This window comes from Dermacentor albipictus, chromosome 9 (genome assembly GCF_038994185.2).
Source record: "Dermacentor albipictus isolate Rhodes 1998 colony chromosome 9, USDA_Dalb.pri_finalv2, whole genome shotgun sequence".
Classification (NCBI taxonomy): domain Eukaryota; kingdom Metazoa; phylum Arthropoda; class Arachnida; order Ixodida; family Ixodidae; genus Dermacentor; species Dermacentor albipictus.
Genome location: NC_091829.1, coordinates 51,571,913 through 51,716,091, shown reverse-complemented (window position 1 = coordinate 51,716,091; position 144,179 = coordinate 51,571,913). Strand labels below are relative to the sequence as shown.

Sequence of the window (144,179 nt, the reverse complement as noted above, 5' to 3'; positions counted from 1 at the left end):
CTTGATTCTCTTTAGGAGATTGCTTGGCGCGTCCCGTAGACACACACACACACACACACACACACACACACACACACACACATGATTATATATATATATATATATATATATATATATATATATATATATATATATATATATATATATATATATATATATATATATAACATGCGCCATAACCATGTGTACAATTTCTTGTACTAGATAAGGGTACGTGTCTTTTTTACCCTGATTATGCTCCAACATGTGCCTGAGATTCAGTGCTTACTGTGAGCGGACTTTGGTGTTTTTATTCTAGGGTATTCATGTTAGCTAACTTTTCCTCCAAGTGTTTTTTTTTCATGCTTTTTCTTTCTGTTATGAGCTGTATTGCGTTTTGTGATCTGACTCAGTATCATTGTTTATTACCTGGCGTCTTGATTTTGTGAAAATTTGTTTGTTCACTGCGGCGTTGTTCCATGAGATTGAATACGTATTAAATTTATTAAAATGGATGTGTTTGCTTCTTTCTTAGTCCTACAAGCATCGCCCATTGCCATGAAGGGGGAGTAATGTTAAATACACTAGTGTCAAATCTGTATTGATGCAAACGACGACAGGCAGTCCAGACGAAAGATAGTTTCATATTTGAATTATATTGAACTGATTCAAACTTTGATACATAGTGTATATATTTTCGTCAGTTCGAAGCATTCACGGCAATGTGCCAGTTAATGATGCATCGACTAGCGTATATGCAGAGATTTCACAACGTAAACACAGTATCATTTACAAGTGCTTCCCCTCCCCCCCCCCCACACACACACCTTGTCTTTTTTGCATAGATCTATTGGTACAATGAAAGAGGTGAAAATCGCAAAGGGGCAGATAGATGCACATAAAGTACAATAACTTTCAGAAGAAGGCACGGAACGTCAAGTACATTTAATCACTATGATTATTTTTTTATGAGAACATAGCTGCACTTGAAAAATAGAAAAGGTAAAGCAGGGAACTTGGCTGGTAACTGCCACCGGAAGGGGCACGACGACTACCTACTCTTTAAGAACGAGGGGACAGAAATATAGAAATGGAAAATAGGAAGCAGAAATCAGCAAAGAAACATAAATTTGCAAGCATAAAGTGATGGCACTAAAAAAACAGATTATACTGCAGGAGCAGATAAATCAGGTACAATTGCATAACATGCACGCAACCATCAATACAAGTACTCTATAAGCTATTAAAATCAAGACAACAAAAAAAGGAAATTTGTTGATATGAAGTTATGTTTATTGCTCGTGATGTATCCGTCTTGCTTCGCTATTCCACATGGATGCGTACGACTCACTTCTGCAATGCTTGCTTGCTTGTAATGGTTTTCCGTGAAAGCCTTAGTGCCAACACTAACAAAGACACCGTTCCAAGACTTTGGCGTTTCTATGCTGCATGCATGCGATACATGCAAAGGGAAACACCACCACAATCCAGACAAGACCCGTAATGAAGAAGGATCGAAAAGACTCGCGTGTAGTCCTGCCCGGTCTTTTTCCGGTTTGGCTTGACTGTCACTATACAGTTCTTGAAGGTGATTGTTTCCTCAGACCACGTAGGCTTGGTGTACAGCCAAGTCACTGCCGCAATTTTCCGCAGTGGTAGGAGACTGTTTGTGGTTTGGACGTCCACGTACTCAGCTATATTTTATATTGGCTATAAACGTCCGCTATTCTTCAGTGGTACTCAATATATTGCCAGATTAGTGCTAGGCTTCCTATGTGTTTCGCCGCTAGAGGGACTAAACGCGTGCAGCTTTTTTTTTTTTTTCGTAGAGAAAATATTGCGCTGACAGTTTGGCAATACGCCAGCGAACAAGTCAGAAAAAGAAAGCATGTAGACGCCGCCTAGCTCCGCTTTCCTTGCACGTACAACCAATGCAGTCGGTTAAACTGAAGGTTGAAAACCCCATATTGTGCTAAAGACAAAATATCTTACATGCTTGTCTGCATCAGAGCTTAGAAACTTTTTTTCTAACAAGGAAGTTATCTAACATGATATTCCAATTGTGTGTGATCTGAACTTAGGCTTCATCGACTATTTCCATAGAATACAACGCGAACGGAGTAACCTGGGGCTTTCGGCAGATGCTGACGCTGTGCCAGTTAGCCACAGCCGCATTACCCGTTTTCATTGTGTAGTTAGGCTTCGGTGATGACCACTTCGCATACCGTTTGCTAATTCTTGGAAGCCGCGGTTTCCCAGATGGCAGGCCTAAGGATAAAATGTTTATCAGCGCTACAATATGTCTTAGAGCGCTGGTCTTAGGATCCCGTTTCCTAGGGCAAACGACGCCGACGTACCTCGTAACCGAGCGAACAAGCACAGCCAAGAATGTGAAATCGAACGCGGAGCGCAGCGGCAGATGAAAAACGGCGACGGCGAAAAAAAAACGCACGGAGGAAAGCGGAGGAGAAGGGTATGGCGAAAGTCTGAGAAGAAAGGCGTAGTGCCGCGCAAGATAGACAGTGCGGCTACGATGACAACCAGATGGCGCCAGGATAGCGCACGTCATCTGCATAACGACAAAAAAATAATTATGGGGTTTTACGTGCCAAAACCACTTTCTGATTATGAGGCATGCCGTAGTGGAGGACTCCGGAAATTTCGACCACCTGGGGTTCTTTAACGCGCACCTAAATCTAAGCACACGGGTGTTTTCGCATTTCGCCCCCATCGAAATGCGGTCGCCATGGCCGGGATTCGATCCCGCGACCTTGTGCTCAGCAGCCCAACACCATAGCCACTGAGCAACCACGGCGGGTTGTATGAGGACAAGGCGCTGCATGACCGTCTGCGGCGGCTGCTGTGAATAGCGCCGGCGCGTCACCCACGCGCTGCCTCTCGCGATCTCCCGGTTAGCGAGGCAGTAGCGCCACACTTTGCTCCGTTTGCAAAGTGCCATACGAGGAAGATTGTCCCCGCCAGCCAAAATGTCGTGAAATGAAGACACGTATCGTGCCACCCTCAAATTTCTCACTAGGGAACTTCGTTGAACTGTTTTGTTTGATTACAACCATAAATGCCACATGTTCGATCGGTTATTGCACAGGTAGGGAGAATGCTGTTTATTTTAAGGTCGTCCGGGTTTGTTAGCCGTAACAGCCTTAAACAGATAGTTCCATTTTTAAAAGCGTGCCACAGTTTCGGCAGGTCCTGCTCCCAAAGGACATCCTTGAAAATGTGACCAGCTTACAAGAGGCTACATTTATCGATGGTCGTTAAGCTTTACGGAAGAAGCCAGCACAGTAGTGTTGGAAATACTTGCGATGCGTGGCTGCGGGAACCCTTATAAAGTAAGATTATGGGAAATTGAACAAATTGTTTCCAGATGAGGTGGGCAACCCGGTTAGCCTTATGCGGTATGTTAAAATGAAGGTATCGCGGAAAGGTAAGGGCGGATTGCTTCTCCTATAAACGAAATCACTCCATCTTCTTCCAGTAGTCATAGAGCCGTATTTTCTACAGTACAAAATTCGTGAGAAAGAAGCGCCCACTTTTTTCAGTACATAGTACTGCGGAAGCCTAAAAGCGTAGGAAGGTTCATGAAATGCACAATCGGATGTTCAATAAACACTCGTACCATCTGGGCTGAAACACGTTTGCGCTAGGTGTACAATGGTATCAGAGTTATGCGTAAGAAGGTATACGACAGCTCATGCGTAAAATTGTACATTTTCATTACGCTGGAACGAGCTGGCGCAGCACTCAAGCTCCAACATTTCCCTTTTCTTTTATATGAAAATAAAGAAGAGAAAATAAAATCGAGAAGACGGAGTTGTTGAGCACATTTCACGTTTTTGTGCACTGTCTTTGACAAATAGTAACACTGCTAACAAGAGCAAACAACGGAAGTGCTTTTGTTGTACCACCGTCTTTTCGTGCGATTTGCCGACGCTATACCGTGCAGAATCGCTCACTCTCCCTTCTTCTACGACAATCAGTGGACACTCCGTTTGTCGTCGCGAAAGTTTGAATGCGTACTGGCGTGACGAATGAATTCCTGTGCACCATGTCGCAAACTCGAAAGAAAAACAAAAGTGAAAAGTGAAAGTGAATAACCATTGCGGTCCATGTTTCATGCTGCCAGTGCTTTCAGAAAGGCCGTAGTGGTCTTCCCTCTGAGTTGTTGGAACACTTTCGTGCGGGCGCTGCATTGTGCTCAACAAACAATGGCAAACATTTCACAGACTGCGTACTCTCCTGTTCTGCATGAACTGTAGCCGACGCTGAAGAACTCACTCGGAACATGTTAAAAGTCCTAAGGATGTTGTCAATCATGCTTGTTCCATATTTAGATGCCTGTTTTGAGTTAGAACGAGAAGAAAAAGAACCGAGGGGCCTGACTCTTATTATTCATCTCATAAGTGGCGAACAAACAAAGGCACAAAGGACAACATAGGGGAAATTTCTTGTACTTACTAAATGAATCAAAGAAATGATAAATTAATGGAAAAGAAATTGGACGAAAAAATGATTGACTGCAGGTGGGATACGAACCCACCTTTTCGCTCGTCATGCCAGGACGTGAGTTGGTGTTCCACCTACGGCCAGTTTTTTTTTTAAAGTCCACTTTCATTTCGATTATTTATAATTTCTCTAATTCGATTAGTAAATACATGTAATTTCCCCTATGTTGTCCTTGGAGTTATTGTTGGTTACTTATGATGTCTCTTAAGTTAGGGCATATGTCAAATTTTATTTACATTGTTTACTAAACCACTGCAATTTTCCTACCTGATGAATATTTGCCGACCTTCCTAGCGCTGTAGAACTGCTAGTAGCCTACCGCTGAGCTCCAAGCGGCAGCTGCTCTGAGATAAGATGTGCGCATACAGAATCAACAAATGAATCAGATAGGTTGAGGATGGTAATGATTTAGAGAAGGTTGTTCCAGTCAGTGGCTGCTCGGGGAAAAAAAATATCAAGCGCTGAATGTTGTGGTGCTCGGAAGAGGACGATACACCTGAATGGGGAGTTACCGATGCGATAAGATATGCGTGAAGGGTGTCCAATGTAGGGTGTGCCGTTGATAGCATAATAACGCAATTTGTGAAATAACAATATAGCAACGCGACAACTGACGAAAAAGAATTACAGGCTACATTGGGCTTTGGGTGATGAAACTTTGATCCCGCAAATATATGACGAAAAAATGAATCTGGCAGTACGACTTTGAACAGGTACTTGTGCATCGGCGAGGCGTGACGGACGTGGGTCCCACACTGCGGGCGCATGTTCTACTTTACATCTGACCAGCGTCTTTTGTGGAAGCTGTTTTACGTGTTAGTTCGCTTAGACAGGAAAACAGAGGCAAGAACTGCACTTATCTTCCCAATGCTATAGAGCGCATCGTATTTCCCGGCTCCGCTTGGCCAAATTACATACGACCTTCACTCATAATACCTCAAAAAACAAGGTACCTGTGTTCGAAGCTGCATGAGTGTTTCCATATGGTTTTAGAGAGGAAAGTACATGCACCTCTATACTTTCTGAATACTTCTGCATGAACATTTCGATAGCGATAAACAGCAGCCTTTCATGACTTCAAAGAATGCAAAAGTACATTTTATGGTTTGCTACTCAGTATCTTGGCACTGATGTGAATTTTATGTGAGGGCCACCTATGCTTACGTCATACGCTTCGTGTGTAACCTATCTCCCACTGGGTCATAGTGTTTTTTTTTTCTTGATTTTATAATGTTTCAGAGATGTTCTTGCATTTAAGTGGCGCAGGAAGCTCATGTTCACATAAAAAATACATATAATGAGGGCCTGCCGAGTGTTTAAATTACAAAATACATTCAAAAATAAAGTTAACTCATAAGTCTGTCAAGCACATTAGAAGCCACCACTTATTTACGGCGAGAAACCACGACTAATGTCCTGGTTAGTACTAAGATGTATCTTAGTCTTACAGATCAGTACACTACATACAAGCAGTGTGCGATCGCAAGATGGATGATAGAATCACAAATCGCAATCGCCGATTCCTTATATCGAAGCTGGCGCGTCGTCAACGTAGTCGACATCTTAATGCTTAGCTCTCTTCAGCTGTTTATGTTTGCTTGCTGGAGCGATGGTGTTAGCCAGAAGATTTAGGGACGGAAATATTTAAATATGTACTGTATATCGAGACACTGGCATCCCTTCAGTCAGTAGGTGTACTTTAGATGGTACACTGCAACTTCTTGTTTAGTGCTCTGTCTTCTTCTCTTTAGTGATGACTGTTCATGTATTTATTTCACATCACAGGAATGACCAATTTCTGTCAACGCGGGGAACTAGTGTGAAACGTAGCACCTCACAGATGGAAGCATTTCTCTGTGAAAAGACTTCACTTGACTTTGCATTAGGACACGTAAGAAAAGTACGTACCAACCTATCTTTTAAAAGAGCAACCTGCCGAGAACTGTTTCGACACCTGTGGTACAACACATGAATAAATGCTCTAAACTGACGTCATTATAAAATATTCCGTGAATGCTTCTGAATATAGCATATCCCACGTAATTTCTTATGCATGATTCACAGCTGTTTCCTTTTAAACATAGAAAGGGCAGAATGAACACGCAGAAGCCTAGAAATTAAACAAACGTACAAAGTATTTTTAGGCCTTTTTCATTCTTGAGTGCAACGTTTGGTACCATGCCGCACTAACAGAAACGTTGGACTGTGATTGATCATCACTAAACACGGCACGCAGTTACTGTATTGAGAATCGAAAATTTCAAAGGAAAGCGTAGCTCTTTTCGCTTTTCACAAATTTTTCACATAAGCAGGACTGCACTCTACGTCCAACTCAGCTTTCACGAGAAGTGTAGACGCAAAAGAAAGCCTATGATTAAATGCGCAACAGCGTTTCGATAAACTTGGCCAGACGCAATCTCCCCAAAATCCCTGCCCAATGGCAGCTCAGCACCACAGCTTATTTCCACGACAGAGCGTTTTCTTTTCGTGTTTCGGAAAATTTAATCAAGTTTTAGGACCCAGCCAAATGTGCGCCTGGTCCAGACGAGATAGGCATTCACTTTTTTACGCTCTGCGACGTCGTAAAAAGTTGGGAACTTTTCGTCGCTATCCACCTGCGGCTTTCGAGAAAGCGCACTGGTCTTTTGTACGGTGTCCCGTCGCGTTTTCATGAGACCACACAGATTCTGCTCAGTTTCTTCATACCCTGGCTCGGCTTTGTCACTTCTTCCAACTATTTTTATACCGAATGACAGTCTCAAAAAAAAAAAGAAGTGTGGGGGCGGAGTGATATTGGGAGTGACTGATTCGTATTTCATTTTTTGTAGATTTTTGTTTGTTTGTGTGTGATAAGATTACGAATCCCAGTTTCAAAATTATTTGTGTTCCTTCTATGTTCCTAGAAAAGCCCTGGTTGTCCCTTTTTCATTCGCAGAGTAGGCGTTGTGGTAGACAGAGAAGGGTAAAAAGAGAAGTAAGGCAGGGCGGTTAAGCTGATGAGAGTTTCCGGTTTACTGCCCTGGCACTGGGTTATTATAAAACGAATATATACAGAAATATGTAGAGCGTCAACCGGAACCGTAGGCGAAAGTTCTCTCCTTGCGTGAGGCGAGACGCTGAATAACGCGACTTCCCGAACGTGGTGTTGCTGGAAAACGCGCAGCGTTTTGATCGAACAGGATGTTTAGTCTTGTCGTGAGCTCGTTAATGAAAAACCAGTCTCCTTTTTACTGCAGCCTCGGTGACACTATGGGTGAAAGCGTCTATTAAACACGGCGATTGCTACACTCTTCACTCACTGAGGGGCGTGACAGTCAGCCACGGGAACGTAATACCTGTTTTTTTTTTTTTTGTTCAACGCACGTTGCAACTGGTTCTCGACAAAGCAAGACCTGAAATACGTTCAGAAAGCACGACAAAAAAAAAAGCGCGCCATGTCTTGACGTCTTTTATCAGCAAAAGAGATGCTTCAAAAAAATGTGCCGCCACTGTGTTCACGCACAGAAGATTGGATCAAAGTGAATAAGTACGAGTTGAGAAAATTTTAGGCTCCTAAATGTCATCTCATACTCAGTATGTTTAACGCGACAGCGGTTACTCACACTACTACACTCTACTTTTTTATCCGATCGTGTGTACACTGCATGGACTATATTCAGAGATGACCACGGCTGGACGACAGCAACAACGTACGCCAGCCAGAGAGTTACCGAACGGTTGCGCAGACGGGCGGAACAAGGTCTGTCGCGAGATCGCAGCTGCTGCCGCAGTAAAATATTCCGTGCGTACAGTAAAATATTCCGTGCATAGAATTATGGCACGATGATGCATCTCAGCGTTACCGGAGGTACTGACAAAAGCACTGTTACGGGCTCTTAACTACTGTAACTGTAAAAGTAGTCCATGCCTTATGTAACGCACGCCTAAACGGCTTGCATGCTTGAGTATGTGCGATTAAAAATTATTTTGATGGATGCGGAGCCACGAAGGGTGAAAAGCGCATTTTCAAAGTCAGAAAGCAGAAACCTCGATGACAAATATTGTGCGCGAATATCAAAAGGGCCTGATGCTTTATTGCGATTTTTGATAAAGTTAGGGGATCACTTGCTCATTACGAAACGTCTGTCTCATTCTAACGAAAATATTTTAGCAAGTTTGCATAAAGGAAGAGCGCTGATGTTCGCGCTGAAAAGAAAAAAAGTGTGAGAAATGCCTTAGGAAGAGACAATACCTATAACATCACTGTGGCACGTTTTCTATAATGATCTCCTAAGGCTTGCACACAAGGGAAGTAAGAAAAAGAAACAGAATTTTTAATATAAATGATCATCTCGCAACGCTGCTTACACGTTTATAACCTGGTTGGTTCCCAATTATGGTTACCTGAATTGTGAATTGTGGAAGCGCTAGGCATGCTTAAAAAAAACATTCCCGACTATTTGTCTTTCATAGTTTTTTCTAGGCAGTTAGCCATTGTGCAGAAGCATCCATGTTAAAACGTAAGTCAGCTTCAGTTCAGAGTAAGTTCGAGTAGGTATAGACAGTACTCCCCTAGGTGAATAAACAGAGAGAAAAGATGTATAGTAAGACATGTGGGTTAACCTGCGTTGCACGTGGTTGGCTATTCTTCATTGAGAGAAGTGGGAAAAGGAATATCAAAAGAAAAAAATCAAAACAAGAAAAAAAGACGAATGAAAGCGCATAAATAATCCAGCGGTAGCTATGGTGAAAGACAGTGTTCTTTGAATGGAATATGTAAACTTATGGAGAAGTCTCGCAACATTCCTCGAAAATGTGAGTGGTCTTAATTTCAATTCTTTCTGCCATTGAGGGTCACATCTAAAGTGGCGCTGCTTTGGGGCTGTCTCTCAGTAATGCTTAAAAGCAACGCCCAGTCGTGTTAAATGTCTCACGGCGTTAAGTAACCTTTAAATTGCCATCTTACACCTTGTGAAGCGCATGGAAGTTTACGGCATCATGTTGCAAGTACCTGCTGTCTGCATATATCTTGAGCACATCACTAAATATTAGCGTCTGTTTCATGTGGACAAAAATTAACACCGAGTTCTAATACAGAATCGTCACGCACATCTTGTCATTTCACTGTATTCGCCCAAATTCATGAGATCAGCAGCAGGCGTTCCAAGAAGGAGCTCACTATAATGAATGGGAGGCACTCAATGCTTATGCCTAAATATGCATTCAAACCAGCGAGTAAGAGCGATGAAGCTGCTCACAGAGGGGTGATCACAACTGCTCGCTTCGGCCGAAAAGCAATCGTTTAGGCTCATTCTCTCACTGCCTGCCTTCTTTTTCTTTTCTTTTTTACTTTACGACTACTGTGGAGACGATCAATCATGCAGTCGCAAGGACGTCGGAATACACCGCTCGCTATTTTACATGGGGATGGTGGTGCGCGCAGACGCGAACGGTAAGCATCACGAGACGTTTCGGTGTTGATAGGGGCCGCTCATCGCGACTAAATGCAGCTGTGAGAATCCGTCGTCAGCCGCTCCTTAGCCGCCAGACACGGTCCTTTACAAGATTGCAGTCAGCTGCTTGTGTGAACGTGCATTCATCGTTGTAAAGTGCGCGGCATGGCAAACGTTCAGGTATTTGAAGCGGCTCGGCATCTTTAACTGCGCCGATACGAAGCGTATTGAATCCTAGTGTCAATAAGCGGTGTTTTCATGTAATTACCTGAATCCAGGTGCAGTGTTAAGCGGAGGAACAGTCCGAAATGTTGCGGTATGCCTCGAATATGTTAAGCATTCCAAAACTATACTTCGCTAGTGCAGAGTAACTTGACTTTCTTGAAAAAGTAAACCATACAACAGCAATGAAAACGGCAAGGTATTACTGGTAAATTGGAACCAGTTAATTATAGTGTTCGCTCTAACCCTTATCACTGCTTTTGCCAAACATAAGATGGTGTTGCATATAATAAAAGCGAAGCTTTTCTTTGCAAACATCATTGGATTATTGCAACCGTGGGTGCTGCGTGGCTGTTCTTTTGCCGAGTAGGCCAACCGATCACAGTGGAGGAAGCGTGCAACGTCATCGCCATTGGATTCCTTCCATTACCATGAGATAGCGCTTGCCTCCGTGTATCCGTACATCATAACAGCCATCCATCAATGCATCCGAGCTAGATGGGGCAACCCGCCGCCCCATTCCAAATGGGACGTTCATAACGTCCGTCCGTCCGTCCGTCCGTCCGTCCGTCCGTCCGTCCGTCCGTCCGTCCGTCCGTCCGTCCGTCCGTCCGTCCGTCCGTCCGTCCGTCCGTCCGTCCGTCCATCCGTCCATCCGTCCATCCGTCCATCCATCCATCCATCCATCCATCCATCCATCCATCCATCCATCCATCCATCCATCCATCCATACATCCGAGATAGCGATGTTTGTGGAGGATGGACGACTTTTTCCAGGGCTCCGTGGCGGTGACGACAACGTGAGTTTTCTGTGCATGCTTTGAACTTACTTGTGTTTTTTTAGTTGCTTATTTTTTACACCTTATATAGTAATATGCTAATTTTCTTCGTTCTTTTCCTCTTTTTTTCGTGTGCGCGGATGTGTTTCGAGTATATTGCCATTGCAGGATAACCAGAGCGTCCTTTCGTGCCTCGTGATTCAACACTTGCGATCGTGTGGTACGTTTATATCTTTATAGCCTTTATATAGTAGTTTGGAAATTGCAAGACTATATATATATTAGCTGTTAGTGGTTTTAGTGTATGTGCATGGGTATCAGGAACATTGCTTTGGTAGGACAGTGAGAGTGTGGCCGCGTAGTGGTACACGTTCGAACACATGTCATACCTTAAGTCTGTGTGGCATTTATTGCTTCTAAAATAATGGTGATAATTACTTTGCGGCCTTTTAAGGATTTAGACACTGTGCGCATCGGCCTTTCCTAGTAGGAAGGTGCGCTGGAAGCTTCGGTGTTTGCATTAGAAATAGCTAAGTGCAACACATGGCAAGAAAGAGGGTAAATCGTGCAGTACAGGACCCCCTTCAAGGTTAGACGAGGGGAAGTATGAGAAGGAGCAGGACATCGAGTCAATCGGCAGACACTGATATCGATGCTAGTCTAATGAAAATGGAAGATTTCCAGGATCAACTTGTGAAATAGATGGACGAGCTCAAAAACGAGCTGAATATGGATCGTGATGCGCGGAAGGCGGTGGAAAAGAGATTTCAAGCTGCCAAGGAGGGGCTGAACAGAGCCGCCATCATGATCGAGAATGTTCACGACGATCGAACGCCGTCTCCCGACGGGACAGGTCAGGAAGGGTCACCAACGCACCTGGAAGGCTTGCTACGCAGGGTGGGGCACCTACGTTGAAGCGGCCACAAAGGAAAAGCAGGAACGCTGGGGTCAATGCCGCTTGTCAAGCTCCTATCACGCAGAAAAGGATGACCAATGGAAGGAGAGAGGGGCCTCGCCAGTAGGAGATAGTGAAAGGGTTGTAATCGTTGGCGAATCAAACTTGGCTAAAACGACAGAAAGCTGAGCTTGTTGATAAGGATTCATTATGCATGAAAGAAGTGATGCGTGCAGACAGGACACAAGAGTAGAGAAGTGGGAAACACGAACGCGAGTTGATAGTCGGCGTTCGTGTTGTCCACTTCTCTAGTCTTGTGACCTGCCTGCACGCCTCACTTCTTTTTTGAATAATGAAACTTGGCTAGGTGTTCAGAGACAATTGTGAAGAGGGTGAAAGGCGACAAAAGGGTGGCGGTAGGTATATTTCCAGGGCGGACATTGGGTTTTGTCATGCATGGAGCGAGCCAAAAGAAAAGTTTGCTGAAAATGCCCATGGACGCAACCTTGTCCGAGTAGCAGGTGGGCTAAATAACGCGCTAAACAGAAAAGGCGCTGGACTAGCTCAGCGCTTGGCGAAGGGGTAGACGACTTGCGCGAGATGTCCCCTCAGGTGCAGAACGTGGTCTGCACGGTGCCGGAGGTGCCTGTACGTGAAAGTCACGTACAAAGAGTCGTTGTGGTTGCTGATGAGACTATATAGACAATGAGCCAAGAAAAAGGTTTCGTGGTTGCACAAGCAAACAGGGAAGTGAGAAGCGCGGTGGTTTTGGACAAGACGTGATCCACTTCAATAACAGGCTTGGACGAGAAATGGGATGTCGGCTTGCTGGTCACCCGGTTGCATCTTTTGACGCCCCCGGGTGCTCAGGAGGCCATTGTAGGTAGCAATGAAGAAGAAGGTCCCCTAGGGGAACCTCAGAATAGCATCACCGTTAATAACAGAAAAAGGAGGAAAACAAGAAAGAGAGTTCGCCATGCAATAGCCTACATAAACTAGCAGGGCGGCTGAAGAAAGGAAAAGTTGGTAGAGATTGATGAGCAGGAATTAGAGAACAAGAAGGGTGTACGCTGTTACAGAAACACACCTTAGAGACTCGGAAGAGCCGCCAGTGAATGAGAATTATGTTTGGGAGGGGTGCAATAGAACTAAATCTGAAAGAAATGGAGGGGGTCAGAATGCCCATCCATCATGGAGCCAAATTCAAAGAGTAAATTCAAAATGTAAAGAGTATCTCTAGTTATCATGCCCAATGAGTGGAAGGAAAACTTGGATAGGCGTAACGTGTTTGTGCACCGGAAAGAATTGCAGAGAGAAGAATCAAGAGTCAGTGGAATGCCTAAGTACTGATTTTAAGGGTTTTGGAAATGATGCCGAAATTATCCTATTAGGGGACATGAATTGCCACATACAAAATTTATATGGCTGTCCAAACAACAACTGCAAGTCAATGCTAGACCTTTGTGAGCAATATAACCTCGTTATCCTGAATACAGGACCTAAACGTGATGGTCAGGCCACGTGGGAAGTGGGAAACCAGCAATCAACCATTGATTACTGTCTGATGACAGAAGGAATGCATGATAATTTGAGAGAAACGGTCATTGACGAGGAAGGTATAGGAGCATAGCTAGTGACCATAAACGCGTTCTTGAAAATGGAATATGTAGTTGGGAAAGAAATCAAGCAGCGAAGAATGACCAGTACAAACTTGAACGCTGGAAAACTAACATATGTAGTGACAATAGGTGAGGAATAACTTGGCGAATGTCCAAGGAAAGAATTGCAATATAGTGTGCTTCTAAGTACAATTACGACAGAAATACGGAAAGACAAGCGACATGCTCGTTGGAAAAAAAGAGAAGCCGAAATGCTGGCAGAAGAGTTAAATACAAAAATCGATTGCCCAACGACAGAAAGCATCACGAGAACACATGCAGGCAAAAAAGAGCGCAGTTCCCACAGGTTGAAGCAGCCAGAAAACGGGAAATACATCTGGAGGAAAAATCTATGGTTCAAATACTCGTTCAAGAGATGTAAATGGTGAAAGTTAACGTTGGTTGTCAGAAATACGTGAGAAAAAGAAAGTCGCACCCAGAATATTTTGGAACTGCATAAACGTATTAGATAGGTTTCAGGAACGATAAAACATATCCTAGACAAAGGTAGAAACAAACTAGAAGGGGACGTGGCATTAAATTACATCCTAAATATAACAGCCGAAGCTTTCCAAGGCGATCACGAGGTTGTAGTTGAGGAAAAAAAGAGAATGAAAGAGAACGATATGAAAAAAGGAGCTGGTGCGGACAAGTTTCAACTGAAAGAAAAACCGAAGAGAAAATTCCTAAGTGCAGAGCCACAGTGTGAGACGATGTTCCCATTAATCTGACTAATGAACTAAGATCAAAAAGTGGGGAAGCTCGATTGAAAGCAGTAGAAAAAAAGCTTAAAAGATAGACCAATACCAGGTAGTTGGCGATAAGGCAGAATGAATTGAATTCATAAAGGTATGGAGGAAAAGGATAAAATTCACTCATATAGATCGTTGACCATTACATCCGTATGCAGGCGTATAAATTAAATCTGGACGCATGGGTAGAGCATAATGGCATATTGAGAGAAATTCGAATGGCTTCAAAATCGGAAGGCGTCAGAGTGGTATCTTATTTGCGCTTACTTTATATGTGACTTTATATGTGACTTATTTAGACATTAAAGGAGCGCATGACAGCGTAGACGGCAACAATTTGTAGGATATTCTGGAAGGGGAAGAGTAAGGCGATTATTGCATACAGCTTTCGAGAGAGATTTAGCCAGAAAATACAGTTTTCGTTGAATGGGAAGGGACGAGGAGCGAGGCGAAAGTTGATATCAACAAGGTACTGAGGCAGGGGTGCCTCTTATCCCCACTGCTGTTTGTGATGTGCATGGTGAGGATGAGAAGGGCGCTAGAGAGAATATTGAGTTTAATCTCTCATACAAGCAGGCGTGAACAGCAGTAGAGCAGCGGAACCATCCATCCAGCGTGGGTTACGCGTAAGCGTATATATGGCTGCTGTTCACACTTACAGCGCTGCTGTTTATGGCTATGGTTCCGTGCATAATTCGTGTGCGTCCACAAATCTGTGTTAGCAAAAACTATCACCAGCCGAAATGGCTCGTGCCACCTCTCGCGCGTTCTTCCTACTTCGTCTTCTTCCACAGCTGGCTCTGATGCTGCTCATCATGCCAGACTTCCCATACTGCCCTTCCCTCTGCGAAGGCGCTGACGGCACTGGCCCACTGCTAGTCTGGGCGGAGATTTACGCTCCAAATTCTGTGCCTCAATATATCACGAATTGAAAACGCGAATTTATCTAACAAATGTTTAACGAGAATGGACGCAGATGTATAAAAATAAATGTGTGCGCGTACCTTTCTTCACGATGACTACCGATCAAGACGATGTGCTCGTACCTTTGCTCCAAATTCTCTGTCACCTCTTTGTCGTGCGCTACAGAGCTTTGCTGGTCATTCACGTTCACAAAATGGAATGGCCCATGATTTTTTTCCTGCGGATTGCGCGGTAAATGTTTTAGAAATGCTTTGACTGTGTATGTGTTGCCGTTTTTCTAGGGCTAATTTTTTATTTCGGGCTTTGCGGCCGCTTTTTGTTCTTTATAAAGTGTTAACTGACATTAAGAGAGATGGCAAGCCACTGCAAGGAAACGCAGTCTTTATTATTTCAAGCAATTTGCTAATGCACAACTTACACTTCATTTTCCCCTTCTTCTCCTCCCAAATTTGTGGGAGGAGAAGCTGCGTTGCTGTCTCACTCTTCTCGCCCATTGCTCTGCCTCTCGGGTGTCAGGCGATACCGGTACATACATAGCGCACACAGAGCCCGTTGCAACTGCCACATGAGATAAACCTAGCGCGCCTCCAGCTACCGTCCTCCTCCTTCCTCCTCCTCCTCCGCCGCGTGCTCATCCTCTCCTCCTCCGGCGCTCGCTTCCTCCTCGAAGCGCGGCGGTCTCCGGGTTGATCTCGCCGATTTTACAGACCGCGCATGTGCGCTTGCACGTATAAAAGGTTTTCTTCGGCTTATCAATGCATCTTTTGTGCGCGCACGCTGCTTTCACCTGGGGAGCATACGCGGTTCTGAGACGTTGCGTGACAGAGAGGTGAAGTGGGCGCAGCCCTGAAAAAAATTTGACCGATAACGTGGGTCTCACGGCAGAAAATGCACAGCATCATAACCCATTTTTTTCTTTTGTTCGGAATAATCATGCTTAATCAGTGTGTACGTGTTAGATCAGATACGGATGTACTGCGGCTTTCGCGATGTGGCGTGACAGACAGCTGAAGCGGTGGTGGCCTGAAACATTTTTGACGGAACGTTAAGGGCCAGTGGCAGAAATGGAATAGATACAGATTGGAACAGTTTTCTTTTGGTTAGAGCAGCCCTGGCATTCTTTCGCGCCAACATTGGCGTTTTCTTTTATTAGGCCTTTCTCACATCAGTAAGAAGAAAAAGTCCCTGTGCTTTCATATGCTTCAACATATTGGCGTTTATAACGCATCATCATCATCATCATCATCATCATCATCATCCAATCTATGTCCACTGCAGGACAAAGGCATCTCTCATACTTTTCCAACTACCCCACTCATGTGCTAATTGTGGCCGTGTTGTCCCTGTAAACTTCTTAATCTCATCCGCCCACCTAACTTTCTGCCGCCCCTGCTATGCTTCTTTTCTCTTGGAATCCAGTCCATAAACCTTAACTTAATCTTTATCGGTTATCTTCGCTCCTCATTACATGCCCTGCCCATGCCCATTTCTTTTTCTTGATTTGAACTAAGATGTCATTAACTCTCATTTGTTCCCTCACCCAATCTGCTCTCTTCTTATCGCTTATCGTTACACCCATCATTCTTCTTTCCGTTATTTCCATTTCAATTTATTCTTTCCAATTTATAACTCATAGTCGCGCAATTCCCACAAGCATTCCCTCTGCAATCTTAGCCGATATAGATTAACCAAACAATATTACATCGACTAAACTCCAAGTCGTTTTCGTATTTCCTTCCGTCTCTTCCTACTTGAGCTCTTCTTAACTCACGCGTGAACAATGAATGGACGTTCAAAAAAACTTCGTACGCCACCCACGCGAGAATATTTTGGAGCGTGCAGACATCTCCTCGAGAACAAAGGCAAAACCTTCCAGAGAAGCAAACAATAACTACAGGAAAGAGCAACGCAAGTTCTTATGAAGTGGCATCTTCTTTAGAGTGGGCACTCGTGCAACAGAATCGGGTTCACATTCCCTAACAATCGCGAGGAGTGCATGTTCTTCTAACGCAATAAAAATGAAGAATTGAGGACGTGGAAAGAGCGCTGTGTTTGCACAAAGGGCTAAGAACCGCACAAGTTGCGTCGCGTGCCTTGCTCAAGGCAGAAAACTCGTTTTCCTAATGAGGTGAAGCATCCCTCGCGTTTCATAATTTTTCCTTAAGGATCAAATTTTGTCCAATATCCTAATGGCTAGAAAAAAGTACTGGGTTCTTTCTCCGAAAGAGTTTTATAGCGGTTTCTTGTCGTGTGCGAAAAAATGTACCTTGATAATGCTAAGCACCGAGCTCAGTCTTTATCATACGAAACTATCCCTGCTGAAACGGGAGCACTAGAACGGTGTTCTAAAGACGGCACCACGTGCAGTACGCGAGTCTAGATTTGTCAGCAGCTGCAGCCAAGGAATAAGTTCCTCATTAGTGCCATAATGCAAGCGTGAGCTGGCAAATATTGTGATTAAGTGAAACTTTTTTTTCTTTACCTAATAACAGCTTCGCAAACACGACACCAGAATTTAAGTACAAAACTTCAAAAAAACAGAGAAAGAACATTATGCATATGCCATACACAGTGAGAACGGCGCAGGCGCACCCATAGTTCCCACTGCGCCAACACGGCTTAGCGGGAGAGTGTGCGTAATGCCACTCCCGGTGCTCACGCTGTTTCTGTTCTCTTTCCAGTGAAGCTACACCACACTGCTGACGCGGCCTACTGACGTCATGGGTTGCACCAACAAATCGGTACCGCATGTAATTCCCGGTGATGTTTCACAGTGAGTCTGGAGTACGATTTTAACTCCAGGCGTGAAGTTACGGGAGCTTAGCAGAAGGCAACCGGCAAAAGAACATTTGTGTATTACTGCACGGTTTCAAGCCTGCCAGGGTCGAGAACTTCGTTACCCCACGAGCGAAAGTAATAAGGGGTTGAAGAGGCGAAAATTTTGCGTTATTTACAATGATATCAAGAAAACCGACAATAAAGACTGCGAAGGAATACCGCCCCGTACAATATCGCTCGACTGAGATTTAGCTTTGGCAATATAATAAACATCAAAGTTATAAAAAGAGCGGACACTCAAGATTAGGATCAGGTTGGCAAAAGGCAACAAGAAAACATTATTTTGCGTTTTCTGTCGTTGCACTCCAAACACATAAAATGCCAGTCGGCACCGTATTCCCTAATTTACGCAATCAGCGTGTCTTCTTCGATCCTCATAATCATCATCGTCCTCGTATTTGATGTTCACTGCAGGACAAATGCCTCTTTCAGACATTTCCAATTCTGATTGACCGGTGAACCAGAGGCACTTTGAATCAACATGTGTTTGAAAGCTTCAACAGCCCCTCGTCCCAATAGAAGCGCCAGTGAACACATGTGCACTCGCACACTCTGAGCTGAACCCTAAAATAATAAATGCATGGCGCGGCAGCCATTTCGGTGCACGTAGTGGCTCCACCCGAAACGAGAGCCGCAAAAGAAAAAACACAAGAAACTTTCAACACATAAAAACAAGCGGTGGTTCTTATAAGCGTTCTGATAGCGTGCACAGTGTATGAGGCTAGACCTGAACGAGCGGAACGTTGCCTGTTGCGCTGCTTGTGCTCGATATTGTCACCGGGTAGTGACGGTGAAGAAAGCAAAAATACGGTGGAATACAAAACTAGCTTTTATTCGGCGAACCTGTGCCCACAAAAACAGGCTACACTTATAGCACAACGATAGCGGCGAACACGGTCGGCGATCGTCGGAAATCTGATCAGCGGGTCAAGTGCGTCGGCTTTTATACAGCAGTCATCGAATGTTCCGGACTAATCGTTCGGACCCGCATGCCTTCCACAAAGGTCTACAACATTCGAGTCACGCGATGAAATCAGATAACATAAGGTTCGGCGACAACAGACAGCGAATAGAAGCATCGATAACTTTCCAGAAACTTCGGATACATGCTGGCGCGTCCCGCGCTGTGCGATAACATTTGTTAAGCGGCCAAACGTGGTCGCCCGATAAAGATAAGTACACGTGTCAATATGAATTACCAATGGGCCCAGTCAGCCGCGTGCCTTGCTACGTTTCACAGGCGCTGCCAACGACTTGAAGTACTAATAATGCGGAATTAGTAGAGCCTGTATGAGGGTGTACTTTTATCCTGTCGCCATTGTGTAGGCGCTTGCAGGCGTGCTTCGTGGTCCTCACGTTAAGTATACCTGGTAAACCACTCCACACAATCATGCTTCCAGTTCCATTGGTGTAGAAGAATGTTGCACGTAATAAGTACAAACATGTAAATCCTTGCTCCGGATAAAAGTGACTGTTTCACTGGGACATAGTCGCGCAATGTTTTTGCTGTTCGACCTTAAAAATAGACCAATAAGCTTATGGAATGCCACTACAACTATTTTGTGATTTTATGCGAAACCCGGTTGCGTTCAGATAAGTGAAAAATATATTCGGAAACGTTCCTCTTATAGATGGAACCTAAGTGCGATGAGATTAAATCTGTACCAATGTGCAATAACCACACAGCATTTAGTAAGAGAGCTGCACGCCATCATGAGCTAAAGACGTATGCAGCATACTTCGGCATGTGAACTTACAGCCAGGTATGTGATTGCAATTTCATAGAAGATGCATGTGCTTTGGTGAGTTGATTTTGCGGATACAACAAATTTTGTACACTGACAATGTTTGGATGAGCAATAGAAAAAAAGCTTAATAGGAATCTACGTATACGACTAGCCACCCGGTGGCTGACATAATATTGCTTATTTGCTTACATGCGCAGTCAAAGTTCAAGTCCGGAATTCCTACTCTCAGCAGCTGTGGCATGCGCTTTTCATCAGCAATTCCATTCCCTCTAGGACGAAGAAATAAGTTTTCTAGTGGCATAAATACGTTTGTATTCTTCGAAGGCATTTGTAAAAGACGTCAGCAGTGCACATATTCGTGTTGAATAGGTGAGTCGTGAGAGGACACCTAGTGCATTTGCAGTCTTAGAGTGCACTTACTAGATTCAAAGCCAAATGGCTACAATAATTGCTTCGTTACTTTTTCTCCTTCGTGTGCGTTCTTTCGTGCCCCGAGGGCGTGCGGTCTGCCCCAGCCTAAGCATAAAATTATGGGAGGCGGGAGTAAAAACCACAACTACTCTCTTTGGAAAGTATTGAGTAAGCCCAGAGAAAGTAGAGGCTTAAGCTTTGTAAATTATAAAGATTGTCTGAATTCAGCGCGTTCTATATCGACGCTCTTAGCGCCGCACTTTAGATGCAATTTTGATGTGGTCCTCTGAAAACAATGAAGAAATTTCTGGCTTTGGAATATCCGTTCAAAGTTTGCGTTTTAAAGAGTGACGAAATCGCCTTTAGCGCATACAACCAAAGTTTCGCGTTTAGCTTGACTTTTTTTTTAGGAAGTCTTACTTTTGGAAGGGCTAACTTCGAATTAGTGGCAGGCTTTTAGTAAGTACGCATTTTAGCGAAAAGTGATAAGCCGCACTAGAAGAATGGAGTGGTTGCTGCGGCGAACTGTAAAAATCAGCAGACGCTAGCCTGTAATGCCTAGAAAAGTAGCCGATCATCTGTTGCTAAGAACTTCGTTACGTCACTCGAGCAAATATTTGAACAGCTGTCTGCGTGTTTCAGCACAGATTACACAAAGGCTTTATCCGGCGTTTGCGGTAAGCTGCTGAATTAATGACTTGCAAATTGATGCGTGTTTTAAAACACGAGCGCGCACACGCACTTAGGAATGGCAAATACGTTTGCGAAACTTTACATCACGTGCCGTGTATATTAATCCTTTGAACACTGCACTTTGCGCGGCCTAAACTTGCTGGTTTCCTTGATGACGAAAGATAGCAAGAGGCTAGACGCTCTCTAAGTTACTTGCCGGTTATCAATTCTTGACGCTTAGTTTATTGTTAAGTTTACTTGAGGTTTCAATGCAAGCACAAGCAAGGAACTTTTGCTATTTTGGCGGAATTTAATCGGGGTCTCACGCAAAGCGACGCCTGTAACGCCGGGATTGTGTGATAGACCACAGTTCTCGTAAAAGTAACTGCGACTCACAAGAGTTCCTCCAAATACTACACGAAAGAAAATGACTCGAATGAAATTTGCAGCGTTCTCACGAAAACACATCTCGCAGAATTTGGCAACGCAGTTAATTGCGAGACTTTGCCGAGCATTGGAAATGCATGGACAGTGCATCACGTATTTGTGATGTACTGTCCACACGCACGCACACACACGCACACACACACACGCACACAGAAATGTACTATATATATATATATATATATCCTACGCATTACATTCCGCTTTGGCGCCAACACGGTGAGTCCGTCTATTTTTTTTCCAAATTACCAATATTCAATAGTTCATCCTGCAAACAACAAGCATTGCTAACCACGGCACTTAAATGAAAAAGGACTCGCCTTCTTGCCTCGAGAAGAAAGAAGAAAGTGCCTCGAGCGGCCAGTCGGTGGGCGCGGCTATTTTGCTTATATTCACGGGCTTCTCGAACGCTCGAGAAAACACTTCACATCCAATCACACTGAAAACGCTAAGAGACAAGGACTTAGAAAAGCAAACAACTCGCAACACGGCGAAGCGATGTTTGCATGCTATCGAAACAATCGGAAGAAGACTCAGTAGATCGCCACGGAATGCGAAGATATCCATGTAGCCATAATGAAATGGACGTTCTCCTTCTAGAAGCGCTTGCGTTCGAAGCTGCAGATGACTGCGTTTCCTGGTCAGCGGTGGAAAGTGGCAAGCGAGAATAGGAATCTTGGGTGCAAAAAAGAGCGTTGAAGAAATGGCAGCAAGGCAAAGTATATATATAGAGGCAAAATTCTGGACCGCAATATATTTAGCATGACCCATTAAGGCGCGCAGCCTAAGGGATTTTCACTCAGTTTCAATATTGGCTGTGATCATGTTCAATGCAACAACCCGAAAAGAAATTTCCGCGCTCGCATCTGCTCTATATAATAATACCGCTGGCAGTCGGTTTTCCCCGGTGTCTCTGCATTATTGCATTTTAAAATTGGTGGTACCTCGTTCGATTGCAGTCCGAATGGCCATCAAGAAATGCTACCGCTCCCTTCTTGCCTGGAGTTCTGTCCACTGAGTTATTTCAGGGTTCGCCGTCGCCATGTTTGGTCACAGTTCTCGTTATATTGAAAGCCACTGCGCTCCCATCACTTGCGTCGTCTTACGACCAATGTTTATTGTGTCCGTTGATGGCTGCCTTTCGGGCCAGCTGTGTTGTAATGTCGCTTCTTTGCGTTTTCAGTCAGGCAAATATTGAGTCAGAATCGGCGGGTACATCCTTTTTTTTTCTTTATTACGGCTGGTAACGTATTGGCTAGAGCGCAGTGCTATTTTACTGTCTTTTTTGCACTAGAGTGGTACGTGATCGTGAGTGCTTCTCTCCTGCCAGTGGACTTTTATGACGAAACTCCGTCCTGGCATAAAGGGATGCGAAAAACTCGTTTCACAGTATTGTCTTAAAGTATTTTTTATTACGGGTAATTCTTAGCTTCGTGAGAAATAGCGTCAACATTTTGTTCTCTACGTCTGTTGGACACAATATCACCGCGCACTCTTAATGCTCGATGCTCTCATCGGCCATTTGATTCCGTGGATTTTGTAGCGGTACCTGTTGACCTAGCAGTACCGTGCACCAACATTCACGGGGAAACTTTAGTAAGACCAAGATCAACTTACGCCAAAATGTTAGTGATGCTGCAGAGGATAAGGACAAAACGTATTCCAATTGAACAAGCCGACCATTTGCTCTCTTTATTGATTCAATTTTAGGCAACACTTCTAACTTTGAAAATGTGCCTTTTCCCACTCCTTCCTAGCACAAAAGGACAAAGAACGCGGGAGTGTCCATAGTGTAATCGGTTGAAGTTATTTAATGGCATACGGCATGAAATTTTAACGTCAGCTATATTGTAGTTGCAAATGACTTGCTATATTTGAGTGTTACTTTGGCAGTGGTACTGCACCGGTGGCAGAAGACGCGTACACCAGGTGGTTACCGGATATGACACAAGTACTGGCATGTCACTTTCGAGATGATTTGGCAGGCCGAGGAGCCGCGCCATAATCCAGAAGGTCACTCCCAGTAGCCGCCCATGCTATGTCCCGCGTCACTACCGGCTACAGTGGTAACTGCGCTGTATTTTTTTCAAATTTGGGTATCATCAACGTTCATCTTTTTGTATTTGCCCTGACTCGTCTACTTTTCTGAAAAAAGTAAAATTTTCTACGGAGACTGCTGTGCATCTATACGCTGTACCTGAAACTAGTCTTTCGACACAGTCCTAGATTTCAGTGCAGATGGCTTCTATTAAAGTTTGTAAAACTGTCGACACACAAGCACTCTTGCAGTCCACCGCAATTGAAACGCAGACGCTGTCGCCAGGAACTGAACAGGTCCTCCGTTGAGAGGCGGGGCACCGTAACAGCTGGGTGATCTTGGCCAGCGGTATGTGTTTCATAAAAGCCTAATTTTTTTTTTCATACTGAGATTGATACGTGCTATTTATACAGCGGCCTCACGCGCGTACCTTCCATTTAAGGTTTGCAAAAAAAAAAAGAAAAAGGTGGCTATACCTCAGACCGTATCTTCATCATCATCATCATCAGCCTAGTTATGCCCACTGCAGGGCAAAGGCCTCTCCCATACTTCTCCAACTACCCCGGTCATGTACTAATTGTAGCCTATCAGCCCGTATCAACCACCTTTCTTGTGGTTGATATGGTCTTCAATATGGTCTTCAATATGGTCTTCAATATGGTCTTCTTCAATTACTACATGACTGTGGTTACGGTAGTGTTACAGTACGAGCGTCTTAAATAATGTTATTAGTTCATTATCATCGACAAATGAAGCAATGTAGAACAGTTCACGTACTAGTAAAAAATGCGGAAATAAGCACAAGTGTTCTCCCTTTTAACACAACTCTGTATACAGCACGTTTAGTATTGTACTATACAAATCCTTACCAGGAGCAGTACCTCTTTAAATTATGGGGATTAACGTGCCAAAACCACTTTCTGATTATGAGGCACGCTTAGTGGAGCACTCCGGAAATTTCGACATCATGGGGTTTTTTAAGGTGCACCTAAATCTAAGTACACGGGTGTTTTCGCATTCCGCCCCCATCGAAAGAGCAGTACCTCCACACGCTCTTTTTTTATTTCTTTTAAATTTTCTTGTTTGCTAAATTAAGCAAGATTTCCTGGCGGACATAAGGCAAGTCGACATGTCGAGATATATGACTTGAAGAAGCAAACGTTACCTTCGTGATAAATAGGAATGTCCAGGTGGACTATAAAAGATTCACTCATTCACTTTTGATCGTTCACTTTAGCTCACATGCTTCAATTGCTTAGTGGAAGATGAAAAATAGTGAAATAATCCCTGCCAAACAGAAATACTAAGACTACCACCATTTACAAAGCATCTACCTCGAAAATTTGCTAAAACAAGCATTAGTGCTGCTGTTATTATGTGAATGGCATGGGATATGTTTTTGGTAAACTGCAAGCTGGACCGTTCATGCATGTTGTAGTAAACTGCGAGGCCGGGTGTGTCGAAAGTGGTCCTTGTCTTACAATACGTGCTGATCGATCATGACATTGCCGCCCCACTGAAATTTCACAATTATGACATGTGCCAAAAAGTTAAGAAATCAATCGTAAAGGAATATATAATTATGAATAATTACGCAAGGAGTTATTTAGTGAATCTAGTCAATAATGAGCATGGATATTTGACCTTATTCTACAAGTAATGTACGCTTTTTCTATATATACAATTGAAGAAGTGAAACAGTGCCAACTGTCGTAGGTGGCATTTTAGAAATCTTTATGCACTAAAAAAAAGCCGGTGTTATGTTACTGTGCTAATATTTTTGTGCACTGCAGAGCTCAATAGGAGCAAAATAAGTAGCAAACAATAAGAAAACAGCAGGAAAACCACCTGAGAAAACAATTAATCAAACCCACATCCACGAGAAACAAAATTTCTGCAGGCCGTCAGTTGTATTGGCCCTCACATCGCGGTTTCTGGCGCGCGGAAACTCGAAAGGGAAGCTTTCGGACCGCCTTCCGCTTCGAGCCAGTTCTTAAAGACTGACGCGAGATTATCCCCTTCCGGACAAGCGACGACACCATAACTCCCCCTTGGACGTGCGTCTTGTGTACAAAATACTACTCGATTGTGTATTGATAGTTTTCTCTTTCATATTAACAACACTAACGAAAACAATCAAAGTGATTAAATAACTAAGTGCTTGGTTCTTTTTGCTTTGTATGGGCTGTTACGTGTGTAAATAGAAAGAATATAATGGGAAGAATAAATAGGCGTAGAAGACCAGCGCATGAAGGTAGAAGCTGAAGAAAACAAAGCGATGCGATAAATGAGTGAGATGAGCTAGTGACAGAGGACAAACAAACAAACTTCAAGCGTGACTTGGTCTTGAGAGTTGTTTTGCTACCGTCTTTTGAATGATCCGTAATTGGGCACGGTAGGGACAGGGAGGTATGCAATGTGATAGAAAACTCCATTCGTGAGTGCCACCGACAACATTGTCAACTGTATTCTTTTCTTTTAGTCTTTGTCTTCTATTTTTAATTCTGGTAGTTGTTTCGAGTTCTCTTTATTTGAAACAAATTGTTTCATTTCCGTGTGACTTTTTCTGTAGCAATCATTGTTTTCAGGTCTTCGTTTCATTTATTGACCTTTACATGTTGATTCAGTAAATCCCCATTATGGGCGCCACCCGATTGCCTTCAGTGCCTGCACAGCAGAGCCAAAGTGGCAAGTTCTTGCGAGCATTGTTGAACCCAACGCGGTGTTGCTATTCATCGTTGCGAGGACAGCGTGAAACCTTCCTGGACCCGAAATTTGTTTGAACGGCACCGCAGAGAAAATAAACGTATTGCTTAATTTCAGGCTTCAGGGTTATCTGGCAGAGCGTCGATGTTTGCACTACCCGAAATTCACCAAACCGGCACAGAAGGTACACTTTGCAGTTTCCTATTGCCACGGACATTGCAATAGAGGTCTCTGTGATCCATTTCAACCCAGCTCATCGGGTTCCCATTTACGGGTCCTCGAGAACACTCTGACCAATCAAAAGTGCTTCACAGAGCATGTTGCGTAAGGCAAGCTACAATAAGATAAACGGATCATTCTGGAGGCATTAAGAAACGAAAGTATTTGCTTTTATGAAAAAAAATAAGCAAATATCATTTACCGTTTTCGGTACAAGTGGAGAAAAAGCTTAGTCGTCAGATGAAAAGCAGCACACTCGAGAATGTCACATTGGAAGACATTTCTTGCAGGTAAAGTATTCGTCGTAACCTAAATATGCAATCCGCAAACAGAGTCTGTAAACAGCGCAGGAGACGAACGTGTCTCTGGTACGTCACGCGTGAAGTCCGAAACCTTTCATCGAAAGACGTGACTAGAACGCGTGTTTCATATTCTCATAGCGGGCCACTTTGGACAGCATACGACGCATTCAGGAGGCGTCGAACCTCTCGCGAAGGAAAGCCACGATGTAACATGGTCTCAGAAGTCGAAACACGGATTTCACCGTTCTGTTAGATTCGCTCGCGTTTCTCTTGACGTCGCTAACTTCTCTGTCGCAGTGCTTCCCAACGTTGATACGCAGACTTTAAAGCATCAACGTAGCGACGTGACACGAATGTAGGTCTTTGGCATAAAACGTAAAAACCGGAGCACGTACACGTCATACGTAGGTAGCATCTGGTAAAAACGGTTGCGAAGCTTAGTATTTCGTCGTTATAAACGTATTTTAGCTCCAGTGCAGAACAAACCTTTCTGTTGTGGATCTGGCATCGCCGCTACCTTCCGTCAAGCGAATTTGCATTATTCATGCAAATTGCATAGCCCCATCGCTGTGAAAATGTGTTGCAGTCTTCGTTTCCGTTCGCCTTCTATTTTTAGATGATCAAGAGCAACATTTTTTACGGATTCCTTGACATTTTCAACAACACCTTCTTTAATTTTGTTTATTTTATTTTTACATGCCACCCGTATATTTTCTAAGTTACTTTACTCTCTAATTCATTTTGACAACTTCAGGTGTCGGAAATATACGGCTGTCAGTTCCAGTTTTTTTCATTCGTAAGCATCAAATTGCCCGTTGACAGAAAAAGCAGTCGTCTGCAATCTGGACAAGTGAAAAACGGCACCTAAATTGTAATTGGCTTATAATAAAAACTTGGAGCTTTCTAAACACACAGCACGTATAGAAGCAACACACACCACACGCGCTCACTCACTGACGTTTAATGCGCGTATGAAAAAAAAAATGCATATACCTAAAACAGACGCTTCGCCCTTGCCAAGACGAGGTACAATACAAGCATACATCGAAGTCACGTGTTAACATCGATTCTTAAAATTGGGTTCATTGCCATGCAGTAATAAGCATGGTTGGCTTGAAATAATGCAGTACCAAGTAGCACACCTATCCATCCCATTGGATGCGGTGCCACGTCACAAGCGTGCCTCGATGGAGGAGAGAGAGAGAGAAAGGCAAAGGAAGGACGGGAGATTAACCCGAGATTATCACCGGTTGACTACCCTGTACTGGGGGAGGGGAAAGGGGATGCAATAGGTGAGAAAGAGAAGGATAACAAAATAAAAACCTAAACACACACACGCACGTACACACGAACTGTTTCTGTGGGCACTGTCACGCAGCCTGCAAAGGCGTTCCTAGTCTTTAAAGCGGGCGAAAGGCAACATCTGCTGCAATGATAGTCGGCCAAGTGTTGCGTGAGGGGAAAGGGAAACATGGTGACACCACGTCACTCTCGCTCATGCTCTCGAAAGAGTGTGTTATCCGCGCGTTCCTTGTTCGTGCAAGCTCTCGCCTGCGTTATAATGGCGCCTCGGTAAGGCCAAATCAAAACACGCCATGCCATTGACAACGCGTACTCAACCCGCTTGCTGCCAGCGAGTAGTTCATAACTCGAAGGACCGCTCAGCGGCGTTCAATTGTACGTTAATGCTTTCCCGTTCGCAACTAATAAGAGGTGTTTAGGTGTTCTCGAATTTCTTTTGCTCATTCGTTACTTCCGTTCGTAGCGTACTGCCCAATTGCCATCTTAGTTTGAAAGTGTGGGCCACACAGACTACAAATGCTTTTCCTCAATTTGAGCGAATGTGGGAAATCTACTGTAACTTCTCCCAGTATTGATTGTCTTTTTTTTTCGCACATGGTATTTCTTTAATTTTTCCCTTCAAGAAACTACCGTTCAGCAAGGGCTCAGTAGCAATAGCTTTATATTCTGCTCTTCCGAGGGAAACAGCAAGATAAGTTGGAGTTTCTTAGTGCATCTTTTTGTTCTTCTTCTAAGTTTATCGCTGGCAATATAATCACTAGTCAAATTACTATGCACCAACTTTCTTTCCGTCACAACCTTCCTTTCAATACTTCTTTACTATTCTGCCACAGGAAGCATATTTTTCAAGGAAGATGAAAACCACCGTTATCATAAGCAGATATGTCGTTATTGAGTAGAATGGTCAGAACGAGCAAAAAGATATAATAATTCAGCAGAGAAGCTTTGATCGTCAATTGTTTACAATATAAATCTTCAGAAACAAGAAACCAAAGATACGCCAACACGTCGACGAATATGCACCACTAGCTTTGGAATGGCGTTCAATTGACGCTTACTAATAGATCATCAGCAGCAGCCTGGTTACGCCCACTGCATGGCAAAGGCCTCTCCCATACTTCTCCAACTACCCCGTTCATGTACTAATTGTGGCCGTGTTGTCCCTGCAAACTTCTTAATCTCATCCGCCCACCTAACTTTCTGCCACCTCCTGCTACGCTTCTCTTTCCTTGGAATCGAGTCCGTAACCGTTAATGACCATCGTTATCTTCCATCCTCCTTACATGTCCTGCCCATGCCCATTTCTTTTTCTTGATTTCAACTAAGATGTCATTAACTCGCGTTTGTTCCCTCGCGCAATCTGCTTTTTTTATCCCTTAACGTTACACCTATCATTCTTGAAATTCATTCAAGAAAGAATAGATATGGCGCATCAATTCCCCGCTATCCGGCAAAATGGAGGGAAGTAGGTAAATGGCAAACATTGGTATCCACCGGCTGTAGCACGAACCTACAATTAAAAACTCTAACGGGTTCCTCAGAAAGAAACCTTTTCAGTTGAACGATTCGTCCGGATCCGAGATTCGTTCCCTGAACTGACGCCTTACTAGGGCTGTCGCTCTAGCTTCCGCGCTAACCATGTGGCTACGAGATTTATGACGAAGGTGAATTATTCGACAACTCGAAGCGCTTGGACACTGAATATGGCAAGTCAGTTTAATCAACGGTTTAATCGCTCTAGTGTGCACTGGGATACAAAAAAACATCTTAGGAGAAAGGTGGCGCACAGTTCTGGCCGCGTAGAACATTACATGCACGTGGGCATTTTTCATTGACCTACGCGACATCGCAACTGCCAAAACCATATTTATGTTCGTTCAATTTTTTCCTTCAAAGATCAAGACCATAGGGACACATCCTCCTTAGAGTGTTCCGACGAAAATACATACTTGGATTGTGCAGCTGTAATTCCTGCATTCATTAAGAGCAAGTGTCGGTAAACGATCCTGCGTAGTCGTTAAACAAGAAGTTTTCTTGAAGGAAGGAAGGAAGGAAAAAGTGGAGAAGGAAAGGTAGGGAGGTTAACCAGTATGGCTTAACCGGTTTGCTACCCTACACATGGGAGAGGGATGGGGGAGATTAAAGATGGGGAAGGGGGAGAGGGAGAGAGAGCACATATCACAGCACACACACATCGTCCGTTGGAGTCCATCATTCTGGCATGGTACGCGACGTCACTCTCACAGCCGCTTGTCCAATCCCGTCTCTTTCAAAAACCGAAGGAGTCCCTTTGTCGCCTTCACCTGCGATATCTTCTGTCGGCGGCATGTGAAAATCGTGTCGAGCGACAATGGTCTACTGTCAAGGCCCGCTAGAACAGATGCCAGGGACTGTCGCTGAACGTTATAGTGAGGACAGTCGCACAGAACATGTTCCAGCGTCTCCTCGCAAAGACAGGCATTACAGAGATCGTTGTCGGCCATTCCAATGCGGAAGGAGTAAGATTTGGTGAAAGCCACCCCCAGCCATAAGCGATAAAGCAGAGTCGCCTCTCTTCGACGCAGTCCAGTTGGCATATAGAGATGCATCAAAGAGGGCAGGTGGTATTGACGGTTGCTCTGGGTGGTCTGGCTGTTTGGTGTGCACCATAGAGATAGCGTGATCTCATGTGCAAGCACTCGAAGTCTGCTAGCTGCGTCGGATCGTGAAAGCGGTATGGCCTCTTCTTGTGCGTCTTCAAGAGCTGCCCGAGCGGCATTATCGGCGTCTTCATTTCCAGTGACGCCGCAGTGACTTGGCAGCCACTGAAACGTCACATGGTGTCCTTTCTCCTGTGATGTGTGGAGTAGGCATCTAATATCGAATACGAGCTGTTCGAATGGCCCGCGATGCAGAGCTGATAGTACAGATTGTAGGGCTGCCTTTGAATCGCTGAAGATTGACCATTGCCGAGGTGGCTCCCGATTGACGACACGAAGTGCAGCGCGAAGAGCAGCTAGTTCAGCAGATGTCGATGTTGTTGGGTGGTCAGTCCTAAAGCTGATGGTGATAGCTTTTGCTGGGACAACCACAGCACCGGACGAACACTGGGTGTTTGTGGAACCATCGGTATAAATGTGTTCCCTGTCCGCGTACCTCTCGTGCAGAAGAAGCAGAGACAGTTGTTTGAGCACAGGCGACGACAGTTCAGACTTTTTTCCGATTCCTGGTACACTGAGATGGACTGTGGGGCTGATAAGACACCAAGGGGGTATCGATGGTTTAGATGCAGCGGTGAAGCCCGATGGCAGTTTGTCGTTGTATTTGATTATAGTTTTAGCGAATGATGATTGGTGCCTGTCCGAAGGTAGTGCTGCAAGGTGGTGATATGTGGCACGTGCAAAATGTCTGATGTGCGTTCTCAGGGCTTCCACCGTAATGTGAGTTCGCATTGGATGGTCCCGAGCAATCGCAATAGTTGCCTCTGTTGAGGTGCATCTGGGCAAACCAAGGCAGCCTCTGAGTGCTTGAACTTGTGCTGCCTGCAGAACACGAATATTTGTCTTGCAGGTGTTGGTCAGTACAGGTAGACTATATCTTAGAAAACCGAGAAAGAGAGCTCTGTAGAGTTTAAGCATTGCGTCTACTGACATCCCCCACGTCTTTCCTGCCAAGTATTGAAACAACTGGGAAGTCGCTGTCAGGCGCCATTTCATGTAGGCCACGTGCGGGCTCCAACAGAGGTCTCGGTCAATTATTACGCCGAGGAATCTGTGGGTTCGGACATAGGAAATAGTCCGCCCATTGATTGAGATGATATAAGGCGTCATCGGTTTGCGAGTAAATGCTACTAGTGCGCATTTTTCTGGTGATATGCTGAGACCCTGTTTACACAAGTAGTTCGCTGTCAAAGTGGCCGCTCTTTGAAGTCGCGCACGTATCTGAGGACGTGTGACTGCCGAAGTCCAGACACAGATGTCGTCAGCGTATATTGAAATTTTGATGGTAGTTGGCAAGTACTCAGCAAGTCCAACAAGAGCGAGGTTGAATAGCGTCGGGCTGAGAGCACCGCCTTGAGGAACGCCCCTGCTGGTATAGCGTCGCGTAGTTGGGCCATCGTCAGTTAACACAAAGAATGATCTTGCAGATAGGTAGCTTGCAATCCACAAAAAAAAACTCGACCACCTAGGCCAACCGTCGCAAGGGCGTCGAGAATGGCCTCATGTAATACGTTATCGTATGCCCCTTTCACATCTAGGAATAAGGCTGCAGATAAACGCTTACGGGACTTTTCGTGCTGGACATAGGAAACGAGATCAACTACATTGTCGATAGAAGAGCGGTCACGTCGGAAACCAGCCATGGAAATCGGATAAATCTTGTAGTATTCAAGGTACCATTCCAGGCGGCCAAGGATCATCCGTTCCATTATCTTTCCTACACAGCTGGCCAGCGCTATTGGGCGGTAAGAGGTGAGTTCTAATGGGGATTTGCCCTGCTTTAAGAGTGGCACCAGGCGGCTTACTTTCCATTCGTCAGGAACATTTCCCTCCTGCCATGAGGAGTTGTAAAGGCTCAACAACTCTATCCGTGCGGACTCTCCGAGATAGCACAAGGCCCGGTATGATATACCATCCGGACCCGGAGATGATGAGCGCCTGCAGAGAGCTAGAGCCGCTTCGAGCTCCTCCATTGTAAAAGGAAGGTCCATGCGGCCATCACGTGAATTGGGGGCGTCAGCTCGGGCTGGAGGATCTGGACGAGTAGCTTGGTCTGCGATCCGCGCACAAAAGTCTTCTGCGACATCGATGTCTTGCCGCCCTTGGAAAAGCGCTAGCGCCTTGAATGGGAAACGCCGTTCCGGAAGGCAACGCAGACCTTGCACCGTTTTCCATATGTGAGACAGTGGCTTGCGGGGGTCGAGTTTCTGGCAAAACGTTGCCCAACGTTCCGACGCTAATCTATCCATACGACGCTGAATCTTCTTTTGCATCCTCCTGGCTGCCCTAAGGTCATGAATTGATTTTGTACGCCGATATCGACGTTCCGCCCGGCGACGAAGCGCTCGAAGGCGCTCTAATTCTATGTCGAAGTCATTCCGCGTGGAAGAGGTCGTCATCATGCGAGTGGCGTTTTGCATCGTCATTTTAATCATTTGCTCTAACCCTGATGGTAGGCCCTCGCGGCAGGCATCTTCCATCTCAGATTTGAAGTTAGCCCATTGAATCGTCCGAATGGTATTCCGTAAGCCTGATCTAGACGACAAGCCTTTGATGTTCAGATAGGTGGGAATGTGGTCACTCCCATGTGTCTCAATGTCTGGAAACCACTTCACACATCTGGCGAGAGAGTTGGAGACGAAAGCAAGGTCGAGGCAGCTGCCGTATGTCACGCCGCGAAGAAAGGTGGGGCTACCATCGTTCAGGAGAGTAAGGCCATAGTTGTGGGCGATGCTTGCTAATCTTCGTCCTCTTGCATTTGTCCGTGTACTTCCCCATGCTGGATGGTGTGCATTGAAATCACCTATGATGACCCATGGGGCGGGACAAACACTCAAGATATCCGCAAATCTTTTGGTATCGAAATTGCAGGAAGGCGATATATACACGCCTATGAGAGTAAACAAGAGTTTGTTCCTTTTAACTGTGATGCATATATATTGATTGTCGTCGTGGGGAGCAATTGGTTGCAAAACATAGGTGAGTTCACGACGAGCAAAAATGACGATTTTGCTGCATGCACCATTTGTTGATGACATGATAAATTCGTATCCTGACAGTCTTATTGATTTCGACAAGTTGGGCTCACAAATGACGATGAGGGGAAACAGATTGGTGTACACAAACTGCCGAAAATCTGAAATTCGTGATTTTAGCCCTCTGGCGTTCCATTGGATGATGGACGCAGCCTTGACTTCTTTCCGGAAGGATGGGGTATGGGTAGCCATCTTTCTAGTTGAGGGATACAAGCACTGGGCCTAAGGCGTCCAGCACTTTAAGTGCGTTTTGAGCACAGGGTGTCCCGATGTCCACTAAAATTGCTCGAATGGCCTCCATGAGAGAACGTAGCACCGAGATGACTTGGCGGTCTGTTTTAGGTGAATCGTCCATGGCCGGAGAAGGATCAGGTGGGACCCCGACCTTCTGAGGTTCCTTCGCAAGGGAGCGGCTTGGTAGCGTAGGCCATTCCTCTAAAGATAGAGTCTTTTCTGCTTCCTTCGTGGAAGTCGTGGGCCTTGTCGCGGCGTGACTAACTGGCACCGCAGTGGAGTGGGTGCTGTCACTTCGCGCACGCGCCTTCATCGAAGACGTACGATGGCGCCTACGTCGTCGCCGACGCCGGACTACTTCGGCTGCCTCCCTGTGGGCAGAATTGTCTCTGGCCATTTGCTTAAGAACCGCGCGCTCCCTCTTGATGCGGGGACAGTCCTTCGAGGAGGCCGCGTGAGGGCCGCTACAGTTGACGCACTTCAGGACCATGGCACCGCAGGTCTGTTCTGCATGAGGTTCAGCGCAACGGGGACACAGTAGCGAGTTGGGACACACGCCTTTGACGTGTCCTAGCCTGAAACACTGATGGCATTGAAGCGGCTTCTGGATGAATGGTCGAACCGGATGACGGAAATGTCCGACTTTAACGTGGGATGGGATACAATCCCCCTTGAATATTACTTTTACGCAGCGCGTATTCCCAAGACGGCGCACTTGCGTAATGATCGTGCCTTCGTATGCCGGCTTGATGAGGCTAGGTAAGTCATCTGGGAATGGCAATGTCAATGTCGTAAATCACACCGGCTATGGATGTGTCGTCGATCGGGATAAAGGGGCGCATTTTGATTCCGTCTAGCTCTGTGATTTCTTGGAGTTTTCCAAGCGCACTCGCGTTGTACACGTCTATGGCGAGTATATTCTTGCGTGGATTTATTCTTATGTCTTTAATTTGATCCGGCACCGCACATTCCAGAAAAATGGATAGGGCTTGCCTGTTCAGCAATCGTAGGTTGCTTGACGGTTCTGTCGGCATAAAGATGATGACGTGTGGCCAGCGCGCAGGCCTTGTCTTCACAGTCGTTGTGCTCGCAGGAGTTGACGGCGCTGTGTTGGCGATTTTTCTCCTCGCCCTCTTACTCCGGACGGGTATGAAGCCGTCGTCGGATGAGTCGTCTTCCGACATAGAGTACAGCTCGGTGTCTTCGGTGTCACTGGGGGAGCCAACTCGCTTCCTTGCGGTTGACGGCCGTGATGACTTCTGGCCAGGCGGGTCTCTGGCATGCTCCGCGTCCATGGCCGCAAGACGGGGAGGCGAGGCACCTCGAATAGCGAAGATTTCACCCAAAAATTTACAGAGCACAGAAACAAGCGTTCTGCCAAGAAGACACTTCGTCGTCTTCTCAAGTTTTCTTGAAATTTCTGATCAGCCAAGGAAGACACACATCGCGGCTAATTGTGCGGTGCTCCATTCTGCGCATTCACACAGCAATTCCCTAGCATAAAGCATGCGCCACGACTAACTGATTGAGAACCGATCGCTGTCAACCAATACTTGTGGAAAGATTTTACATCCATTGTTTTTCTAATATAGAAAAGAGCGGCAACGCAGTAGCTACTAGTTAATTTATTCACTCGTTTATTTATTTGGGTGTTCTTGAATATACTGGCAACCAATTTGTCACCGGCTTTTCAGTAAACAATCAATTTACGGCTGTTTAAAATAAAAGGAATTCGGTAAGTTCAATAGATCAACTGTGTAAAAGATGCACACACTAAAGGGTCAAGACATTGAGAAGTTGTTTCCTTCGTACACGTCAAAAAAACTATAAAACGTCAATATAGTTTTAACATTCAATGGAATACTGCCAATAAATCGCAACAACCACTAAAACTCTGGCTACAAGATAACAGCATACGAATTCTATGTGCACGGTTAAAATGCCCCTTTAATTTGAACGCAATTACGGCTGTTAGAGCCGATCTTTTCACTGACACAATTTTTCCATAGACTAAGCACATCTTCTGTCTTAGTAGAAAAGACTCATCAAAACAATTCATTGTTGACTTCAAACCACATCTCCGGCGGTCCTATTTAGGACAGCTTAAGAGAATATTGGTCCTTTCTCCCGTAAATCATGGTACGCACAAGGTACAGCTCAACGACGTACGAAAAACAGACGGCTGCCTTTGAAGCCACTTGCCACATCAGACGGTGGATCAGACTACTTCGCATTAGGGTGTTAGCGATTCGGTAGTGGACAAACCCCAATTGCCGGAGCTCGTTTAGAGACTTGATCCGAAACGCCGCGCAGGCTAAGGGCCAGAGTGGCTTTGCAGCTACTACAACGTAATGGTTCGCTAGAGATGTCTGCTGACTAGCAGGCATCCCTACCACCCACAGATAGACATGCACACAGTTACACAGACATCAGCCTGTGTTTGCGAATGTAAATTGCAATAGCGTAAAGAGCAGCAAGAAACCTTGGTTGACTTCCCAAGATCACTAGATGACTTGCTATACACCCTTGATCAGTTCCTAATCTCATTTGTAGCATGCTGTGATACAAGCTCTTCTGTGGATGAAGGTTTTGTCCTGTTTTGCTGAGTAATTACTCGCAGATATGAAGCTCAAAGACTGGTAAAAAATGTGCATATCTAATCGAAAGCAGTCAGGCGGTTTCATTCGCATCGGAAAGAACGGCGAGTGCTGATGAATAGGCGAACCTTCTCATACTAGTGTCCGTTTGGGGGTATAATAACTATTGCAAATTGATTTGTCCTTTCCTTAACAAGCCCACCCCGATATAATCTGCCATATAAAGAGCACCTCACAAAAAGAAACCTACAAAGTAGTGAAGTTTTTGTTTTAACTAAAAAATACCAGTGCCCTCATTGAATATCCGCAAGACTGCATAGAAAATCAGTTCCAGAAGGTATACAGCTTACACGATAGTACTCAACACACCAGAGATAATGCCTATCCCTATATGAGTGTGCAAATCAAGAGTTATCCTAAAGCCAGTACCGGTGAAATGATTTCTGCTGCCACTGCGCTGATGTAGCGCGCACCTTCAGGGATACTAAAAGGAAATGCGAAGAACTAGCTGCGTTTTAGTATTTCAAGATATGGAATGAAGCTAGCAGACTTGACAGTGGTGCGTCGACTATTCAAAAGAGAATTTGGAAAAAAAAAAACTCTGGAGTAGGATTGATTTAATATATATGCGACAAGTTTAAACATGCCTTGACTTATGGATTCTGAAATGCAGTCCCGAATGATGATTGTAAGCTTTTCTCATAGAAACATAAGATGAAAATCGTGAAATGAGAGTAGAACGCAATCGTTTAAGTAGTTCGTCAGAAAAGAAGGATGAAAGAACAAATGAAAGGTCGGTATTACTCGTAAGGCATTCGCACACTGTTTTTCTCTTTGCGTTTCGTTCAACCCGGCCTCAGCAGCGAAAGCGCAAGCATTTGAGTCGAACATCTTCGAAGCAACGTGCATCCTACGAGCGCTTTAAACCGTTTCAGCCACACGAGGACAAATAACGCCACCTGCATCGCTACTAATAGGGTTATCTCACGGCAGTGTAATTTTTCCAACTCTTCTTTGTGAACCCTGCTTTTCATTTGTTTTTGCCCCTCAGTGTAGCACTGTATCACAATACTTCACACACTCTTTTCACTCCACTTTCTAACCACAACCTTTTTACATAGTAAAATTGCAGGCTTAAATCTGAAGCTCCCCCGCTCTATTTGTTGAGCGGTGCGAAACCAGGCGTGAGTAAGTCGCCAAACGCCAGTTTACCTTCCGGTCTGTTTACACGCACCAACGCTGACGGCACATACCCTCTAACGTCCTCACAACAGGGACCATCTTCCGAGCTCGTTTATGTAGAAAACGGTCGAGTGCCTCTCTGTGGGAGGGGGGGGGGGGGGAAGAAAAGCGACGTGATGCAACTTGGGCGCCTGCGGGGCAGAAAAAGCCTCGGAATGTGACAGAAGTCAGCCTGAGTAGTTCCAGAAGCTTGAACATTCGTCGGAGCGAAACAACGTTATTGCGATCCACTCTCGCTCGATAACCCACCACTGGGTGGTGCTCGCGTGCCATTTATTCTTCGGTAAAGTTAGGGAAACGATAGAGCATGTTTTATTAGAATGTGAAGGTATCTGCCCAGCGGTCGATTTAGGAATCACTGGCCTCCTCGAAGCCCTTAGGCTCAGCGACAGTAGGGGAAAAGTAAACATGTCCGCAATAAAGATTAGAAAGAGGCTATACGAAAATCGGTCGTAGTAGGCAAACGACAAACAACGGACGCGCACAAAAACAAAGTTCCCAAAGGGGTTCAGAAAGTTTGGTTATGGGAATTCGTCGGGTTCATTTCCTTTTCTTTTTTTCAGTTTTTCAGATAGGTAAGACATCAGGCAATAAAATAACAAGAGCTTGGGGGCTCAACCCATCACCCCGTTCCAAAGGGGGCGCTCATAACACCCATTCATCCAACCATTCTTCTCTCCCCCTTCTCCCCTCTTGTGCCATGCTCGGCTGTCTTTCCTACTCTCCCGTTTCGAATTCACTCCTTGATGCACTTCCACTAACAGTGACAGTGACAACAACTTTATTAGAGTGTCCTGAGGAACTTGATTGGGGGGAACCGAAGGTTCCCCAATCAGGTTGCTGGCTCTGTCCACGACGGGACAGGGAGGTGGTGACTCTCCGTAATGTCGCAGGCACTCTGGACGGCCTGTAGTTGGTTTGGGAACTCCGAGCTGTTCAGCAAAGTGTCCCACTTGGACTTGTATTGAAGGTCGGAGCCCGCGCTGTGCGGGCACAGCCAGAGGATGTGGTCGAAGGAGCAGCATGTGTGACCGCATTTGGAGCACGAGTGCTCCAAGTTCGGGTATATCCAACTTAGCGCTCTGGGGGTGAGGTAGGACCTGCTCTGTAAGAGCCTGAAACTAACAGCCTTAGCCCTGTTGAGTTTCGGGCTGGGGGGAGGGAATTTTCTCCCGTTGTCTCTGTAATGGGACGTAATTTTGTGAAAGGTGGCAAAATGATCTTTCAAGGGGCAATCCTGTGGGAGAGCCAGACCATTAGCTCAGGCCCAGTGCGTGAATTAACATGCCAGGCAGTTGGCCCGCTCGTTAGAGTTGCAACAGGCTTGGTTAGTTAGATCATTCACGGGGGCCGGGAACCACGCTATGGTATGACCTCCAGTTTCTTCTCCCCTAGAAATACGAAATTATCTGTTGATGCTGCCGCCCTCAAATGCTCAGCAAAGACACATTCTAGGTGAAATATTTCAACATGCGTATGCTCTCCTAAAAATTAAATTATGGAGTTTTACGTGCCATAATCACAATCTGGGTTTAGACCGCCCGGGATTCTTTAACGTGCTTCTAAATCTAAATAAACCGGCATTTTCGCATTTCACCCCCATCGAAATGCGGCCGCCATGACTGGGATACGATCCCACAACCTTGTGCTTAGCAACGGGTGATTTCCCGAGTGCAATCCTAAAGTCGCACACTTTGGCAGCAACCACAAACAGAACCCGCATCGTGGATGCTTTGATGATCTGATGGTTCGGAATCCGCGTATAAAATGTGGCAGATCAATAACACTCTGGGCAAAGTAACCAAATTTCTCAGTGACCTGTGAAGCATTCTTGTTGCGTGATAGCCACTTCTCTTAAAAATTTATTCTCCGAAGCTTTGTTCAAGGCAGGCAGACACTGGTAGTACGCGTGACTACAGACTTGCTGCTCTTGTTCATTGCAGAAGTGCAATGCACAAGAGCAGTGCCCAATCTCTTGCAATTGCATTGCAAGAAATGCGCGGCACATGTACGTAGCAGCGCGCGCCAGCTAAATCTTCTAGGATAAATGATTTCATGGACCGCTGCACTGGAACAAAACTCCTGCAGAATGTCGCAAGTTGTGCTGCTTATAATTACCCAAGGAACCCTTGGAACACTGGAAAACACAGAACGCTGACTGCAACCACAATTACTCCACATTGTCCAGGTTGTAAAGTCCGGCATTGGCAACCATTTACAGCTGTCTAATTGAAGTTTTCAATCTTGCCTCATGGCTCTGAAATAAACAGTGCAAAAATTGATGGGCTATTCTATTAAGTTAAGTTCAGTTTATTCACCGCATAGTACTGGATGGCTACCTGGGCTAAAAGCTGTGTAGAAAACTTGACAGAGGTCCAAGTAGCCGTTACAAGGCACATACAGCGAAATGGCAAAACAAGATGGTTAACAATACATCAAGTGAAAATTTAAGCATATATGCTGATAAACAAAATCAACTAACATCCGATTTCTTGCTGTAGAAAATTATAACTGCACCCTATTATACTGTCTATGTTGATGTTTATGCACAGTGCTGGGGTAGAAGTATGACGGTGCCCAATGTAGATGTAGAGGCCTGAACTACTAGACAATACATTATTGGAAGTGTTCTTAAGTTTAGACAACTGTCAGTCGTGATAACTAAGATGGATAGCTGCGATCAGGTAGGTTGTTAAGATAAATACAAGGAGAAGAAAGCAGACTGATTGCGTTGTTTGAATGAACTTGAATTAGACTTGACCTTGAGTTAATGCAAACAACAAGCACTAGTAGTAGTACCCAGCCTGAGCTGTGGTGGAATCACAACCATTTGGGTGATATTTTCTGATTCTAAAGTTTAATTTGTATGAAGAATTTAACTGAATTGCATTAATGGGTTCTACATGCCAAAACCACTTTCTGATTATGAGGCACGCCGTAGTGGAGGACTCTGGAAATTTACACCACTTGGGGTTCTTTAAAGTGCACCCAAATCCAAGTACACGGGTGTTTTTGCATTTCGCCCCCACCGAAATGCGGCCGTCGTGGCCGGGATTCGATCCCATGTTTGCATGAAGAAGGCAAAGAAAAATGAAGCAGCTGAAAGGTGACGCTTCCGACTGACAATCCATTGGTTCGCCGTTGAAATCGAGGGTGAGTACATGATAGGTAATGTTTCTTACTTTTTTTTTCTCCTCGCAGGAGACTTTGTGGATACCGGCGCGCCTGGCAAACATTCAGACGCCTGTCAGAAATAGAATACTAAACGTCGCGGTAGAAAGATGAAGTTGGGTCCAATTCTGAGCAAACACCCATTGGGCAAATGGCTGTAAGTTCAATAACAAAAAGACCCTTTCATTGAGTGTGTTAGTTCACTAAAACACCTTTTTCTATGCGTGTAAGGAAGTGAGTTACAGACACGAGAATGAAGCCTTAGGGGCTAAAATTTCCTTAGCGTGAGCAGTCCGAAGCTGATGGATATCTCTGAATCTGTACAGGAATAGTTCATGAATATCTGGCTTTCTGTTCTGGTATAACTTTGCCGATCAGTACAAAGTTAATGGATACATAGAGAATGACAACTGCTCAGCTTTAGGTTAATGATAAAGGTATATTTATCAGTGCTACTCAATTATTCATGCGACCGGCTTCGAAAGATAGAGCTGTGCCCGTCCGACCGAATCAGGGGTTAGCGCTTTCTATCACATTGCGCAAAGTTTAAACCTCACATTCATCGTCCCTTTTCGAATAGCATTCGGGTATGAAACAAAACCGAGTGTTTCACCCAACGCTATTTCAGTGGCTGCAAATGACCTGCAAGCGATCAATAGTTATCTGAAGGAAGTTAATTACGATGTTGCCTATGTTCCCAACTTCACGTGCGTTGCAGAATGCATTTTATTGGCATGCATTTCCTCCAAAGCGGTTCCGCTTCAATTGATCTGTTCGAAGGAATGTTTTTGGTGATACTATCGATTGGATAGCTGTTTCTGATGAGACGACGGAGTGGTATGCGCCTGCTGAAAGAAACAAGAGAGGTTGGAATTTGCAGCTCGATAAAAGCTGAGGGCTGAACTTGTCTACTCTGAAGGACGCAGCCTAGAGGTTGACTGCTACTCTTTCGCAATTTATGGGCAAGCAATAAAGTGGTCGTCCACTGATTTTAAACAAAGAAATAAGGGACGTTGTATAAAATGTGGCTGTCAATACAGCCAGGCTGATCAAGGCAGGGCTAGGGAATTTTTTCTAAACGCGTAGCGGTCCTGCGTGCCGTACAACAAATCAATATTTCAATCGTTGCTTCAAGCGCCGTCCGCATGCTTTCAAATCGGTGTTTCACGCCTCCCGTAATTTTTGTGCTCATTCGCACAACTTTGCACAAATCAACTTTGCACAATTTGATTGTTCCAGCAGCGGCATGTGGCTGCACAAGAACGCCAATTATTATGTCAAAGATGTCGCATGGCAGCGCCAAATCATCGGTAGCTGAAGGGGAGGGCCAAACCTCATCAAACCATAAAGAAAACAGGGAGGAGGAGGAGGTGGTGGTTTGCTTGGCGCCTAATGCTGTAAGCACTAATGTGCCAGTATGTCTCACTGGGGGGAGGTGGTGTCCCTGGCTGGTCCATCCTCTATTTGAATCTGCCATGAGCGCGGAGTGGGAAGTTTTGTGCTTAACACAAAAATAAATTTTGATATTATGGACAATATCTCAAACTCAGCAAAATAGGCATAGATTATTTAATGCTTAGAAGAGCTCGACTAAATTTATACATCAGAATGTTTGTGCTACCAGCGGAATAACCCGCCGTGGTTGCTCAGTGGCTATGGTGTTAGGCTGCTGAGCACGAGGTCGCGGGATCGAATCCCGGCCACGGCGGCCGCATTTCGATGGGGGCGAAATGCGAAAACACCCGTGTGCTTAGATTTAGGTGCACGTTAAAGAACCCCAGGTGGTCAAAATTTCCGGAGTCCTCCACTACGGCGTGCCTCATAATCAGAAAGTGGTTTTGGCACGTAAAACCCCATATATTATTATTACCAGCGGAATATATCTGATTATTACGAGTGAAACGAGTTGGGAAGAACATTTGTGTGCGCATTCTAATCTTTTTTTTTACATGGAACACGTTTTCCCAATTTGTTCAGAAAGGAAAGTCTGACCTTTGTTTATTGATTAACAAGCGTTAGGTATTGACTGAATTTCACGACATGGAAACCAATATTTCTCATTTTATTATTTCTTGCCTAATAAAACAGAAATAGAAAAGAGAAGTCAAAGTATTTCCTCTCGCAATATATTCACGAAAATTGTGTAAAACTGAGCATAACATTTTTTGCGCACCTTACATGAAATTTAAAACAGCTGCTTGCAATTAGTGATATGACAAGTTTGAGAGTGATTCTAAAATCATGATGTCATCCTACCGAAGTGACGCAATGTGATGTTGTGTCAGCCGCTGCATAGCACTTGTAGCGTAGCAACAGTAATACGAGCCACATAATTGTTTGGACCTTGGCTGTGTGCTCTCATCCTCGTCGCAATGAAGTTCAAGCTATAAGCGTGAAATATCAGTTAACTTTTAATGCTTATAGAAAAATGACTTTTCAAAAAGTATATATAAAGACCCATATTTGTTTGCACCTTCTACTGGGTAAATATCATCCAATCTATCCATAAGCATCGTTTCAGGCTCAAACATAGGCAACAACTTCTTGAATAGCCGGTACAGGTGTGACGAAGTTTGTAGAAGGGAAGAGTAACCTTATTACGAAAACGATGTTTTTAATATTTTCTTTTCAATTTAGGAAAGGAGATTCTAACATATACAACACCGTGTTACATATTCGTTAATTTATGTGGAACACCATTATGCGTCGGCAGTGGGAAAAATGTTAGCAAAATTTTCCATCTGGCTCTTGTACTTGCAGCTTTTCAATTTGTAAGTATAGAAAGGCAACACATTTACACGCACTGCATCACCGGTCCGCCACCACAGGTTCTTCTGTTAAATACTCCATTGCTCCACAAAGCAGCCCATCCCCTTGTGTGCATGCTCTCGAGATGTTTCTTCAATCCAGCCCTGAAATCTATCCTTACCGGTTATGCAAGGTCTACACAGCGCAGAATGCATACAAAAAACTTGCTTCTTGGCAGACCTTTTCTTTTAGCTATTGCTGCGCTCGACCTCACAAACAGTACTAAAAAGTTTTGGCCGAGCCCATCTAATGAGGAATGTTGACGTTAATGCACTTAATATTGAAGCAACGCAGAGACACACCATATCGCCAAGGCCGAAACGGGTCACCTATGGTGTGTGTACGCATGCTGGCTGTTCTTGAGGCATTCGCACCGAACAGGCTTCACAATCTAGTGGCACCACCGATGATACCACGACTGGCACGTGTGCAAGTGTATATTGAGGCCGTCTTGCGTGAATATATATTCACACACGTGGTTTTCATTCCGCCTAGCATGGAAGTAGTTTTGAACATTTTTTTTTAAATTTTTGTCATGGGAGCGAGGCAGGTATTTGGTGGCACACACCCGGTGACCCAAGTTGACGTACAAGAAAAATGTTGATGAGCGGCACATACCCTGTCTGCAGTGCTCAGCGATTGAACAGACTTGAGTGCTCGGCTATAGACATCCTACACCTAACTTAGTGCATGCGAAAGTGTGGTAGAGACTTATGTTTTCTCTCTCTCTCTCTTTCATTCCCCATTCCCCTCCCCACGTGTGCGGTAGCAAACTGGACTCAGTCTGGTTAATCTCCCTGCTTTTCCTTTCTGCCTTCTCTCTCTCTCACTTTCTCTCTCTATCTCTCTCAAGGCGATTGAAACGCGATACTCAGGCAGCATGGCGACCGGAACTTTTTTGCGCCACCCTTGCATGCTGGGGACATTGAGCTGACGCGTTTTCGTGTCGCATGAAAACGAGAGCCATTTCGGCGCATCGTGACGCAAATGGTCCCCCTCAGCGATCAGCCAGCGCTCGACGGTGGCGCAAGAATCAGCGGCTACCATACTGTCCGAGTATAGCGTTTCAATAGCTGGGCACTGTACGTACCCAGCGAGCATTGTTAGTACAGCCATTTATTTATTCAGAATTCGGTTCCCTAAACACAGCACCCGATGCTCCACTGATTAGACCGTAGACTACCTAATAATGAATGTAGGTGGAAAAACAAACACACACTGGATATATATATATATATATATATATATATATATATATATATATATATATATATATATATATTCTCGCCACATGGAGAATCCTCACTGTCCTCCTCTTCAACCTCCTTTTATCTCCACGTTTTATTAATATGTATGCATATATAACCGACTAGCAGTATATATATATATATATATATATATATATATATATATATATATATACACACACACCACCGGGATGCCAGCTCATTGACCATTAAAATTCGGCCCATTTTGTCATTTCACTATGGCGAAGGGTGAGCGTCTTTGTGGCCTACGTTGCCACTTTAAGCAAGCATGACGATGGCAATCTATTCTGAGGCAAAATAAGCATGATGAATATAAATAAACGCTGTCTCTAACCTCTCTGATTGCACGGCTTTTGCGAATATTTGGCTGCTCTATGGAGGAGCGGCACACTCCAATCCGTACGAACCACGAGAGGTTCAACGTGTTGCTTATATTTAGCAAAGTGTGCATCGTGGACGCTCTTCTCTTAGCCTCAATAGGCGCAAACCATAGATAGTCGATACTTACCGTGAAATTAAAGCTGCTTGACAATTGCGGCGTTACGCAAATAAGCTTGATCCAAAAGCGCCAGTCTAGCGAAAGGTGTGACGCCTCGGGCTTCCCACTAAGCGAATACGCCAAATTTATTTTTGCTTTCTTGTATACTATACTATGTGCACTATCTTTATTTGATCATATCGAAACATTGAATAGTGTAAAGTAGCCGAGTGCTGTGTTGGTGGGATTTCAAAATAGTTATGTGAGGATTCTAAATACTTCGCGTCTTGTAATTACGCGTGTCATTTCGTGTTATGGAAGCTGTAAGGTTTAGTTACACTCAGAACGTTACCATTGAAGCATGTTGCAGGTTATACGCGTAAACATCTGTGCCTTAGATGTAACTCAATTAAGAAAAAAACTTCTAAAAGTTTCCTTGCATTCTATGCATGTTTCATCTCTGCTTACTTTGGTACGCTAATCTTTTGGAGTGCTGGCGTACTCTAATATTGACACGTGTACTTATCTTTATCGGGCGACCATGTTTCGCCGCTTAACAACTGTAATCGCACAGCGAGGGACGCGCCTGCATGTATCCGATGTTTGTGGAAAGTTATCGATGCTTCTACCCGGCTCTCTGTTGTCGCCGAACCTTGTGTTATCTGATTTCAACGCGTAACGCGAATGGTGTAGAACTTTGTGGAAGGCACGCGGGTCCAATTAGTCTGGAACATTCGACGACTGCGCTATAAAAGCCGACGCGCTTGACCCGCTGATCAGATTTACGACGATCGCCGACTGTGTTCGCCGCTCTCGTTATGCTTTAAGTGTAGCCTGTTTTGTGGGCACAGGTTCGCTCAATAAAAGCTAGTTTTTGCCTTTCACAGTATTGGCACTGTGTTCTTTGACGTCACGACCACGTGAAAATATGTTATTACACCCTGGCGTTTTTAAAGTAACTAAATTTGGAATTTTACACACATTTTATCACGCTGCTGTGCTCAGCAAATATGTAGGCGTTTGAGATACCCACGCTACTGACTGCTGCCCAAGATGAAACTCAGCCCAATAAGTCAGGGGGAGCAGCGGTGCGTTTGACATTCGCGGCAAAATTTGTCTGCGAACCTGTTTGCTGCACATGAGTACAAAATCTTAACTTACCTGTCTTACATTGTCGAAGTGCTTGCTAATCATTCGTAGGAACTGTGTTACGAACTTCCAACCGGTGCCACCAGTGTTATGACATCCAACCGGTGCCAGCAGTGTTACGAACTTGTACCGCTGCACCAAATTACGGCTGTGTGGTCCCGTAGCGCTCGTCACCCGTTTCGTGACAGAGCGTTGGTAGCGAAGACTCCGAGCCTGGCGTCGATGAGAATAACAAAAGGGACTTTATACATTATATACAGGTTATCATACAGGACATGAACGGATCGGCACTGGGGCCGAGAGCTCACACAAACGCGACTGTTCTCGCACGACGACGTCCGGCGAAAACGCGTGACACATCTCACCCCAGTCGGGAACGACCCTCTCTCCAGGTGGGGTCGGCGGATCCTGTTTCTCAGGCAGCGCGGTGCTGCTTTTATAATCCCCGAGCACCATTGTCACTGAAACGGCCCAATACAAAGTCAGCACACGACGGTCGTCCGAGGGGTCCAACCAGCGACCGCGCTGGCCACCCGGTTCAAAGTTCGCGCGCGCGGTGACCTCCAGGCAAGGGAGGTGCGGCGCCGGGCCGTCGGGCACACGCGGACACGTCAAAACACGCTGCTCCGCCGAGGCTTCTCCCGCACGAAGGCGCAGCATCTTGACTTGTGAAGCGAGAATTATGGCGCTCGCCGGATAGATTCCGCATCTTGCAGATTCGGAATCCGGGCTTGTGCTAGTGGCACAACAGCATCCCCGCCCTCAGATAAGGCGCCGGGAAGACGAGCTGCCTCCACGTGGCTCGGATGCCAGGCGCGCACGTTCGTCAGGCTCGTCCAAGTTCACGTCCAGTGTCGGGACGCCAGGTAACATCACGTGCCCAGGTCCGACTCGCCAGGACAGGAGCTCTGCTCACCACGTCGTCGCCAAGGCACCTTGACCAGCTCCGCTCGGGTCGTTCCTAAGACCTTGCTTCTCGCCACTGGTCCCGCTTGGTCGTTCTGCAGCTTGCAAAATCGACCGGCAAAAGGCAACACCCAACACGAACAAGTGCCCTCTGTCTCCCGTCAAACACCAGACAAGGCCATAATTCAAATCAACCTAACTAAATTGTTTTCCCCTTTTTTCTCCCGCTGCAACAAGAGGCAGGTGTACGATCTAGCACACAAGGCTCAAACAATCAGTTTTCAAATCAACAACACACCAAAACAGAAACAATTATTAATCAGCAATAATAATTACAAATAGAATGGTCCCCTTGAAATCGCTTTGGACCGAAAACATACTTCTGAGGAAGCAAATGAGGTCATTCATTTTTCCCGGCGATATTTTCGCGGAATCTGAAGCTGCTTATATTTGCGACCCTGCTTATCCGTGTAGCGGCGGTACAATAAGCCAGGTTCCTTGCCAAATGAAACCCCCTTTTTTTCCACTCCCCGTTTGACGCTCTTCCTCAGATCGGCTAATGAACAATCTTCCTGTTGCTCGCGAATCAGACTTTTTCTTTCAACTGCAGCCTGCTCCTGCCGGCTGGCGGAAACCGGAGCGAGTGCGGAGCCCGCGTCGCCTAATTGCGGCGTCGAGTCTATATCGCGGCTAGCACTGCACGCGTCACTCCCACTCACTTCCAGGACCCGCTCGTCTAGGCCAGCCTCCGAGCTCTGCCTCTCCCGTGACTGCTCGCCACTCAAGTTACCGTGATCGGTCCGTGTGCCGCACCGCCTTTCGCTCACCGACGCAAAGTCAAGTTCCCTCGACAGCGGGCGCGCTTTGGATCGCCTGGGGGCCATGTACGCCACGTCGGCAAAGAATGATTTGCCCTGATCCCTCAGCAGCTGCTCCGAGCTATTTGAGAAGAGGTAGGAAAATTGCTCCGGGAGGGCGGCTGACACAGCGGCTTCGGTGTTAAGTTTTCCAAACTCTCCTTCAATGATAACCGTTGCGATCGGTAAACAGACACTCTCCTTCTCGGCCACTTGCCGTATCCTAACGCACTCTCCCGTAAAATCACTCGAGGAGACGAAAGACGGGTGAACAACGTCCATAGTTGCTGCAGAGTCCCGCAGTGCTCGGCACTTCTTGCCGTTTACCTTAATTTCCTGCACATAGGGCTCCAATAGACGTATGTTTTTGTGAGTTTCCTGTATCGTTGCAAAAGCAATTCTCTCTGGGCAGCTTGCAGCGATGTGCCCTTGCTTTTTGCAATTGTAGCAGGTTAACGGTCTCCGTTTTTCAAAAGAACGCGTCATTTCGTTTCGCTGTTTCGGACCATCGTCATCATTCTGAGATGCATTCTGTCCATCCCTTACAGTTTCTTTGGGAAGGGACTCGTCTTTCCGAAACTCGCGACGCGTGATTTGCTTCCGTTCGTCGGACTTCCCGGAAAACACATCTCTTCTATCTGCTTTTTCTACACGCACTGCCTTGCTGTGTAAGCTGCGGCGGGTGTAATACTCTTCCGCTAACTCTGCTGCCTTGTTTAGCTTAACCTCCTTTAGCCTATCTTGCAGCCAGAGCCGGACATCCTCATCAATGCAACGGTAGAACTGCTCCAACGCGATGCATTCGACAATTTTGTCGCGGTCGTCGTAAACCTCTTCGCCCTTCAGCCATTCCACCAAGTCGGCTTTTAGACGAAACGCGAAGTCAACATTCGACTCCTTACCCTTTTTTGCATACCGGAACCTCTGCCGGAAAGCTTCGGGCGACAATTTGTACTTCCGCAGTAGCGCTTCCTTCACATCACTGTAGCTCTCAAACGCCTCTTTCGATAAGCAAGTTATTACGTCTGATGCCTCCCCAGGAAGCAACGCTAACAGATTCTGTGCCCAAAGGGATCGCTCAATGCTATTCCGTTCACACACGTGCTCAAATTTCACGAGGTATTTGGCCATATCCTCTCCGACGACAAAGGGTGGAAGTTGATCGCGTATTCTTGGAACATTAGAAGTGAGACTAGGCGCCGGCGAGTTATTTCGGATCTCCAACTCTTTCATTTTAAGCTCGTGCTCACGTCGCTGCCTCTCTCTCCTTTCCTCCTTTTCCTCCTCGCGAAGTTCCTTTTCCTCCTCGCGACGTTGCTGTTCTCTCCTTTCCTCCTTTTCCTCCTCGCGACGTTGCTTTTCCTCCTCGCGACGTTGCTGTTCTCTCCTTTCCTCCTTTTCCTCCTCGCGACGTTGCTGTTCTCTCCTTTCCTGCTCGCAACGTTCCTTCTCCTCCCTTTCCCGACGTTCATTGATACCCGCCAAGGCCTCAGCGGCTTCCTCAGCCGTTACGTCCCCAGTCCTCATGACCTCAAGGATCGCATTCTTTCTTTTGGTTGAGCCCAACTCAATGCCCAACTCCTCACAAATTTCGAGAAGTTCCTTCACCTTGTACTTCTCCATCGTTCACACTGTCCTCCTGCTGTTTACCCTTTTTGAATATACCTGCCGTACGCTACTATAACACTACTAGTAAGACATATGCAAGTATATCACACACTGCCCTGTTTACCCCCTCAGCATCCCCTGGTTTTCAAAACACTCTTACTAGGCTTGAAACACACAAGGTTAAACACAATGCAACACCAAGTCAATCCCTGAGCTACTATAACCTGTGTCAGAGAAAGTCTGGTGTTTGAGGTAAACTTCAGGCACTCACCGCGCCGAGGTAGCTGATGCCGGTCAATCCCACCGCTGCCACCAGTGTTACGAACTTCCAACCGGTGCCACCAGTGTTATGACATCCAACCGGTGCCAGCAGTGTTACGAACTTGTACCGCTGCACCACGATTACGGCTGTGTGGTCCCGTAGCGCTCGTCACCCGTTTCGTGACAGAGCGTTGGTAGCGAAGACTCCGAGCCTGGCGTCGATGAGAATAACAAAAGGGACTTTATACATTATATACAGGTTATCATACAGGACATGAACGGATCGGCACTGGGGCCGAGAGCTCACACAAACGCGACTGTTCTCGCACGACGACGTCCGGCGAAAACGCGTGACACATCTCACCCCAGTCGGGAACGACCCTCTCTCCAGGTGGGGTCGGCGGATCCTGTTTCTCAGGCAGCGCGGTGCTGCTTTTATAATCCCCGAGCACCATTGTCACTGAAACGGCCCAATACAAAGTCAGCACACGACGGTCGTCCGAGGGGTCCAACCAGCGACCGCGCTGGCCACCCGGTTCAAAGTTCGCGCGCGCGGTGACCTCCAGGCAAGGGAGGTGCGGCGCCGGGCCGTCGGGCACACGCGGACACGTCAAAACACGCTGCTCCGCCGAGGCTTCTCCCGCACGAAGGCGCAGCATCTTGACTTGTGAAGCGAGAATTATGGCGCTCGCAGGATAGATTCCGCATCTTGCAGATTCGGAATCCGGGCTTGTGGTAGTGGCACAACAACTGCTGTGTAGGCGGTGGGGTGAAATTTAGGATGACAAATACAGCCGCTTCTTAAGCCTGCGCTTTGACACACAAATACATGCACTGGACGACACAACAAATTAAAACTGTTTCCCAGAAAAACCCTCACCATGTCCCGCAATATACGTGAGTTCGAGTCATATGATTTCTTGTTCTGCACGGCTTTTTATTTTTTTGAATTTTTTTTTTTGCAATCAGCTCACAGAGCTAAGCTCAAGAATGGTATCCGCAACTTTCTCACGCCGGTTTCTAAACTAAAAAATAAATGACGGATATGGCGATGTTTTAGAGAAAGAAGCTGCGCTTCACCCTCAGCTGTACGCACAGCGGCAATAACTGCCCCGAAACAGCATCGCAGTTTCGTAACTTAATTCTCTTGTAGTCCCTGTTACCCAACCGATTCGCACTATTTATGCATTTGCGTGCCCTATTAATGAAGCCATGTTGCTCTAACCTCTGTGTGCCGACGAAGTTGAGCACCACTGGATTGAACGATAATCCAAAAATCCCCAGCGCAGCTTTATTGTTTTCCTTGCACTCGCCGCAAGTGCTGTACCACTCTCCACTGTGTGCATAAATGTAACCTAAAGTGCCGGTGGTGCTATCTCGAGCACCACACGCGCGAGGCCCTTGGGAATCGCGTAAGGCTAACCACGGATTCTCATTAGGGTCGCGTTCTGGCCAACAGCTTATTCGGATATGTTCTTGCCTCTTTTTTTTGCTACAGCTCGAACGCGACGGTGTGCTATTTATGACAAGAGGAAAGCACTAAGAGCACCGTTCTTTATTCTGACCGAGATGTAAACTCGAGGCAGCGCGGTACAATAATCGAGACCTGATTGGTTGATATGGAAAATATAAACCCCTGATCTGGTACGCTATAAATAGAATGCGGCCAGATATAGAGGTAGGAAAAGCATCATCTGCTCCATTTTTCATGGAGCCAGATCAAATTAAATGCACAGTGACATGGCAAAAATAACAACAATAAGGGTGCTACAAAAGAGAGCTTAATCAACATCTAGTTGCAGCCCACGATGCTACAGAAAAATGCTAGTTACAATTTATAAGCAGTACTTTTTGCTGCAAGAGTTCCTTGTGTGCTATTTGCGAAGGAGGTTTTAAAGAGAAGGCTCAGTTACATCTCACGAAGTCCGCAGTGCAAAACACAAGTGAGGCGCTGCATACTTGGATATACAACCCTAATTATCCCATGGATTTTATTTACTACACATCTTTAACAGGTCTGTCTAGTGGCCACTTTCTCTACATTCCTTCTTGCAGCCCTGTTCTTCTTTTCTTTCTTTTTTTGCTAGGATCGAAAATACGTAGAGCTGCCGAACGAATCCTCATTTTTCGCCGCTTTTTTCTTAAGTTTACCTCTTGTCAGCCTCCAACAAACGAAAAATAAGGAGTAAAATAAATTGGTGCGGTATGGTTTATATTCCTGTCTGTAAACAACGAACAACAGCAAAAATTTCGGACAACGCGAATGAAACAAACAGGCAAACAAAAAAAAAGAAGAAAGAATAACGCACCCATTTGAAAATTTGAAAACCGATGAAAGTGCGCCTCCGCAGTAACCTAACATTATTGCACTGAAGAGTACCGACCACAGGTTACGTACTTGCAAGCGCGGGTACAGAACTGCGCGCAATGGCAGAAACTTTGCAATGTTTTCCCAACCAGTTCTCTTTTTTATCCAACTGGATGGGTAACTTGACTATATTATTAAAACATGACAGTGTTCTTGAAGGCACAGTGCTCACTTAAACTGGAGTAATATGTAGTATCTTACTTTAGAACAGCTTTGAAGAGTGGTTTACAAGTAGCCCTGCCAACAGCAGATCACGAAAAATCTCAGTGTCGCTGGCGATGTACCATTCTCGTGGTACGTGTCGCTGGTTATATATTCAGCAGGCTCTTGTCGGCAATCGATGTCCGAGATTAGGTGCACTGTGCGTCGGTTCATCACTACTTTGCCACGCTTTTAATCTCGTGCCACATAAGTTCAATTAGGTGGGCGGTACACGTTCTCAAAGGTGTTCCGTTTAGGTGGTGGTACCTACGAAGAACAAAATAACACGTTCAACTTAGTCAAACCCATTTGCAATGAGCTTAAGAGTAATATGACTGATATGATCTGACAAAAGTAACTACGAAGTGAAGCTCGACCGTAGAAAGAGCCGCCTCTCTAGAACACGTTTTCCACATAGATTCCGTAGGAAGAGGAACATTCTTGCAGACATGTTCCACTTAGTTGAACTTACGTGCCAGGAGGTTTCAAAGTGCACAACAGCTACTTGGCAAGCGGTCCACCGAAGCCTTTTCCACCGCTGCGCCATTCTAACCACGAAAAACAGCCGACGGAATCAATGCCGCAGGGCGTCAAAGTGTCCAGACTAAGGCGGCTAACCATGCTCGGGCGTTGGCCCCGGTGCGGTGGCGCGTGGCTTCTCCCTGGAGATTCCTTTCGAAGTGAAATATGCAGCTAAATGCAGAGAGCGAAGGCGGATAGAGAAATTGCGCTTTCGTCACGCAACCTTTTTTTTATAATCCCAGTGGGATTCTATGCGTGCCCCACTCAAGGCGTGCGAGCCGGCTTTCGATAAAGTAACGCATTATCTGTCTGGAAACTTTTAGTGCGTGATGTGCCACATGCTCGTTCGAAATCACTGCTGGAGATTCTAGGCGCAGCTATACGTAAACTCTGGCATATAAAAATAGATATGACAACTTCAGCGAATAGTTGAAAAATAAAAGCAATGCATTCTTTTTTTTTTTCAGTCGATTGAGTCACTTTCAGTTTCCTTCTTAGAGTCAGAGTCGTGCAGAGTTTGCCTTTCTCGCTGACTCGCGTACCTCAGATTTCAGAAGCCAGACAAAAGTGACCATGCCGCTGCGCAGCGCTTGTTGCGCTTGCTCGTTTTGTCCTTTTTTCAGGAGTCGTGGATCTCGTACCGCTGCTGAAATACCCCATTTTTGTAAACATTAAGTGGCGCTCATGAGTTTACTAACGAAATGCCTGCTTTTCGTTGAATTACGTTGACTATTTTTTTACACTATACTGTAGAACGACGGAACGTCTAGGTGCATTCACAAATGTGATTGCATCCATAGCCGACATAAGTACTTCTCGTAAGTGAAGGAAAAGCTAAGGGAAAAAACTACACGCATATTAAAACATTTTTTTTTGTTCTTTCTGTCTTCGTCCTGCATGAAAATTAAAAAGAGGGTACTGTACCTTTTTGATATGACTTCGTCGATGCTTGCCAATGTGTGCGATAGTGTTCGCCACAAAGTAAGCATGAGCAAACAAGCGGTACGTGAATTGTTGCGCGACTCGATTGCCCATGCGGCTCCTACTGATGTGCACGAAGCCACTTTGCCATAAGGACAAAATGAGCTCAAAAACTTGAGCGGTTAATGTGAAGCTTCACACACGGGAATATGCATGCACGTAACGTTAGCAGTTTAGAATTTCAGTTTTAATATTCCTGCTCAAGGATACACCTTTTGTAATATACACGTAAAGATCTAGTACACAGCTGCTGCAACTTTTTGCGGTATGAAGTGCAAAAACGCCCGCGTACCGGCCTATGCGTGCAGGTGAAGGCATCCACCTGTTCAAACTTATTCCGCAGTCTTCCATTCGGCCTTTTTATCATACTGTGGCCCACTACGACGTGCCTATCTATCATGCTGTGGTGTATGCCCATAATAATCCAGAAGTGAATGTTTTTACCATTTGCAAAGTTTCTTAAATGGATATGACGTTACGCTGCTAAGAACAAGGTTGATGGTTCGATTGCCGGCAGCACTGGTGACCTTTTGATATGGGCGGAATAGAAAGAAAGAAAGAAAGAAAGAAAGAAAGAAAGAAAGAAAGAAAGAAAGAAAGAAAGAAAGAAAGAAAGAAAGAAAGAAAGAAAGAAAGAAAGAAAGAATCGCTTTCTTAGGTTCGGGTGCACGTTAGTCATCCCGGGCCTTCAAAATTCTACCCCAGCCCACCACTACGGCGTTCCTCATAACCCCCTTTGCAGTTTCGCGAAGTAAAGCTTGGCGAAAAAAAACACGAGGAGAAAGATTGCCGCGAATTTTCTTGAAAAATGTTCTCATCATCGTGGTCGCTGCATAAAGCTTCCCCCCCGTGACACGAGACATATGTTGCTACAATTAAATGGCATTCGCCAGAGTAGAGGGGTGTGCATGCGATTGGTGATCATAGAAATAACGCTATCGACTGTGAAAAATCATTAGCTTTACTAGCTGAAAGGGGTATTTGGTTGGAAAACTGCCCTTCTCATCCATGCCGCGTAAGTGTCTACAAATGCACGGTTCTACCAGTAGCTGGCCCACAAACACTACCTATGAGAAACACTCGTCACGTGGTAGCCTTCCAGAAGAATATATCTCTAGAGTGAAGTACAAAAATTACACCCCATTAGAGGTTTTACTTCCAGTATCACTTCGAATTCCACACAGTTATAACTGCATAGAATGTTTCTGACTACTGCCTGAGAAGTCTGACATTTCTTCCTCCCTTCCGATCGCAAACACAAAGCAAGCACATGGTGCCGTTCGAACGCGAGTCAAGATTCTGGAAAGCAGTCACCAATGCCTCCATATATTTCGCCACCGTCCTGACGTTCACGCTTGCACCGATGCGTCGTCACGGCCAGGAGAAGCGCTGATGTAATCTGCATTTCCATCATTCGTACGCTGCGGACATGGTCATGACACATAGTTGCAGAGCACGACAGCGAAGGCTGAGCGGACGCGAAAGAAAAAAAAAATCCAGGAGAAGCAATTTTCTACGTTGCCGACAGACACGGTGACTGCATCTGTGTAAGCGGCTTCCCCGTTCTCCGTCGGACCATTGTGACTGTCTCGAGGAAACGAGCGAGGAAGACCAAGAATCCCTCGCGACATCTCAAGCGACAAGCTTTCATTTTAGGCTGCATTGCGGCCCGCTGAGAACAAAGGCAGCGCCAGTACTCCGTCATCTGTTGGTGGCGCGAGCGTCAGCTTGCCTCACCACACTCGACGCGCATAATCTCTCCTGTTTTCAGAAAGTAACCGAAAAGTTTCGTCGCACCATTCGAGAAAGCGAAGCGGGACAAACTTCACGATATCACGGTACTGGATACTTAATCCAACTTAGGAACTTTGGTGAAATAAATGATATAATCACTGATGAAACGACCAGGTAAGGTGCTGGAGAGCTTGGAACACAATATTTGGCTAACCGGCCCATTATTCAACTTTCTCTAAAGGTTACTGCAACAAACCGATTCAAACGGCCAGTGCGTTGCATTAGTGAGGGTAGACAACAAGCGAGGCATGTTCTTTGTGCTTACCATTATAAATGTTCAGAGTGAAATGCTGTTGTCATTCGAAAGAGTCTTTGCTGAACCCTATAGAAACTCAATGTAAGATATTTAGAATATCAATAAACATTTTGCAAGAGACGCCAGGGCATAGGGTTCAGCGCAATAATTACTAAAGTGAAGTCTGGCGCTAGTGTCTGTGGGAGCGGCAAACAGGGCGGTTCAGCCAACATGGCAATGACGGATAGTGCGTGGATTTGGCTGGTCTTTGTCCTTCTGGCTTCAAATGTCCTCGTCACTTATTGAACTCGTCATTTTCAACAAAGTGCTGTGCAATAAATAAGTAAACATCATCAAAATTGTTCGATGGCGGGCCTTAAATGAAGGGCTCCTATCACAGAAGCTCGATACAGGAACCATTATGCCACGGACACAAGCACCGACAAGCGGCATAGAATGCCCTATTGAATCGCTCTTGCGGATGTCGCCACATTTCAACGTGGCCTTCTCGACAGACTGAACCGCTGCAATTAGTAGCGCCCGTGCATGCTCGCAGAGTCTTGGGCACTTAGAAAAGTAAAGATTGCTCTGAAACTTGGCACAATTATGGCAGATGAAGCGTAATGAACAAACCAAGAAGAACGCCTCAATCCACAAACATGAACATAAGATAAATCCGTGTACTGAGGACTGAAGGAATGCAGCACCAGACTACCCACTAGCAATTATTGCGGGAAACTCTATGCGTCAGCGTCTTCATCAGCGTCGTCTCGTTGCACGGGTAGGCTTACGACCGTAGCGAAACATTTAGTGCGCCACATGTAAGCTTTCGCACGTTGCGATAACCACGTAGCTCTGAAGGCTGCTACGCAGTTTGGGTGGTTTATATCAACATCGCAAAAACGCCCTATGCTCGTACAGGCACAAGCTTGCATCGATTGGCTCCCAGCATAGAAACAACAAGCTCGTGAGGACATTTGAGTTAGTCATAGCACCAATATCAGGTGCACTACACTGCAAAACTGAACTCCTCTTGTCAACACGAACATCCAACCCTACTGCACCTACGTCAGCTACTTGAGGCATCTCTTCTGAGTCGATTTCTATGAGGAGTGGTCTTAACGAGAGCATATTCAGCGCAACTGGAGTGACTGACACTGTTACATGTAATGTCTGTTGCTGTTAAGATAATCCTGACCATTTGTTACATCAGTGCCTTCGACATGGTGTACAAAGCACGTCTATGTACAACGTATTGCTCTGACTAGACTCAGAGGAATACAACCATAGCAGAGTGCGGTGATTCATGATTTTGCGGAGTCCCCGCGAAACACGAGACTTGGAGAAAGGGACAACCACTTCTTCACTCTATAAGGTGCCAACTAGATAAAGGCAAACGAGGCCAAGCAAGTGTGTTCACCTGATTCACCTGGATGTCACCTTTACACGATGCTACGCCTATCCTATCGGCCGTGCGGACAGCTGGAAATGCGAACGCTGTCATGTATCCGGACAATCAGCAACACCTGTTTTGAAACTGCTATCTCTTGATGTAACCACGGAAGACGCTGGCTATCGTAGAGACTATAGAAGGCAAACATTTTCGTAGAGTATTTTTTTTTATCCGCAGTCTGTGAGCGCATAGTAGAAACTACGAATACAAGGGCTGTTATAGCATACTTAAAGAGCGCCGGAGCCTAGACTCTAGACTTTAAGGAAACACTCTGTTACGTGGTTATCGTATTTATGCATACCTTCCTACAGTTCTCGTCATCATATTTTACCACACTTCTTTTGTCAGCTTTGCCCTCTCTTGACCGAACATATAGCTAAGGTGGACCTCATTGCCATTGCTCTAATTAATTATTTCTCTCTCTCTCTCTCTCTCTCTCCCAAAGACCTGATCAATTAAGGCAAACCAAACTTAGCACGAAATAGTATGTCAGTGACTATCGGTATTTTATAATCCAGGAAGCAAAGTCACCAATGATGCTGCATGACAAGCACGTCACCGCAATGAAATTATTTTATTTGCACTCTTAGGAAGGGAAGTGATCTGCATTCTAAACGCAACATCATTCAAATTAAGAAGAATGACGCCGTTTGAGGAAAATCCCCAAAGCTTCCGTCCATTTTATATTGATCCTCTAATTAGCTTCCAAATTCTATTACCTTAGTTAGAAAAACAGAAACATTTATTGACCCGTTACGGCTGGGTGTCACCTTCAAAAAACACTTTCACACAAAATTGGCCGCATTCAATTTTCAGTGGGCGATAGTGGCTTTGTTGAGGAAGACACACGTCGCAACCTTTTAGAATGTCTGTATCATGACACAGCAAGACGCTGAATTAAGTCATCTTTAATGACATTAGACGGCAAGAAAATTAGCTTAAGGTATCCGTTAGGTTATTAGCACCAAAGACTTCTTGACGCCTGCGGTATTGCTGGTCATTATTGACCCACGTAAGAAAAAAATGTTTCGTTTATAAGAGCATTTATCATTTTTATTGTCGATGTGTGTAAGCGATGTTATAGTGTTTCGTATCGTTCCTTAATTGTTTCTTTTTAATGTCTTGGTCTTATGTTAAATTATGCATCGCAATATTGCTTTGAGACCTTCTTAATATAATGCCGTGATTTATTTTGATTTGTGTGTGATAACAAGACTGTATGTTGTTGTACAACATAATTTAAGAGCCATAATGCGGTCGACTTCGTATTAGCGCATCAGCATCTTCTTCTATTAGGTAAATAAACGATAAAACACTTCCTCTGAACAATATATTGGTCTTGTGGAGCCTTCAATGAATATAAATGCTGAAATGCACGTATAATATGATACAGAATTGTGATTTATTTCGCCAAGAAATATGTGAAGCAATAGAATGTGTTATAGTTGAGCATTTTGACACAAATTATTTTCTACAAGCTTAAGGCTGGTCAGTAACCTCCAGCAGGCGCAAGCGTTCGAGGACGAAATTACGCTAAGCGAACTCCCTATAACTTGGCGCAAAGCAAACCAGCATCGTCTGGATATATTTCTTTCGAAACATTCACTGAAGAAAGGTTATTGGCTCGCGTCGCCTAATAAAGCCCTTCCTTCTTCGATATGTAGCCAAAGAGAGAAAAATGAAAGTTGCAAAATATTCATCTTTAGAGTAAGGGCTATAGGGGTGCGTGCAATACTCGACTGTCTTTCTCGAAATACGAGCCCCGATAAGTGAGACTCGATGTAGCTTTCTGAAATAGACGGTGCCCCAGTTGATAGTCTGCATCTCTCTATAAGCGGTATACGTCAGCTTGCACTTTCAGGAAGAGTTATGTCGTCTACTCCATCTTCATTCTCTTGACATTTATTTTGGCCCTAACTAACCGCGGTATTGCAAAAAGAGCAGGGTAGGAGATTCGAGATATTGAATTTCGGTCGCTCGCGTTCAACGCCCGCGGTAGGCGACGGGGTGTGCATTTCACCGTATACAGTTGCGTCACTATACTGCCCGGACCCCTGCCACAACCGGCGCTTTTAGTGGCGCCATAAATTCCACGAGGTCTCAGACGTGCTTCCGTCTCCCTATAGCATCGGCTTTGCGCGCAACAGACAAAAAAAAATAAAGTTGCCTATATTGTCGTCGATCTCTGGAGCTGTGTGGCAACGCCGTGGCTTTCTGCGGTGGCGTGGGGCGTATTGGACAGAAAGTAACGGACTGAGCCATGCGTTCGCACGTCTAAAATAAATTGCGCCAGCTTCCAAGATAGCCCACCGCTTTGGCCCTGAGGCAACGGCGTTTAGCTGCCGCACGCGAAGACACCGGTTCAAGTTTCGGCCACGCTAACATTTTAGTGCGATAGCAATTATGTGGGCACGCCAGGCAAATTTCTGTCGTCGGCGTCTGCTTCGCTGTGGCCGTGGTGTTCTGTATAAAGTCTAGGGTGGGATAACACCGTCACGGTGCGCCCTACACTGTATGTGCGAGTGAAAGCGTGCGAGGAGAGCCGACGATTACGACTCAATCTAGCCCTCGCGAAAGGGGCGAAAGCGGGGAGAAAGCGTACCGTCTTCTGTCGCGTGCCAGGCACCCAACGTTTGGGGCACCGGGGGGAGAGGAGCGAGGGGGAGGGGGGGAGGAATCTTACTCTGGCTGCAATTACCTATCTGGCGATAGCGCTTGCTCGGGTGGCCGTACCTTGAGAGAGATCTGCGCCGGGGCCACAGTCTAGGTGCGTCGACGGCTCGTAGCTTTGCGCGTGCTGTGTGTTCTCGACGATCATTTCGCGTTGAAGCGATGGACAGCACGAAGGTCACTTCACTCGCTGCTGCCGCGGCGCTTGCTCACGCCAGCGTTTCGACAGCTAGTTACCATTACCATTAAATACCATTACTGGTCATCGAGTGTTCATCTTTGCTGTGTGCGCTGACACCGTGCTTGTTAATTTAGTTATCAAACGAATGTTTTACAACTTGATACGGCCGATAGAAATGCTATCCTCACTTCGTGGAGCTGTTCTATAATTTGCTATCGCAATCTATCCTACGCCTTTCGGGCGAAACTACTTTTTTTCCTATGATTGGCATAACCGGCCATGTAAGGCACACTACTGATATATTTAGCTTGGGGATCAAGTGGAAAATTCGGTAGGCATCAGCTATAAGACAAAAATTGCACCGCACAGGACGTAATACCCTCCTGGGAATGTCGGCAGAACATTCCCTCAAGAAAGCCTGCAAATCTTTTCATTGTTCTGAGCAGGGAACTGTTATTGCCTGTGCTGAGCCCAAAACGGACAAAACAGCACACGTATGGTGTTATCATCTTGTTCACCAGAAGCATACGTAGAGAAGGCGAATCGCAAGGTTACAGGAAGTGGTTTAAGAAAGCCAGACTTTACCGAAGTTGATGAGACAACGGTTCCACATCTCTGAGGGAGTTCTGTGGGAAGTGGCATCAATTCAGCCCACACGCCGAACAGCAGCAGGAACATCGACCCAAAAAAGAGGTCAAAGCGTAACCGGAGGACTGGCCGAGACTAAGTAGGCAGCATTCGGACACGCAAATTTCTCGCTGCTTACAGAAAGTCTGAATTTTAATTGAGCGTGTACAGCGTAATGAATAGGTCTTTTCCCTGCATTGGCAAACCAAAGTGCCGCAGACCATTTCATGGAGAGTTTCTTCATGTTATGTCTTATGTTCTGGATGAAGAGAAAAATTACGTACATGTCGCCCCAGTCATACAAACTAATCTGTAGACGAGACTGCTTCGATCTTGACCCACCTAGGCAGCCGAAATTTGTATCGTCAAGAAAATGAATGTAAGTATACATCAAAATATTGTTGCACTGGTAAGCGTTGCCTTCTAGTTTGTTCTGCATACGGTTTTCATCGGCTGACTGCCACCCACTTTGGTATTGCGACTTTGGTATTGTTGCAGTTGTAGCTAGCATGTCGGATGTGCGCATTTCGGAGAGTTTAAACAGAAGTCTTATGTGCTTATGTGCGTTATGCACGCACATAAGCAGCACCTGGACTTCGTATTTATTCGAATTATCAAGAATCACCTAATTTCGGCGGTTTTCACGCGCGCACTGCTGACGGCAAACATCCGCTACCGCGCAAATTCAGTGTTACATTATTACGAGAACGATACTGCTTGATAGTCTGATGTCTCGAAGCCGCTTGTGACAAGAAGGAACTCCGGTGAACATAACTGCTTTTCACTGATTAGTGCTTTATGAACTTCCTTCCACTTTCCCCCAAGAGTTTTGGCTTCAGAGCAAATGAACTTTCTTGCCCGAATACGCACTTCTTGAGTTTGTATATGTACTACGGCAGTCAAAAGTTAAAGGGATACCGGATTATTGAAAAAGCTGAATCCCCGAGTTGGCTCGGCAAACAGACTAAAAGTTAAGGTTACTTACTGCAGTAGCTTGTAACCTTCACAAGAATGAATTCCATATGAGGCAATGCGCCTCAAAAAAGCTGAAATGACTATTTTTTTTTGTTCAGAACATAAGGCCCTTAAGTTTGACAGTGAAGTTTTGATTATAGGCCTGACTGCCTGCCTTACATATTGTTCCACCTTCGACCTAATATCTTAGCAGATTTGCTAATTTACTTTATCTAGACCAGGGCAATAAGGCCTCATAGATAGGAGAGTTCTTGCTACGAGCTCCTCTAGCGATCGATGTCTTACCACATGCGCCGAATCATGAGCACAGAGCGATGATCTGGCAGCCATACTACAAGTACATGTCATACTACACGACCAGAGTTCTTACAAAAGTTAATCGCTCTCTAATTTCCGCAAATATGGTCCGTTGAAAAGATATACAATCGCGGAGGACTTCCACCAATTACAAATCATGCACTCTTCGTATTTACAACAGAAGCGCTCCCTTTATGGGCAATCGTTCGTTTTCCGAACACCAAGCCTTCTGCTCTGCGCACCGAGACAAAGCGGCATTCCACACCAATTTATAAAGTGGCACAGTCGCTGCCTTGATAAATACCACCTTAATTATCAAGGCCCACTCACTGGAGGAAATTGATTTTAGTTTCGGCCTAATCACAGCACCGACGTTTGCAAACTCAGCTGTTGTTATCCAAATGGAATACAACACACTATTTGGGGAATAAACGAAATCACGATTTATGTTGATGTGGATGGTAACATCATAAATAGTTAAGCACCCATCAACGGATTTCCCCACGTCATCGTGGCCATCACCAACCAACACGCCTTCATTGACGCTGTAAGAGCTCACTACTCGTCCTGAATGCTCAACGTGTTTTCCTTTTTGTACACCCAACCCTTATGTAATACCTCCGCCCAGTGGGGCCTCCAAGGCAATAAAGTGAAAATGAAAGTGCCTCAAGTGCTTTGAGTTGTTCCTTCTTATTCTTTCGTTTAGTACAGATGTACTTCGCGGCGTCCTTCGTCGGTGTCACCGGTTAATATAAAGTATGTACAGGAGGTCGTTCATAGCCGGCACCTCTAAAGACCTTCTGAATCTCTTTAAAGTCCTATCTTTTATTTTTCTTTAGGCTAGGGTAACCTCCATAGGTTGTTAAAGAGTGTCATGATGAGGGTTTGTTTCTTCCAACTTTATTGGTTTTCTGTTTTATATCTGGTTTGGTTGCTTCGGATAGCCTGGCCTGCGATTGTACAAAGAGCTAATAGGCTATTGCATACGCGCGGTTGGCTGCATAAGGCTGCCTGGTTGGCGATCTGAATTGTTTATGCCTGATAAAGTATCGTGTTTTAAAATGCCGTCTTTTGTATTTCTTGGACTTTTTTTATTTTTTACAGGGAAGCTCTATATGGCTCGGTTCTGCTGAAAAATGCGTGCGTCTATCGAGCCGTGCAAATCGAGGATTTCACCCCACACGTGAGCCGATACCGAAGGTAGTCCAATACCGGCCCGACCAGCGCTGGCGGAGAAGCAGGTTTTAAGTAGTCCACCAACTTGCAAAAATAAGTTTACAATCTTACGTACAAATACCGCCTGTATCGGATATTAAGCTTATAAGAACACGTACTACACTTTGACCGGCGTCGGCCATGTTGTCTACGTTTGGCAGCGCCCTCCCTTTGTCCGCATTCGAAGCACTTGCGTATTTCCTTTGCTTTTCTTGTACTCCCCCTTGGTGGCGGTCCCGTAAGCGTGCTACCCGCCAGGCTCGCGAGGCGCAAAGAAAAGCGAACCACCCATGCGGCTCCGATCCCACAAACTTGGAACGTTTCCCCAGAGCAACTGTCAGGTTTCAGAGGGAGTTTGTGGGGAACCTATTTTGTGTGGCCAGTGTTGTGTGTGACTGCTTGTGGTTTTCGAGTGACCTCACAACCATTTCTGCACTGCAGGACGTCGACCAACGCACGATCGCCTTGGCTACGGTGAAGCAGCGTGTGCACTCCGAGTGCGGTGACGTGCGTGTCGGTTCTACGTGCCGGGATTCGGTAGCAAAATGGGTCGCGCCGCGTTTTGTATTAGCACAAGGGCATGTATACCATTCTGGGCGTCATCACCTTCCGAGGCTCAACACCGTGGAGGAGCGACTAGTCGCGCGTTGCCTTCCATTTATGTGCATACAGCGTTTGACGCACGACAATGCCATTAAGGGGCCCACATACACAGCATCGCTGGTCATCCACCATCACAGAGTGTGGTTGCAAAGAATATTCTTTCTGCACCGAGCAAGTGAGAAACCCTGCGTGTAGTGAAAATACTCACCCACAGAAGCCCTGCTGATGGATTAGGAACACCCGCTGAACACTCAAAGATCCATTCGTGGTTGGCTGGTGGTTCTGCGAAGATACGCGATAAAAATGAGCTATTCTTTCCAGCATTTTTTTCCGCGGTTCTTTGCTCAAGATTAGCGGGCACGCAAAAGTACCGCAATGTATATTACCGAATTCGTTTCACTGTTTACTACGGCCTGCTGGTGTTTTCTATTTTGCTTAGAATTAGTGAAGCACGTACATATCTGGGCGCAATGGTCGACTACATCGACCAGTTATGGCGGCGCTGTGTTTAGACAGACAAGAGGAGTAACCCTGGACGCGATTCCAGCAAGAATCCACATGTTGCGACGTAAACGAGTGAGCAACTCACAACTCTACGAAGTGAACTTCAATTTATTGACACAGGGAGTCCAGGTAAATCAACCATCTTTTCCAACTCAAGACCGCCTTTACACGGTACGTAGTCACTTCTCCGACGTGAATCTCACGAACAAGTTGACGTACGAAATCATAAAATTTCACTGCGATGTCCAGCAAAGTAAAGCATAAATTTATTCTCCAGCGGTTACCTGGTATTTGCCTGTTAGTTGAAATGATCACGCAGACAAAACTGTCTGAGTATCGCATCAATAAGAACGCAGCGAACCTTCCGTCTCTCCAGGACAGACGCTGGAAGCACGCCTCGTCACCTGGAACGCACGCTCTCTTTACCAGAACAGAGAGAGAGAGAGAGCAATGACAGGAAAGGCAGGGCGGTCAACCAGACGAGCACCCGGTTTGCTACCCTACTCTGGGGGTGAGGGTAAGAGGAATAGAAAGTGGAAAACAGGGAAAAAGCAAGCACTGACTGCGTGTGGGGGGATGCACAGGGACACTATAAACGGTTTCTTAGGCCGGTGCACTTCAAGTATTGTACTATTGCAGAGCCCCCCCAAACATAAGGGGCACCAGGTTACAAACATAAGGGGGCCCACGTTACATGTACTGAATGAACTCTTCGCTCCACTCCCGACGTTCACCTGGGCTTCGACGACGTGAGACATCGCTTCTGTACCGGCTGTTGTTGAGAGTGACCTTCAACAAGGCGTACACGACACCAACTAGAATGACCAACAGAGCTGCGCGTGACGCTTGCGGCTGCGAAGAGAGCATCCAGCACTTATTGTGCCAATGCCATCGACTCCATTAGCAGAGGCACTCTTCATCTAATTGCGAGAACTGGACCATTGATCGTTGTCCGTGCTGACGCTACTCAGCCCACATGTCAGCTCACAATGTTGTGAAGGTAATTCTCAGTTTTTTTTTTTCAGGGGTGACTGGCCTGTGGGAACGCCTTCTTAGACTTATCGGGATCCGCCAAGCGCATGCGCAAATTTACCGCGCCTTTCCCTCATCTCTCTCTCTCTCTCTTTTCTCTCAACTTTCTATGCCCCTATTCCTATTCTCCATTCGTATAAGCCAGCCAACCAGACCCTTTCCTGGTCAACATCCCTGACTTCCTCATTTCTTTCCCCCTTCTGCTTTATTATGTGCTTCTGATTACTCAATAATCTTATATGCATAATGCATACAGGCCGGATAGCCAAAGGCTAATACAACGCTTCAATTTTCTTCCAGCCGCACAGTGGATTGGGACGAATGCTGTAGCAAAAGGTTCTGAAATACCTTTAACCAGCTGGAGCTCCTTGCCATGCGCATAATAAGCGTTGGAGAAAGCACGAAAAACACGAAAACTGCCGCGCGACTGGTTTCACGGCACTTGTCGCGTGCAGTTGCCGGCTTTTGTGCGGCTTGCAAAATGCTTATATGGCACTTCTATATAATGTTCAGTGCTGCAGCTTGAAGCAGGACGTAGGGACGCAGAAAAGACGAGGACGAGCTCTCATTAGAAGTCCTCATCTATTACTGATAATAGTATTAATAGACTTGCTCCTCTATTAGTAGACAAGGACGAGCGCTTAAAATCGCTCGTCCTCGTCTTTTCTCTGCCCCTATGTTCCGCTTCGCGCTGCAGCAATGAGCATTATGGAAAACCAACGAGCTCACTATATATATTATATATATATATATATATATATATATATATATATATATATATATATATATATATATATATGAGAGAGGGAGAGAGAACTTGCTAAGCACCCTTCTTTTAGGGAACTGCGACAGATACAAGATGATTGTTCGCATTCAAAAATGGAATTCTTCGTCCCAGTCACATATTGCAGTTTTACGTGACACTAGCACAACCTGCATAGAGGCAAACCGTTGTGGACGACTCTGGAATAATGGTGAAAACAATGGTTTCTTTACCGTACGCGTAAATCCAAGTACACGAGCGTTTTCGGCATTTACCACTGTCGAAATGCGGCCATGGCAGCCGGCATCGCACGCCCAACCTCAAGCTCAGCAGCGCAATACCATAGCTAGCGGGCTACCACCGTCAATCTCGGCCTCTGCACAACGCAAACCAAATGAACGCAAAAAAAGAGCCCCCCCCCTCCCCCCCCCCCCCCCTTTATTGAGTGCCTCCATCAATCTTTAACTCCCTCCCGGTTCCTACACGCCGTGAATGCCTATACGTCCTACTACTCTATTATGCATAACAACGTCGCAGATATCGACGCACACTGAAGCTTTTACTCCAACAAGCCTTCACCTGCAATACTTGCAGACGCTTCGTTCAGCTGAATTATAGATGCTAGCACACCTAGCACGTCTCGCTTGCAACGGTTAGCGGCAACCGTACACCGCACAATCCATAACCGGTATTCTGAGACACGGCCTTTTAGGGAAGGTGTGCAATCTCGTCTGGCGCTGTATCTGGTACTTGCCAGTTGTGCTTCGAGGAGGACCAATGGCAGAGAGGCTGCTGTGGGTCAACACCGGTATATGTCGATTCCACGGCTCTGTGCCGCTGCGGCCGGGGCCGTGCCTCAATCAGACTGTCAGGAGCTCGGCCTTTGCAACGTGACTGCAATCGTGAGCGGTGACTCAGCGCGGACAACGCATTCCAGCTATAGCAGAACATCAAACGCAGACAGAAACACGAATAAGTTGAAATGGTATGCAAGTCAAAAGCTAGTGAGTTGCATTATTGGGCTTCCTATTTCGTCTAGACTTGCAACCGTGACCTAATTCTAGCTGCACAACGTAAAGTTGTGTTCACACCGAGCTGGAAGACTGACACGAAAAGAATACAGGTATAGCACACTCTTGTGGTTACAAGAAGCTCCCCCCCTCCCCCCTTGGTGTTCTTAGGATTGTTTTTTTTTTTTCGCATCATTACATATGCTGACGACACGTCATTATAAATACTGGCTTCCGACGTATTCGTTGTCTAGAATCCCAATAAACGCATTGACATTAGGCGATTTCCCTGCTCTTCAATAGTGGGAGAGGCTTCAATGTATGATTGAACACATGGTGAAAGTGCTTTCCCAGAAGTCTCAATTCTCGCACACCGACGCTGGTACTTAGTCAACCATAGTTCCATGTTCAGTTGAGTTATTTCTTGGCAATTTAGTTACGCTTAGGTAGCGCTGTGTTGTGGCGTCAGATTCATTGTACTCATCTTTCGAAGCCATTTAACGATACCGGTCTCATGAACTATGTTCGACTTCTCGTGTTGACAAACTGCGAGAACTCACAGGCGCTAACCCCATCAAATAACAGCGATACCTTGCGTAGTACATCACATCTATGCGTGCCTAAAGATGCACACCTGCGAGCCCTTGAACGTATATATACTCTTTCACTTACCAGTCGATTTTGTGTAAGTAGCTTGTCTTCCGAAAGTTATACGTAGCTAAATAGAATCCAAGGCCTAATGCACATGTGGGTAAAAACTAAGCCAATAAGGTTAATTTTCGGCACGTTAAGCCATCTAGCGTTATAGAATAAAACTGAGTAAGAAGCTGATAAAGTCAGACCGGTGTTATTGGCTCAAGCTCATCATGCCGACTTGAATCGCGATATATATGCAAGAGCGGATAATAACAGCTCAACTGACTGCAATCATGGTTGAGCCACTTATAGTAAGCAAAAAAAAAGAACAATTCTTACTGAAAGTCATGCAGGGACCGCTTGTGCGAACGTTTGTTAACGAAGCTAATATCTCCGCACCCAACTCCTTTATGAGTATTACAAGAACTCCCGCGCAAGATAGCTGCTTGATTCCGTGTATTTACGCCTCTGTAACGCTTAGGAATTTCTGGTGGTTAGGTTTTTGGCGCAGTAAGTCAAAGGTGACGGAAAGCACGACATAATTCAACTTTATTTGCCTTCGAATGTGTAAAACGGTGTTTAGGAAAGCTTCGACCACCTCGTTTCATGAAAACGCCACCCGCCGTGGTTGCTCAGTGGCTATGGTGTTAGGCTGCTGAGCACGAGGTCGCGGGATCGAATCCCGGCCACGGCGGCCGCATTTCGATGGGGGCGAAATGCGAAAACACCCGTGTACTTAGATTTAGGTGCACGTTAAAGAACCCCAGGTGGTCAAAATTTCCGGAGTCCCCCACTACGGCGTGCCTCATAATCAGAAAGTGGTTTTGGCACGTAAAACCCCATATATTATTATTATTATGAAAACGCCAACGGCTCGCTTCAGTACCGCGGCTATAGAAGAACTGCCTTGCACACATCTCGGCGGACACCGCTCCTGCCTTCTACGCGACACTGTCCGCGTTGTCCGTCGTAGACCTTGGTCCGTCTAGACGCTGCGTCATGGCCACGGCGGTCGGCCCGCCGAGTCATGATTGCCCGACACAGGCAATACGGAGCGCGGCGGTTACAAGACGGCTGCCATAGTGAGTGACGACGCTGCGTGAACGACAGAGGCAACGTATCAGGAGATAAGACGCCGGGAGAGATACATCTACGTCATCGGATAATTGGCTCCAGAACTTTTACTACTCCAAAAGCGAGTGAGCAGCTCTAAATGCTATATGATGCGGAGTTTGCTTGCTTTGCTCGAAATAAAAGAAGCAAGCTGACGTGTGGAGATCATCGCGCGCGCTGGGAGGCAGAAACAGGGCCGGCACCGTGCAACCATCTCGCTTTCTTCACGTTCGCTTCGGCTCTCGTGAGTTACCGGACGCCACGCTTTCGTTACGGATCGCCAGCGCGGCTGGACAGGTGAGCAAAGTGTGGACACATCGCACTTCTGTCATTTATTCTGACGCCGAACGCGTCGTATGCTAGGATTGGAATGGGCCATGTGGTTGTTCGCTTAAATCAGTATGAAGGTGGCTAGATGAGTAGGTGTGCCGACTGAGTAGTTCATCACTTCTCCACATCATGACGCAAAATTGGCGGTGCTGTCAGTAGAACGGGGTTCTTGCGCGCATCGTCGTCCGTATGCAGGGAAGAGTGGAATGTAATGATATATGGGGTTTTACGCGCCAAAACCAATTTCTGATTATGAGGCACGCCGTAGAGGGGGACTCCGGAAATTTTGACCACCTGGGGTTCTTTAACGAGCACCTAAATCTAAGTACACGGGTGTTTTCGCATTTCGCCCCCGTAGAAATGCGGCCGCCGTGGCCGGGATATGATCCCGCGACCTCGTGCTCAGCAGCCTAACACCATAGCCACTGAGCAACCACGGCGGGTAAGAGTGGAATGTCGACAGGAGGTGCGTTTAATTGCAGATATGATGTGCGTTTCATATACCGTGCTTAGAAATGGAAGCAAACCTGTACGATTAATTTTGCTATATTCAGAAAACACTAAGTGCTGGAATCATTTTTCTAGCTTCTATGCAAGAACCTCGCACCACAGTTTTAATGGTTTTGAACACGCGCGGCGTTATCTTGGGAGTATTAGGCTGTGAACTAGCGCGTATTTTTTTGCGTGTTTCGTTAAGCCGAGCATCTTGTCAACCAAATAAATTGTGAAGTTCCATGTCCAGAAGCAATTAACACACAGGCTATGAGACAGCCGCACGTATTGGGGCCCTCTGGATTACCTTTTGAGCACCAGATGATCTTTACCATGGGCCTAAACCAAAGTACACGAGTACTTTGCATTCCGACCCAGTTTGAATGCGGCCGCGATGGTAGGTAAACGAACCCAGGACCTCATCATCAGCAACACAACTATAAGCACCGAGAAATAACGGAGGCTAGGAATACCCGTTGGAGCAAAGGTGTTGCGCTTGGTTCTGAATATACAGCTCCCGTCTAATTTAGGCCTTGCTATCGTTCGCGCCTTTCCAAAAGCTTAGTAAAAAAATCTACACAACCCTTGACGCTGTAGCTGGCAAGATTTCGTATATTTCAGCAATAAGCGAACTTACCTTTAGTGCAGATTGATCGGGGGCAGTCGCTGGTTTCTTGCATGGAAATTAACACGCTTCCAATCGAACTTTGTGGGGGAGTTTTGTTACAAACTAATTTTAGTGAAAGAGAAAACGCGACAGTCGCGTAACTGTCTGATCCAGTGGCCCAGCATGAGGCAACAGGCACGCGATGACAAGATGCGGAAGCGCCGCCACATAAGTCTTGATGTCGCAATTTGCACAGACTTCATTCGCAGCATGTTGCTTACATCTCTCTGAGTGCTTGCAGTCATGATCGCGTTGTGTCATCACAGTCCCAAATAATATTCGTTTTTCATTGCTCGGGCATTATTTATCGATTTGAGCGGAAGTTCCAGATTATTCCATCTTTCGTAAACGTCTCTTAGTCCACCGCATGGCTGAAATCGCGCTTGAGGAACTGCTCCTAAAAGCGTCCCTCGTTCACAAGTGCCCGGTGCGGCTCTTATAGGCGCTGAGAACCAATGATGCTTTGGGTACCCCATACTTATATTTCAGAGCGAATAAGTAAGCGGGCATGTTGACCTTCTTTGAGGCCGAAAATACCGCTACTATGGGATGCGCATTCACCTTATTCGGCCTCGGAGATTTCCTTCCGCTAACCACTCCGCTCACGTCTTCGTCGTAGAAGCTTCCACGTCTTTATGAAACTTGCAAACACGCAACAGTATTGTCTCCTCATTGCGCAAACTAATGGCTACAAATGAGATTTTTTTCACTTTGAGGGCTACATTTGTTGCGTGGCGTCTGCCATGACTAACAGACGATTTGCGCTGCTGAGCCCTGTACTGAGCGCAGCGCCAATTTTGCTTCGTGATGCGGAGAAGCGGTGAACTACGCTCCAGACGAGTTGGTCGTCCCACCTACTCTTCTATAATAGCCACCATACCTGTATCCCCGCCGTACGTTGAGCTCGCGACAGACGACGCGCTTGGCATGACTGGTCGTCCGCGCATCTCGTAACAGACGGCTTACTTGACGCAGTTCGGAACGGCCGCTCCACTGATCCTGCGGTTGTCGTCGTTTGGCCAGCCTTCGTGGCTGGTGTCGCAAGACGTACCCCTTTATGAATTTCGCCGCAAAGCAAACAGCTCCATGGTTGTCCGACCAACCGAAAGACATTCTTGGGAGCCGGTGGTCCAGTGTCATCCCAGCACATAAAAGAGTCGTCTGTGCCCTTCGTTTCTTGATATTTCTTTTTTTTTTTTTGAAGTGGGAGTTTCCAAGCGTCAGCTGGAAGAGTACACTCCAGTGGCATCGTAATACGTCAGTGACGCCATCCATGAAGTGGTCAAGGCAATCACGGTGGTGGGCCTGCAGCAGCGCTGCGTGGACTTCTCGCTTACCACCTATCAAAGGGCCCGCACCAAGCTGGCCTTTTTACGACGTTTTACGCCGTAAATCTGGTGGAGTCGCATGTGTTGACTAAATCCTGGTAGCCATCACGCAGCGACAGGATCTCAGTCCATGCGACACGCAAGGATCGATGACCAGGAAGGGATATAGTACGCCCTCAACACTATAGGCGTAAGTGTTCACAAGCTATCACTGATTCGCCGCTTGCTATTTGTTCCTTACATTGCCTGCTTTGAATTACCAGTGTTTTCATATTTGACGGAGCCTTCACCAAGGCGTGGCAGCGCTGAATGCGCCAAAAATTCAAACTCAGACACACGCATAGATTTTTCTTGCCTGATCTCGATGATAAGTTCTAATAAATTAATATTACATGCACGTGTGTCATGATGGATGTTGGCCCATTGCTTTTCGTACCAGCACTATTCATGTTTTAAGGTAATTTTCAGCTCTGAGAAAGGTACGATTTTACCGTTTCAGTTTCCAGATGGAATAATTACATATAAATGAGCGACGATGTTGGAGAGTGTGAATTCCCTGGAAAATATACTTTCGAAAGAAATATTTAGTGCAATCATACACATTCTGCAATATCTATTGAGCTGTGACCTCTAAACCACATTATATGCACCGTCTTGCTCTCCTTATACTGCCGGTCAGGTGTGCGGTGTGGATTTACGCAACCTGGATACATCGATTCCTGGTTTCCAGTCCACTATTCCTGTGTGTGGAGGCCCTCCCCTTTTTGCAGCCGCCTCACCACGAAGTGACGACGGGGCGAATTAGTGCTGGGTAAGTTTTCTGGCATTTTGCTGTCTCATGCGGGTATCGCTTCATGACTTGTCCTATTTACATTGCGCACGAGAGCGGGGTATCCACTCGTGCCGTGGACGCTCACTCAGATTGCAGGCGATAAAACCACCCAGACGGTTAAAGGCTGCTGCAACATAGCACTTTACATAAATTTGGAATGTAGTTGAGAGATGTACAGAAAAAGCTAGAAGAGCTGCTAGAAGCAGCGTTAAGGTGCCTTCAAAAGTACTTGACACGCATGTACTATCAGAAGAAGTCAGCCACATTTGTGTGAACGTGTGCGGCTTTTCATAACATTGCATGAACGGCAAAGGAGCGGGATTAACCGTCGAAAAGCGGCTGTCATCGTGAAGGACTACGATGAGTGAACGACAGATCAAGTGATATCATGTGATAAGACGCCTAAAAAATAGACGCAGGTCGTTAATAATGGCGGCTCTCAAATTTGAGGAGCTGCTATTTGTGTTCACGAAGAATAAACTACAAAGAAGGCGCGTCTAGTTCACCGCTCGCTGTATGTAGAGGGAAGGAAGTATCTGCATCAGGGTTATGGTAGACTTCTCTTATAACCATACATATATATTCTGGATTTAGAATAGGCAAGGAAGAAGGCCGTAGCGTTTGGAAGCGAGTTATTGCAACACGCCAACAATAACTAATTGCGCTGCCCTTTTTATTGCGGCAGATGCACCATCGTTGAATCCGACGAATCACGAACCTGCTTTGCACACTGTTCGAATACTGGCCGCATTACGTGCTTTGTATCTAGTTGAGTGTCTATACGGCTTTCAGCTGTGTAGAATGAGGCCATGAGTTCGACTGCCGGCGTGGCAGCCTCATTCCGATGCACGAGGAACATGAAAACGCTCCTATATTGTGCTTCGAGTCCCAGTAGAGGTCGGCTGGGGGTCAAACGTAATCCGGAGCATTTCGCTACGCCGTGTTCGAAAGCCTGTGCGTTCCAATTATTATTTCAACCGCTACGTGGAGATTCGCCACCCCGGCGAAATCTTGGCAGTCGTATGCCAAGATTTCACGAGTGCCACCCCCGACGTCTCGTGAAATCTTGACAGACGACACGTTAGAGCAGACGACTCCCCGAGCTTGTCGCCAATCCCCTTGAATACGCTTGCGCCGCAATACTTCATGAGGCGCCGGTGGTGGGGCACTCGGCGCAGCGACGCCATGAGCATTGAGTTCCCACTAGCAGTGGCCGTGCCTGTACCTTCCATAGAATTTCATATAGAAACGCAGCGCGATGCCGACCTTGGTGAGTCACCTTAAATAACTTTCGTTAAAGTGGATTTCGCTTTCGTATATGTAAGGTAGTGTGCGTGCGCGCGTGCGCTTGCGCTTTTGCTGTTATTTCAGTCCATTTCTTTCCTCCCTTGTCTTAATAGGAGTGCATTACCAGGATTCTCTCAAGGACGAATTTTCCGGATATTATTAAACAAAACCTCTCTCTCTCTCTCTCTCACACACACACACTCACTCTATAAACCAGATCAGTCAATAAAGTTATATTTACTAGCAGTTCTCTGCAATTAGCAATGACATCAGCTCTCATGAACTTCACGTACCCAGCACGTAACATGGCGGGGGAGACTGACGAATGTGCGCGCTGTTCTGAACATGTTCATGGGAGGCAGCAGTTACTACCATGCATGGTTTGCAAACTGCGTTTTCATTGTGCATGAATTCACATTCAGTCCGAAGAATGCGATTTGCCGTGTGCTCTGGATCTAGCTCTTAGAGGTCTGTGTAATCTCTGAAAATCTTCAGTCCGAGCCTTGCGCTTGCAGCTCGGCCCGCTTCCAAAGCTGTCACGCCCCCTACATATTTGTTGTCTTTAGTGCGAGCGCCGTGCGAACGTGCGTGGCCTGCGCTCATGGAACTTCTTTAACTCCATAAGTAAGCAAATTACCGTTGGTGCGTTGGATCTACGGCAGCCACGTGCAGAAAATACTGAGCTTCGTGTGAAAATATGCGACCTACGCGAGTGTGCTTGGCCGAAGTGTATGTTCCGCAGCTTACGATCTCCGGTGTGGGAGTTCTGCCTGCGAAAACTTCGCCTCGACTACAGGTCAACTCTAGTTTCTCCAACTACGACCAGCTAACCGGACGTGCTTCTTTACTTTCACATTTGTTAGCACCCCAGACGGGAAAAAGCGGTGAGCCAGCAACAAAGGAGGCCAGCCGGTGTTGGCCGTTAAAATACAGTGCGCGCAGAAAGTAGCATCGGAAACACCTGTTGCGACAGGCTTCTTCATCTCTCGCATTAGGCTGTCGACTACGACGTCACACATCCATGAATTTCTGGCTGCAATTGCCAAAAACAGGGTGTTGAAATATACAAAGCTGAAAACAAGGTACCCAAGCTTACTGTTCTTTCCATACTGCATTGCCTAATGACCTCGATCTTGTGAATAGTACCACAGTTTAGCCCGAAGGCTGTCTTTCGACCATTCTATGGTATGCAATTGCCTTCACGGTATTTCGATGACTTTACTGTTACCCTAACCTCTTCTGCAGATGACAAGATGAATTGCATTGCCAGAACGATAGAGCGCTTAGAGCAAAATTGATCCTTTCTTTGGGGGGGGAGGGGGGGGAGGGGAGGGATGCATTTCACTGTAAACCCGACATAATTTGCCTCACTGAAACTCGGTTAAATGTTTGCTCTTCGAGTCCGTCAAGAATATCTTTCAAACGACTATTCAGTCTTCAGGAGGCACCACAATTGCACAGAGAAGATTAAAAACGGTGGAGTGTTCTCATAATTTGTGCCACATTCCATGCATTTAGGAGGATTGTTCTAGATACTTATGCTGACTGCGTACAAGATTGCAATTCCAACACGTGATGGTTTAAATTTTCTACTTTGGTGTTACCATTTTTTCCCGATTTCGATAACCCCTTGTTTGCTCAGAATTTTACCCGCCGTGGTTGCTCAGTGGTTATGGTGTTAGGCTGCTGAGCACGAGGTCGCGGGATCGAATCCCGGCCACGGCGGCCGCATTTCGATGGGGGCGAAATGCGAAAACACCCGTGTACTTAGATTTAGGTGCACGTTAAAGAACCCCAGGTGGTCAAAATTTCCGGAGTCCCCCACTACGGCGTGCCTCATAATCAGAAAGTGGTTTTGGCACGTAAAACCCCATATATTATTATTATTATTATGCTCAGAATTTTGTGAATTTAATAAGAACGCCTAACTTTATGAATTAAAAAAATACATATTTACTGGGACATCAGTCTGCTTAGCCAGTTTCTATGGGTTCAAATATTGTAATTAAATAAACTTTGCTGGTCATACCTTAGATTTATTCTTAACAAATACTACAATTTTTGAAATCAGTGAAACTCATGACAACCTAGTCGAGATAGATAAATATTACCCACCATTTAATGTTTCTTTCCTTTTGTCATTGTCTCGTGCCGAAACTTCCCCGATACTCCTATATGCGTGAGATCATTAATGATTTTACCGCTACCTTGCGCATATGACTGGAATTCTCTTTTCAGTGAAACGGATGTTGAGGCTTGCACTTTGTTGCTTACTTGGGCTGGCATGAATGCAGTGACAAAACTTACTGGGTTATTTTGTCACAGGAAACCTATACTTCTATCATAGTATTCCTTCTGACGTAAAATATTATCTGCGAAAAGAACAGAGGTACCACAAACTGTACAAACCATTAGATTGCAGGTGCCGCATGGTACGCTGGATTTGCAAACGTGCACTGAAAAAATGGGTCGCTCGTGATGAAGCTTTCCATCACATGAGTCTTGGTTAAATTTTCAGTAAGAATCTCAGCAGTTTTTTGGCGCTTGAGTTAAGGCAAAATGGGAAGTAAATGTGATGGTATTGAAATCTGAAGATAAACTCCCGTGTATATCACAGGATGTACGCGAGGCATTTTCTGAACATTTCAGTAGAAGTCTCACAGCCATTCAGTAGGCCTGCCACCGTCAGCTTTATGGAGCATGCTGACTGTTTATCATATTCACCCTTAAGAGTAGACGAAGTTTCTTAAGCCAATCTCACTGCGAGTAGTGCCAGAATTCCAAACTTAATAATTACGGTTTTTTTTTACATTTTGTTGCCTGCATTAACATTCTTGTTCAATGTATCCTTAGAAACTGATGTTTTTCCTTCCCACTGGAAATTGGCAGCGGTTTCACGGTAATTAAACTTGCGACCTTCTGTGATATCGATAATTTTTCTTTTGTATTCCTTCTTTGTGGCTTTTCGAAAGTTTTCAAAATGGTAATTTACGATTCTCCAGTTTCTAACTTTAGGCTAAAATTCTCGTCCATGGGACATGAATTTCAGAAAGGAAGATGAGTTAAAGATCGCCGCCCAAGCACTCCGTACAGATGGTTAACCAGCGAAGCTGAAACGTGCGGCCCCAGTGTTAATCACTGAGTTAATCCAAACGGTTCATTGAATGACGGCACGTTAGGCATCCGGATCCTCCTTATGCAGTTGCTGCTTGCGCTCGACTGTGCGAGCTTGTTCTTGTGCCCGGGCTGCAGCATCGGCATAGGGTACATGAGGTCGTTCCCGGTTCTGCTCGTGACGTTGCTGATCGAAAGCTACCTGCTCCTCAGGACGACGTATGACACGTGGCCTATCCGTTTCGGAGTCGGAGAAAAACTACTGCATGCGCGCTAGGCTGTGACAGAGAGCAACGACGTCACTACTGGTGCAGCTAATCCTACACCACTTAGATAAGACAAGGCCTTTTCACTTCGATGCATGACGTCATGCTACTTGGCCCGACTGCCATAAATTCTAATGAGGATGCTTTCGAGTAGGCAACAGTGATTTTGACGTCATTGCTTTCATGACTCCAGCCAATTGTCAATCGAAATTTCTGCCCAGGTAGCGTGAGGTCATGGATCGGAGCCAACAGGCCTTGTGCGTACAGGCGTACAGGCGACCGACAGACGGACGGACGGATGAATCGGCTAGCCATCTAAAGCTTCGCTGTAAAACATAAATGTGTGTTTTTCTTGGCTCTAGTGCACCAATAGTATTAAACCTAGGACAGGTTGACACAGGGTATTTAGTATTCCCACTGGTTTGCTAGCGGCTTCTCAAATGGCCAGGACCGGAGGAAGTTTTCGGACTTCCTTTCTCATTTCGTGTGTTTTTCTTGAATGCCCCAGGTTCTAAACTTGGGTCACTGCTTGCCTCAGTGTTTATAAATATTTTCCGTTGTTCATTGAGCATTCTAAGCTCGTACTCTTCGCTGATGACCCCAAAGTATAACGCAATGTGGTCGGGTTGCATGAATGCTGATTGTTACAACAGGACATCAATTCAGTTAAAGCAATGCTTACTTCACAGGCATAATTTCAACCAGAAAAAACTTCAGTAATGTCCCGCACTAGGAGGTTTGAGATAGTGAAATCCAGTTATTAGCTTCCGGCGAGAGAGGTATCGTGTGTAGCGTATGCAGACCTATAGTATTTCAAATATTCAGCCAGCTCCACTTTTGTCTAGATGTGTCAAATATTGTTAATATGACCGTACGATCTCTAGGGCTAGTTTAAAGATTAACGGAATTATTTTACAACGTAAGCTGTCATGGGCTTATTCCAATAGCGGCTTCGGTAGGCAATGTTCTCCGCCACGGCCACCGCCACCGCCGCTGGTGTCAGTCACAGCCACCGCCTGGCTCCTACCAACTTTGGCGTATTGGCCAAGAAATGGATGGGGTATTTTGAGGAAGGAAAAAATGGTTGAGGAGATCTATGAAAATGCTAGAATGAAAAGCATGTATGATATATGTGATTGCGGCTCAGAAAGTGTTGTAAGTTCTACCATGAAAAGCAGCATGTTTCTCAATAGTGATCTTTTTATCTGACTTCACATAAATGTTTGTATTCATTAGCGTGTGAATTTTCAAGCCGTGTTATCCATGGTAAGCTTTGCCATTCCATTTTTACTTGTCCTCTGTACTACTACTAAGTTGGAAAAGTTTTTTTTTTAAGTTAATCTACTTCCATTCTGCAAAGAAATGGAATGTACATGACGCAGTGTGCTGTCGTCAAGGCCGCAAAGCCATTGGCAAAGATAATTCATAAATGAATAAATAAATAAATAAGTATGCTAATTTGCGTTTGTCGGGAAGTCGCAATTGTACCTATTCAGTTCAGAAATTCTGGAACATGCTTTCATGATTGAATAACATGCATCCCTGCGTTCGTTTTAACATAAAGAAATAGAACAGCCACTGGCTTCCAAATCAGAATATTCCTGCCCGGTATTCTTCCACAATAATTATTTTTAGCATTTTATTGGTATCCAGCATGTCTCTACCAATATTTCGTATTTTTATTGTATCTTGGCAGGCTTGTTAATTGGGGATTATTTCCCGTATAGATGTTGAAGTTATGAACATTGATTCTACCAGAGTGAGAATCGGATATGAAGTTAATGAAAAAAAAAGAGTGCTAAGAAAGTTGTTGCCTTGTTAGAAGAACCAGAGTGGAGAATTATGAGCGAGGTTCTGGCTAGTATACTTTCACGGATATTTTTACAGTTATCCGACCGAGAGTACATGGCGAAGCCTCGATAAATTGGCACATATTTTGCTGCAGAGCTGTGAAGGGCATTTTCAAAGCCGTTCTTGGGCGTCGGGCGAATACCTGTGTGTGGCGGCTTGCTCGATATCAAATGCCAATCAAAAAAGAGCTAGTGAGGTAAGCCGTCTCGGAGTCCCAGATTTTTTTGCTTTGAAACATTATTGTCAACGATTACAAAATACCTTACGTATACCTCACTCGTATAGATTTTAATTTCTTTGCACGTTTTTTCTTTTTTTTACGAAGTGATTGGTAATTTTTTGTCTCTCACGTAGCATTTAGCCAGCCCCACCGTGAAGGTGTGCGAGGAGATTGTAAGGCTGCAGCGGTAAAAGCTGCAGGCGATGTCGGTATCAAACATCAAATCGGTGCATCGGTGGTTAATCGTTATTAAAAACAGTCCGCAAACAAAACTAGTAGTACTTGTGAGTGTGCAAGAACTTCGGTGTCATTGATGTATTACTTGCTCATATTAGCGCACATCTACGCTTGATATCACTGGCCTTAACCAACAAACTTGAGCTGAATATATTATACCGTAACGTGATTTATAGGAAACAAGGCCCTGACCGCGTTTTTTTTTTCCTTTAGATATTTTATGATCTAACTAAATGGCTATCAGAGATATCGCACGAACATGGGAGTAAGGTGGAAAGCTGGCCGGGTTGGAATTTACGCATTCTTTATAGGTCAGCGCAAGAAAAGAAGAACAGGACGGCAACACAAAAACGAAGGACGCAGGACGACCCAATCTCTTTGTTAAACTGTGAGACGCAAATGTTTGGCTATTTATTCTATGCGATTCTAATGAAATACGCGCACAGATGGCGTATTCCTTCTTTTCCTACGTCTTTTTTCTTATCTAACTTCAGCTTTGTTACAGCGCTGGTATTCTGCCCTACCGTTCTGGGTTACCTTCATTTCCGCGCTAATTCAAAGAACATATTAGCTCAAGCAAAAAAAAAGAAAAAAAAAGAAAAGGAAACGAACAGACACAAAAAAGAAAACAATCAGCGTATTTGGTCAGACGGAGAAAATCGGCAAGAAAGTCGGCAAGAAAATCTCATCGCCGGCTTGCTACTCCCCACCAATTCATAACGTTCACAGTGCGACTAAATACTAATCGAAGGTCATGCTATTCGAAATCATTGGCGCACTCAAGCCGGAAGTAATCGATTCCGATAATAAACGCGCTCAATGCGCTGTGCCTGAGAATAACGTTTCAAAGATGTTGTTGTTGTTGTTGTCCTGAGTGGCCGTGGCACATACCCACAGTGGGGGATTGGCCAAGAATCGGGCGGTTTAATTAGGTGCCTAAAATAATAATGATAACAAGGGAGTTAACAATTTGGGCGTGTGAGTTTAAAAGTAAACGTTTTGTGTTTGGAGAAAAAAGGAAATAATCAGATGAAAACCGGGTATAAGATAATAATAATATTCACAATAATAATAATTAAAAGATAAGAAATAAAAGAAAGTCATGGTTGGGAGGGAGAACGATCAATCTAACATGGAAATCGATTAGTTTCAATGAGGTAATTTTGGATCGCCAAGCAAACATTTCTGTTGCTGAACCCAACAATGGAGGCTCCAAAAGATAGGATCACAGGCACTGATAAAGTCAGACCGATAGAGCGAAGCAGGATTTCGAGTAGTCGTTTTCTTATAATAGAAAAACGTCTGCAAGACAACAAGAAATGGTCGATTGTCTCCGCTTCGCCACAGAATGAGCATAATGGTGAAGGGACCAGACCAGACTTGTGGAGGTAGAAGTTCAATGCAGGTATACGGCAGCGCAGCTTCGTGATGGACACTTCAATTTTCCGTGTTCGGCAAAAATCTCTGTTCCATGGGTGCAGGAGATGTCTGTAATACACAGAGTTAGTAATTGCGGAGCCTGATACTGACTGTATAATGATACTCCTGCGAAATCTAGCTGCAGTTACATAAGCAGCCAAAGGGCAGCAAGGAAGAATCGGGCCACTTATCGATGCCTTGGCTAGAGAGTCTGCAATTTCATTAATGATTAGTCCTTTATGGCCGGGCACCCAAATCAAACGCACGCTTCTCAAGTAACCAGGTACCAATGATTGAAATGTCCTCATCAATCGAGAATCACTAGAAGCAGTAAGGGATGAGCACAATGATAAAGAATCAGTAACTATCACGGCTGACGTAATTGATGTTCCTAATTTGCGTAATGCCAGCACCACGGCCATGAATTCGGCTAAAAAAATCGGTATGAAATCTGGCAGCCGAAGAGAAAATGTCCAATCGAGAATCGGGGGAAATATTCCTACACCTGACTTTTCTTCACATTGTGAAGCATCTGTAGCAATTACAACGTTTGTTGGAAGGTTTTTCAGGTGGTCTTGTAATATACCGTCTAGAATACGGTGTGGCCGTAATTTTGCATTATTAGGAAAGATTTCATCAAACTGAATATCTGTGGCAACAGCTCTGTCGGTAATTGGAAGAACATCGCATATGCGCACGCCCAAAGAGTCAAGTAATTTTTGCACGAATATAATTTGCCGGTTATGTAGTCGCGGCCAGATGACACCGAAAAACAACGCAGGTTGTGAAATAAAGATTATTTGGGAATGACGCAGTGGTGATTCGTAAATCCTTAAGAATGTCTGCACCATCAAAAGCCGGAACCTGCACGAAAGTGGCGGAACACGGGATTCTAGATAAAGAATAGAATTTGCAACAAATTTAGGAAGACCTAAACACAGACGTAATGCTTCTCTTTCTAAGAGGATTAGAGGACGGGACATGTAGGCTGGAGCTCCAGAGAAGAGCACGCAACCAAATTCTAATACAGGGCGAACGTACATACGATATATCATTAGGAGTGTATCTCTTCTCAATCCTATTCGACGACTGCTCAGCCTACGCAATATGTTTCAAAGATACCAGATGCCGTTTCGCATTCTCCACCTTCTTTTTCTTTTATTAACTTTAAGGTTGTTGAAAGAAGCCAGAGTAATTTGTTTTAGTGTCCAGCATACGTGCACTGTATGGCGCAAAAAAGTTCTTTGGCATTTTAGTGCGTTCATTCCTTTTTTTTCATGTAGCGCATGAACAATCACAGCGCTGCACTTTCGTAAAACGTATTTGTAGTTATATACGTACGATAACGTATACGTTATCGATAACGTATACGTACGATAACGATAGATAACGTATCTGTTATCTGTAGTTATACACCAGCTAAAGTTCTGATCCTGTACAGCGACCAACAAACTGCAGGAGGGACCGGTAGCAAACTGCTCCCTCCTCAACAACAGCAAAAACAACTAGAAAGCACAAAAATAAATAATAATAATAATATTTGGGGTTTTACGTGCCAAAACCACTTTCTGATTATGAGGCACGCCGTAGTGGAGGACTCCGGAAATTTTGACCACCTGGGGTTCTTTAACGTGCGCCTAAATCTAAGCACACGGGTGTTTTCGCATTTCGCCCCCATCGAAATGCGGCCGCCGTGGCCGGGATTCGATCCCGCGACCTCGTGCTCAGCAGCCCAACACCATAGCCACTGAGCAACCACGGCGGGTCACAAAAATAAAATGAATGGATATCTTTTTCTTTAGCGCAAGGGCCAGAAATGGTCATAGAGCGCCATGGCACTGCCCAGCAAAAAATTAAACAACTAAAAAGGGGGGAACAGGATCCTTGTAGTAGTTACGAAAGACGTGACCTCTGCCTCTGCCAACGTGTGTCCATTAGTGCATTTGGCCTGCCCTGTGCGCCCTCGTTTGACAAGTTTTTACGCCGACTGCGGAGCCGTGTGACGAAATCAACGAAAGATTTCCTGAAACTGACCACGCGTTTTTCTTTTTTTAGATGTGGAGGACAGTGAAGGTCAATTGTAAGGGGTATAGAATCTCCGCTTTCTTTGCACTTAAAAGTTTGACGACGTCCGTTCAACCTCTTGTATGATGTTATGCGAGAGAGACGGCTTACTGAACCACTGCCCAAGTACTTCACAGTTACGACATGCCTTCTGAAGTCAGTAGTCAAAAGTTAATGAGGAAAATTTCGTTAATGAAAGTGTCATCAATTGTAGCGTCATTTATAACCTATGCAGCTGCCACGAAGCTCGGCAATTAAGAGTTATCACTTTTTTTCTCTGCCGTGTTCTGCTCCTACATCGATAGCCGTGGATAGATTTGAGGTCCACAGTACCAATTTTTTAGCTTGATTCGGCATTACCGTCGGTAATCAACTATAAAGGGACTTTTGACTTCATGACCACTCCGAAATCTTTTTCGGAATGCTGGCTCCAGCAACCTTTCTTCATCCACCACTCTTAGTCACTTGAAGCCTCCGTCTTTCCCTGAATCATTCTTTTCTTTTGATATCCACTATTTGGAACAGACTTCACAGAAATGAGCTATTGAGGTAAAAGAAAGAACTACAGTTTTTAAGGAGATGGGAAGGCCCTGAAATAACATCTATTATATGCCTTTTTTTCCCGATGTCAGAGGAATTACCGGTTCGATTAAAACATGCGCATTTTACATGCAGCGTATACGCAAGCATTCTTACGTTACACTCAGCTGCAAGCTTAACTTCAAGATGTACTTATACTTAATCCAAACATGTCCAAGACGGCAATCGACTAGCAATCGACAAATGGTCGACTTCGCCACAACTACGCTGAACCGGCCTTCATTTGTGGTTGTTCTGCATCAATATCAACGAAAGAGGCCGTCTTTGACAATGGTAGGCTTGTGTTGCTTTGTGTGCGTGCGTGCGTGCCTGCGTATGTGTGTGTGCGCATGCGTGCGTGCGCGCATGCCTGCGTATGTGCGTGTGCGTGCGTGTGTGTGCGTGTGCGTGCGTGTGCGTGCGTTTGCGTGCGTGTGAGTGCGTTTGCGTGTGCGTGTGCGTGTGCGTGCGCGTGTGTGTGTGTGTGTGAATGGTTTACTAATAAATTGTCTACGAAGTGGAAGAAGAATAATAATATAAGAAATTAAGCTGCGATTAAGTGGTAAATGCGAGATAAATACTTTAGCATTACGTAGAACCTCTGTGAGGTCCTGGATCCATGATTTGAACCGGTTTCCCCACGTTGTGAAGTGTTGTTCCGGAGCTCACACGGCACTCCTCCTGCATCTTCGAGGAGCGAAGTGCAACTGACGGTGGTCCGGAGCAGAGCACCGCCAGTTGCACTATATGCACGCACACACGCGCGCACACACACATACACGCGCACGCACGCGAGCGCACTCACGCACACATACACGTTCTTACGGCTTACGTCCCGTCTTACGTCTTGTGCCCCGTCTGAAGTCGCGGTTATTTTCTTCTTCAAACATGTCGGACCAACTGGCCCAAAGTTCCCCTCTCTTGAACCATGCTCTTCTAAGTTCTCGCATACCGTCTCTACAAAGTGACTGGATTCTAAGGGTGTTTGAGAACAAATCGAACACGAGACAAATAGTTCCAGAATTAAGCAAGTCGAATCGAATCAAATATTAAATAGTCTTTGAATAGTTTTCAAATAATAAACTGCCGTTATCATAAATAATATAAAACGATGTTCAAATCCTAGAATTCTTAAAGTTAGCACGTCTCCTTCTTTACATAGCACGTTATGAATGGTCGTTCATTAAAAGCACATATGGAGTATTAGGAGCAAACAAACAGTTCCTTCGCGTGCACAGGACTCTTCCTGTTGTGCAAATTATTGCTGTTTAAGGGATCGACGTAGGGCTACTTGGCGTTCAGACGAAGCTCGACAAAACTTATGCTGTGTTGCCGATCTCGTTCTTAGTTCTCGTCTAACTCATTGTTTCCACTTGCAAATCACTGTATTGTCTGAAAAGTGTGGCTACCTAAGCAACGCAGCCTTCTACACTACGAGAGTTCTCACGTTTCATGCCTGTACTACGACCGTGGGGGTGGAAATGTTGCGTATCTATTTTGTTCTAATTTTATGCTTGATTGGGAAGAGCTCTCTGAATCATTCGAAAAATAATCGTAAAATATCCACATTTACCAATATTAACTATTCAATTCCATATTCGAAAGTTTCAAATATTCGCACACCCCTGCCGGCCTGCTACACTTCACAAATATAAACGTTTTTCCACAGACACTTCTACAGACACAACGGTAGAACATGCTTCAAGCAACCTCATGTTCTTTTTCATATCTTGGAATAATTACACAAAGAGAGTATACATTTATTTCGTGCCTTTCGTGGCATTACACTAAGAATAGGGAAGGCGACAATATTATGCAATGTTAATCGGTCAAGAGAGTTATTACACACCATTAAACTTTGAATAAGTCAGTTTTGACAGACTATATAAAAATGCATTACAAGTACTTTGTTACTGATGCATAATTAAGTGGAACATTTCATGCCACTTCGGCGCGTCAAACAGAATGAGGCCACTGTTTATTCTCTAGTCTGCACCGATTTATAGTCGCAGTAGCTCACTATCACGTGGGTATCTTGCAGAAGAAATTTCGACGCACATGTCCGTCAATCTCAGTGCTACTGTTATTACACCAGTCCCGCAATGGTCGACAGTAGCTTTTTCGCGGCGAGCGCAGAGACTACCGAGATATCACGGATTGTCAAATAAATTACGTGTCAGGGAGAAGAAAATAAGGCTTATGCAACGTTAATCACATGCAGGACGCTGATGAAATGAGCTGAGACGCGAAAAGATGGCAGCTGTATCAACACAGCGGCACACGAGGTGTTTACAGGGATCGAGAATTTCCACACTGAACCCGAACTCGTTTGTTCGGCTACAAAGGCGCCTGAACGGTTCGCTGAGCGAACTGTGAAAACTTTTCGTGACAGCCGGAATGAACTGCGTTGTTGCCGTTACTTGTCCCAACGCCGCTGGCTCCTTAACGCAAGGTTGATTCTCTGATAAACATATGAGGAAGAAAGTGACACTTTGGTAATTACCACTTTTCAAGCCTCCACGCGACTGCTTAGGTCAAGCACTGTAGAATTCTCCTCGGCCTGTAAGAGGTCGTCCGTTGTCTCCCCCGAAAATCAAACAGACTACCCTTTTGTATAGTCTGCAACAAGCACCAACAAATGTACACTTGAAAAAAGAAAGAACACGAATATAATACCATATATTCTCGAACATAAATTTATCTTTCAAAGGGGCTAATGACTACATTAAAAAAACCAAATAAATACGGAAGAACAAATGCGTTTAGTGACACACCAGACCCTTTTCATATTTGTAAAACTAGCTTTTCTTCAAGGCAGCTTGCCCAACTAGTGGCGGTGTAGTGAGTTTTCGAAACCAACCTACCCTACTTTAGTAACATCATTGCAAACAGCGTGCATAATCGCAGCCTGACACGAAAAACCTAGAAGTAGCTCTCGTGCCAAAGCAGATAATATAGCAGATAACGCATAGCATTCACCTGCCAGACGATAGTGTTTGCAGAATAGTCCCCTAAATCAAGCAGGTTTGCTTTTTGTTACTTACGTTGCAAAATAAATTGTAGCAAGCTATTAGTGCTCATTGTTTCCTTAAGGTGCCTCAACCCCCCCTCGGTCGTTTATCTACAAAAGGATAAACACGTGTATGCTGTGCAGAATTTCCTGATAATCATCCTTCGTGAACATGGCAAAGCTACACAGTGCGGCAAATCCCCTGCGTACATAAACATAAAGAAAAACTTCAAACTATCTTCTCCGGCTTTATTGGCCCCTTAAGATGTCGCGACATCAACAGGGTGATGCTCTTGACGTCACGGGGCTAAGAACTCTAGACTGTTCCATTTACGGCAGGTGTCAGTTGCGATCTGTCAGCCGGCAAGTCGCTGCGCTGTAGACGCTGTAGTCACGGGGCCTTCTTTTCTTGTCGATTCCCTCATATGTCCTGCGCAATCGACTGATTTTACCTCGCGTTCTTTGGACGGCGTGTGGGCGTCAGCCGCTTGTAGCCAAAAAGAAAGGAGTACTTATAATCCCACGCTGATGGTGCTTTCCACCAGAAAAAAAAGAGGCCCGACGTGACATGCCTCCTATTGCAATATGTGTCGGCGAGGAGAGCCTTTAGCACAGCACAGAAGGCGAAAGGGAAACCGCTCGGTCGCCAAACAGTTCAGCGTGATTTAGGGGCCCCCTAAAACTCGTGTGATCTGGCGTCGTAGCAGTGACAAGGTAAGAATATTGCCCATGATTTAAAATACGCTGAGAAAGAGTAGCAGAGATCTCAATGCATTAAATTTCGCCTGAAAAGCAGTCGCCCAGGCACGAAGTACTCGCGCGTGCCGTCGCTTCAGGAGTGTTGAAATCGCCTCTACTTGCTTCCACGGTTGGTGTAGCACAGCTCCTCGATTCTAGAGACGCATATTGAATATGTCTGGTCATCGTCAGTTGCAGTACACGAGATAACGCTTGGTGGAGCCTCTCGCCCATCCACTTATTCTGGGTGTCATCATCATCATCATCGTCATCATCAAAATCAGCCTGGTTACGCTCACTGCAGGGCAAAGGCCCCTGCCATACTTCTCCAATTGCAGCTCTCTGCGATTCTTTCATGTCTAAAGTATCTTCTCAGTGCCGTAGTGGGAATAAAGGGCGCAAATATGAAAATGGTTCCGCCATCGCAAGCTGATAATCCGGTGAAATCCCAGGCAATTTTGATTATTTTGTGATTATTTTTCTCTGTTCGCATAATCGCATGCAGCACGTTTGTTACTATGGAGACAGAGCGAGACCCCAAAGCCGTTCGTATACAAAAAAAAAAAAACTTTCAGAACGAATAAACACAGTATCCCACACATGGCGAATAGACACTCGGATAACTCGGATTGTTGGTGAGCAGTGAAGAAAGGGTGTCATAGGGAAAGGTTCGATGAAGCCGAGTCAGCGAAAACAAGCATAACACGCATTGACAAGGAGTAATCTAAGCAGTGCAGAAAAAAATAACACACTTGTGACCGCATCAAATAACGTGGCGCAAATTACATCTAAAATATCAAAGGAACATTTGCTCTGAAGCAAGAAGAAAAAAAAAGAGAAATATCTCTGTAATCATTTTCTGACAAATCCTTGTGGCAAAATGCGGAAACTATAATAAAATCATGTCGGGCGTGTTTTTGTCGTTTATAAACGAGCCATCGAAAGGTTCAGGAGAAAGAGACCTATAAGGTGGTGAGCAGTAGCCTCCCGGAAATGGTTAATCATAAAGCCCAGCGATAGCGCAAAATATTAAACAATTACTAATCTCTCTCGTCAATAAGAAAGACTGTGCCATGCACCTTTGACAAACAGTATTTCTTAATTATATATCGGGACACACGGGTTTATTGAAAGAAGCTTGTTGCTGGGCTAGTTGTTTCATTATGCTTAGGAAGAAAATCTAGCGCAAAACAGACAAAGGGGTGAGGGCAGCAAAAAACTTTGGCAGTGACGTTTCACTTCGTGAACGCGGTTAACGCGCAAGCAATGTGTGCTTTAGCGCGCACGACGCTAATCGGCCCTCGGTGTGCCTAAACGCCTACCCTGTCGGCATTGCAGATCGTATTCAAGACAGGGCTCGCATGGCCGCGCCATACGGTGCAGCCGCCGGAGTAAACTGGCCCCTTGTAAACATTCGCTTAGTAAGTATATCAGCTAGCGTGGTGTCAGCGCGCACAAGCAAACGTGAACACTTGACACTCGATGACCATGGACACTCATTGCCAAAGTGCTATCGTGAGGAATAGCGGCAGCAGCAGCGAGCGAAGTGACAGCTTCAACGCAAACTGAGGGGGGAGAGCAATGCCCACTGGAAGCTACGAGCCGTCGGCCGTCCTAGAGTGTGCCTCCAAAGCAGATCGCTTTCAAGCTAAAGCCTCTTTTTCAAACATACAGAGCTGGCAGATGCTTACGTCGGTCTCTGATCGCAATCGGCCTGTTCGATCACGACGCGCGGATCGCGACCGACTGTGTTCGGATCGAGACGCGATCATGATTGAAAGTGGCTGTGCACCTTCTCTGGATCGACTCGATCGCGATCGAAAATTCCCGTGTAAAAAAGGTTTTACTATGAAATAACACCCATTTGGGGCCATCCAGTTAGTGCGACTAACAAAAACAATCTGCAGCTCTGGAGTCAACTACGTGAAAGTATTGCGTCCCCACCGCACTGGTGTATTCAGCAGAGATCACTGTGCCATTACAAGGGAAACGATTACCTTAACATACGTGGGCAGCTAAAATACCAGCGGGCGACATGACAACACGCAAGCGGACACTATTTTTCACTCGGCGCTGAAGCATACACATTCGAGGCCGCCAAGCAAAGTGCGAGAGGCTGGGCAACCACTTCAAACAGACGTGGCTTAAGTGCACCCGACTAGGCACAATACCAATAAAAAAAAAAACGAAGTGACAAGCTGACCTGAACGGCGCACAAGAAGCTTGCAAGCTTGAATCGCTCGGGGCGAAGTAGGGATGCGCATGCACGATGACACAGTGCCCGAGCGTGCCAGTGCGAGCACATACCATGTTAAAATGATAAAGAATGGTTCGCTTACATGTTCGTTGAACGATGGGCCGAAGCTTTGCGTCGTCAATCTAACCGCTGTCCATTGGTGGACCCGAAACAATGGCGCTTGCAGCACCGCGTCACCACATGCCTACAGTTGTACGGCGGCTTTGCTGGCCTTTAACCCAAGGCCAGTCATGCCGGGGCCATCACGTGATAACAAACATGGTCGATATACTGGAGGATGCGGACGCATAAGGCAGAGACTGTATCAGAACAATTGTGTTGCAGAATAATGTGGAATGATTGAGCATACACTGCACATCCTTCGTTTTTCAATTGTTTTTTTTTACAGCTAAGCTGTTTATGGCTAGTCTCATGCAATTTTCATGTGCGTGAGCAAAACCTGAGCGCCCTCCCTTTCTCATCGTTCCAAGCCCGTGCGGGCCTAATTTCCTTCCGCCCTCCTAGGGTGGCGGGTACCGTCAGGCGTGTCTAGCAAGGTCGATCCACATAGGTCGCGAAGCTTCGGGCGAAAAGTGGTTCAGTACAAATTGTTACCGACATCAGCAAGAGGGTTATGGGATCGGCGATTGAAGCGCGACTATGTTTGGAGGGAACAAACATTGGGAAAGAAAAAAGCGTTTTTAATTCAAGTGAGACACAGTTAGATTGATTCAACAAAAATAATATTCATGTTCAATTTCATATATTCGTGACGAGTTACGAAAGTACAAGTTCATTTAATTTATTATTAAGTACACTTCTTTTCAGCGCCCATCGTTACAGGGGGCGTTGACGCCGTTATCACTCGCAATGCAATGCACGTCTTGAAATGTGCAGAAAGGCGCGCTCGTAAAGTTCATCTGTTGAAGTACGCCCCACTGATATGTTGTGCTTTTTTGCTTGCCGAAGTTTGTCTGAATTTGGTGACGCGACTACCTTCACCGCTTCTTAACCTGTTCAGTCAAAAGTAGTGAGTTACGACCGCCAGATAATTGTGTGGTTGTTTTTGTGCGACTGCGCTGGTCGACGGGCTAGGCATCCGACGATAGGATCAGCCCACTACACCTAATGCTTTCGTCGGCCTCGAACGAAAGTATGTTCTCTGCAACGGTGCGATTCCGACGACCGTACGGCTGGCCTTTTCCTGCATCACTTTCCGTGCTGAAAGCTCGAAACGCCCATCAAGTCGAATGGCGGAGCATTTGAATATATAGCTCCAAAGGCAGACCAACAAAACAAATTTCGAGCCCTCCAAAACAAAATGACCCTTTTGATTTTAACGGATATGGCGTCTCATTATTTTTTCTTCCGCCAGAAGTGTTCCCACCACATACAGATGGCGCTAAGCCCCATGAACAGCAGATGAATCGCCATGTTTTGAACGTATGGGCTCCTATAGAAGCTTCGCTACCAGGTATATTTACCTTGTGTCTAGTTTGCGCCAGTGGGGGGTACCATCGAAATGTCATGCGTGCCTCCTTTCCGCCGGCTCCTCAGGGCAGCAGCGCTCCAATCGGCTTTGCTCCAATCACGTGCGCGGCTACTTTACTCCGGTGCTCCGAGATGGCGGTAGTCGTCACCCCTCCCCCCCCCCCCCCCCTAAACCATTGAGCATGAGCCATTGGGCGTGCATAGCTTGAAAGTCTGGCTAAGGATTTGTCCAACGTTGTACTTGAACCGATCAGTCTGTACCATAGCAACCACAACGCCATCGTCACCACTATCACCACCAAAAAGTAATGACCCACTGATCAACACAAATGATGGCCACTGATCAAGGCAATAAATGTGCGTTCGCACATTTGATCACGATGAACACCCATCAAGGCAACAAATGAGTTCGTACCTTTATTCAAAATTCTTTGTCACCTCTGTGTCGTGTGCTAAACACATGCTGGTCCTCCACATTCACAGAGTCGAATAGCTCATGATTTGGTTTTCACTTAGTGTTGCCTACATATAAAAAAGGCATTTATTTTTCATTGCGTATTTGTCGCTAAAGTGGTATATTATTTCTGCTTCTACAATGAAATTACCTGACTATGTAAATTTATATTAGTGTATGATGTATGTTCGTTTTGTCGCGGCGGTATAGCAAATGAACCAAGTTAAATGCTACGGGGACGTTATACCCGTACTTTTCGTGTTTTTTTTTTTTTTCGCCGGGGAGCAAAACGACGAAGTGTCGAGAGCAAGTAAATAACACAAATAAGCATATACATGTCTTTCTCGCTGCCATGTTTTGTCTCGACATTCTGGTCCACGTACACTTTACCCGATCGGTGTTCAGGCATATAAGACCTCGTAAAGCGGACATCCTGGAAGGCGGGACGGCAAGCGAAAGCGCTCGACTCCGCCGTCTCCTCTGGCGCGTCGCGTGACAGCGAAGAATGATGGCGATTCCCCGTTTCACGGGAATGTGCGCGCGCACCGCGCTCACGCTTCGCTACCTCCTCCCCTTTTTTTTCTTCGCCCTACAACCCGACGATTCCAACGCCCTCACTGCGCCACCCAGCGTGTACCGAAATCCAATATCCGAGGGCGGATACATCAGAGTGCACTCAGCCGCGCGACGGTGTGGGCTGTCGTTAACAGGGGCGTCTGGGGGCTGTCTCGCGGTTCCCGAGCACACGCTATAGCTGTGCCGACGAACAAATGTCGCCGCGTCCGGCGTGGAAGCATTTTTCGAGTTGTGCGCGCTTAGAAGTCGCTTCTGGCACGTGCCTCTTTTCCTAAAGTTATTTTTTTCCTTAGGTTACACCTGGCAGGAAAAACTTCCCCTTTGATGATGGGTGCAGGATAAGTAGGGTCGTGGCGCGTATGGCAATTCAAAAGGCTGCGCTGCATTGAAACAATAGTTTCGGTGGTTTTTTTTCTTCAACCTTCCCGCTGCTCCAGGCAGCAGGTTGCTGTCTTTTGGAGTAGCACTAGCTGATAACGTGAGTCCTGCCGAAATGAATGCTGTCATTACGGTGTTGTCGCCATACTGCTGGCATCCTTGCTGGCTCCTAGCTACAACGTTGGATGATTAACAGGTACCGGACATTGCCAACATGCACCGGACATAGAAGGTGTTTATTTTCTAAGTTTTCTCGATGTTGAAATATTGCCGGTTATAGATAATCCTAGTACATAACATGGAGTATACGGGGAACCGGACGTTAGTCCGACGAAAACTCGAAACGCTTATTCAATTATTTAAAAAAACGTTCACTAATCAATTTCAAATGAAATAATTTATACCACATGATGTAATTAGCAAATTGCAGATTTCAAGGCTTGTCCACTTGGAATTTCCACAATGACGCCAGCTTGTATATACCGGGTGCGCGAGGTATTTGAGAACACTATTCTGTATCGCAATAGACACCAGCAGACTCATCATATCTATCTAGGCGTGCGGCTTTTTGTTCGTTAACCCCTTATAATTCATACTGCGCAGTTTGCTCAAAGATGGAAGCGCATAAGTTGGCACAGGAAATGAAACGCCATGCAGTCTTCGTCGCCCTGGAAATCGGGAAGGTTATTAGTGCATTTTTGGTAATTAGTTGAAAATGTGTTTCGATTTATCGTGCTCGTAATGTCCGCCTTTTCGAATAATCGAGCTCAAGAAAGAAAGTTATGCTATCTGTTACCGGCGATTTTTTTTTAAATTTAGAAAACTCAAAGATGATCACCCCGTAGCCCAAATCGAGGCATCCCGCACTGGCAGGCGATCCACGTAAGTGCGGACGTGAGCTCTACCCCGACAATTGTCGTTGCGTCACCATCATGCTGTCGTCAATACGCCGCTCTCACGGAGTCGCACTCATGGCGTCGTGGTCATTTCAGTGTCGTCACCACACTGTGGTCATCACACTGTTCGAATCCATGCTGGCTCCTTTGGCTACAGCCTTGGACATTGACCAGTAATGGACGTAGTGCAAACTACCACCGGATAATCTTGCGAACTGAAGCAACTCCTTCCTAATGCATGGGTATTACTGAACGTTGTAATTACGCCATCGTCGTCACACGATTGTCATCGGTGCTGGCTCCTATAGCTACAACCTTGAACGATTGGCTCATGCTGGACCAATACACCAAATAGCATTGCGAATTGACGCGCCCCATGGCGACAGTCGATGCACGTGACAAGGGCTTTGGCTCCAACACCAACACGTCGTCGTTATCATGCCCTCATCGTCATTCCGTGGTCTTTTTTTTTTTCATCGTCGTTGTGCCGTCAAGGTCCTTCCGTAGTTGTCATTTTGCTTTCTTGTCAAGCAATCATCGTCATCGCGTCTTCGTCATTACAGATTCATCATACCATTGTCGTCATGCTGTCGTTGACACACCTCCGTCAACATACAGTCGCCGCCATAACATTGTTGGCATGGCGTCGTCATCGTACTACGTTGTCATAATAGCATCATGACCTTATGGTCGTCAATGCATGGTCGTCATTCTAGCCCAGTCATTATAAATCCGTCATTCGCTTTGTCACATTGTTGTCGCCGTGCCCCATCGTCATCATACAGTAAACACCCTTATCATATTAGCGTCATGTTGGCGTCACACTGTTATCGTGCTACGCTCATCGTCACTCCAGGTTCGTCACGAAGTGGTCGTCAAGCTGCCATCAGCATATCGTGGTCGTCATTTCGTAGTGGTAATACTACTCTTATCACTGCATCGTCGTCATACCCAGTCGTCGTCATACCTTCGTGGACACTTGGTTATCGCCTTCTAACAGTCAGCCCGACTGTCGTCACACTATTGTCGTCATTGTAGCGTCGTCATGGTAATGCATTTATCTTCATGCGATCGGCATCGCTCCAGCAACCGCATCATGCCGTCGTCATCATACCAATGTCGTCACTCTAGCGTTGTCATCCCATTGACGTCATGCCATCATCATCACATCCTCGTCGTCCTTCCCGTGTCATCACCTCATGATCGTCGCGCTTTTTCACCATCACATTGTCGTCGTCATGCTATTGACATCATTGCATCGTTGTCGTGCCGGCTATCTCGTCCCGTCATATTCATTTTACCATAGTCGATTTCAGTGCAGTTATGCAATTATCGTCATGCACCGCCGCCATTCTATTGTTGTCGTTGCGATGTCCTAATAGTCGTTATCAGGCCGTTGTGATCGTTCTGTCGTCGTCGTGACTGGCGTATTCATGACGGTGCGCAAGAAGTTCGCTGATTCTGGTGGTTTTCAATGCAAATATGTCCAACTGCGTGGAGTGGCCTATAACTTCATTATGATCGCTAAGCAGAAGCAGCGTTCTTCATAACCGTGATTAGAAGTTTCGCTTAAACCGATTCCGGCAGCGTGGGGGATCCGCAGATTTATTAATGCGAAGCTTTCTTAGCGAACCTTTCTCGACTTCGTTGAACATGGCTGCTGAGTGCTGCTACTGCGGTCGCGCCAAATAGTCCGCCCACAGAAAATAAACGACTTAACCAGGTGGTGATGACTCGCATATGTACATTGTTTTGTTTTGTTTTTGATCGACCGAGTGGAACAGACGCTGTTCCATTAAAATAGAACTCGAATGGTGTCGGTGAATAAGTGGCCACTGATGAAACATAAACCGGTACTGCCACGTCTATATTTCTTTTCTAATGCTGTGTTGTTTTACAACTGCATTGCAGCTATAATAGTACACTTTTCAGTTTTCCTTGAATGACTGTGTGCGTGGACATTTGCTTTTAGGTGACAGTGCGTTTCTCAGGAAAAAGCATGCGATAAAAAATAACCTTCGATATTGCTAAGGAATATCATTTGTGGGGCACTGAAAGGTGACACCAACTGGAATAAAAGACAGAACAGCCCCCTTTAGAATATACCTTGCGAAATATGCAGCCTGTACGGTTTATTCTACATGTGGGTAAGCAGAGTAAAATTTCCGACTCTGTCCGAAAGCAGTCGGGACATACCCTTTCTTCTTGAGTCTCCTTTTGTAGCAAGATATTTACATTTATAGAACAACAACGGCTGACATAGCGCGATGCGTTGCTGTCGTTACCTTTGGCAGGGAACGCCATTGTTGCTTTAGAGACGCACAGGTTTTCCAATCTCCGAGCACTTCCGTAACTCGTCATATATTCCGGGTCAAAAGAGCCACTTTGCACAAGTCAGAAGTTTTTTTTTAGCTCCCTCAAGCAAACCATATTCGTGGCATCAAGCGCCCATTCCCTATCCGGAACATCGCCGGAGGCAATTCTTTCCGCATCCGCGGAGAGGTCAGTCTCATAATCGACAGTTCGCCCCTTGGCGTATTGTCCAAGACCGAAAAGCATGAACTTAGCGAATTGTGAGATCGGCTGGTCGGAGTGTATTTGCTTTGGAAAAGCATCAATAATAACGGGGGTGCAAAAGAAAGGAGCGCTTGGTGAAACGCTGAAACATTCCGACTCCAGTCACAAATTTGTATAGTATTTTCCCGCGGATGATAAAAGCACATCATCCCCGACAGCGCCTTAAGGTTGAGGCCTTGCTGGCTTCGTAACATTGTTATTGTTAGGGCCCCAGAACTTCTTTGATGTTTTCTGTTCTTGACATGTGCTTTTTGGTTTCTTTCTGCAACAAAATACCCTGTGAACGCAGTCACCACCTTTTTGCCAGCCATGTCTCAAGCGCCGCTGTAGCATACGTCGGTGGCGGTCAATTGGCTCGCACATATCGTTCCAAGTACCCCCCCCCCCCCCCACTACATTGCAGAACAGAAAGGCTCCGTGTGGTGAAGCATCTGTCCCTTACATGTCAGCGCGCAATAGTTAGGTCCAGCAGGCAGGGCGTACTTTATTGTTTTAATTGTAATATTTTACATAGAATGCTCACCACAATTTTCATGTCCCTTACATGTGCTTGTCCCTGTCAGAAGCACTATCCAACCGGGATTACGCGTACCGAATGCCCATGCACAAAACATTGGCACAAGTTATTCGTTCACATCTTAGCGTGTTATTATTTATTACCTTTGAATAATCGCATTTGATAAGAAAATCGGTACGTAAATGGCTGAATTCCATCGTCCCACTTCTTTTTTTCCCTGATATTAGCGAGAACTGTTTCCGGAATGAAGAACCAGTTTAACACGAGAACTACAAATGCGTAGCGCAAATAAAGGGGTGCTGTTTCGGGAAACTTCGTTAAAAAGTATGCACCTCTTGCTCTCACTCCCTTTGAAGAAACTTAATCATATAACGTAGTATTTCATGCGTAGTCGGCGCTTTCAAATGATTGTTCTCAAATTTAAAGTGTTCACACTTTTCCAAGGTTATTGGAAAGTTCTTCAAGAGGTATTTATGCGTTGTACACGATAAAATGGAGGCATGTTGCTCACTGTACATCTTTCACTGAGGGCTTTTCTGAAAAGGGGGTAATAATACGACTTTTTGCAAAGACAGTCATTTTGGCATGCATTTATTCGCGATTTCGCGATGGCGCCGTAGGCCTCATTTGCTTATCTTCAATTTTATATTCACCTTAAGAAGAAGAAAGCCAAATATCTGACCGAGACATCAACTGCCGATTGCAGCACGTGTCCCTAGTTTATTTTGCACCTTCGAAATGGACGTGCTGTAAGTTTGTTCAGTGTCGACTGTCTGAAGACTGCAGATTCGTTTACGATACAGACAGCACAATCTGTGCTTAAGCTTTCGAAGGCTCCTCATATATATATATATATATATATATAAGTTAGAAATGTTTACCACACTAACAAGCGTCAGGAGCAACTGGGACAAATAAACATGTGCAGGAACGCCGCTTTTTTTTTCTGCAAGTGTCTAAGCAAAGGAATGAAGAAAACGACTGCAGTCAATGAAAGAAACGTGACGTAAAGAAATACACAGAAGGTTATATCAGTTCTTGGAGCCGAAGCTTTCTTCCGAATATTTGGGAAGTTTGAAACATTGGAATCGGTGAAAGTCATCAGATATTGAAGGAGGGGGGGGGGGGGGGGGCATATTGAGGACACATCAAGGAGTCGCAAGAGATCAAATTATTGTGCCCCTTCTACTCCAAGAGAGTATAACCAGGGAATGCGAAATTGCGAACTCCGTAACGTTACAGCACGTGTGCAGCAGTACATCGCGGCAGTGGTTTGGTGGTACGTGAACGGCCCCATTTAAGGGGAACACTTCGTTAGTAGTCAAGAGCGCATGATAGCAGATGATTTGCATCGTATTTATAAAACTGTTATTTTAATGTTTGGCATCGCCATTAGGCGTCGTATAAAGGCACATTTCCCAGTAGAAGAAGTGTTAAGAGTACACCAGCATGAATTATATCGAGACATTTTCAGTAAAAGAGGATTGCTCTTTGCATAGTCGCCAGGTAGCGAAAGCAACGCCCACAATTGTTCGCGCTTTCTTCCATCATGAATGTTCATCAAGCTTATGTTTAAAGCGATATCCTATAAAATATTATTTCATATAACTTCTTTCTATGCAAAAAATTAAGAAAAATCGTATAACAACGCCAAAAACACACCGAGAAGGAAGAGCACAGGACCAGCGCAGTTTTGGCACCCAAACGCTAAGAATAACGCGTAAACCCGTTGCGAAGCCCACATGCACGTAAGGTTACGCAACTGCCTACGCGCCACAGAAAGCACGAAGTGCATATTTCCCAGTAGCTTTTCACTGTGTACTCGGCTTACATGGCAGGAAAAGCGGTGCCAGGTGGCGTCTACATATTTTTCTCCGCTTGGGCTTGTTCGCTGGCGCAATGCCAAAATTTCTGCGTATTGCTTCCTCTGTGGAAAAGAATCTGGTGGCGGCTCAGTTTCTGCAGCGGCGAAACGCATAGGGGCGCTATGTTTAATCTGGTCGCTTAATGAGCGCCACTTTTCACCAGGGAAAATCTGTTGTAAGAACAAAACAATGCTGTACCCGGAGACGTCTTAAAGAAAAAACAGTCTCAGGGGCAAGAACAGTCTGCGGGGCAAGAACGGCCATGACTGGGCTACATGCCAAGCCTATACCGCTTGAAAAAACAAGCAATCACTTGCACATACGGCAGTCATACAAAACGATAGCAAGGACGGGGCACCCCTGCAGCGATAGTTCAGTTCGCTCGGCCTTCACTTTACGTCTAGATTGGAGCATCGCGGTGTATTTTTGCACGAATCGTCGTGTACAAACATACAAACATAACATCTATAAGGAACGTCTTTGTGCGTGCTATAGTAATAAAGAGCTTTTTGCTGACAACCCTCAGATGACGCAAGCATTGCAGAAGTGAGCGTTAGACGTCCGGGGTACACCGAAGCAAGAAACGTCCATCGCGGGACATTGGGGAGCCACCTCTGGCCGGAAGTAGTTGTCGTCACACGCGTCCATACGAACGTGGGCGGAAGCGTGTTCAGTGTTGCCTACACTTTGTGGCATGGCGTGGGACTTGTGGCACTTATGGATTTCCCAGTCCCCAAGTCACTAGTAGACGTAGGACAGACAGGCTAGATCATGCTGGAGGGGGGGGGGGGGGAATAATGCATTACCCAGCTGCATCTTTCTCTTATCCTGAGTTGTTCGCAGTTCTCTGCTAATGCTCGAAATCACTTGATATGAAAAGTATCTGTTGTACGTACGACTGTATACACTTTATATGTTGTGGCGTGGGTACAACGGTACTTTTCACTGCCGTCTGCTCTTGCAGCCTGAAACACAGGATGATCCTCTACCCATAGGGAACTCGATGCCTCGAAGTTTTTGTGCAAGAATAACTCTGCTTGCCGGTTTTGAAAACACAAAGTGCTTATATTTTGCTCAGCTATGACGCTCAGAACTCATGGTCCCACCGTGAAACCGTTTTGAAGTCGTTTTAATACGTTTCAATAGCTTTCAAAGCCTCTAGTAGCTGCTCTAGCTTTAACTCTAGTTTGCAATATCTCCAGTGCTATGTGCGTGTCGCCCACTCATGTCGTTGTCTTTTTTGTGCTGTGTTCTTTTTTTTGCAATACTTGTTGTGCAAATTCCGTGCGTTGCCACGCTACATGTTATCTTATGTTATGCTGGATTGGATTGTGGTTGATGCGGATAGGTCAAGGCTAAAACACCCTGGCTGCTTCATTTTTTTATGTTATGCAACAAAAAATACGGGCATTCATGATAATGTGAAAATAAGGGCATGAATATGAAATTGCATGAAACAAAGATAATTGCAACGAAGAGTTCACTGATGGGCATTCATCTCGCTTCCCAAGTATGTACACTTCGTAGACCTTATGCAATGTAGCAACAGCCTTTAACCCACTATAGTGATGATAAGTCCCTAAACACCTGCATCTGTACCAGTTTTGTCAACAGTACAGGGTATAACCTAGGAAGTTTAGACAAGTCTTATTATAATGCAAAAATTACTGGAATCGTGGCAAGCAAGTCCTCTACAGCAAATGGCAAACACATTTAGTCGACAATGCTTTCGAAAAGCATTCATCTTTCGTTGTGCTGTTCATGTATGTATAAAGCGACGTACCATAGGCTAATTGGAGCTTTATATGAAATATGTGTTAGTGCACTGTGCCTTTAATGTCGCGTTTTATTTTAATACTCTTCCCCACGTGTTAATTTGTTTAGTTGCTTGTTTCTTATCTTGATTTGTTTAGGTCGGCACGTCCTTGCTGTGTACTGATTCTCCCTCGTTTGCTTGGCTTCAACCGACCAATCGCTTGTGTTTTTTTAACGTAGGCGAAAAGGAGTAGCGGGCATCACTTATGATTCCAACTTCTCCTACGCACCTGTTATTAAAAACGTACGAGCGCCATTGACTACTCGGGATTGTACGGGGGGACATGTATTTAACAAAGCGAATACATTTGACCCTCGAAGTACGTTTCGATGATGATTGCGCTAGCTGCTTTTTAACAATATTTAAGTATCATTTCTCTTTCTGAACGCAAGTTCACCCAATCGAGGGTTTGATTCTGAGCTCATATGTATGACAGTGTTTGGTTTTTCACCAACATTTACTGTTTGTTTCTATGTAATTTTTCTCTTCTGTAGCCGGCAGGCATTGTGCCTCTCTTGCCGCGAGTTACAAGCTAACTCTCTTTCTCCTCTTTGTGGTTGTTTTTATGCACGTGAACCCCAAAACAATTATTATACGGCGTGACAATATGTCTAGAGTAATCCAGCAATATCTCTTCAAAGATTTCCAGTGCATTGTTACGAACGATGAAGTATTTGAGCATTGTCTCACCGATTGAAATACAGGAAACCTCGACAAGTGGACGCCATGGATGCATACTTTTTCTACAAAAACCGGTTCTCTCCTCCATGTGAAACTGACAGCCTATCTCTTCACAGTAGGAATTAAAGAGCTCCGGCATGAGTCGGATTTGTAAGCTTTTATTTGATTATTTGTGCAACGCATGTCATGCTGCAAATCATCCCGAAAAAAAAAATGTGTCCGAGCATTGCATAACACAACTGGCATGGTTTCCTAAAGATGTACTACATTTGCATGGAAAATATAGATCACATGATAACCTAAAGAACCTTTATAGTATGCACTTCGGCTTATTTCTCTGGTCCTGACAGCTATGCATTTCGACCAATCGTGGAGACTTACGTGTGTGCAGCTAGACTTCTGTATAGAAGATATACTGGCTGCTGAAAAAAAAACATAATTTTAACATATTCTACATGCCATGAGATTGAACACTATGCGGTTTATCCATTTATGCATCGAGACACTGAATGGTAGAAAGTGTCGCATCCGACGGACATCCGATGGGGCGTTCGAATTTTGCCACGCAACCTTATTTGAAGTGAGAGCGTGTTTTTTTCTATAATACGTGATACTTAGGAGACGCTGTCGCCTTTATGTAGCATAGATTACTCTTAACTCAAGAAAGGGGCTGACAGACTGCAACCCTCTTAAGGTTGTAGTATGTACAAATAAAAAAAAAACATGATTCGGACAGTGTTATTTTCGGTATGCTGCAATGGAGCAATATGACAGCGATCTGTAAGACTGCAATAACTGATACAATAATATAAATGGCTATAAATAAAGTGCTAATGCAATGTCAGGAGTGTGTGCTTTTGAAAGTAATGTCTGGCATTTAAAAGCACCCTGATACAATAAGCTGTCTAAATTTTTAAGAAACTGACTTGCAAATTAAACTTTAGAAATAAGTCTAACTGAATACCTAAAAATGAGCACTCATTGGATGCTAATATTGTGTAAGACGCTCTGTGTACTGGTGGAAGGCTAGGTCGAGGTTTGTTGTGTGAACTAAGGACCGTGAACTTTGCTTTCTGAGGATTAATCGAGCTGTTCATAGTTTATTAACGTGGAAAAGTTACTTACGACTTTCTCATTATAGTCCTAATAGGAACAATGCCGTCGCTCCTGAGCTCCTACATTTATCACTTTTTTTTTCGCTCACTCTTCTGAAAGTAGACATCGCAACTTCACTTTGCGTCTTTTGCCGTAATGAATCCCGGGTGTGGAAATGGCTGATGTCGATCAACGAAGTCATTTCGAAAGGCTGTAGCATTGGGCTCGTGTGGTGTACTTTCGCTTATGTTGTGTCTTTCGGGTCACTTGCTTGCTAAATCTCTGGTACGTTCCTTTTGTATAGGTTTTGTTATATGGAGGTATAATGTCCCTTTCGTAAAGCTTTGGGTTATCGTGTTTCTAGATGTCAAATGACCAGGTAATCCCGTTGCTGCATTATCGATACTCTATTGTAGTCCATCTGCTCGATAAGGTGCTTTGGCCATTCTTCCAATCCCATTTCCGAATCTTATTCTCTCAGACTCATTATTCTGCGCACAGATTGATTACGGTATCGATTTTCGAAGTGGGTATATTTCGCACGAGGCCGGCGTCGCGAACAGTTCATTAAAGACTGGCAGACAGCCAAAGGTTAACTCTGCGGTCGCCCTTCCGTAGACCTAATTAGTGCGTCTTTGCTCGAGCCTTCATTGTCTAGATTAGGCTTGGCTACATGTTATGCTCTTTTTGTAATGTGTCATCAAAATCTTCACGCAAGACGCATTAAACACAAAATACGGTAGCGCTACAGAACTGCAAGTGTTTAACTCAAACAAAAGGACCGTTCGAGACCGACCTCTTTCAGCTGTTCTGATAGCGCTGATGTTAGGTAATTCTCTTTTGTTTCCTGAACAATAGGTGCTAACTTGGACTCCAGTGGGCGTCCCTGTTTGGTGAATGTGCGTATATTATAAGCAAATAGTGAATCTTTTCCCTTTTTTTTGTGTGTGGCATGACAGTGGAATTTGGCGACATATTAGTGACCCTAAATGTCAGTGTGGTTCTTCGGAAAGAAGTTTCTGGAACTCATTTTTATCATAAAAATAAAAAAAACTGCGAGCCGGCGGCAGACGCTCATTGTACCGTATACTGCACGCAATCACCATCGCCCTGTTAATTAAGACTACTAAGCGCGTGTACCATAACTTAGCTCTCTCACGAGCGCAAGCGCTAGAAAACTTGCAGAAATAACCCAATCGAAGTGCGTTTTCATGGTGAAAAAGCCGCGTTATCTTTGTCCTTTGAAACTTTGCGGGATGCGTCACCTTACAATCTCTAGGTAAACGCAGAATTTGACCTGTACTTTATTTATTGTTTTATTAATATATTAATAAACTAAAAGTCATTACCACCTTGCAGTTAAGTTCACCATTTATTCATTGCAATCTGCTAGTTTCCTCCTTAGCTCAGATGGCAGAGCAACCATGCTGGTTAGGCGTTGCACCCAGGTTCAAATCTCGGACCAGAACGAATCTTTTCAACTTCGAATTCTTTGTGAGGAATACGTATTGAGTTTTATTTGTAGCCTTGTGTTACATTCGGGTGGATGACAATTTGATTAATTTCATACACAAATTCTAGATAAACGTGAAACGCTTTCATAAATGCAAAATTTGAGTAATTTGCTGGTTCACATTTAGCAGTGTGCTTGCAAAAATGTTGTCAACAGTGCTCGTGTTGACCATAAATAAGCTACTTCTTGCATCTGAGCTCCCTGAACAAAGTTTTCAGTGGGAAAGGAATTAAGCAAATTCTGCGAATGCGTAACCAAATCTGCGAATTTGGGATAGGGTATTTAATTCTGCAGGAACGTCATTGTTGAACAGTGGCGTATCTAAAGGAAGACCACATACAATGCTTCACGGGCGTGCCCTCGAAACCAAATGGAAGCGGTTCTGGAAAAGGCTATTTTTTACTCACCCTGTGGCGATGACGGTGTTCGGTATGATGAGGTAACGTCGAGGTCGAGGTCATTTTGAAGCATCAAAGTGCTTGGAGCATTCTTGCTCGGAATGAAAAAATTTTTATCAGATATTTATTTTTATACAAAGTCGCTATGTGATGTGCTTGTTGTTCGTATCCGTATCCCATTTTTGCATATAATGAGCCCTACCTGAACCGTACAGTAATTTCACTAGTATACTGTAACCGTAATTACAGTAATATACTGTAATCGAAGGAGTAAGTATTCTGTTGCAAGAAGTCGGTATAAACTAGATATTCGAGCATAGAGTAACGTCTTTATAATGGTAAATCAATATAATACAGGCTGACACCCCCGTCTGAGCATATTGAAATTCCGCTGATAATTTTATTGGAGCTTGTATTAAACAACGTCAGATAAAAGAACGCCAGTTCAGCGTACCTGCCATCTTCTGCTGTCAACATTTCAAGCTTATGCCTATTTGAACTAAGTGCTTAGTACAGTAAATAGCAGGTGTGCACAAGAAAAATGCCCCTAATAATCTATCTGCGTGTTTCAAAGCAGTGAGAAGCAAACGATCGATCCACAAATAGTAACACAGCTTGATCGATCTGCTACGGCGAAAATTCGATGCGCTGCGAACCGCGGCTAACCCTAAACAACAACCTTCGTTTTTCTACACCCAAATTCAATACGCTTTTTATATTGCGAAAAACAGCTGTAACCGAGCCTTGACTGTCTGGCCTTGTTTTATTGGAACAGCAGTTGAAAACGCGAAGCAGGGTTTGCCCTCTCCGTCCATCCGTCCGTCTATTCTGTTATGTTGACGACGACAAACAACGGAGATTTTGTTTCGTCGTCAGGTTACTTCGTCATCCCGAGCATCGTAAACGCCACAACGTGACGAAAAATGAAATAAATGTTCTCCAGAACCGCTTCCATTGGGTTTTTTTAGCCCATGCCAGTGAAGCATCATGCAGTGGGGATTTGAGTGCGTTACAAACTGAGCTATCGCACCACTATTTTTTTTCTTCGTTACATAGAAAACAACACCAAAAGTGTACTATTACACAGCGAACACAGACAAAGACTGACTGACAAAAATTAGAAATAATCCAGAACTTAGCGGCCCGCTACGTTTCTGGGAATTGTAGTAGATACATTAGTGTGTCTGGCATAAAACAGGAATTAGAATGGGAACCCCTTGAAGTAAGAAGAAGAAAGCTAAGGCTTAAATTTTTTCATAACATATATTACGATGAGATTGCTATTCCTAGGGAGAAGTACATTTTTCATCCACACTACAGATCCGAGCGGGTTGATTATAACCATAAAGTGCGTGAATTCAGGTCAAGAACCGATATGTTCAAGATGTCGTTTTTTCCTCACATTGTTCGAGAATGGAATGCGTTATCTTCATTTCTTGTTAATATTACTGACAATGAAGTGTTTGCATTGTCATTGTGACTGCCATTGTAATATTTTTTTCTTTTGTACAACGCCCCCAGTGTAATGCCAATGTGGCGCTGTAGGTAAATAAATAAATAAATAAATGTATAAATAAATAAACATTGCTACATGCTCGAAAGTCGGGAAAAGACACACATGCGTCGAACAAGTGAATCGAGTCAGGCTTAGGTTCTCGCGCAGCGTGTCCACTTGGATCTTGTAGATCGCGGGCTTTCGGCGTGGCGATCACGCACTCGAGGTCTCAAGAGGCTGTAAGACGCAGTACTCTAAAAACGTCATATAGAGGACCGCCAGTATTGCATTGTCCAACGAGTGCTTAGAAATGGTATTGACATCCCCCCATACACTCAAGTACGTTTCTCTCTTTTAATACGTACTGAGCTACCGCGCCACAGCAGTTCTTGGCAATTCGTGGAAAGGTGTAAGGGCTGCAAGCAGATTCCGAGTCCAATAATATATCTGCACGTATTTCGGAGGCCATACTCAATACCATACTAGACTTGAATTAGTTATCTTTATGACATAGATATTGCTTTTTTTTCGTCTTTATTTCTGCGTTTAATATGCGAAGCCTTGGGGCTGAAAAGGGGTGTTTGTTCTTGACAAAATGGCGCTACCCTTGCATGCAAGCTCACCATTGTAATGCTCGTGGAAACGGCGTCAGCGGCGCAAAGGAGGTGTACATGAGGATGCTGATGATTAGCCTCAGACATGGCCCATGCCCACATTAGAGGATGCTCCAAGAGCAGCATTGATAGAAAACAACGTCGAGAGTATCCAACAACGTCGTGTCCAGCAACGGCGCTGCAATCACAACGCTACGTAGTTTACTCAGTATACATCCGACTATTCATAGATGAAGAGCGCCCTACACAGTAGTACTGTAAATGTGCAAATAAAAGGAAATAGCTCAAATATGGTAGGCGGCTCTGCGTCGTTTCGCTCTAGACATCTATTGTAATAAATTTTTTCCTCCAGAGTTAATCTGAATTTTATATATGGCACATTCACAACGATTCAAAAATATACTTATTATCCTTACTGTTGCAATATTCATTTGTTTGTTGCTGTACTTCCTGTTCTTTTCTCTTAGCAACCTGACTCATTTTAAGTCCCCCACTGAAGGTATGCGCGCAAACCTATTCAGGACAACAACAAATAAGTGGTTAATGGCCATCTTTTGAGCTCACGACAATTAGCATTCTAAATAGATATATTGCTTCGATAATTGGTAAATTATTGCATGGATTACCGAAAGCGCACCTCAGGCAGATCAGTAAACGAGACGTTAGCGCATTTCCTGTGTCGCTTTTACGGTGCCGCCAAAGTTGTGTCTTTCGGTTAATTTATGCAAAAAGAATATGCTAGTCTGGACTGTGAGACTATGCTGTGGTCGAAGCAAGTGAGACCGTTGCCAAAGAGATCCCTTAAGTCTGCTGACTTTTTTTTAAAGTCCTCAAATTCGCTGGTGCTCTTTCATGGACTGGTTCAATAAGCATTACTTACCACAATATGTAAATACCAGTGCTTTTATGCCTTTGCGTTTATACAATAATAGGAAGTACGCGCCCTAAACTAATATTGATGCATCTCTCACCAGGCCAAAGGGGCGATGCAGAGCAGTTTGCGGTGTTTACTGTAAGGTTTGTTACGCAGTGGAACACAAGCAGACTGCATAACCGCACATACGCAATAAGTTTGAATGTGATCTGTTCTGGAGCAAACATGAGGAAGTGATGTATCCTCCAAATACAGCAAATAATATATCCCGATTTCTGAGCAATTACAATCTTGCAGTGTTGCCAAAGCGCTGTTATCGTCACGGCGTCTTCACTATTCAAAGTTTTTCGATTAAGTTTTGTAGGTTCTGACTCCTTTCTTTCTTTCCTGTAACGCGCACCGCAATACAACTGTGAACGTTCACCATAAGGCCCATTTTTTGCATTGCTTCATCTATTACTAAAAGAAGGAGTCTAAGATGTTTCTGCTTTTTTTTGTTTATTACATGAGTGGCGGTGTACTTTGGTGTAGGCAAGTCATCTTGATGATACATATCCTGACAAAGGAAGTGGTATTTGCGCTGTAAGTTAAAAATAGAAATAAAAGATCACTAGGCGCGCGATTGCCTGGCACCTTTCTTTCGATCGCTTTTCTTCAGCAGAGGGAAACTCGACCTCCTCGTAGAGAAAATGCCGTCTTCCCTATCTCCCCGACTAATTGGCTGACCTAATTAGCGCGGGGCAATGGTCAAGGAGGAGCCGACAGAAATCGGACGCGTCCTTTCACGATACGAGAACCGTCGGCCCGAAGTAAGTGGCGGCGACAGGTGCTCAGAGGACGCCCGTCTGAATGGGATGGAGCCGGGTATTTGTGTGAAGGCCAATATAGAACGCGCGCGATCTTGAATTACTCCGCACAGACGCCGCACTCGTGCGGATCGCGCTGCAGAGAGGAGGAGTTCTCGCTCTTTTCTTAAGCCTGTCCGAGTTTCCGCACCTGTCCGTTCCTAATGAGTCCTCGCAGCGTCCGCACGTGACGTTCCTAACTGCACGAACACGCCCCCAAACAAACAACCAAACAAACAAATGAAACTTCCTTTGCTGGGCAGGTGCGAGGGACATGCGTTGCGCGAGGAAAACAATTTTTTTTTTATCGCGCATGCGCTAATTTGCTGTGCGTGATAATTGTGCAGAAATGGCGTCGACGCACGCGTGAGACAGCTGACGGGCGAAAAAAAGAAAGATGCAGTAAAATGGGGCGATGTCGAAAATCTATCGCTCCTATTAAAGCAACAGACAATTGGTACCAACATTTCTCTTTTTGTTTTTAAAAAGGTGGTCGCCTATTTCTTTCTTAACGCGCTATACGCGTGCCGCGCATCAATATTCCGAAAATTCGTGAGGCACCGATACGAGTTGTCTACTTTTGTTTTGTTCTTTTTTTCGTTTTTTTAGGTCATGGATATTATTCTTTGACAGTCCAATTGCTGAGTGCAATAGGAATAGTAGGCAGTTCACAACGAAAGTATTTGTATATAGATACCTGGTTGTACGTTAGTCACTTAATTTTTGTTTTTGTCCAACCCAGCGTCATAAATGTTCACCACTGCTTTAACATAGTTTAGGAGCCTTATGGTAAAATCGTGTTTAGAGATTTATTTCAGACGTCGATCATGATACCCATCGTACAGTTCACCTAGGTAAGCAAAACTTACTCTGCCTCCTTTACTGAATGCTCATTTAGCTTAAAGCTTACGGCAGACTCACTTCAATCAGATACAAAGAGAAGTAATTAGACCCTAAACGACATTTTCATATTCAACTAGAAGTTGAAAGTACCTTTCATTGAGTGCCTGCTCTACATATTATGAAATTACAATTAGCGTCTTCTGCTGGATCGCTGTATGGGAACAGAAGTTTCGCTTTTCAATATGTGCTAGGTGAGCAGAAAGGAAGAAAAAGTAACGTACGCCTGTTCGGCAGCGTATAAATCATATTTGTTTGTTTTTGATCACATAATTTATGGGCTAGAATTGGTGAACTTCAGTAACACCTTTAACACACGCACACGCTGGTGAACTCAATAGGGTTCAACAAACGCAGATAGGACACCTCACTGAGACTTAGGTTTAAACCTGCAGAGGCTTATTTGCACTCACTTTGCCATGGGTCTGATGTGTAAGCAGGGAAAAAAGATATCCGTGTAATTTGAATCAAATGATCATTATGCGGGCGTCTGATCTAGGAAGCTTGTGACCTGGAGTAGTCGCACCCTGTCCATTCTTGGGCAAGAAAACCACAAGAATACAAGAATATTTGCAGCTAGTCTAGCCACAGCCCCAAAGTAACACGTTGTGTTCGTCGGGATTAGTCATAGCGTGTCAAGGGAGACACCGCTGATTAATTTGAATTATGGGCTTTTACGGGCCGAAACCACGATTTGATTGTGAGGCAGGCCGTAGTGGGGGGATCACCGGAATAATTTTGAGATGTATATAGGAGCTGTTTTACTAAGAGTCTTCGTCGTAGCAGTGGCAGGCATTTGTCACATGTTCTATTGCTTTGCTTACACATTCTACACTGCCCCTACTATCAGTGTGAAATCGGTGCACGTGAAATTGGTGCAAAAGCTACGCAAATGCAGAGGGTATGCTGTCGTGTTTTGAGAGGCAGACTAAAACATTTTCAACTGCTATGCAATGTGACTCTTTTGCGCTCCAATGTCACTCCATTTGTGCATTTCAACAACTTCCGATTGACGTGTTATTGCAGATGGCGTCTGCCACGGGTATCATAATTTTGTTTATTACAGAGAATCTTGGTAGAGCTGGAGTTTGGACTTCGACGTACTGGTAGCGCCTCCTTGCTCGTTCTGAATTACATTTTCGGACACTCTTCCCTTAAATATCAATACGCAGTCACCTTGAGTTTCAGCTCTTGTTACAAATTACACTTACCTAACCTTTATTAGTTTATTGCGCATTCCTTGCAAGACAATCTCAAGAAATTTACCGTTAGGAGAAGTTACCGTGCTCCTCTTCATTTATTCATGCCCCAAACAGCCTAGCAACAATAAAAAAAAACGGCATAACGAAAACCAATCTCCCGGATGAGCACCGGCAATGTATGTGCCGTCATCAAAAAGGGTACGCTTGCATTTGCAAGATGACTTTCATAAGAAATTTTTATTTCATAGGTTCATTGCGCAATTCTCACTACGCTGTTCGTTTTCGCCGGACATTCCTGCAAGGACATAAGTGCACAGAAATACAAGTGCTCCACGCTATGGCAACGACCTGCAGAAAAGGCCGTACACGTCACCTTAAATATCAAGAGAAGCCACTTCTCGTAAGAATACGCTTATTAGATTCAGTCACGGCAAAGTTTCGTTCAGAGTTGTCACGCCCGCGCCGATGCGTGCTCCGACGAATAGATTTAGTTTGGGGCGGTTGCCAGTTGGCTCCATTGTGGGCTAGTTTGGGCGCTTATTTTCTCATTAGGCGAAAAGAGGGGTAATTGCACAAGTGCGGAACGCATACACTCGCCACTCCATTGCAAGTATTATAACTTCATCTTTTCAATAATAAAACACCCTGCTTTTTTTAGTTTAACGTGTAGTTCAGTAATTGTGGTCATCTCCTCCGGCCACGAATAAGAACTGAATAAAACTGAAGTGGAATTTAAAATGTTCCAGTTAGTGTCTACTTTAGTTTTGCCGTCTGAGCAGTGCATAATACATTTTTATAAAACCGCATCATGTTCTTACGAGGGAGCTCCGGTTTCTCCTACCTAAATATATGTAAAAGGAGAATTCGTCTTTCTCGGCTACCACTGCACCAAATTTAGCGAGGTTCGTGGTATTTAAAGGAAAAGCTTAAAATCTAGTGACTGGTGGTTTCACATTTTTGATTTAGGTCGTTAATGTTTCATTAAATACGGGCAAAGATCAAAACGTTTCATAACCGAAACTATGAAGGTTACAACTTTGTAACTCAGCAATGAAAAATGTCACAGTTTTGTGAATTGCATATAATAGTACATTCAAAGCGGGCAAAATTGATACGTTACACATGAAGCTCAGGAAGATTAGTAATATGAAAATAGAACTGTTGCAGAACCCTTGTAAATAATGTAACCAATTCACCCAAGATATAAAATGGCGTATCGAATTTGTCCGCCTAAATGATCTAATAAGTGCCGTTTACAGAACCGCGATATCTGCTATTGACGCAGAGCTATTAATTTTTAAACTACGTGCTTGTATTTTTTTCAAAGTTAAGAATATTCGAAAATCTTTTTCAGAAAATTCAGGCCCTAAATCGAAATTACACTTCAACCAGTCACTATAATTTAGCTTTCTCTCTCAAATACAAGAAACTTCATTAAAACAGGTCCAGGGGTTGCTTAAGAAAAATATTTTTGCGTTTTACATGTATTTCAATAAGCCGCGTTGAAGTTGGGCCCAAGCTAAAGCTTGCTCTTAACAGCACGAGGTCGTGGGATCGAGTGTGTGTGTGTGTGTGTGTGTGTGTGTGTGTGTGTGTGTGTGTGTGTGTGTGTGTGTGTGTGTGTGTGTGTGTGTGTGTGTGTGTGTGTGTGTGTGTGTGTGTGTGTGTGTGCGTGTGTGTGTGTGTGTGTGTGTGTGTGTGTGTGTTTGTGTATGTGTACACACACACACACACGCACGCGCGCGGAGAACGACAATAAGGGGATTAACCGAGGGGCCCGACTTTTATTGATCATATCATAAGAAGCCAACAAACAAATACTCCTAGGACAAAAAAGTTTTTTGTCAGTCGTATGGCTTTTTGTTTTTATCTGTACAAAATTTATAAAAATTGCCTCTGGCAGATAGCACAATTCTGACTCTTAACCTCAATTATTTTATTAGACAGCCAAAACTTCTACGAGAAATCAAAATGCGTAATTGAAAATTTACCATAATTACACTAATTAGCTTTTAACTTTGTACACAACCACACATATTTCAATTTACAGGCTGTAGCCGGCGAGTTCACAAGGTGTATCCATCTAGAACGAATTCTCTGGACTACACCAGTTTCAAGATATCTATTTTCAAACTGTCTGACGAAATGCATTGGCGTTACAGACACTTCTCTGCTTCAATGTGTAAAACTGTGCCTGCTTTAAGATAGTAAGTGCAACAAAATCGGACCTTTACCGCACGTTTCACGACGCATATCTCGACCCCAGTGCCATCCCCAGAATTCGTTCCAAGGTCCACTTGGATGCCATTGTGTGTGAGCGTGTCCATGCGTGTGCGTGCGTGTGCATGCGTGTGTGTCTGTCTGTCTGTCTGTCTGTCTGTCTGTCTGTATATATCTGTGTATGTCTGTGTATGAGTGCGTATGTGTGTGTGCGCACGCGTGTGTATGTGTGTGTGTGTGTAACACAGCCCGTATAGCCTCGCCAGCGTGTGCTGCTGACGTAATCGTAACGAGGTGCCTGCGGAGTACATACGGAATCGACACACTTCTCAACCGGGTGCTCGTTTGCCGAAAAAGCACGCGCCTGCGCCTAACGAACCCGGCTACCGTCTAGCGAAAGTAGCTTTGTTCGCAGTTACCGGCCGTGCTCACTGCGGTCGCCGGCCGATTTCGGGAGTTACGCGGTCCGAATTACGGGCGCTTTGCGCGGGAACCGCGCGAAAGTTGGGAAAGTGGCGCGCCGGCTCCGCTTCAGGCGTGCCGCCACCACCGCAGAAAGAAGGCGTTTCTCGCGGAGCGAGGTGTTGTGTCGTAATAGGCAGGACTACGCCGTTCAATAGCTAACAATGTAAGAGCCCGGTAGAAACGGAATACTCGGCGTTAGAGCCCGCAGCAGCGGCGCGCGTTACGGTTTACCTGATGAACCCTTGTCGAAGGCGCGCGTTTTGGGTAATGACAAGCATGCTGAGTGTGTCGTTATCTTTTTCTTTTTTCTTCGGAGCGGCCTCCTGGCGCGCGGTAAACGTAATGAAACGAACTTAACGTAATAACACCAGTGCCGGGCAGACTTTCCTGCATAAACCGACGTCAAATATAACGCAAAAGAAAAAAAAAAGAAAGAAAAGAAAAAGGAAACGAGGTAACGGAAGTCGAACTCTGTTGCCCGCATTTGCATATCGTCGGGCTTATTCGATGCAGCCATGTAATTTCGACGTATGCACTCAGTGCTCCCGTACGACGTGCGCGGAAAAGCGCTTCCCCACTCGCGATATCGCGGGCCCGTTTTCTTGTACCGAGTCGTCTAGTCACAATGCTAAGCATTCACTGAAGCATGCTAGTTAAGGGCGCATAACCCGAATTAGGGAAAGCGCCCAGGCACATTTTGGCATCGACAAGTAAGCTCACTCAGTGAGAAATTTCGCAGTGTAGTAAATGAGACCTAATAAATGCGAAACTGTACATATGTATGTAGGCTCCTCATTTCGCACTATAGTTATGTACAGGCTACAGATGGACATTTTTTGAAATAAAGAAATTTTAGCCTAAAGGCAGTAGCCTTCACCATTACACAATATGTGCTTTGTGATTGTGTTTTTCTATTTGTCTAATTAAAATGACATGTGCAAGAATTTTGCAAATGTAGCTTTACCTGGCGGTAAATGGCCGCATAGATGACAATGGAGGGAAAGTGAATGGCCCGCCTATTATTGTTGCAGTTTTTCTTGGAGCATTTCACTATTTTCCCTACTGGGAGGGTACAGTTGCAAAGAAGGAAGTATAGCCGGAAAAGAATTCTAGGTAGAACTTTTATTGCGTTGTATGTTCAGGAAAGTTTGTTTTGGCACCTATTGCCTCTGTCATGGTGCTTTGTCGCTCACATAAGTATCAATTCCTGTTTATTACGCAGTGCTGCACAAAATACACACGCTGATGGCGCGTACATGGTGTTTATTTAAAGCCTCCTCGATTTATATTCATTAGTGAATAATAAATTTTGAAAAGCTTTGAATGTACATTAGGATACGTTAGCTTATTCCAATCAGAAAGGTGTGTCCATGCAGGTATTATTGATACAGTCTCAAGGATCTCATCTTCGGAAGGGGGTTCCAAAGCAAGCACTCATTAATTGATTATTTTTCTCATTCATTGTAGAAAGTGGCAGTAGTATTAGTGGTAGTGGTAGTAGTAGTAGTAGTCATAGTAGTAGTAATAGTAAAATTAAAATAAATTATGGGGTTTTACGTGCCAAAACCACTTTCTGATTATGAGGCATGCCGTAGTGGGGCACTCCGGAAATTTTGACCACCTGGAGTTCTTTAACGTGCACCTAAATCTAAGTACACGGGTAGTAGTAACAGTAGATATAGTAACAATAGCAGTACATAGAAATGGTGTTGTACCACAATCAGTAAATATTCGTAAAGAAGGCAAAAAGAAAAAGCGACAATTCGCACGACTTGGTTATTGACCAGCTTGTAAGTTTGGTCTCACAATACTGTTTTTGGTACAGTACGAGAATACTTGGCAACAGAGGGAAAAGAATGGATGAGAATAGGTAAAACGAGCTCAGCGCCCAGCGCTACCCAACGTGTTGTCTATTTTTATTCTGTCATTGCATGCACTTCCCAACCACGGATTCTCGTGCTTGTTGGTTCCATAACTAAAGCATAGATGCAGTGATCTGAACATGATGCCCCTGTGACACAATCGACAAAAATATATGACAACGATCTAAAAATGTTGCTCAGTGAGCACAATCTGCATTGAGAACTAAAATCTGTGCGCGTGTGAGCTGTTTTCTTCCAGCGATTGCGGTCATACGGAGTAAAAAAGAAAAAAAAAACAACAACTGAGCTTCTTTTCTTCGGCTGCCGGAAGTACTGGATTAACCAATCGCCGGCGCTGGCGATCCGACCGTTCGACGTACGCTTTCTGCAACAGTCCCCGTGGGGATGGTACGGGGAAACGCTTTGTTCTTTCCGAGTAGGCGTTGCGTTAAGCTTCGTGCTTGGAGTCGTTGGATGACTCTGCGTGACGACAATATGGTCCTTCTTGCTTCAACACGTTCACGAAAGAGGTTTTCGAAAGGTTCCCGAGTACACCACCACCACCACACGAAACATTGAAAAAAAAAGAGCATTTTCATTCGTTCATCACGTGAATAGACCGTGACCATTATGGTGTGCCTATACGGAAAACCTAAAGTTTTGGCTCCTTCATGGGGAGGTTGCTCGTCCAGCCACGTTAACTTCAACGGCAGGCGTCATTTGTTTTAATTCATTTGGCCAAGTTGGTAGGGAGCGCTGACAGTGGGGAAACGTCTTTGTTCTTTCTTTTGATTCATCGTGTCGACGATGATTTATTTAGAGCTTGATTACATGGTTACCTATCGAGAAAAATCTGGAATGCTGTTTGCTTTACTAATGCCCCAACTTCAAAGAGCCGAGCATCATATAAACTGATGCCCAGTCGTTGATAGAGCTTACAGGCGCTTCGGTGCTGCCAGTTAATATGCGTGAATGGCAAACGCTAGCTTACCAGTACAGCGCATTCTCGGTTTAAATCATGACGAAAAATCATTAGTAACGCTGGTTTTACGGAGGGGTGTTTGAGATGTCCTAGCGCCTACACGTAATGCATGAACGCCACGTGACTTCATTAGAAGCCAAGCTCAATACACAAATGTCATTTAAGTGGTTTCATTTCTCTTCAACCATCTATTAACCCGTAAGCGCGTATTGCATGCTTTATCAATAAAGAAAAAGCTAATTTTGGGTTGTGATTCGCCACGTAACTGACAGTAGTTGTATTAGGAGCTTGTAGTCTTTATTTATCTTTGTAGGCGCCTTTTTTTTTATTGTGATACAGACTTGGCCGTAAGGCATAATTCTTGGAGCGTATATGTGTATTATATGTGCGCTGTGAGGCCTGTGTTGTGTATGAATTGAAGCAGTGTTTTGTGGAATCTGTTGCCATGTATCCAGCGGTCATAGCTGGTTGTCACACTGTAGCGGAGGCCGGCTTGCCGGTTTGCATGCGGCTAATGAACATCATGCTGGTTTAATTGACTACAAGTAAAAAGAGGCTCTCTTTCTGTAACTAGTTTCCTATGTTGATAACTTTGCATATTTGACAATCACCAATCCTTGTCAAGAGAGAAGCTCTGGATAGTGTTCTGAGAAGTTTTATAGTATTACATCGTGAAAGTCTGAATTCTAACGGGGGGCAACGTATCCTAGAATTGCACGCAGCGTTGCTGACTTTACTGTTAGCGCGGATACTGCTTCAATCCCCCCAAAAAACGAGATGTTGCTAATGAGATATATGATTAGGCGTACTTTATCGTGTGGAGCGTATGAGCGATGTAGCAAAAGTCTTTGCTTGATGACTCTCGCTTCACAGCGCACATAATTATGGCGATGGGGAAGATCCACGCGCAGCTTTTCTAAATACTTGGCGCTCTCGCCCTGACTCACGCACCCACAACGCTTTCTATCTAGGCTTAAATTATTCACCCATAAAGAAAGCTGGTTTCTTAGCAAGCATTCATCTCCTCCGTTGCACCTTTCGTTTGCGCTACGCACTTAGTGAACGCTCAAAAGGGATGAAATTTGCGACTTTTGTAAACGCACAAGTAAATGCGCGAAACGCTTCCAAAAGAAAAAAATTCGGTAGAGAGCTGTTCTACTGCTGCTTCTTTTTTCTTTTTTTTTTAGTAAAACAACTGACTTTCCAGCGATACTAGCCTGTACGTTAGCCCATTGATGCTTGCCTAATGCACGTCCACGGAGACATTTTCCTCAACTACATCACTTGAAGCACTTGAAAGACTACCTTCACGTGAATTATTAAGGCTTAAATTACCACGTCGCCTTACGTGCGCATAGTTGTCTTTTCATTTTTCATATCAGCTTACGCCATTCCTCCTGCGACGGAAACGTGACCTTAAGAATGAGAGCTGAAAGCGCTAAGTGCAGAGAACGTGCCTGCTTGCGCGGGTAACTTCCGCAATCCCAGAAAACTCGGAGACTTAGCGTGCTTATGGCGTGACGGATATAAGTAAATCTCAAACACGTGCTCACACGAGCGCCGATGAGTGTCCTTGCCTCTCCTTGTACATTTACTAACAGAACAACTTTCAGTTATCTGAAAGACGTCTACACGTCTTCAATTGCCGAAGTTTATCGTGAGTGCTGAAGTTTCGTCTTTTCTTAGCCGTCATTAGTGCTAAGCAGCGCCGATGGTCTGCCATGAACAGCAGTATCGCCTGTCGCCGTAATACGCTAATCATTAGTTTGAGCAGAGCCGCGAGAAACTTTCCGTCTTTCTCGGGGAAGAGATCAAACTGGGAAACGAATCGGATCATTTTGGGAGGATCTGTGCGAGAAGAACTTCTAAAAATGAAGAAGTGTGAAGGGCTCAATAGCTTGAATTCATAGCACCGTGAGAAAACTGAATTTTAGTCGTCCTCCCCCGATAGCTCTCCTTCTAAAGCATGCAATGCGAAAGAGCACAACGAAGATTTGTGCGGTGAGCGACTCGGATGGCTTGAAGCTTATGCATACGAGTGACATCACAGGAAGAGGAATCAGGCCTATTTTCTCACTTGAACAACGCGACTCTAAGACAACTCTTGAATAAGAGTGCCTCTTTCAGCCAAGACGTTCGTACATTTCATGAAAGGGGGCACCGGCTAATGGGAATAGCGTTTTCTTTTTAGCAAGCTAAAATTACTCGGAGCTGTGCATGTATATGGCTGTTGCGTTTTTGCAAGATTCTTAAAAGCCTTTAATGACCAGCTTTTTATTCACATATGTTAATATTCCCAGAGAAGTGAGCAGCGTGAACATCAACACCCCTAGGCGGCAAATGTTTTTTTCACTGCTTCACTCTATTTGTACTGCGGAAAAACAGGTGTATTGTGCACTTGCAACAATGCGCAAATATGTCGTAAACTTTGGTTGAAGGCTTAGAAACTGCGGTTTGTGATACTTCTTTCTTGAGGTATATTTTCAAGGCAAGAAGGCTAACACATTCGAGTGAATTTCATGAAGAGGGAAGTCTTCTGTCTACTTCAAGAAAGGCAGGCTCAGAATTTGCCGCTTCAGCATAGCACAACCTCATGTTTTAAATTTGAATAATTGACATCCGCATGAACGTTTCTATAAACTCGCCGATTTCATCTGCGCTGGTACAGACTATCTTGTTCACGCCTCTTAGTTGCGCGAACAGGTTGCTCTCAGTTGCAATGAAGGAAATTAGTGAATTGGGGAACAGGAATTTTATGTACTGGAGCGGCTTATGTAATAATCACCTAATAATTTTTCTGTCGGTCTGTTTAGAAAGCTGATTATCTCTCTTATGCATCGGACTTTCTTCTTCTTCAGAGCATTCACTGGACTCCCTCGGAGGTATAATATACTTGCTTCCATTTGCACATGGTTTTACATAGGAAGCACAAACAAACAATAGCGCTAAATCATAGAGCCATAGTGGGGCAAAATAGAATCATTGCAAGTAAATATTGTTTTTGTTTGGCGATTTCATGCATTGTACGAAGAAACATGCTCTAATCGCATTAGTATCTGTTTTACTATGAAATAACGCTTTTGGAGAATGTGGAAACAACGTGCTTTTCCTAGTCCTAGCAGAGTACAGCCAAGTAACGTGTTCATCGCTATGAGCGCTCTTCTGTCATTGTCGCTAATGACTTCCATTTTCCGTAGCATACACATTTGGTCTGGTCCGAGCAGCAACCCAATTCCTCGCTCTTGATGCACACCTGGAAATGCAACGGCACGAGCCAAGATCCGGCAGCGCTCCTCCAGGAACTTTACAAAGTCATTCTGGAATCTCCACCACGTTGTCGCAGACGCAGTCGACGTCAGTGGCCTAAAAATTGTGTAGCACACTCTCAAATGGACTTTGAATAGTTATTATAACCAGCCTTCTTCGTGTAGCGATGCTCGATCATCGAGTGTCGAAAACATTTGCGCTAACGGCTGCCTCTCAGATAACCTGTAGGTTAAGTTTCCGCGAGACTTACTCTGTAATAAACGTGCGTTGATGACTGCCTCCGTCCACAATACCCGTGCGGTAGCAGCAATCGCTCTGAATCTCTATAGTAACAGGCCGACAATTATTCTTGTCAAGTTCTGGTGCAGAACTTGACAGTGAGAGGCAGCATGAAGGTCACTTTGGTGACCTGCTAGCGGCAGCACCTCCTAGCGCTATATTGGAAGCCGTGCTGCAGAAATGCAACAAGGTGTAGAAGAAGCTCTTAAACTCGCGAGTACTTGTTTTTTCATTGCCTTTGTGATAGAAAATTTGCAACATCTTGTCAAACTTCTGCTTTCTGTGGTTGAAAAACACTATTTCCTTTTCTCAATATTGCCCGTTCAAAGCGCTTTTCAAGCGAGAATTTAGAAAATTCAAGACACGGAGCTTTTTTTCAACTGCCCATGTCGACGCCGCTGTCTCTAGTTCAGCATTTTGCTCCCTGAAGTACCTTGACTTGTGCAGCCATCTGATTTCCATTACTGAGTGTGCATGTGCTTTTACACATAAACGTATTACAAGCTGTATTATGACAGCTTTTGGAAGGCAGCCCTCAAAAATAAAAATATTGCCGTTTGTACACCACGTTGTTGCTCGGCAAGTAGGTAGACCGGCGGCTGCTGGCATGAATTGTCAGCTCTGCTTACTATGCGCAATCAAGAACAAACGAAACAGTGTCCTCTATAATGAAATATATTTGCCACCAGCAAAACAGTTCGCTGCTACTGGAATATTGCACGCTTTTATAAGAGCTCATGGAAACTGCTGCCTCGGGTGTGAGCACGACTGAAAATTTTACTATCTAAATTACGGAATCGAAAAATTGAAGGCATAGCAGTGCCATAGGAGTGATGCGTCAGCTTTTTTTTTTTTTCTTGCGCTGTGTAGTTGTTGCTTCTTTATTTTGTTATACCCTGTTTTCCGGAACTGAAGTAATCAGTCATCATTACCTCATTTATGTCCAACGCAGGGAGAGTGCCTTTCTCACCGATGTGAGCCAATTTTATAGCTGTACATTTGTTAATTTATGCACATCGTCTCGTTCTCTGCCATGCCAGATCATGAATGCATCGCACCTATTAGAGCGTTAGCAATGCCACCACGGGTGAATTCGAACGACACCAAATGGACAGGAAGTGAAATTATTTCACTTTTATATTTGTACTAGTCGCAAGCAAAAAGATGAAAGAACTTGGATTAGTTTCAGTGGGATGACACAATGGCATTTTAAGACGGAAACCAACTGAGGTTCTGAGAAACTCGATTTTGTAGTGAAATCTAATACCTGCTCACTTTTTTTTTTAGAAGATTGGAAAAAAGAAATCGATGCCATCAATGTTGCCGTGCTTGCAGTGCAAAAGGACAGTACCTATTGCCATAGGAATTTGATATCGACAGCGCAAGTTTGCTATAACACGGAATGCGAAGAACCAATGTATAAAGCAAACCGGTCAGAGAAATTGAGCCGTAAAAGGGTTGCAGTGATTGGATGAATCGTCGGTAGACATAAAATCGTCTCAGATTGGTAGGTGCCCTGAAATGCAAGGCAAGAGTATCGAGATTGTGGATGAAAGTTTTGAGGCCCTTTACCAACACTTGTGCACTCCAAACCGGCCCTTTGAGATTGTCTATCGCTAAGAAAAGAAAGACAAATAAAACACTCAGAGCTTGACCGAAAAAAATAGAGGTGTATTGATGACAACGGATTCGAATTTCTTTCGAAATGGTCTGGAAGCCTTCGGCGTAGGTGCACAAAATGTTTGTTTGTGCGACTGAAAGACGCCTGCTATCGTGTCGATGCGTCTCCACAGCGGCCCCTAAACCAATGGACGTTCGCTTTCTCCAGGTGAACGCTATACAAAACTACTAAAAAATTTTTCAATCTGCGCCCCTAATACGATCAATGGCAAACTTTACCAAGGACAGAGTCAACAAAACATTTCTGCGAAGAGATCCGCCAGTTTCTGAACTTTTATACCATGTGGGGTATTTTGTACGTATAGTAGATGTACTGTGTGTAATTAAACTGTATGCGAGTTGTGGGTGACTGAGTCCCAATTTCATTTTTATTTTTCACTGAGGTATTGTCATAACATTATTTGTTGTGATACGCAATTTGTTTGTTAGCACCCCTTTCGTAGAATGCTTTAGTGAGTCAGGAATGTTACAGTCATTTTGTTTGTTTGTTGACATGCGTTGTGTTCTTTATGTATTCATCGTTTCACTAAGCGGGAAGGAATAGCCGGCGTTAACGATGATGCCAAGCTTTTTGACGTGCACATCTTAAATTGGAGGATAAAAAGCAAATTAACGATGTAACCTAGACGGGCGTCCTGTTAGCTTCATAGTAATAAATATTTTAATGTTCCTAAAAGCATAGGAAGCCCGCTTATAAAAGTGAAGTATCATTTCTTGTTTAGCTATCTCTAATTTTCTCACTTGTAACGTTCGCATTCACGACAGTAGCCCGGAATCATTTGAGGAATGGTTCAGGCTAACATAGTAGATGTAGGACTGAACCGTTGATCTGCTGAATCTTGATGACTACATATGTAAGAGCGACGCTGTTCTCAAGATTCTTAGTAAGTGGACGTGTTTGGAATAGTCGCGGGCTTCAACACCGCAGCTCCAGCGTTAGTGAATTTTGCTAAACAGGCATTAGTCGGTGAATTCCCAGGAAATAATATGGTAGCAACAGTCTTTCACTCAATTGCTGATGACCGCACCGGAGAATGAGGCACATTAGCAGCATACGTCCTCTTGAGGTAAATTAAGTTTTTTTCTTTATGCCGATAAACCCAACACTGTCAAACATCTGTCCTAATGCAGGTATTTCATTTGCACGCTCCTTTCACGTCCCCTTTATATATATATATATATATATATATATATATATATATATATATATATATATATATATATATATATATATATATATATATATATATATATATATATATATATATCCACAACATCGCAAGCGCGATGCCTTTTATAGGTTGGGGCATTGTCGGGAGCCGAGCAGGTGGCATTCCCTAATTGAGTCCAGAAGGCAATGATTCGGAATCGACACCTGTGACCTGTTCTTGCGGCATAAAATAACAAGGCGAAAGGAGGAGAAAGAACGTCGGGTCGATTGGAAACGAGACATATGTTGTCTAGCACCGAACAGCGTGCGCAAATTTGTCTCACTAAGAACGTAATTCCTTTTCGGCTCGCTGTTGGGCGACTTGGACTAAGTTGCCCCAAAACTTAAAAGAAGAGTACTTGGGTTTCACAATCGCTTAGGGTAAAATGAAAGTTGCAATCGTTCTAAAGAGGCTTACCTTAGTATCAGGTGTCGAAACAAAGGACTGGGACTTGGAAATTTTTATATGAAGACAGAAAAAGGTAAATGGTCTGATTTAAGGTTTTTGAGAACAATTCGTGAAGCGGAGAGTGGTAGAAACAGTAAAGGTAGATATTGATGTGTGAAAAGAAAGAAAAAAATGTGGAGGCAGCTGCTAGCTTGGTTCACTTCATGGCGACGGTCAAAGAATTAGCACCGCCGCTATGACGGATTAAGCTAGGCGCACTATTTGATGACAGTAAAGATGTATATATATATATATATATATATATATATATATATAGAACAATCAAAACGACTACTTGTTCGGCAGTAAATTTGGCTACGGGAAGCCCGTTAGTACATCCAAATGAGTTGTATGTCGGCGGTGTGAATTGGTAATTATCGTAATTATTTGCTTTTAATTCACCCCCTCCGCTATACTCAAAACTATGGACTTAAGCTTCGTGAGATTAACTGCAACATAATATTAGCACTCCTGTTCTTGCTGATGTTCTCAAACTAGGTTCGCTGCAGGTGAGAGAGAGAGAGAAAGCAAAAAGAAAGGAAAGGCGGGGAGCTTATCCAGACAGACGCTGCAGGGATTCATGTTACGCAAATGTAAAGAAACTCGTTTGTTTAAATTCGTTCGTTTACCATTTCTGTTTTGCTGAATGGTGGATTGGTGAAACCCACAGCCATTAACTGCCTGGAGTTAGAGGCAAGGCAGAGCGAACTCGATAATGCAATGGAAAAGGCGCAACCTGAGTTTGTTGACGTCGTGAATGCATATCAAGTGCGCCAGTCACAAAACTCGGCCAACGTGTGCTTTCATCCCTATATCTTGTCCCGTTTGGCAGCGTATTTCCTTCAATACAAAAAAAAGGTCTGTTTTTTTTTCGCTGGTATATCCAAATGCATGCTTAGTGGAGCAGTGTCCAATAGCTTTTCGTTAATAAAACGGGAACGTGGCAGTGGCGTTGGATAACATCACAGATTCCCTGCCCGACAATCAATAAAGTGGCTGTCATCGAGAAAATACAAAGGATTGCGCAACTTGAATAATTACTAGTGTTCGTATGGCTAGCACTTAGTTAACGTCAAGACTGCGAAGACGGAACCACATTCAGGTGGGTAATAATTACGTAACAAGTTTCTTCCTATTGCCCTTAACGCAGGTCCGCCAAATACATCGGGTGTCTCGCACTAAATGTGGAGAAAGGCTCTATGAAATAAAATTGTTGATGCATTGGAGTAGCAGGAGAAGTATGACATTCCGGTGCTGTCCTGGTATTTGTGAAAAATGCAAATGGCTTACGATGCGTTTGATAGCGGAGCAATAGATTCGATTTGAAGTTTGCCTTTTGGCATGCTAAACCGCGTGCTTACTATATATAAGATAATTGGAAAATACTAAAAACTCTCGGGACATAATCACTTTGACTTTGCTTATGTACGTGAACGCATGCTGAAGAATGGGCCACTTCAATGCTCAGAGAAATTGTTCTGACACGTATGTGTGCCGAGAATATACGTTTAAGTTTTACGTAGGAGTAAACATTTTTTTTTATTACTCAGGACAAAAGTGTCCTTGCTCGCAACTACTCTATTGGTCAGAATACACAGTTTTTAGAAGCTAGTGTGCCTGTACTTCTATTCGGCGCACTTGCAACCTTCGTATGCAATCCACAACTACATCCCCTTAGATACCGCATGACCGAGCAGCAGACATGAAAAAAAAAGAACAGGAGCAGCCTTAGCAGCAACGCCAAACCTTAAGCGCAGGCAAGTATATTTCGCCTAACTATAACAGGGGATTGTAGTGTGCACAATGAAAGATTTCACACAATGGCGCTCATAGTGTCTAACCGAACCTATGGTGCTTCGCACTGTAGTGCTTCCTATAGGCCATTTTCAAGCCCTATGAGATACAAGAAAGAGCACAGAATACAAAACAACAAATGCTGAAGGCAAGCGAACTTTTCATCGCATCAGAGTTGCCAAGGCTTTACCGCCTACTTCGTTTTTTGCCTAGTACGCGGTGCGAATTTTGCTTTTAGACTGAATCGTCTTTGAACTCCGAATGCGAGGCAGACGCCCTCATGCCAACGAGCTTTCAACGCTGCCAGGCCCGTTCGTGGTCTAGCGTTGAGAAATGCCCTTAAGCTGCACACGCGGCAAACGTTCCTCTTTCTCTGAAAGCCGCCCAAGAAACGTGAAGACGTGAAAGCGCAGCAGGTCGGTACTTTGAAAGAAGCAAGCATGTCGTGCTTTGAAGCAGATGACCGCCTGTGCAGCCGCGGCCATGCGTGATTTCGCAAGTTCGGCACGCACGCTAACCTAGGACCCAGCACAAGCGGCCTAATTTATTACGTCGCCGCATCTATGGTACCTCGAAAACCCAAATAAAAGAACTAGAAAGAGCCACTGACACACCATTTTATGTTTCTTTCATAACAGTACGCGGACTCGATAAGCAATTTAGTGCAATTCTGTTGCAATTTAGACAGCCAGGTGCGTTCGTGCAAGCCAAATGCGTTGATAGTGGCCGTAAAGCATAGCTGAATATCTGCGCAAGTTCTCTGAAAATAGCCGGAATTTGCTACTTGCAAGACGTGGGTATTTTCTCTCTTTGCTTCCAATGCATATCTAAAAAGGACCCGTTCGTAGGACCAAATAAACTGAAAAAAAATATTATCGTTTTCAACGCGTCCCATTGTAACTAAGTGAATTGCCTGCGTGGTAGGCGCCTTCAACTACATGCCGAATCACTTCTTTTATGGTTTCTGTGCATCTATTTTAATACATGTTTCAACGCTCACGTGCTCGATCGATTTATCGGGCTTAAAGTTCCAAGGCATCTGCGCGGCCATGTGGGCTGTCATGGCGGACAGCTGCTGCTTAATTACGGGCACCTTGTTTTCTTGAGATATTCTTGACCGCTTCGTTGCGTTCATCCTTATCATATGGGCATCGCCGCGACGGCCAGTCGAGCCCACATACTCGTGCCCCGCGTACGAATGGTGTGGACTCAGAGCCTTACTGCCATAGACAAATCTGTGCTTCTTTCCAACGAGTTTCTACTCGTCGCTCGCGTCTCAAGCTTCATCTCCTCACTTGTTCCAGTAGTTCGCATTCCATGTTTCTTGTTTTCATATGCGAGAGTGCTCCCCGCTTTGAGCCAACGTTGAACAAGTGGATCCTCGAACTCCCGTTTTCTCTAGATACCCATCTACTGTGTCTGCGCCCGATCTTTCTTCTTCCATTGCAAGCATCCGTCCGAAGCAACCACGTCCTATTCCAAACTCCTGACTGTCTTTCGAGGAAAAATGTGAGAGAAAAAAAAAGGAAACTGGGGAAAGCAGAACGCGGGCCGTGTGCACACAAAAAAAAAACAGCCATCTAAAGTCACCAGAGTCCGCGATATTCCGGAAAAAGAGACACTGGAACTGTGCCAACCATGGAAAGGGTAATTGAAAAAAACTTCTGCTTGGAAAAACTCACGAAGAGCCCAGTATACGGTATCGTAAACCTGAAGGCGATAGGGCGGCAAGGATGAGAAATATAAATAAGCGGCAAAAGAAAAAACAAAACGAAGGACGCGTGAAGGTGTGCATATACGCGGGACAGAACAGAAGAGAGAAAAACCAAGAAGAGATAGTGAGGCCGTCGCGGTCATTACAAGTGTAAGACTCGAAAAGGAAAAAAAAAAAAACAGGTAAGTTAAGCCCAAATTGTCATCAGGTTGCAACAATAGCTGAGGGAACAGTCGCTGAGGAGGGAAATGAGCGCTGCTATCTAAATGATATTCCTCATGTGGAATAAGCTTGCCCAGAATTGGATAATTCCGAGGTTGTAGGTCGCACTTTTCTGCATCGCGATACTTGCAGTTTGCTTCTATCTCAATTTTCGCACCTTCGCTGTCATGTCACTTACAGCTATTCACGGACTCTATTCGTAATCAGCGCTGTATGCACATTCTTCTCGGGTACCAAAAAGGAATGAACAGTTTTTTTTTTATTACGAAAGGATTGGGGAGTAAGAATTCAAAATTTTATATACTTTCTGATACTTCAGAAAACAAAAATAATGGGCCTCGAAAAATGTTTGCTGGTGTGAAGGTAGGGCAAAGCAAAATGAGACATGGGCGACAAAACGCGTAACCTTGAGCTCATCGTTCCCTATTTTCAAGCTGCACAATCTGAGAAGCGTTGTAGTTTAACGACAAATGCAAATGCTTATCCACATTTCTTGAATAAAAATTGACGTGTCTCGCCGATGTACAAAGGGGGGAAATGGAATGGAATGGAAAACTTTATTGACCTCTTTAAAAGTTTTAGCGGGTCGAGGCCGAAGTCTTCATTCTTGAAGCTTGAGTCCTCTTCAGCCATGGATGGGCCCCTAGTCCAGGGCTCCACTGAGCCGGGCCGCCTCGCACGCGTGCGCTATTAGAGCTCTTTGAGTCTCTAGCTCGCGGCTGGTGAGCCAGCTCTCCCATTGCTCCGCACTTGGTGTTTTGTGATTGTGGAATGCCTGGTTTCTTGTACACTCCCATGTAATGTGGTATAATGTTGGCTTAGCTCCACACCACGGACAGGTTGCGCTGTACTGCGTGGGGAACATCCTACTTAGTATGTGTAAGTTTGGAAAGGTGCCCGTTTGCAGTCTCCGCCATCCTGCGGCCTCCTCCTTTGTTAATGCTTTATGTGGTGGCGGATATTGATATCTTAGACCCTTATAGAGGTTTAATAGCTCTGAATAGCTGTTCCCGCAGTTGATCTGTGGCCCCTCTGGGGCGGTTGACGTTCCTGCTCGGCTGGAAAAGAATGCGGACCGAGTGCCTGAGAGATGGCGGCCTTACTTTGAGAGCCAAATTTACAATGACATTTTACTTCGTGAACGCCGGTGACGCGCAAGCCTCTTAAGCGCACACGACACTATCCACCCTCGGTATGCCTAAACGCCTACACTGTCCGCATCGCAGAGCGTATTCACGACAGGCCTCACGCCAACGCGCCATATTCAGCATGGATAGATGGATGGATGGATGGATGGATGGATGGATGGATGGATGGATGGATGGATGGATGGATGGATGGATGGATGGATGGATGGATGGATGGATGGATGGATGGATGGATTTTATGAGCCTCCCCTTTGGAGCGGGGCGGTGGATCGCGCCACCAAGCTGCCGGAGTAGAGCGCCCCCTTGTAAACATTTGCTTACTAACTAAACTAAATAGCATGGTGTAAGCGCGCACAGGCAAACGTGAATACAGCCCGTGCGATGAGCGCAGACACTTGCTGTCAAAACGGGAACTGAGTCTTACAGCGATGTTGTTTATCCCTGTGTCTTTGTTCTCGGAGTTCGCTAAAGCTATCATCGTCGAAAATTGCTCAAGCGTCGTCGTCTTCTTCCACGGCTGGCTCCGTAGCGGCTCGTCATTCCGGCCTAGAATTTCACTTCTCTTCGGTCACCGTAATTGGGAGGCCGCGTTTACGGCGCCATGAGCCATTCATTGTCATTTGACACGGACATAACTAATTTTGATGCAATTTAATTTTGAAGAATCGCTAGCGTCAATGCCGGGCGGATGCTGCTAACCACGCCGCCAAGCAAACTGGAGACTTCGAATGCAAGTGGCAATGGCGGACTGCGGGTGTACCGTCACTGACGTCGTTCTCTCCGTTGCAGGCGAACGTGTGCGTAACCTCATTAAGGAACACAAAGACGCCAATCGTGAAACCAATCCAACGAATCGTCAAAACGATTGTAGCGCCCCTATATCCAGTGGTGGGCCTTTTCGAGCTCAATATGCGGAGCTTTGGATCAGTTATTCCGTATATTCCATTCCACCTACAACTATAGGAAGACCACGAGTAGTGCATACTCCTGAGAAAGAAGCTGCCAACCACGAGCGTCAGCGAGAGTTGGCTCGTGAACGGGAGTGTTGTATGGCCTGAATTACGCGCAAAAAAAGAACCAACTGGGAGAACCAAAAAAGAAGAACCCCTAAAGCATGCTCACCACGCGAGGCACGCAAAAGCGAAAATGAGGCGAAAGAATGCTGAAACAAAAGATTTACAATATACACCGCTTGCGAAGTTTTACTTGCAAGATTTAACACTCGGTGTTACCAAAATACCTTCGCTGTTCGACCATCTTCACGGACTGAAAGATTTTTGTGCTTCTTAATTAGTCGTGTATGCATTTAATTTTTTTTGTGTGTGTGCAAGTAATGTCAGTCTCTTCGAGGACACTAGCTCATCAACTCGAATTGTGCTTTCTGCCACAGGCACCTTTAAAAAAATATCATTTGTAACTGTTCGTCGAAATACCCGGTATATGGAGCGCGTTGTTTGTGTAGGTCAACCCGGAGCGCTTCTGCCTTCCTTCGCACTCCGCGATGCTCTGCCTCGCTTGTCCTTCCCGCCTTCGCTCAACGTTACCTACATTTGCCTCTAGGTGGCGCTACCTTGCCGCGCGCTCGCACTCTTGGTATTTTGCCCGGCGCGCGATATTCTTCACGTCCACGCGCCTTCCTCGTTCGCTTGCGTCACAGCTCCAGACAGATATCGCCGATTTAAAGAGCTTTACAGTTGCGCGAACGCAACTGTAAAAAATCAGCTCGCTTTTTTTCCTTTTCGTGCGGGTACACCGCAGTTTTAGTAATAGTATCTGTTAACGTAAGTTTTCGATCTATTTCCTGTCTTCACTAGCTACATTTCTGCAAATTTTCGTTGCAGTGTGTCTGAATTTTGAGTGTAATAAATTATTTTATTATTATTCTAAGTCAGTGGCAGGACATGCGGAGCCCCCTTGAAACAATAATTATGGTGCCCGTTGTTTGTGGTCAGCCTATTAGATTCCCCAGATCTTGTCCGGAATAACCAAGACGAACACGTAAGAAAACGAACAAAAAATATATTCATTTCTGCGTTGACCAGAAATGGCGTGCCAATGCCACTTGAAGTCGTCTATCAGCCTCTGTAACTATATTCCGGTTGTGCATAGCTTCTTGGTGCGCAGAGAAATAAGCTGCAGAAGCATTCGCGGAACTCGTTGAACGAAAACGAGCATACTGAAAGCGATAAAAACTTGCCTCAAGTTTCTCCTGTGCCGAGAATAAGAAACGCTAAAACAGAGAATTCAGAGCGAAGCGCTGTTTGCACCGCATCTAACCGCAAAGCCAAGGTATTGGCAAAGGCCGCCAGCGGGCCTGCAGCGTCATCCAATATGTCGTAGAAATTGTAGGCCAAGGGTAAAGTAAGCAAAGGTAAAATTGTGCATTAAATCTGCAAGCAGGTAATAAAAAGCTTTATAGCTGCTAGACTAATCGCTCCATATAGCGAACTGGCAGTTCTTAGGTTGCAATATCTTGCGTGGGCAAAAGAGCACCAGTACCTGTGTGGATTTAGTGCAGAAGGTGCTCCGAGTGGTCCATGAATCCTGCTGGGTGGTGAACGGGACCTATTAAAGTGATTGGCTTATTAAAGTGACGGGCTTGCAACTAATTAATGACATCATTTTTGACGTTGTATCACCTTGACCCTTTCCTAACTGTCACATTTTGTTCCAACGATAGCGGAAAGTTAGATTTGCATCCTTTTTTCAAAATAGTTATTTTATACTTAGACTAATGGAAGTTTGATAATATTTTGCACTAGGAGGGAAGGAACCCCAAAAACAGAATCATTATTTTTTTCTTAATTATAATCAATAACAAAAAATCCGCGTTGACTAGTGTCTCCCACTAATTCTCGCCGACCCTTTCCCATCAGACAAGTGTTGAACATTCGTTGCAAGCTTTCCGCGCTCTCAGTGCATTCTTAAAAATTCTAATCAGATGCACTGCTATGAAGATCGTTCGAGTGCACTTCAAGCACAAGTGCACTGGGCGGGAAGGCATTGGAGAACAAACATGTGCTGCAGCCAAAACTTATTGCAAAATTTTACGCTTTGAAGTCGATCGCAGATGCTAAAGCCTGCTTTCCCTGCGCTACATGCAAAGGCATAGCGGCAACAGTGTTTTATTTTACAGCCTACTGCAACTTTTTCATCACGATCCATTACGCAATAGAAAGTATTTGATTAGGCTTTCTACAAGGTTGCACAAAAGTGCGCATTATTGCACAGCGCCAGAGGAAACAGAGGGGTAAAACCGTTATGCGTTGCTGAAGACTCCAAAAAAGTCTAATTATGTGCGCAAATACGTGGTCTTGGTCTCTCGTCGCTGATGTTCGTTTATTCTTGCAAATGGAAAGTTTGACTTCCGCAGTAGTTGTCATTACGTCCGTTTAGTCAAGAAATTAATTCGAGAACTTGACGCACGACAAAATAATGGTCCTGGAACCAGTCTGATGAACCAAATTTGGCTTAACACATGATTGCATCCAGAGACAAGAGCCCGTAAACCACCACATTGGTCTGTTTATTGTTGCGTGGATATGATTGTATCTACAGTTTATTGAGAGTATTCTACTAAGCTTCAGAAATTGCGACTATAGAAACCTTTTTTGTTTCATTCTTCTTTTTGCCCTTAAGGAAAGAGTTGTAAATGCAAGAGGTCCGTCAACTATATACAGCGACTCCTGCATTCGAATTCCTGCATTACTTTCTTTGCATATTTTTTCTTTCCCAAGCAAAATTTAGCGTCTCCCGTGAGCTCGCGCATACTTCAAACCTCGCATGCTCTTGGGGAAACGGGGGGGAATGTGCCGCCAGAAATAGTACGGATGCATGCCAGGCCCTCCAGCCAGGCATATAGAATCAATTTCTTCGATTGAGGCGTTCCGCTTCGCTCCCTATGTGATTCTAGATGTTGTACGCAAGAGTTGGCGTTACAGGACCTTCTTCCATTTCGCGATGAGCTGTTTGTTCCGTATATGGAGTCCTATTCACGTAGACAAGCATTTCGCATCACGTGCGCAAAAGTGAGAGCTTTCCTACAGCAGTTCCGCATGACTGACATCAGTAAGGCACGTTCTTTCTGGCGGTTCTTACGGCATTTACGATTGAAGCAAGAACGGCCTCATTATTACCATTCTTGCTTTTAGGGCATAGAGCGTGGCGCGATTTCGAAGCGTGCACGTGGAGCTAGATTTTATACTTCAGCGTTGCTTTCCTCGGTAGCACTGTCTGCCTTCTCTTGCCATCCTGCCTGCTTAAGAGATCGGTACGCTCAGAAACTAACTTAATTTCAAATTCGACCTCCGCCCTCCCTTCGGAAACAAAAAGGTTGCCTTCCTCGCCACTCTAAGCAAGTTAGACCGAAGTCGTTTCTCACTGAACAAGGTCTTGCGTCTGTTGTATTACACATCTTATCTGTGAAAGACCACGAGAGGTGACTCAGTGATTCGTGAAATCAACCGGGCTAAGCGACAATCTGTGAGACAGTGCTGTGAAATCCATTACTTCGGCGAATTGGCTGCGCTCCTATACCTTCTAGTTTCTCTCTCTCGTAATGTTCACTTCTCCCCGTCTTCGGTGCAAGGTAGCCAAACGGACTTCTGCCTTTCTCTCTTTGTCTTGTTTGCATTATAGAAGCCTAAGAACGCGCCGCACATGTCACATCCCTTGACCCGCGTCATGATATTATTCTGTTGTTGATGATTAAGATTATTTATTGGCATTCCCTTTGAAATGGAGCGACGACAAATAGCGACCTAGCCTTCTTGAGTTTGTCAGGTCCAGCCGCATGCAATATGCAACTTTAAATGCAAGTGCTACATGTCGGGACACCTGGTGGAATACAACGCAACTGCAGTGCAAAGTTTGCACGATTGGAAGCTATGCAGCACGCATGTCACATCGCATGACAAATGGCATGATACGATGCTAATGATGATGATTTATTGGCGTTTCCTTGGGAACGGGATGGCGACAAATAGTCTCCTAGCCTGCTTGATTTATACAGGTATTCCAAACATTTTTTTCATTATATCACTTTTTATACATCTTTATGTACTTTTCACCCTACCTACGAAACTGCTACATGGCGTGCCACCTGGTGTAATAATATGCAACTGCAACGCAAAAAACAATTATGGGGTTTTACGTGCCAAAACCGCTTTCTGATTATGAGGCACGCCGTAGTGGAGGACTCCGGAAATTTCGACCACCTGGGGTTCTTTAACGTGCACCTAAATCTAAGTCGCTGGGGACCGTATGATCCAGACACACGTAGTTGTCGACTCTCTCAGAGCGCACATTCGCCATCTGTCAAGGATCTCCGACCATCATTTGACCTCCCTACCAGCCGAAAGACCTCAAGCGACCTTTTCACGAATGGTTAGCGCTCATCAAGAGTGCATACCGTCGTCTTTTACACCGGCGACAAAGCCTTCATCTCCCCTGTGGTGCCTACGACAGCCTCAAGTGAATTTCGATATTCCTGGAATTACAAAAAAGTCCAATCATCCATGGCCGGCTCTGAAGTAACTTACGCTCCTATTACAACACCAGACGTATCATGACCGCATACATATATATACCGATGGTTCGACCTCACGTGCCAGCTCAACTGCCGCATTCGTCGTTCCAGCCAAGAAGGTTACAGTTAAATTCAAATTGTCGCATACGACTACATCAACATCGGCAGAACTTGCAGCTCTCCATGCCGCTATGATGTACGTCACCGAAGAGCCCCCAGAGAAATGGGTCGTACTTTGTCACTCTAAGGCAGCCCTTCACAGCATCAAGTCTGCATTACGTCACAGAGTATACGAGCAGATGATATTTGACATCAGGGAAGTACACCACCATGCTCTGGAAAGAGGGCACACCATTACATTTCAATGGATTCCTGCTCACTGTGGCATTGTCGGCAACAACCTAGCAGACAAGGCTGCCCGGTCTGCCCGCGAAGATACCCAGACGCGTTCCATACCTTTGGCGAGGTCTGACGCTGCCAGGGAACTTCGCCTACATGCACGCAAAAAGTCGCAAGATCTATGGAGTTCAGGTACCTTCAACTGCCGATTATATAAACTGGACCCCACGCTACGGCTACAAGTGCCATCTAGCCTTTCCGCGGTGAAGCAACCTTGCTCTACCGCTTGTGGCTGGGAGTAGCATTCACAAACTCATATTCCTTTCGTTTGGGAATGGCCGAGAGCCCGATCTGCGATTCCTGTGGGTCCGAAGACACCATCGAGCCCCTATTGTGTACCTGCCCCCGCTACGATGTACAACGCCTCTCTCTGCAGGAAACTTTACACCGACTAGACTTACGACCTTTCACCGAGTCAAAGATACTCGGACCGTGGCCACACCCGTCACTGGCACGAAAAGCGAATCGTGCATTACTGCAATACTTAAGGTACACCGGTTTAAGAGACCGTTTATAGTGTCCCTGTGCATAGTGTCCCTCCCACACGTACTCTGTGCTTACTCTCTCCCTTTCTTCTTCTTTCTATTCCCCTTTCCCCCACCCCCAGTGTAGGGCAGCAAACCGGATACTCTTCTGGTTGACCTCCCTGCCTTTCCTGTCCTTGCTTTCTCTCTCTCTCTCTCTCTCTCTCTAAATCTAAGTATACGGGTGTTTTCGCATTTCGCCCCCGTCGAAATGCGGCCGCTGTGGCCGGGATTCGATCCCGCAACCTCGTACTCAGCAGCCTAACACCATAGCCACTGAGCAACCACGGCGGGTGACTGCAACGCAAAGGGCGCAGGTATAAACATTACGCTACGCGCATCTCACATTGCAAGACAAGTGCAATGATACGATGCCAATGATGATGATGATGGTGATGGTTATGATGTTTTGTTGACATCCCCTGCCAATCGGGACGGCGACATAGTCACCTAGCCAGCCTGATTTAATACATTGTATAATACATGTATTTTCACTGTAGTATTTTTGTATACATCTCCTTAATCTTCTTTTTTCTTCCTCAAACCTTCTCTATCTACCTTGTAACGTTACATGTGCAAGCGCTACAGGGCGTGCTACCTGTTTTAATAGTATACAAATGCAATGCAAAGTGTACACGCATCGACACTATGCGGCAGCACGTAGTGGAGTCTGTGCACTTCACTCTTCAAATGACCGCGGTGCAATTCACTTCCCTGCTGACCCCGTTTTACTCATGAAACTTCACTGCCAACTAAAGTGAAACTTGAAAACAAATAGTTTAATCGAAGCAAGCGTTCTTTCTTTTTTTCATTTCAACAAAGCATTAGCCTCTCACCATTCCACTATAAGAGACGAGTGAAGACGCAAAAAAAAAAAACGCGATTATAATTTTCTTTTTGTGATTACCGCCTTGTTTAGGTAACAGGGAAAGATGGAATTACGGACTACTGACAGCCTCGCGGAGGAACAGTGACTGGCTGTTATGAGGACGTGGGCGGGGTTTCACTGCCCACTTGAGTTGTATGCGACTATAACAAATGCGGCGTGGGCCAAAGTCAATACCGAAAAATCTTTCTTGCTGAAAGCATGTTGCTCACCATTACTTCGACTAACGCCAGAGCAAGCAGTGTAAAACTTACCGTCTGTAATTTTGCGTCGGCCATAGCACCACTGCGTCGAATCAATAGAGAAGCGACAATTTTTGAACGGTACTGAACGGTACTAAAGCAAAGCGAAGCACAATGCGGCGCTCTCCTTTCATGTCTCAAGGTAGGAGCGCTACTTAGTAGCCGGAGGCATTATCCTACTTCTCAATAGAGAGCCGCAATGTCTCCCAAAAATGAAATTGCGAAGCAGCTCCAAGAATCAAGTGACTGCAGACACGAAATTCCTCAGGTTGAGGGCACTTCAGAAAGCACAAATATCCTGCATAAAAGAAAGCTGGTGAGTCCATTAGGAGCGAGATCCTCGCCCGAGGCAATGCTGTCTAACGTCTTATACTTGCCGGCAACTGACTGAACAGTATGACTTCGAGAAAGAGGGGGAAGGTGTGTATGTTGATTATTCTGGCAACGCTCTACGTCCTGCGTGTTCGCTATACTGAACAACACATACTAAACAACCTCCGCGGTAGCGCGTACAGGCAATATGGCCTGGCGCTCCTGAGCTTGAGCTTGCAGGTTCGACACTGACCCCGGCTGCCGCCTTTACATGCGGATGTAATGCAAAAATGCTCTTGCATTAAGATTTCGGTGCCCGTTCAAGAACCACAGGTGGTCAAAATATTTCCAGACTGCCCCACTATGGTGTACTTCATAACCAGAGTGCAGTCTTGTACGTAAAACCCCAGAATGCAATTTTTACTTGAACATATACTAAACGGGTTCATTGACTGTATGAATAGAAGAAAAAAAAATTATGGATAGCCTACTTTACAACAGAGATCATAGCTCCGAAGAAGTGATCTTGAAGCTACCAATGTTAATCTTTTTGCCTGGGACTATGCGGCCTCGTCATGGAAATCAGAATTACAATCAGAATAGACATTATCGAGAAAGTAAGAAAGATGACAAAATATTTATACAGGGAGGGCCCTGAAGTGAAAGACTGATGGGACCTTTTTTCCTAACTTTATATAGTAATAATGCGTAGATTCTAATAAAGAGCTATCTACTTAACGCATATATATGACTAAGGTCATGCAGTCGCCAGCGCAAATAACTTGTCCTCAGATATTAAAGCCGGTTGGTGTCTATTGAGTAAAAAAGACATATACAACCACTGAAACAACTTTTATTTCCTTCAACACTCAGAAAAACCGGCTCGCAATAGCAAAAGGTTGCCCAAATCAGTGACAACGTGCTCGTGAGGCACCTGCCGCAATTTCTAACATGGCTTCCGATATGGAAGGCGCGCGCCTGCAAATCTCGGAGGTCATGCTTTCAGAGTTTACCTTTCGCCATTGCCGTGTAGATGACAGCACAAGCAGGCGCAATACTGAAAACTGCGTTGGAGATATGCGACGACGTTCATGTGGACAAATCTCCAAATCTCGCGAGTACGTACTTTCATTGACGTCTTTCGGTGGTTTACAAATTTGCAACAGTTGGCAGTAAAAGGGTTAAATTAAACTTGGGAAGGATAAGGCAAAGGACCACGGAAGTGGTGGGCGAGACAGCTGGCCGTAAGTGGGAGCCGAACCCTCATCTTCCGCATTTTCAGGTGCGATGCTTTTCACTCATTACGCATTACACTAAGGGAGCAACGCGTGTACCGGAACGCGGGAAATGTGTGTTCGACTGCCACCTGCGGCCAGTAGTCTATTCATCATCATCATTATCATCATCATGCGCAGCAGCAGCAGCAGCCTGGCTACGCCCACGGCAGGGCAAAGGCCTCTCCCATACTTCTCCGACTAGCCCGGTCATCTGCTAATTGTGGCCATGTTGTCCCTGCAAACTTCTTAATCTCATCCGCCCACCTAACGTTCTGTGACCCCCCGCTACGCTTCCCTCCTCTTTGAATCCAGTTCGTAGCCCTTTTCGTCCACCATTATTCCTATTTTACAGCGAAGCTTTTTATAGCTAGCCTGTCGGTGAAATTTTCATGTGCGCGAGCAAAAACTCGGCGCCCTCGCGTTGAGCGATCCGGTGCGGCGAAAAATCCGGTGCAAGTATTGCTGTCGCGTGCTGTGGAACAATTTCGAGATGTTTTAGATTGTACTCTGTGAAATTTACGTCATGTCCGTTCATATAAGGTCGTCAGGGAAGCCTTTCGGCGTATCGGTAACTGCAGTAGGCGGAAATATGTATTGGGGGCGCAAAAATGTGACGCGCTTTATCAGCCGCGGTGTACGCACCTTATCAGTCGCAGTGTATGTGTTGTGAACTGTTTTGCTTATATCGGTTTAATTCAACAAAGAAAACTGGTGTCTCTGTATTACCAGCATTAAATCATAATTCAGCTCACTGTCTGATCGCTTGGCGTAGGGAGTAAAACAAAGTATAAGAGCGCATGCTTATGCACGGCCAACCTAAAGCAACCACGAAACATCTAAGCGGCAGGCCATATCAAATATTTGTGATGCACCGGCATGGTTCTCGCGCATTTCAAGTCTAGTAGGCTTGAAATTACTATATGTCTACGCTAGCCTTCCTGCATAAGGCCGATGGCGCTGCTCAACACAGCGATCACTGCGGTTGGTGAACCAGCACGATGCAAATGTAAGCTGTGCGCTTCGGTATTGCCTTTCTGGCCTGTATACAGCCATAATGTACGAGAGGGATGGCATAAAAGGAATGCGATGGTTATTTTTGAGGACAAAATTTCCGTAATATGTGTGAGTGCGTCGTAGAGAACGGAACGAACACAACCAAAAAAAAAATCGGTTATCGACCTCTTTCTCGAAAAAGCAAGGCAAAACGGGCTAACGCCGCAATACGACCTCGCATAGTCACGCCGCACAGCGTTTATAGATACATAACCGCTGATGCTGTATGCTTTGACCGTGCGGTATATAGAACAAAGATTTCTGTAATCCAGCACCTATCACTGCTTAGAAAGCTCGCGCAGTTCATAAACAGTCCCTTTGCTGGACAAGCTTAATTCAGACTTTAAGGTATGCTGCTATTACTTGCCAAAACTATTTTATTCAAGAGCGGAAACCTCATACATCAAAAAAAGTAGTCACGCAATGTAACCTGCAGCGAACAGATTGAACGCTTGTCAAAGTATAACATAACAGCTCCTATCCTAGCAGAACGGTAACCATGCTGCTACGATCGTCGCGTATCTTTCATGGCTCCCAAACCGCAGCTTAGAAATAGAGGATAATACTGCAATAAGGTCACATTAGTGAATGGAACATTCAGACATACACAATTGATCTCCGTAGCTGATTGTAGGCTCTAATATGCGCGGACACGTCGTGTTGCGCGTTCCGTCCACCTCAACGCCAGCAGAAACACCGGCTATTACGCCTTAAACCACGTCAGCACGTCTCACAGAACCGTTTACCATGTAGAAGACGGACGTCATACTAAACAGACCTCACGATCGCGAGAACAAACGCCAGAACCTACCACCGAGCGTACACCTGCCATGCAAAACACCGCTCTCACCCAAGCCAGTATGGCGCCGCTCATAAGCGGCGCCACTGCGTTCACAATATGGCGGCGCCTACAAAAAAACGGTGTACACTTCGTGGGTTCCTCCTTCTCGCCGGCTTTTCAGGGCGGCAGCGCACCAACCACGTGCGTGGTCAGTTTTGTCCTGCTCCCGGAGATGGTGGTGGTGGTCATCCACGCCGGAGCACAATAATAAAACCAGCAGCTGCCTAGCAGAGCGTTTAATTGAACACGAGCCATTCATTGGTCGTGCAAAGATTTGACTTTGGCCAAGAAAGTGTCCTACGGCGTACCCGAGTCGATCAGTGTGTGTCATACCGACCACAAGACCATCGTCACTACCATCGCGAGTAAATAATACTGACCCACCGATCAAGACGATAAATGTATGTGCGTACGTTTCGTCATGATGACAACCCGTCAAGACAATGAATGAGTTCTTACCTGTGTTCAAAATTCCGTGCCACCTCTGCGTATTCTGCTGAGCAGCTTCGCTGGTCGTCCACTTTCACAGAGTGTTTAACAGCACCTGCAGACGGGCTAGACGGTGCATTGCAGATCAACGGAAAATAAGCGCACAGGAAGACGCACACGAACAGGGCAGGGGATCATTTGAGCGCTATTAGGGGAGGTGGGACAAATTTGGCTGATCAGTGCGCCATCTGCACAGCGTGTGAACCGCGACAGAGTGGCATAAGAATCATAGGCAATGGTCGCGATAAGACTGCGCGTGAACCGTTGGAAACCTTTTATCTCAGCAAAAGGGGAGGTAAACGTGTGAGCGATACGTCTGTGAAGCCAGTCAGGGCAGAAATCGAGTATCTTTAACGCGTGGGATTGTTTTAATGGTTTGGGTTACCTTGTCACTATGTTTTTCCATTCTTGTCACGCACTGCGCATGTCTTCCTTTCCGCATATATTTGCTGGAGTGGCTGCAAATTAGATAGATGTGAGTTAGCGTCTGTCCTGGGTCTTTCTCGGTTGTTCGTGTGTGTCTGCCTGTGCGCTTATTTTCCGTCAATCTTCACGGAGTGGAATGGTTCATGATTTTCTTCCCTTATTATTACTACGGTTCATTCAAAGAGAACAATTAATTTCCGCTATGCTTGGTGTAGTTTCATATCTGTCCTCATATCTGTCCAACAAAACTCAAGCCATTCAAATCCTCTATTCTCTTCGCTGATACCCTAGCACGTCCTTTAAGCTGTGCGATGCCAAACGCGGCTGTAATTTGATAGCGTTCTCATTGCTGCAAGCGTCAATGCACATAAAACCAGTCGCGAAGTGGTCGCGAGCGCTTTCTCATAAAATGTACTGGTGCGGGATATGCAAACTGCTTTCAAGGATGCGGGTCCAGCTCCCGCGGCGCGTCGGCGCGTACGACGCTGTTACCGATCTCTGAGATTAAAATTGGCGCGACATGTGTCAAGCGACGTCAGGTGCTCTCGGAGGTGACAGAGTTTCTTCGCGTGGAAGAACTTAATTAAAAACTACCGGTTGGGTCTGCGCAGTGGACAACAGGTTCCCGCACGTTTGAACTTCTCCTGCCCGAAGCGACGATGTTTACTCCGGAAAAGTTACCCCTTGCTACGTTTATTTACGTAAGGGAGGCCGACATCGTGTGCCTCTTCCCGTCTTTATTAAGAAGTGCGTGCTTCTGCGACGAGTTCAATCAATCTAAGGACGAACATCTGGAGAAGACATACGATAGCGTAATTTGAATATAACCTGCATTGATGGCTCAATTGCTATAGCGTTGTGCTATAGAGCGTGAGGTCGCAGGTTCGTCTCATGGCCGCAGCGACTGCATTTCGACGGGACTGAAATGAATAAAATATTAAGCGAAAAGAAAAACGCTGTTGCATTGAGACTTACGTGCATGCTAAGGGGATTCCGGTGGTCAAAATAATCTGAAGACATTCACTACGGCATTTTTCATAACCCCAGCAACGCTTGGTGACGCATAACACCGCGAATCAATCAATCAATCAATCAATCAATCAATCAATCAATCAATCAATGTGAGGATAGTCGCCAATATATTTTTCTTTATATAGTACAGGCATAGCGATAGGGAGGAGAATTATTGAGTGAATGCATTAAGGCGTTTACGGGGGAAATTAATGATTTTATTATGAGGCACGCGGTAGTGGGGGACTCTAGAATAATTTTGACCACTAGGGGAAATTTAACGTGCTCCCACTGTGCGGCACACGGACGTTTCTGCATTTCGTCCCCATCGATATGCGGCCGCGACTGCCGGGATTCGATCCTGCAACCTCGTGCTTAGCAGGGCAACACCATATCCGCTAATGCGATATAAGGAGAACACAGACAGAAGGTCATTTTCGGTGAGAAGCTTCATAGCCTTAGGAGCAGTGTCTATAGGCACACCTAGGCCACGAGCTTTAAAAGAAATTTGAGTATAACTCAATAGTTAGTACGTGCGTGTGTGTGTGTGTATGTGTGTGTGTGTGTGTGTGTGTGTGTGTGTGTGTGTGTGTGTGTGTGTGTGTGTGTGTGTGTGTGTGTGTGTGTGTGACCGTATGTGCTGTTAAGAGCTTATCCCTGTATATATCATAATCATCACCGAGCACCTGGAGTAGCATGTCAGGCGAGCAGCCAGGCTAACATCTCCAGCCAACAAATAAAGCTTGAATCTCCATCTCTATCTCTCTAGGTACACCTGAAACAATAATTCTGACAATTTATGTAGATTACCAAAAAAAAAACATTATTGCGCTTCGCCTGCATGCACCAATCTACTGACAATTTTTACTGTCTCAAAGCATTAAACGGATTACAACATTTCAGTTAAAACAGACGACAATAAAGCTGTTTATTCCTGGTATCAAATATTCTGTGCAAGTTACGGTATCATACGTGAACACAATTTATCGCAAGCTTCAGCAAGGAAGTCAGGGTTGGTAAAATGTGAGGCTTCCACTCGCTCGATTCTGTTTGACCCACGTGATCCCCAGTTCACGGACGACGCAGCTGGCGAAGTATCGCCGAAGCCACTGACGACGTGAGTATAGGACTAAAATGGAATGGAACGTGTTGCAATATTCCGGTCGCTTTCTTTGAGCGAATGCAGTCAAGTTCAGAACGCTTCATTTGTAAAGGCTTTATAAGCCAATGCGGATGTTAGTAAATGCTTTAAGATTTGCTATTCGCTAATTCTTTTGGATAGATCGGTTACCGTATCAAAAAGCAGATTTAGCCACACATTTAAAGCGTTTGATTGGCCGTTGCATGTTGAAATTGAGGAACGTTGTATAATCGTACGCGGTCGCCCACGTTGTCGGAAGCCTAAGACTAAAGTGGAGGTTCCTGGGTTCTAAACTTAAAGTTCACCGGTGCTCTAGACACTTGCTCACAAACAATTTCTTGCGTACAGTGAAGCAGAACTTTTCTCTCCTAATTAAATACTCTTGCACTGTCATGACGAATTTGCTGAAACTACTCTAAACTATTCCTAGCATTTCTACGTTCCTTGAGCATTTTAAAGCTTTCACAGTACGACCCCAATTATATAAGGGCGCAATATATATATATATATATATATATATATATATATATATATATATATATATATATATATATATATATATATATATATATATATATATATATATATATATGTTTAGGTAAGATTTTATTTAGTGAAGACATTGCAACTAAGTCAGGTATATTTAGTTATTGTCGTTATCATAGTTCTTTAGTTTTTGTATTCTTGCTAGTTATGATACAAATAGCGGCAAGACTTGTTTTATTATTTCTGCATGGCCAGTTTTACAACTTACGTACGACGACGACAACTCTTACATTCTTCTGGTGCACGAATAAAAACTACACGGGATACAATTATTGCTTTTGTTCTGCTAAAGTAGGCAGAAACTTTCTAAAGACGCTCCGCGGCCTAGCTCATATGATAAAGTTGCCATGCATTCCGTCGCAGGTAGGGTTTGGGCATTGACAGAAATTATTGATAGACTGGCCCAGGATGTCTTTGAAGTCCGTCTAACAAAGACGGCTTTTAGGGACTCAGCGTCTTCCAAAGAAATTTATCAGCATTTGTTTTCAGGCTTTATGGTCACCATTCCAGAATTAGTACCTGGCAGAGGGACGGTGTAAACTAGAGGCTTCCCTGATGCATTGACTCCGAACAGGGCGAGCGCACACTCCGACGGAATGGCTATGAGATTTGATTGGGCGAGTTAGCTATACGTGTGGCCTAGAAGACTCACGCTATTGTTAAACACCTTGTTGGAGTGTCCGGGACTCGCGACAGAGCGGAAATGTTAAATTGCAGACCTTCAGCGTTTAAGCGCTCCACACGCCAGTGGGGACGGCCTTCTAAGTGCTTCCGAGACAGGGCGAGACCCCTGGGATTGAATCGTCCTGGTAGATATGGAACGCAGCCTACGATTAATAACATTTTGTAGACTCATTTCAGAGCGTTGTGACGGGAAGTGGGCGAGCCGTCACGTCATTGTGCGCTGGGTGATCGACTGACTACTGGCTCGCATTGTGTTCCTCCCATAGCGGTGCAGGTCACCTTGTTCACCCGTCCTGCACTTCGCTTCGTAAGGACGGCGCACTGAATGTCATAAATCGAGACCACTTGCGTTTCTTGCACTCTACTGAATGTCGGCGCTCGGACAGACTGACTGTCGGCAAATTTCGCGAGGCTTGATCCACCTGCAGTCACCATCATCAACATCATCATCGCCTTTGTTTTAAAGCGTACCAGTGAAGAAACGCTGAAACATTACCATTCGACATTGCGCCCATTTTGGTGATTCTAGACTCACATCAACTTGAAATTTGCTCGTTTCCTTTTGTATACCAAACTTATAGCAATATGCCATATAATACGATAAAAGAACGTACTGCCAGAGGTGTGGCTTCACACCGAGAACCTAGAGTACACTCTGGCAATACCGTTTCAAGCAGTCATTAAGCGAGGAATTGACGCGGGGTTGTAGTCCTCCTATACAAGGTCAAATATAAGTGCCAACAATATCGCATGCTTTCTTGCAGCCTTTACTTGTCGATTTACCATGCTGACAGAGGGTTTCGTTGTGCACTTACCTTGAAAGCAGTTGTACCGTTTAAAGTGGAGGAGAAACAAGTTGTCATAAAAAGCGAGAAACCACGGTAACTGTTTCAAATATTGGTGGACACCTCAACCACGGCTCTGAAGACCGCAAACGGTTTTTTTCCTTCTGCTTGCGTAATTTTTCGCCCTCTCTCGGGCAGGAGCTCGTGCGTAGTGTGTCTGTGTTAACAGATATATTGCTCTCTGCATTCTCATCTTTGTGTTTTTCTACGTGCACGCCCGGTATGTAGCTACAGTGCGTCAGGGAACTGGTTATTCTTAGCACGCAGTATGAAAAATAATGGAGCACCTTAGGATGGGTGTAAGACAGATTACATGAGTTTTGAGGAAATCGGTGCTTGCCATCGATTTGAAGGTTCAGCGTAATGTTACTTCAGCCACTAAGACATTGCTTCGGTTGAATCAGGCATAGAAGGCTGCGTCTATGGCATAGAGGGACAAAAAATTTCACGAGCTTGTTAAATAAATAAATTTATGGTATTTAGTTATAAT

At 45.0% G+C, this 144,179-nt stretch overlaps 1 long non-coding RNA gene and 1 pseudogene across 6 annotated transcripts; both read right to left on the bottom strand.

Annotated features, from left to right (window-relative positions):
* Positions 1-51,749: 51,749 nt before the first annotated feature.
* LOC135911913 (uncharacterized) lies at positions 51,750-139,220 on the bottom strand. Of its 6 annotated transcripts, none has more exons than XR_010567497.2 (5): positions 91,493-91,577; positions 90,112-90,299; positions 67,334-67,516; positions 64,489-64,562; positions 51,750-52,994 (listed from the first exon to the last, which is right to left on the bottom strand). It is a non-coding gene; the product is annotated as an uncharacterized lncRNA (long non-coding RNA). The 6 variants fall into 6 exon arrangements; XR_010567496.1 differs by having other exon boundaries at positions 67,334-67,473; XR_010567499.1 differs by lacking the exons at positions 90,112-90,299; positions 91,493-91,577 and adding an exon at positions 139,007-139,220.
* Positions 63,641-63,822, bottom strand: LOC135911941 (U2 spliceosomal RNA; annotated as a pseudogene).
* Positions 139,221-144,179: the final 4,959 nt, after the last annotated feature.